The 144,179-nt window shown below is 44.7% G+C and overlaps 1 protein-coding gene across 3 annotated transcripts; it reads left to right on the top strand.

The window, feature by feature from the left end:
• The first annotated feature begins 4,628 nt into the window (after nt 1–4,628).
• On the top strand, nt 4,629–95,796 carry NFATC2 (nuclear factor of activated T cells 2). Of its 3 annotated transcripts, none has more exons than XM_082325627.1 (10): nt 4,629–5,002; nt 13,499–14,525; nt 15,904–16,072; nt 33,132–33,334; nt 35,492–35,664; nt 46,209–46,349; nt 61,150–61,205; nt 62,143–62,269; nt 63,817–64,512; nt 93,545–95,796. In XM_082325627.1, exons 1-10 carry the CDS (start codon nt 4,858–4,860, stop codon nt 93,598–93,600), a joined length of 2,793 nt encoding a protein of 930 aa, XP_082181753.1. In that variant the 5' UTR covers nt 4,629–4,857; the 3' UTR covers nt 93,601–95,796. The 3 variants fall into 3 exon arrangements, with proteins under 3 accessions (XP_082181753.1, XP_082181754.1, XP_082181755.1); XM_082325628.1 differs by having other exon boundaries at nt 13,502–14,525; XM_082325629.1 differs by lacking the exon at nt 93,545–95,796 and adding an exon at nt 89,049–89,133.
• Nucleotides 95,797–144,179: the final 48,383 nt, after the last annotated feature.

Below are 144,179 nucleotides of genomic sequence, written 5' to 3' on the forward strand. Positions count from 1 at the left end.
GACAGCATTGACTCTTATTTTCTTTGGGTTTTAGCTGCTAAATAGACATGCAGCATTTTTAATCCACTTTACCTCTTTTTCTTTTAAAAAGTTTAATATGAGCATATTGCAGTATTACAGATCCAGTGTAAATTGTGTAATGTGGGCTACATAATAATTAGCACAGCCACTGTACTTCTGAGAAGACCGTCTAAAACTTCCTTCAGCTCGGAGCATCATCACTTGCGTTGGTGAAGTTATTGGTACAGGGAATACAATGGGACAGTATAAGCAGAAACTGAAAACAGTAAATGATAAATTAGATGTGCAGTAAATTTAAACACTGAAAAATATGTTAAGTACATTTTAAATCATGGTTTATATTACACTAGAAACTACTTTTTCTTAGCTTTGTTTTTGGCTTCCTTGTCCCCTAGTACCTAGGTAGTCCAGTATTCACATACTTCTAAAGTTTATTAAAGCAAAACCCTGCCAAAGGCAAGCACTGATCCAACTATGTGGAAAAGGACTCCTTCCATTCTCCAGTTCCCTGAAATGGCAGCACAATGTATTTCCAGTTCTGCTCTGTGTAGAGCCTGCTGCAAGTATACGTGGCTGCAATTTTTGTTAATGCTGCCAAGGACAGACTTTGCTTAAGTTCTCGAAACACCTTTTTGGCTCATGAAAACAGCTTTACAGGAAAAAAATAGGAGTTACTGCTGACTCCCAGAGCTCTAATGTGGGTGCTGTGAGCCCAAGCGGAGTTGTGACCAGCGGCCGGGGGTTGTGGCCACGTCGGCCTTTGATAGCGGTAACAGGAGAAATAAATGGAGGACCCTTGTAGAAAGGAAGTGTTTCTGATACAAAAAAGATTGAGATGTAGGGAAACCAAGTAGTATTTCCCGTCTTTGGAAGCTGTACTCCAGCCTTTCACTCCAGCCCTAATGGAAAACAAGCATTGGGAAGTGTTTGTCACGTTGTTTGGGTTTTTCCTTTGATTTGGAGTGGCTGGATGCTTTTTTTGAGTGTATGTATTGAGCTGAAGAATCCACAGTCTATTTAAGTCTGGTAGTTTCCCTGCCTTTTCTTCATCGCTAATTATTAATGACAGACTGTGGGCAGTATTTGTCAGTTATGTAGTTATAACAGCTAAAACTTAAACAATTTATAATGTTTTATTCTCATTCTTGGCTCGAGAGCATGTTTTGGGTCTAAACTAAACTACGCGCAGCCCTCGGAGGGCTCCAGAAACTACAGCTGTCACTTGAGCTGAATTCTGCAGCTGCTTGCACCTAGTCATGGTTTCATGCATCTCTCATATTTAGATCTGTATTTTGTAGATTTGCACCGTTTTTGCTCGATAAAACACACTGGTAGGTTCCAACGCAGCCCACAGGGTATAGCATTATAACTCACACCTCTGTGCACACAAAGCCTATGGAAACTGTTATTCCTATACATTATGCTGGAGCGGTCATACGGGACCAATGTCCTTATGTGCCCTGTGAGCTGCAGAGGGGAGCAGGGGGAATCCAGGCAATTGTACGCCTGGTGGCTGTTGCTCCTTGACATCTGTCAAGTTGTCTGCTGGGCAAAAGAGTTGAATCCTATAAGCTGAGCTAATTCCTACATTTCTCTAACACTTCTCTCATTGCTGTCTTGTCACCCTAATTCCTCGCCAGTGTCAGAATTTACGATTACATGTATTAGCAGTGAAACTATTTCGGATGACATGGTCATCTTGGAAAGCAAAAGGTACATTTTCCATTTGTGGAGTATTACTAATTCTAGGAGTAGCTGAGGATAAGTTTGAAGCTTCACATGCTTAATGGATTGCAGACGAGCTATGAAATAAAGGATCGGATAAAGATTTAGCAGAAGTTGGGGTTGTTTCCCCATGCTCTCCTGCCCATCACCCATATCTTACTTAAAAAGGCCAATATTACTCTTCGTGTCTTTTCTTTTTGTGGCTAATACAAATGATGCTATCCAATTGTGCTCCATGTGTTGTTAGCTGCAAGGATGACAGCTCTCTTTAGTGCTAAGCCAAGATCAGCAAGTATATTTGGTTTTTCTAATGAATTTTAAATAGAAGGGCCAATGATAAAAGGCTAGCGCTCTAGCAAACAGTAAGCATCATTTTAGAACAGATATATAAATAGGCCGCTTTAATATATGTTTTCTTCACATTTAAACAATTCGGAATGAATCAAGCCCTCAGACAGAGCAGCGCATGTTCCCCAAGGGCCGGCAGCCTCCGTTCCCCACGCACGTTCCTGAGGGTAAGAGCTCAACCCCATCTGCAGCTTTCTGGGGTGGCCTCATTTCTGGATGCCGGTAGCCAAGACCGCTAATCACCGGCTGCTCTGGCTTCCCCGCCTGTGCCCGGCGGCAGCAGAGCCCTGTCTCTGGCCGAACCAGACACTACGAAAGTACAGAGAGCGAGCGCCTCGTGCAGTATTAAGAATCGCTGCAGCAGATGAGGTAGACTTTAACTGTGGTCTCCAGCTCAACCACAGAGCGAGTGCTGGATCCTTTTCAAAACAGGCTTCAGCGGTCCCTGCGCCGAGCAAGGAGCCACATCGGGTCAGGCAGCAGCATCGTGTTGCAGGACAGGAGACAGACACAGCCCGTGGCCCTTTCACGCCGCTTACACGCGTGCGTGCACACCCACACGGGGCTGCGTGCTGACCAGGTGGAAACCCCGAGCCACGCCATTCCTGGTTGTTTTGGCAGCGGGTGCAGGAGAAAGTTCAAATAGTTCAGTCCAAGGAAGCTCTTGTGTTACTATGTATATTATGCATTAATGAGAAAAAATATTGTCCTTTTAGTCTCTGCTGAGTTCAAGCATGGCATTGACTGCAGTGAACTCACTCACTAATCTCGTGGCTGTGAATATGGAATAATGGCTTTTCCCTCCCCATTTAAATTGCACTCCAGCGGGAAATAGATAGAGAGAATATACCAGTAGGGTTCCCGGTAATTCCAGCTGACCATCTCCTTCTGTAAACCCCTCAGTAAAAACGCCGGCACATCCCATCTGCAGGATCACCTGCCCTTTTAGCACCTCTGATTTCCCTGTCCCTTGGCACCTTCCAGTAACAAATCAATGCCACAAAGGCCTAATTCCCATCCGATTGTGTTCCCTCCTGCCTTCGTGCAGCCTCAAGAGCAGCTTTTGCCATTCCCCTTCCTGCCCGTTCAGACCCGAAGGCGCTGTGCAGTCTTTCTGCTCACCAATAGGTGCCTCTAACGCCTCCCAGGAGCTGGTGCGGGGTGACCGGCCGTGCAAAGCTCGCTGCTGGGCTTCTTCAGAGGCTCAGTGCAGAAACTCATTCCAAAGCACAGGCAAAGTCTGAGTTCTTGCACTCTGGGCTGGCAGAGGATGGAGCAAAAGGGCGTGATGAGAAGGTGATTTGTCATTACTTGGCTGGCCACATTAATGATAAAGGTGACAGGGTATAAGCCTAAATGTAGAGATTCTGGTTCATGCGTTCTATGAAACAGGCTTTCTGTGACCTTAGACGAGTAGCTTAGGGTCAGATTTGTAATGTAGTTAATGCTGTCGTGCAAACAGGCTTAGCAAATAAAAGCAAGTTGAAGTAAACACCAAAATACTTTTTTAATGATCTTGGTCCCTCTGCCTTTGCCTCCCTTCCCTGTCTACAGACTAAGAGCATTTTTCAAACTCACAGACCCGGTGACAGCCATCCATACACTAATAAAGGGGACCATACAAACAGGTAAGCGAGGGAACAGAGTCTTCTGACCACAGATGTTCTAAACACACAAATTTAGGATCTCCAGTTACCCACGAGTGAAGTCATTGCTGGTTGTAGCAGCCATCGGAGGGGCAGGAGGCTGTTGGGAGGCGGTGACCAGCACCCTGCGAAGGGCCTGGGGAAGATGCTGATGAATAGAGCCAATGTGACCTGGGGAAGCTGGCAGCGCTGGCAGTGTGGTCAGCAGGGAACGTGGCAAGAGCCCATTCTGTGAAACACTGTTTGTGAGCGAGGCAGGAGGAGAACAGAGGCCTTGTGCAGGATGGACTTGATGTTTCTAAAGGTGCTCCGGTTAAGAGAGGTTGGCCTGTGATTGCAGAACGAGACGCACCCAGAAACCTGTCTGCTGCTGCCTTAGCAGCAGCCTGCGATGGGAGGCAGGAGCACGTGGTGTGGGATACGTGAAGCCCGGAGAAGGCAAGGGCAGCACCTGGGCTGCCTGGAGCTGCTGGAGCCCCTGGAAACCTCAACAGAAAGGGACCCGACTGCGTGCAAGACAGCAAGTCACGCTCAACCCAGGGTAACAGGGCAGAGACGGCTCCCCGAGTGGGGGCTGAACGGGGTTTCTGGAGGCTCCCATCCCTGTGCGAGGCCGTTACTTCCCTCGCAGCCCTGCTTTTCCCCTCTCCGTTCCGCCTCCCCTCCTCCCCAGGCCCCTCTCCTCCGCTCTCCCACCGCCACCCCCGCGGGCGTCCCCCCGGCGGGACGCCGCTCTCCGCGGGGCCGGTGCGGCGCGGCCGGGCCGGCTCCTCCTCCGCGGGGGCGGCCCCGGCGGCAGGTGGCGGCTCGGCAGCAGGAAGCTGCCACCGCTCGTCGCGCCGGTCCCCCCGTGTGCCGCCGCCCGGGCTCCCGCCCGCACCCCCGCCGTCGGGGGCAGCCGCGCCCGCCTCAGCGACCCCCGGGAGAGCTTTTTGCTTGTTTCCCCCCCTTCTTTCCCTCTTTTTTTTCCCCTCCCTCAACTCCTCTCTGCTCGCACTTGGAAGGATACCGACGGGTTTGGCGGCGGTTGTCGCACTTCGGGCTCCTTTCGACAGCCGGCCAGCCCCGGGCGAGCCTCCCCTCCCGCCCCGCCGCTGCCAGGCGGGCCCTGGCCGCGATGAGCGCCGCCGCCCAGGCTCCGGAGCCCGACCCGCAGGAGGGGGGCCCCGGGCATGGCCCCGGCCCGGCCCGGGAGGGCAGCCCGCAGGAGGAGTTTGACTTCTCCATCCTCTTCGACTACGACTACCTGAAGCCGATTGAAGGTTGGTGAGGAGCCGCCGCAGGAGGAGCCGGTGCCGCGCCCCGACGGGGCGGCGGGGCCGCCTCAGCCGGACCGAGCGGCTCCGGGGGCCGGGCCGGGCCGGGCGCTGCCTGCGCCCTCCGGCAGCCCCTCGGAGGGCGGTGGAGAGCCGGGGTGCTGCCGGGCCCCTGCCCTGCCCCGGGCCCCTCGCTGGGGCTGCAGCCGGGCATGTGGCCCGGTGTGAGGGCCCGGGGCCGGCGTGGCGACGGATGCCGAGCGGTGTGCTGCTCGGCGGGTGTGCTCAGGGCTGGGCTTCTCGTGTTTGGCCGTGCTGCTTCAGCCAGCGGGTGCTTGCGAAGGGTCACCATCGCTGGCGGCAAGCGGCTTGGTCCCTGTCTGGTGATGGAGCAGCTGAAAGTGGCTGTGGGACCTTCCTATTATTTACAAAGTTGTGCGCCTGGGTATGAGGGCGCAGCTGTGAAAGATGAAGCAGAAGAGCTCAGCTGGGTTGGTCTCCTTGTGACCATCATCATCGTGGTAGAGGGTGTTCTGGAAACTCAAAAAGGCAGCTTGAGCGCCGGGTCTAGGAGCCCCACAGAGTTAGCTACCTGCCATGAGTCTGACCATCCTGCTTGGGTGGCAAGGAGCTGAGGAGGTCTAGTTTCCAGTTTGGGTCCAAACACCATAAGCTTAAGTTAAAATAAAAAAAAAAAAAAGAAAGATTTGCAGACTGTGCTCCTACTTTTCTGAGTTTATGCAAGTCTGTGATACTAAAAGCACGGTGACAAGTGTTCCCTGACTTTCTAAATGATAATTCTATCTGTTGATAATACTAAAAAGCAATACTTCCTAACCCATAAAACACTGATTTGTGTAAACCAGACAAAGCCAAAAGAGGCAGGACCCAAAGGAAAGAATTGCTGGGATATTGTTTCTAAGATACATTCGTTTTGATCTGCACAGTTGAGAGGTGACGTTTCTCTAGGGCATCTGAAGGAAGAGATGTTGTGTTCCTAGGGGACAGTGCAGCAGGTGACCTATTAGGCCTGAATTGTGGTATCGTTAGCAAAATGGAGAGTTGTTACTGAGTTTTATTCTTTGTCTACTGGTTTAAATATACAGATGTGCACCAGCATCGAAGCTGAGTGAGGATGGTTAACGTCATCCAATGTACAAAGCTGAATTTTCTTTCAAGGTTTGATGTAGATCAAACCGTGCAAAAATAAACCCACGATGGGCAGAGGTCAGTAATTTTAATGAAAGTACATTAAATCTAAGTGAAAGCTTCAGATGCTGTTTCTTTTCACATCTTTTTAGTAGAGAGTACTGCTGCGAAGCCTTAGGTGGGAAGTTCCACAGAATATAATAGTACGTAGGTGGGGGGTAGAAAGTTTAATCTTGAGACCACATAAATGAAGAGCAGTGTGTGCTTGTAGTAGAAGTAACTTCCTTCTTGAGCTTGCTTTCTCCACATTTGAATGACTGGAAACCATAATTAGTAGTAATTTTGTTTGTTCCAAAGATGGAAATCATTAGCATAAAAAAAAAAATCACAACCATATATACTAGCATTGTAATCTGGAGAACATTCTCACTCGCTTTGAAAAGGCACCAGCTAGAGTCTGTAAGCAATCCAGCATACATCCGTGACCTTTAATGTACAAAAGATTAAAGCATGTTTACACGAGAACAGAAAATGTTCAAATTTTGAGAAAGGGCTTTATCCACATGCCGGTGGTAAATGATGCTCGTTGTTCATGTGTGATTCTGGCCTCGCCTGAACTGCAGTTGGGAAAACAAGTCCTTTTCAGCGGAGGATTCAAAATGGAACCAAAACCATAGGAGTGTCTGTGGATCCCAGCACTTCACTCTGCTTCCTACATTCAAAGCCCGTTTGAAAGAGGCTCTGGTTTCCTCAGTCTGGCCAGCTCCACCCACCGCTCACGACAAGTCCTGTAATAACACATCTCTGTAAACATGCTAAAAGGGATTTTTTGAAAAATTTTTTAAAATTTTTTTTAGGGGGAGGAAAAGTAACTTTGGGGCTCTAGGAATGGATTGGGATGAAAGCTTATTTCTGATAAACAATTTTTTAAAAGGTTGAGATTTGTCAGTATCCACCTAAGCTTGTGTTTTAAAAGTAGGATCTATATCACAACTTGTTGCCATGGAAATGCCAGAAATATCCTTACTGAAAGCAGCTGGCATTCAGTGGTGCTTATGCGTGCCTGAGACAACAGAAACATGGCCTGCTATAAAAGCAACAGGGGAAAAAGGGTAAATAAAAATCCTATGGTCAATATTATTAATATTAGATATTCTTCTCTAAGCCAACCATTTCCAAAAGCTGGAGTGCTGTACAAAGTGCCATTTTCCATGTGCCTTTTGCTTTTTACCCTTACTTGCCAGACTTTAATTAGCTGTCGTCTTCTCAGCATTTGCAAACCAGAAACATCTGCCTTCAGCAGACTGAACTCAGAGGTGCACTCAGGTGAACAGGCTTTGGAAGTCTGGGCAAAGCAGGTATCCTGTGCTGTTAGGTTGAAATTGTGCTTTCACTTGGGCATTGAAGATGTTTTCTGTCTCCTCTTAGGAAGATGTGTTAGTTGCGTTCCCATGGGAGATGCATGTGGAGGTATTGCTCGTGGTATCCCAAGGTTTAGCTTATTTCAAACCTGAAAGGTGCTGAATATCCTTGTTTCTCAGGGGAGAAGATTGACAGAAAGTCAATGAGCATTTGAATTAGTTCCTACAAATAGGAGTCCCGGAGGAGTAAGTTCTGATAACTGCTTTGTGTATTATTCCCTAACACCTGTTGTTGGCCACTATGAGAGACAAAATACCGAAACGCCAGGCAACTGCTCTGCTTCAGCAGCTCGCTTCATGTGTTTTTGTTCTGTGTCCAGTGTGTGATGACCCACTGATAAGTAAAGCTGCCACATAATTTTTACTATTTGAGGTTAACCGTTCTGAGAACTGATCCCCTGACGGGTGTTTTAAAACTTAAAATCCAAACAAAACCCATTGCTTAATAAGATTCCAGACAAAATCCTGCCCTAAGACAACAGGTTAGAATGCAAATGGGAAAGAGTATTTTCTCGTAGGCTCAAGCCTTTGCTGTAGCTCAGCAGACTCTAACGTTGCATCTGGTGATAGGAATCTACAAGGTCTATGTTTGTATAATATAGAGAGGGGAAGCAGGGAGCATCTATAAATATTAATATTCCTCTCAATGCTTGTTTGTATGTAGACAGGCTCCCAGGGACATTGCCACGTCTTGTAGGTGTCAAGCTCTGTATAATTTGTCTCGTTCCTTCTTTTTCTCCCCAGTACAAAGCTATTAAAAGAAAAAAAAAAAAATGCTTGCAGCTCAGTCCGGGTGACTGGCTCCCTAACACAGGAGGCAGTGTTCAGCGGCAGCCCTGCAGTAAAGAAACAAATATGCACATGTAACAGAGAATACCAGATTTCACTCAGGAAACCAACTTTCACTTTGAGCTTCCCAGCAGCTCGTGTAAATAACAGACGCCTCGGCTTTTGAAAAATGCAAAAAAGCTCTGGACTGGCCCCTTCAAATGACAATAAGCAAATTAAATGAAAAAAAATTGGACTCTCTTACTTAGGAAAATAAGGAACTCCATTTAAATCCCAGGAGCGGCACTGCAGCAAACGGATGTGAGGTCAAAACTGAACTTCTCCCCCTGCCCTCCCTCGTCCCGCACGCGGCTAGCTTTAGCTTTTCCTAGATGATGATTTGTATAAACCCCTTATGGAATGCAGTTGCTTGGGTGATCTGTTATTCCCTAATTTCACGCTAATCGGCAAGGTCACATTTAGCTGGCTGAGTGGCTTTGAAATTACTACTTTGTTTAAAAAACAGCGGAGGGTGGGCCCTTGCAAAGCCACGTGTGCACGCACTGGTGTGCATCCCGTCCGGCTTGGGACATCTCTGGAGCCCAGCAGGACCCAGGGTGGGTTTTCCTTTCCTTTTGCCTTTTGGAGATGTGTGAAAAGGAGTTTTTTAAATCAAGTGTTAAGTCCTTTGAAACTTAAATCCCTTGATCTTTTTCACCTGTGTATTAATGGCTGGCTAATCAGTGCTAAGGGCAGTCCTGAAGGTGCCCACCAGATGGTCGGTGGAGCTGCCTGCAGCATTCCCGAGTCTGTCTATAGGGGCTGGTTTGCTGTTTGTTTACAGTACGGTAGGATGCAGAGCCCTGCTTCCATTCCCTGTTGTGGAAAGAGGAGAGTCTTCTGGACTAGTAACGGGGTAAAGGCTATGGAAAAAAGCGGGGAATAAGAGCTGGCAGCTTGGAGGCAGTTTGGGTGGGATCCCAGGGGGCTTGGAGGTAGGACTGCCCTGGTCACCAGGCTTGGGTGGCACAGGGGAGCCGGCTGTTTGCTGGCAGTAAAGCTGGCTGAGAACGTGAGGAGGTGCCAGTGTTGTCTGGGTGTGAAGCTTGCTTTCTTTTAACCCCCTTTCAAACAAGAAGGATCTTTTGGTACTGAATCAGAGGATGATTCAGCAGTGAAACCTCAGGCTGGGAAATGCCTGAGTGAAGGGAGGTGGGGAAGCACTGTAACTGCACATGCAGAGCCGTGCCGAAGCTGCCGTGCCGAAGCTGCCGTGCCGAAGCTGCCGTGCCGAAGCTGCCGTGCCGCTCGCTGAGATGTATATCAGAAAAGCAGTGGAGAGGACAGTCCTTTGCAGGAGTATTTCAGTCTGTGTTCTGGGATGCAATATGCAGGGACAGATGAACCCTTGAGGGTGGTGCAGCCTTGGGTGCAAAGCTGTACCTCTGGGGTATCTGCGCAAAGGTTTCAAAGCTGCTTCAGTTCTTGTAAAACACCTTTGCTAGGCTGATCCGTCACGTAGTTATTCTCTTGTAAGGGGGTGCAATGGTCCCTCACCTCCCTGGAGAGCACAGCTGGTGGGCGGCAGGGCTGCCTCCTGCCATCTCCAGGGTGGCAGAGGGCCATCAGTGTCAGGTTTGCTGTCCTCAGCTCCTGCCACCCACCCAAGCTCACCTTGGCAGCTCAGGGAGAAGCATTGGGTATTGCTGGGGCGATCTGCCTGGAGCCATTCCCATGCCCTGGGCTGCTCCACGTTCCCGATGGTCTCTGCAAATGCAGGGAGAAAGCAGCTGGGCTGCCGGGGAGCAGCCTCTCTCCGTCCCCTGCTGCCCCTCTCCAAGGCAGGAGCTTGACATTGTTTACAAAATCAAACTCCTGTGGTGCTTGCCTGGGGAAGCTGGGATGTTGGCTCGGATCTGCCCCTTCCTCGAGCGGATTCCAAACCTCAGCCTGCTTTAGCCAAGTTGGCCGGGAGCGAGGTAGCTGGTCCCCTCCTACTGAAGCAAAAAGCAGAATTTCTCCTGATTTTGATGGAAGAGCCGTTTACTTCATGGAGAGCAGCACTTGCTGCTTCACCCAACAGCCCCTTTTCCCTCCCCCGGTGAGGTCAGAGCCTTGCGTTGCAGCATCACCGGCATTTCCATGGTGACAGACCGTGACGTCACAGGCGTGGGCAATAGCACCCGGGACAGTGATTTCATTGTACCTCTGAAGTTATGCAGGGCTGGGACTCGTCCGGAGATCTCCCCAAACCCCTGAGCCCCGGGTCCTGACGAAGCCGTGCCGATGAGTCAGGGCCGGCAGCCTCTCCCCTGCCCGAGACGCAGCCTCAGCCTCTGGGCATCTCTACCTGGCCCGCTTCCCCAGGCACTCGTCAAACGAGCCAAGGTTTTCTCGTCTGCAGTCTTGCCCGCATTCCCATACCGCTGCCTGCTTTATTGATAATTTGCTGTCTGGGGGGAAACTAAATATTTTTGCTCTACTGAAGGCTGTGGGTGTTGTCTGCTTGGCAAAGGGCGCCTGCCTCGCTCGCTGCCTGGGAGCGCTGGGTGAGCGGTCCCGGTTTGCACGGCCTGTAAAGCGCTGCAGAGGAGCGCTCTGCGAGGGTGCCGCACGAAGGCAGGGGCATGTTGCAGCTTGTTGTTGTGTGTACATTGTTACTAATATCTGGAATATGGATCCTCCTGGAGGATGAATGCCAAAGGTGAAAGTGTTTGTTTAAACACAACATTTCAGAGAAAAGCAAAGAAAACTTGGGTTATCTAAAGCCCAGTTGTTAATAAGCAGAAAGTGTGGGCGGTGGTGTGTGTTTGTTATTCAGAAGACTTTAAAAATTACACGGTCACATACAAATATATGTTTGCTTTCCCCATGCCCCTCAACACAAATCTATACATGCCAGCTTTGCTGCTCAACCTGTGTTGCGAGGAGTTGTAATTTTTTACCTGTTGTCTGTGTATCTGGCACAGATAACGCGGTTTAATGTGTACGGTGGGGGCAGTTCTCACTGTAGGTGTGTGGTATGGGGAACTGAAACGGTCGCCTGTTCCTTGAGCTGTTCAGCCTGGAGAGGTTTTCTGTGATTGCTGATCACTGTCCGAATCCTGCCTCAAGTCCTGGTGTCAAGCCTCGCTCTGCTTGGTGCCGATTTTGCTCTCTAGCATCAATTTAAATGGGAGTGATTCTTGAAAGCGGTGGGAGTGATGTTTTGTGTGACTGCGGAGGGGTGTGTTGCTCTGTTGAGTCTGAAGGAGTGATGAGTTTTATTCAGTGAATCGTAGCATCAATATCTAGGCTTGATGCGTCAGAGTTTGAGTGCTGTGGATGATGCACTAATCCTGTGAATGCCAAAGCTCTGATATCCGAGATCAATGATGCTAAACACGTGTTCGGCTCAAAATTCAGTTACTCGTTGCTGTTTTCCCATCCCCGAAACAGCTGTGTGCTGGGATTAAAAGCCAGAGGAAACCTTAAGAAAGCTGCAAGCTGGACGCTCCCAGTTGTCTCCCATCCCGTCACATAGACTTTCTGTGTGCTGGTTTGTTTGGTCGGCTGGTTGGGATTTCCCATCAAACACAAAGGCTCAGCAGATCCTGCTACAGTTTTTCTTTTTGTGGAGTTTTCTCCAGGTTGTGCAAAACATTGAGCACAAAAAGCAGTAGTCAAATATCAGTGGAGGATTTTGCTTTCACACTAAGAAGCAATTAAAACTGAAATGAGCAGAAACCCCTGAAATTAAATCACAATCTCTCTGCGTGTAAAAGCTTCACTATGATCTTCTGCTACTTTTGCAGAAAGCACAGTCAGCTCCTACCTGGCTTTAGGTACAATATTATTTGCTCATGGGAAATGCTGCCTCACGTAGTGTAGGAGTTGGAGAAAATGCTGGAACAGTTATTTAAATGAAACCCTCTTTGCCTATGACACACACTGATCTGTGCCCAAGGGTGAGCAGATAGTGTGAATTAATCTCAAACTGTGGAGCTGGTTCAGATACTTCCTGCTGGATGCATTGAAATCTTTAAAAACATATAAAAATCCTGATAATATTTTGCATGCTTTTGAGTAATGACAAATATTATTCAGCTCCCAGGCTGGGGAAGCTGCAGGAGCTGATGCACATCGAGGGGTCTGTCCCGGGGATGCCTGGCGTGGCTCTGCTCTCTCGGGCGCCGCTGGCGTTAAGCACCCGATGGGGTGCTGGGATGAGACCAGAACTGGGCTCAGTGATGCTGGTGGGAATTCTGTATTGCCTCGAAGCACCCCTGTACTCTGCAACCTGGGGACGGTTTGCAAGACTGAGAATCTCTGAAAATTGAGGATTTTTTGCACAAAGAGAGAGGGTTGCACTGAACGCTTACCCGTTATTGTGTATTTTATAATCTATCAAAAACGTTCCTTAAGCTGAAATTGGAAAGTGATTGCCTGTAAACATGGGGCTGGATCCTTTCTAACTGTCTCTCTTTTCCAACAAATATTTGTGGATGTGTTTTCTGATCATCTGGTGCTTTCTCATGTGAAACCTGTCACCAAAAGTTGTTGACATGATATGGAGCCAAACAAATCATCACACAGAACTGACTTTTTGATTTAAGAGCTTGAGCTCAGCTTTGGTTTCATGAAGCCTTTTCTGGCTGGACTTTGCTGTGTGAGAAGGGTTTTTCTCCCTTCACCAAAAGCTGTTCCTCAACCTTTTGCTTTTACAGAGACCTATTTGGAAGTGGTTTTGTGACGTGATGGTCTCAGTCCAGCTCCTGGTTGACAAAAGCCGACCAAAGTCACAAAGCCCCAATTGGCACTAAGGGGTATATTTGGCAGAAAGAGTAGGAAGGCCAGCATTGAAATGGGCAGAGAGGCTGACGTGTCGCCGACCCTTCCAGGTGATCCCTCTAGCTCAGGGCTCAGGTAGAGGGAGCCCGGCCGGGCGGTGCGGAGGTGTTTGCAGTGCTTCTGTCCATGCTGCATCTGCTCTGAGCACTTGAGCTTCCCTGGCTGTTAATCCAGTACTTTTCACAAGCATTAATTGCAGTTAAAAAGAATTAAACAAATATTTACCTAATATCAGATCACAACCAGTTTATAAATATGCATTTTTTTTTAAATCCATGATTGCTCAGCTTCTGTAATAATATTTATAGTCTTAAAGAGACCCTTCTTTTTCCAGAAGAACCGACTCCACATAAAACCAACAGCCCACCCTCTGGAGTTACATACGCTCATGATGTCTTGGACTGTGGCCTCAAGCCATGCCCCCTGCCTTTTTCTAGCCTTTCTGCAGATCCCATGGGCAGATATGGACAGCCAGATAGCATAGGGACAACACCTACACACCCTGCCAACGCTGCAGGGGCCTCTGCTCCAAGCCCTAGGATTGAAATTACTCCATATCATGAACTGATTCATTCAGGGGGTCCCTTCCGCAGCAAAGACACAGATGTTCTTTTGGTAGAACATCAGTCAAACTCAGCTACCGCTAGCCCAAGGGTTACCCTGCCTGTCCCTGGCTTTGAGGGCTACAGAGAACCACTGTGTTTGAGCCCAGCTAGTAGCGGCTCCTCTGCAAGTTTCATTTCAGAGACAAATGTATCTCCTTGCACATCACCATGTGTTTCACCAAATAATGGTCCTAGTGATGACCTTTGTCCACAGTTTCAAAACATCCATACTCATTATTCTCCTAGAACCTCTCCAATAATGTCACCACGAACAAGCATCACGGAGGAAACCTGCTTGGGACGACATTCACCATCACCCTGTCCCAACTCAAGGTCTTCATCACCAGGTGCAAAACGGAGGTACTCTTGCACTGAGCTCTACAGTACTCAGCTGCCTTCCACTTCTCCACGACAGTCAAGGACCCCCTCTCCACAATCCTCTCCTCGCATCCCCTTGAGAGAAGACAACTCTTCGGTTACTTACACGCAGTTGCCCAGCGCTTCTCTTTCCATGGATGCTATGAACAGCCTTCCTACGGATCCTTCCTGTGGCGTTCCCACGAAAATTTGGAAAACCAGCCCTGATCCTTCATCAATGCCTTCCCACAAAAACAGCATTCCATGTCACGTCTTTCAGACTGTTGACTTCCACGGGCCTTGCGAGCAGGAGGACAGGAGAAACTCAGCCCCAGAATCAATTTTGTTGGTACCTCCATCCTGGACAAAGCAACTGGTGCCTGCAATACCTATCTGCAGGTATGTAACGCTTCCTCTGGTTGTGCGTTTTCTCATGGCGTGATGCCCTCTGTCATGCGTAGTGATTCCTAGGGAGTGTTTCCTTGGGGAGATGCTGCTGCAGACCAGAGCTGAGTGCTCAGGGACAGCACTGGTTAATGGGAGCCCAGTCCATTATGACTCCAAGAGATGACAAAATCTGGGTTTGGAAGAAACATCATCAAAGTGGTTCATTGATAGCACAGCATATGACAAATTCAATTTTCCAAATTATTTGTCTAAAAAGCAGATTACAAACAGCCTTTGACAAAGGCTAAACACTCTCATTTCATCCCGCTGCTTTTGAAGAAAATGGTTTGATTGCTTTTCTAAATTCAGGGAATGTCTCGCTTACAAATTTCCATCAAGGATGAAAATACTTTAAATATTTCCTGATGCAAAATAGAGTACGCTGCTCCAAGTCAGTCTGAGCACTTGGTCAACCCCAAGTGCCTTATTGTTGGTTGTTAATTTGTTAATTGTCATTTAACCCAAATCTCAGTCGCTGGCACTTCCCTCATCAACTCCCTCCATTGTCTGGCGCTGGTGGCACGCAGGTCTGGACCCTGAGCGGTGCACATCTGCCAGATGGAGGTTGCCAAATGCGTGACTCCACTTGCAGTCACCGCTGGCACCCTGTCAGCCCCGCCATCCCGCTCGGCAGCAAGGTTGTCCCCACGCTGACGTTATCCCGTGCTGCTCCCGACCTGCTAAACACAAATTGCGAGTGAAAGAACACGGGCCCTGACTTTCCTTGGCTTGTTCCATCGGTCCTGGCAGCAGTTTGTACTAATGAAATAAGAGTTGTTTAAAATCAAGTGCAAGCTCTAGTTGTACATGTCAATGTATTAATTTCGTCCTATAAACCCTTGTGTATTTTGGTAACAGGAAAACTAGCATCAGGTAAGAACATGTAGCATTTTATTTGTGTGCATTTTGGTATTTATGGAAATCATAAATATTATTAATTTACACAACTGGTAAGTAATGGTAAATGGAGTTAATATTTCACAATATGTGTTCTGTGATCGAAGTTTAAGATGCACAGCAAAAACTAGGTAAAAGAGGGGGATCTTTGAAAAAATATAACTGCTACAGATATTTCTATTTAAGAAACAGAAATATTCTATTCTTTTCTGCAAGGAGATGGGCCCACAGAAATTATTGTGTTCAACCTGAAGTTCAGCAGAGTTTGTAATCAAGCATGAGCAGGACAGCATATTCTCATTGAAATTAGTAGCAGACTCCTAAATGTTTCAGTGAGAGCAGCCCCGGTGGGGTACTTGGAGGAAGAAGGGATCAGGGCCTTGAGAAATAAAGTGCTAAAGAGTTTCAGCTGGTGTGGTCTCTCTCTGCCCAGTTTGCCCGTCCAGTCGCTCCCGCCCCTCGAGTGGCCACTCTCCAGCCAGTCTGGCTCCTACGAGCTGCGGATCGAGGTACAGCCGAAGCCCCACCACCGGGCGCACTATGAGACGGAGGGAAGCCGAGGGGCTGTCAAGGCACCGACCGGAGGCCACCCCGTCGTCCAGGTAAGGGACTGGAGAACAGCTCTGTAGAGGAAAAGTGGGGGGTGAGTTCATTTTTGAAAGTCTTGTTGAGGGCTGACCCTGGAAGAGGAGGACCATGTGAACCTGGGTGTGCTTGTAGATGTGCGTAAAGTGTCTGAAGTTGAACTGTGGTGAAGTCCTAGACGTTTGTAAAGTTGGTTTGCGTTAGCTTGTGAAAGCTCAGAAACTTAGGCGAAATATTTGCCAGCTTCTCTGGGCTATGTGTTATACCTCCTGTGACCCAGCTCTGTCGTAAGATGTCCAGCTGTCCTGAATTCCAGCTGAGCCCATTTTACCTTGAGAACAGACTCCTCTGTGTCAGCTAGGGCTTTTTGTGAGGTTCAAACTGTACAAACATCAAGCCTGGCTTTCAAACTTGGTGTAGCTCGGTGACCTCCCAAACTCAGATTTACAATAACTGACAGATAGCGTTAGACCTGCAGTACCACGTCCTCCTGCCAGCGGTGAGTGAGGGCTTTGGAGCCGTGCTCCCCCAGGTTCCCGCAGAGCAAGTCCGTGCGGCAGAGCTGCTCTCTGTTTCTGGCTGTATCTAACCTCGGCTCCTCTCCGGTCCATACGGCCAAACTGTACGCGACTCCTACGCGTTCACTTGAGGTTTAAAGAAAGGCAAAGCAACCTTCATTAACCTTGATGGGAGCTGGATTAGGAAGGTATGGATGTTAAACTGGAGTTTTCCCAGAGTTAATAGCTGCCTTTTGCTAGAAATGTCTTTCATGCATGTGCTTTTTCCTTAGCAATTTTATTCTTTTTTTTCCTGTCCTGTGGTAGAACTTCTAATTTTAAGCCCATTTAAATTTAGGTCAGAGAATTTCACCCGTGTGTAATTCAGGCACTCAGTACATCCATTTCAATCTAGTGCCTGGTTTATACATAACTTGCTGACGCCGCGTCCCACCTTGCATGCGGTTCTGCGCGTCAGCTGTGGTAACGCTGCCTTCTCTTTGTCCTGGATGCGCACCACCACAGGGAAACCTGTACTAGCTGTAGTAGCTGTGTGATAAGGAGACAGCAGGGCAAGATAATTGCATAGCAGTGCGGATGATTTCAAGAAAAAAGTTTGGCCTCTATAAAGCTGTAGATATAGAGAGGACATGCTTATCGGCTTTGTAATTTTATAGAGAAAGGGTGAATGAGATTAGGCAGGAGCTCCCTCGTGATTTCGGCTGATGTCACTACAGAAAGAAAATTTTATATTTTGAGGTATCATTTGTGTTGCTCTAAAGAGCCCAGTTCTGGTCCTAACTATGCTTGTGAGCAGTCACCCTGCTGAAATCAGTGAGCGAAATCCAAGCGGACAGTGATGGAGGTAACAAAATTTGGCCCTTTGCTGACCTGAACGGTGGATGAGCTGAAGCCTTATTCTGTTGTGGAGGGTGAAGGGCTTTTCCTTCCCTTTTCAAAGGCTAATGTAAAATAATGGCTGAGGAGCTGCAGTGGAGCCATTCGGGGCCACTTCAGTCTTCTCACTCATTTCCTCCCAGTTTCAGCCAGTGCTGTCCAGGAAGGAAAGCCAGGCTTTTGGTCGGGGTTGCAAAGTGTCAGGGCGATATTGCTGGTCATAAGGTATGGCAACCGCGCAGATCGGACACAGCTACGGCTTTCGCTAGGCAAAGCTGGGGTGCATCCTACAGGTGTTCCTGTCGCGCTCAGGGCTCGCTATGGCAACCAGGAAAATGTTGAAGTTTATGCTTAATTTTAAGCGTGTGATCAATACCACTAATTTCACTGGGTTGGCTTGTGCTTAACTTCAAACATATGTTAGATATTCCCCTGCAGGCTCAGCCTCTTTTAAAATCAAGCCATAAATTGTTAAATCAATGAATTTGTTTACTTTGGTTGAGCTGGACTTACATGTATGGACTAGATATTTGAGTAAAGGGTGCAGGATAATAATAAATAGCAATCACATTTGACATACCTTAATATATGCAATCTTTTTAGTTTATGAATCTGACAAACTCGTAGCCCGTTGTGGTGTGTTTGAAGCTACGGGGATGTATGAACTACATGGCCAATCAGCACTTGCTCTTTTCTCAGTTTGCTTATGAATGTAGTATCATTTACCTTCCCAAGATATTCCGATCAACCGGATGTTTATTGCAAGGAAGGAGTTTCTCATGACATAGGGAAATATAAGTGCTTTGTTTCTTTCCTGTAATCAATATCAATCAAAGAGGGATTTATATTTTCTGTTGGAGACAGGAACTGATATTCCTAGTTTTATCATAATTTGCCATCAAGCTTAAGGATCTTAAACTACAAATTCAAAGATCCACGTTAGCTTCCCGAGCAGATGTGCCTTTGCACAGCTGTGCCTGCATATGGGGAAAATATGGACAGTTTCTTTATGAAGGTTTATTATAAACCTGGAAGTATTAGTTGGATTTGTGTTCATGTTAGCATAACAAGGTTCATATGGGTGCAGAGCAATGAGATAGTTGCACCTGTATGGTTTATGACATCTGAAACTCGGGAAGGCTAGTAAAATCCAATGCTTTCATGTCTTAAGATATTTAGCTTCAAGGGTTTTTTTTTTGTTTCCCCTCAGTGAATTTTAACTTTCGTGTTCTTGTCGGATGCAAACAGTACCGAAACAGAGAAAATGAAACAGGAGAGATTTTTAAAAGCTAGATGCTGCGTTGAGGAAAGTTTGCAAGAGTTAAAAGCAACTGGTTGTAAGGAAATTAAATTAAGTTAGTTTTCAGCAAGTGCTATCTGTGTTTGGCCCCAGAGCAGGAATGGCGCTGTTGACCCAGGGGTGACGGGGCTGGGGTTCTCCTGCCGGCTGCAGACCTGGCGCTGGGGACCCACAGCGCTTCTCAAATGAGACGGGAACACACCACCCTTGGGATTTTCCTGGAGCACTAGGACCTCACCATAGCAGCTTTGAATCCAGTGCTGTCTCTCAAACCCTTGGACTTAAATACTGAGAAGCAAAGTTTGCCCTGAGTGGGAGTGGCCCACCAAAGCAGTGGGATTTATGCTGAGGCTGAATGTTCCGTTCACGTCCTACACATTTTACAACCACTTTCGATAGACTGCTATTCCACAATTTTGATTACCTTTTTTAAAATAAAACATGGTTTTAATTTTTTTTCTGAATTTTCTAATTTCCCATTAAATTAACCCTCCACGTGACTAATTATCCAGCTGAACCTTCTGGAGGAAGAGATGCTGGCTAGTTTTTGCAGCATGGTGTTGGCCTGCAATATTTATTTTTTGAAAACTGCATTTTGCATGCAAGTTTCTTCTTTTGGGTGCTCTGAAGCTACAGACCAGCAGATCTCATATCCTCCAGGCCTTATCTTGTGGTTTATCTTTCTGATGCTGCTTCCTCTTCTTCACATGTCTAGCCCCGAGAGTTTGTGCACAAGACTCTGCACCAGTTGTGCACTCCAAGTATGGCAGAAGAAGAGTCTGGTTAATCAAACCCTCTGGCTAGATGGGCCACATGGAAGAGGGCATTTACTTTGTTTGCCTGGGGGAGGAAGAGAGAAGCCATGCGTCTCATGTAAAGTTGACACCATCTAGCTTCAGAGACCATCTAGAGTCACATGGAGAAGCGTAGGCTCCCCGTTTAGGTGTTCTGAGTCACTCTTGGGAGGAAACTACAGCTTGCTATTAACTGTAGAGAAACTCACGTTGCTATTTTAGGGATGTAAGTTGAGTGCCAGTGTGAGTATCCCCTAGGTGGTGAGCCACTGAGAACAGCAAGGAAATCCTGCGTGGCAAGGACAAAGCTGAAGTTTGCATGCACCTACCGTCTTACAGGTCCAGCCGGTCACTGAGACCACAGAGGAGGGGTGGGCATTATTGTTTTCCTCCTTTCCAACCCTTTTTCACTGATGTTGAGGGTCAGCTGCTTATTTGTACCCAACTGCTCCAGTCAAGGCTTTGGAAGAGACTGTCCATTAGGAAAGGCAGTGACTGCTCCCGTGCAAAGAGCTTATGGATGTGATTAGGATAGAGGTGGCAATCCAAACACAAACCTAGCTCTGTCCAAGTTCACCCCACGGCAGCACGCCCTGCCCAGAGGAATAAAAAAATCTCCATCTTTGCATGCTTTTAGGCAAACATCTGCTAGGAAGGACGTGGATCTATTTGAATTCTGCTTGGGACAGGAGAGATGAACTAGGTGAATCGTTGAGATCTCTCCCAGCATTGTTTTCAGTAATGCTTCTAGGAACTCCCACCTCTTAGAGGAAATTCTTTTTTTTTGGGGTTGTTGGCATTGCTCGCTATCCTGTTGTCAAGGGGAAACAGGGCATGTGGTACTGCTTGAGTAGCACTGCATGCTGGCATAGGTGTCTTTCACCTATTGTCCACAGTGGCAATAGAGTGGTTTGGGTTGGAAGGGACCTTAAAGCTCACCTGGTTCCAACCCCCCTGCCACGGGCATGGATGCCTTCCACCAGGCCAGGTTGCTCAAAGCCCCATCCAACCTGGCCTTGAACACTTCCAGGGATGGGGCATCCACAGCTTCTCTGGGCAACCTGTTCTGGTGCCTCACCACCCTCAGAGTGAAGAATTTCTTCCTAATATCTAACCTAAAGCTACCCTCTTTCAGTTTAAAGCCATTACCCCTTGTCCTATCACAATAAGAACCTCTCTGCTTCAGGAAGAGACAGATTTTCAGTTCTTCAGCAAAGGTTGTCCTGTCTTTGAACTGTTTAAGGTAGTGATGAGAAGGAAAGGCCTTTTCAGTACCAAAGGTTGGGTTTGGATGAGCTTCACCCCATGATCAAGCAGAGTCTATGATCTCTTAAAAGCCATAAAAATATTATTTTGAAGATATTCATTAAACTTAGTTGTTCTGGTTTTGTCCTCCTGCTTTGCATGAAGCCAGATTTTTTTTTTTTTTTTCAAAATGGAAATGATATTTTTCACGATTGTGTGATATTTCAGGGAGTTCTAAGCAGAACCCTTGTCCTTCCTTCAAGGCAAGCGGAAGGAAAAGCTTTTAGGGAAGATGAGCAGCTGATTTACATAAATGATTATCCACATACTCTGGATAGCTGATCTGTACTTGTTTCATGAGAAGTGTTTGCATTTACACATCTTGCATCCCATGGGTATAAATGAGACAAACCCATTTCACATCATAATCTTCCCACATTCTGAAGTCCTCGGGGGTCCTTGGAGGTAGTCGGTGGTAGATAAATGGGTGATTTACTGCTGCATTCACCTCATGTAACTGAGAGCAGTGATACAGGACATCAGTTTCAGATGTGCATCTGCCATGGACTGTAGAGAGGCTGAGGTATATTATTTTGTTAAAAATCTGTTTGTGAGAACTCAGCTAAGTCTTGGGGTCAAAGAATAAATATAAGACTTTTTCCTTTTTTTTTTTTTTTCCTTCTTATTTCTACTTTTTTCCCCCAAGCACCTGTGTGTTTTGGACTTACCTTGCTGTAAACAATCCTTGGGGAACCTGGTTTTTTACACAGCTCTTCCACACAGTAATTTGTAGTCATTTTCTCAAAGGAGTGTGCCTAACTCTGGCATTTTTATTTTTTTTTTTTTATTGCCATGTTAGCAAATCCTTCCCCTGATGTATTGCTTCTCTAATTTATCTTTACAAAAGGCTCAAATACTTCTGAATGAAAACCAGCCCATAAGTAATCAGTAACTCATTTGCATGTCTCACTTCGTTTCTCTCACTTCCACCGCGTTATTAACTCAGTTCTTCATCAACAAACCTGCTTTTTTCTACTCCTTCTGTCAGATAGTTGAATCCATTCAGCACAACCTGAGGCTGCAGTGTTTGAAAGCAGCTGAGGATGTTGGTCACTCAGGCCCTGGGTTTCCAAGGCAGCACCTTGCCCCGAGCACACCCTGCATCAGTGGTCCCCGACTCGGCAGGGGTTAAAACTCACTCTTTAGCCAGAAAGTTTGCACCTTCCTGCAGCCAGAGGCTTCGGATGCTCGGGCAGACAGGCGAGCGTTGTTGGGGACGTTTGCAGAGAGCGGTCTCGGTGGCTGGAGCGGCTGGCGGGGCCGCTGCCTCACGCCTGTAGGTAACAGCGCGGCGGTTTGGGCACTTCCCCAGGAAGCGGGAGCCCGGTGCTTGGGCCTCCTCCGCCAGCGGGGCTCGGCCCACGGCTTCGCACAGGCTCCCCAGCCACCGTGCACTGACGGGCGGCAGCTTTCTCTGCCCTCGCCACAGCCGTGGTCCCCTGCAGACAGGAAGGCAACGTCCCCGCGACCTGCCTCGGCTGCTGCTGGATTCCGGGGTCTTCGTTTAGTCAAACGCCGTGGGTTAAAATGAGTAACAGGGCTGGGAGAGAGGAGGGAATATTTCCTTCAAGTCAGAGCATCAGGGACTCCTCCTTCCCCATCTCCCGCCCGCAGCAGGAGGGGGAGACATCTCAAGTGAACTGAGACTTCAGTCTGAGACTGAGACTTTGGGACTGCTGCTGCTGTCCCAAAATCACCAGGGAGGTCCACGGGGTCCCCCCGGCCCGTCACCGCTTGTGCTGCACGCCTGCGTGTGCTGGTCTCCTCCTCGCTTCTCTTTAATGCAGGAAAGCGGTACGGAGAGGGACTCCTGTTCAGCACAGCCGACCCAACTTTCCCCTGGGTTTTAACTTTTTAAAATTTGGACTTGCACTCCATTTTTTTTTTTTTTTTTTTTTTTAAATTAAAAAGAAGCTGGAATGGTAGAGTTGTTAATGGAGCACACAGGAGCTGCTTTACAATAACAAACGTATGTTCCACTTTCCTTTTATATTTGAATTTTGCTGTATGTGTTTTCTTGTGGCTTCTAAGTCAAAGGAGACATTGTTTTCTAGCCTAAGCTTCCCATGGGGCCCTGACTTTTAACTGTATGTGACTTCCAGCATTCAACTAATTCCTCCGCATATTAGTGAAACCAGAACCTTTGATGGAAACTCAAAACCAAATCACAGCTTGATACCGTGATTCACACTCTCACAAGAAGGGCTGGGCTGGAGATGTGCTCCTGCTGAAACCCAAACCAGCCTGCCCAGTTAGATTTACTGGTGAGGGCACATCGGAGGAGTTGAGTTTGTCCTTTTCTGCCCATCTTTCCAACTCCCCCTGTTCAGTGAAGGGGAAGTCTGAGGTCCGGGACAAAGCCCTGAGTGTTTGCACTTCTGTGAGCAGGCTGTGCTGGACTCGCACGATGGAGCTGGCTTGTGCTGTGCAACATCTTTGTACCATTCTCGTGGCCTTCACTTCCCTTTTCCAGCGAGCGGGAGCCTTGCGCAGGCTCTCGGTGGCTTTTGGTGCTTGCAGGGATTTCTGCCCCCAAGTCGAGAACAGCGTGTGACAGATTGACTGCACGTTTCATGCCTGATTTGCCTGCAGGGCTACCAGGCTTGTTTGCACAACTGTGATGATTGTAGGTGCCTCTTGAGCTTTGAGCTGTGGATATATTTGCTGTCGTTACATATGCTAATGTAGGGATAGATGTGCAATACTGAAAGTGCAGATTTTAGGTACATCTGGGAAATTCTCTTCAGAACTAATATCCCATTAAATGTAAGGGTAGGTGTCCCTCACACTGTACTGCTAGCGTCCTGGTAGCATGGCTGGACCTTGAGATCTGTCTATCTGAAAGCTCAGTGGAGCCACTGAGGAAATGAAATTGCTAGATAAATCAAAAGTAGTGTAGGAAAAGATGGATGAGCCTGAAATTTGCTTTTGTTTAGATGTGAGACTGGACTGAAAAACAGGGACTGTCAAATACGATATCTAATAAACCAAGATTAGAGGAAGAGCTGACCTATATGCTTTCTCTAACTCATACAAGAAGAGATCTGCTGGATAACAGTGAGGATGATTAGCTACTGGGAGAATCTAACTGGAGATAAGTTCCATCCTCTGTTGCTCAAAGGCTTTAAACTGGGTCTGCATCCCCATGTGAAAGGGATGCTGTCACCCAGATGTTGTGGCTGAGCGAGTGCAGCTCACCCCTAAGAGAAGGACAGGCAGGATCGCTCCATGGTACGACTGGGGTGCGGCTGGGGTGCAGAGGTGCAGGGCAGGTGGTCAGTGAACCATGTACTTCGAAGGAGCTGGGGGATTTTCCCATGGGCCAACCTGCTTTGAGTTAGAGATGAATGAGAAGTTCTCGCTGAAACTTTTGAGCCCAATTCAAAATACGTTGCTTTTGATGGAAAATAATCTTGGTAGAGGTGAGGGAAAGGAGAGGATACCAACCGTTTTGAGTGTGATGCCTGTGAGATGCAGGCAGCCCAGGTTATTCCTTGGATTAGGAATATGCCTGGATTAGACAGATGCAAGATTTAGGCTACTCTTTCATGTGTGATCTCCCTGCAGGACTGTACATGGGGGAGTCAGTGCACAGTAAACCAGAGTTCAAATTTATGGCTGTTTGCCATGAACGTGGACACTTCCAGCGCGGCAGTAACGCCTACGTAACTCATCCTGTTCAGGGCGCGCTCGAGTGTCCGCAGGAGAAGTTCATGCACGGTGGATAGTGTCCTGTAAACTCACATCTGAGCTCTCGGTTCATGGGCTTCACCGTCCAGCTAAGCCTCTAGTTCCTCCCTTCCTCTCTCAAGACCAATGTCTATTTAACTGGAAGAGCCTCGTGCCAAGCGAGGACTCGCACCTGGGTCTCCTGCATCCGGGAGGAGCGTCGTGCTCGCTGGGCTAATGGCTGTTTGGGGGGAAAGGGACTGGGCTCCTCCTGCTTGCTGCTGCTTGGTGAAAATTTTCTAGGGTCTCTATTTCATTCTGAAACAACTGTTGAAACCTTGATGCTTCCAGCAGACCTGAGTTATTCTCTCTTTGAGCATGCCTTGTGTTGTGGGTTTCAGCATGAGAAAGAAATTGGGGAGGAGAAAGGCTCCTGGGGCTTGCTCTTATTTCTTCTTTTGTTGTTTTTTTTTTTTCTTTTCTTTTCTTTTTCCCAAAAATGCTTTTTGGCCAAGATCCTTTCCAAAAATCTGTCTGACATTCAGTCAAATAGCCAGTGCCTGAGCAGAGGCTGTGGTATGGTTCCCGGACCCCAAACCTGCCTCGCAGGAGGCCCGGCACTAAGCCCTGGCAGAGGGCTCAGCTCTGGGGATTTGGTTCAGTGCAGTCAAATCAATCATCTCGGGCTGAACTGAGTAACTCCAAGATGCTCTTGCTGCTACCGCTGTCCCATCTGCCCCCTTCTCAGCGTGGTTGCTCTCAAGCTTTGTGCCACATCTCGGTCGCACAGCGTGATGCTCCCGGGGCTGCACCTGAAGCCTCGCTGCCTCGCCTGTCTGCCGGGAAGGACGAACTGACTGTGGCAGAGGAAGCTGCGAGGTTAGGTGATACGAAAGCAGCTCTGCTTGCCACCCTCCCTTCTGCTCCGGCTGGGCTGAGGCCGGTTCCCACAGTGCCTCCAACAGCTGGCAAGGGAACGACTTCGCTAACTGGTGGCGGAGCCCCGTGCCGAGAAACTCCCCCAGTGCGATTCTGTCGAAATCAGCAGATTTGCACCCTCTGATTTACTTGTGGCAGAGAGCGTTTTGTCGTGCTGGGGGAAGTTTAAATCTTTTGTGATGAATGTGCATGGAAGCTCCTTAATTACACAGCTGCTTTTCTTAGTAGGAAAAAATTCATATTTTCACCCAGCTATGAATATCTGATCTCCAAATCCCCATATCTGTACATGTGCAGTAGTCAGATGCATAGTGCCTCTTCTTTTAAACTTTCAGCCGAGAGTGTCAAAGTATCTTGAAAACAGGATCAGCTCTTCATAGGGACAGGGAAACTGAGGCACGGAGAGGAAACAGCTTGCTTACATTGCAATGTAAGGTCAGTGTTGGGACGGTCAGGAGCAAAACCCCCCAACTGCTTTCTCCCAAGAGCTGCTGTCTCTGTCCCAGACCTGTATTTTAACCCCATGTGAAAACAGAAATCCCAGTTAGACGCTGGGAGTCTGGTTGTCATTTACTGTAAGGAGCAGCAGAGCAAATGAGATTCAGTCCTTGGAATTTTGACAAAATTGTCACCAAAATAAGAAACACTTAAAATTGAGTATAATAAAAACTCATCATTTAGCAGAATCAGATGTTCAAAGGATTATCTTCGGAGGCCTTTTTAGACTGCTTCGGTAAGGAGCAAAAAGCACCAAGGCAGAGATTTCCTTCTGGTTTGCGTTCTTTTGCTGTGTCCCAAGTACATTAAATTGAACGAAAACATGTGACAAGATTCAGTTTTGTTGCTCAATGTCAGCTCTAACTGAAGCAGGCAGGCAAGCTGCTACACGATACAGTGTCTGGATGAGGTCTTTGTCTTAATTACTGACAGCTATTGATATGCCACTCTCCCCAAGACAATACAGTGAAATTTTCCATCTTGGTAGGAGTATTGTTGAGTAAAGACCCTTCAAAAAATCCACGCAATTGTTGCAGTCAAAGGGTATTAATGATGAGAATTAATGATCAAATCTAAGATGCAAAGTTCCTTCCACCAGGAAGGGAGCTAAACAGACACGACAGAAATGCTGTGCCAAGCGGGGGCTATTCCGACAAGCACATCTTCCTCTTGTCCGCTGCCGAGTGTCCAAAAACACTTGCTGGCATGGAAAACAGCCTCGGAGCTGATGAAGAGTCTGAGCAGGGGAATAGTTTGTGGTGTCAAAAGCTTTTTGAGAGACAGCTTTAACTCTACAGCCGCTCGCTGTTTCTAGAGGAAGGTGGGCGTTGGGTGAGCTGGGGCTCCAGCCTCGGGCAGCCGGTGCCGCAACCACATGCCACTCCTGGCGAGCCTTTCAGTGCTTTCTTATCTTCTTGTGTACAGCAGGAAAAGGGAAGCAGTAGGAGGAAGCGATTTCTCACGCGGCTTGGTATTTGCTTCTAATTAAACGTTGCCAGTCGAGCTCTGTTTTCCCACTTTTCACTACCGGCCGGGGATGGTCTATCTGAATCACCCCAGCGCTGCTCTCAAAGCTGACCACACACATGCACACCCCGTTCGGGGGGAAGCTGGAGTGACTTCCACAGGGAGATAGCAAGTAATATGCCGCGGTTAAAGACTGAGCCTCATGTTACAGTGAGCTGAAACAAGCAAGAGGGCCGATTACTTTCAAGCAAATAAAATCACCAAGACTAGTGAATTAATTCCCCAATTTTATACTTTCTTTCTGGCAGTAGCTTGTGTTGTCTAGACAGGAAGATGTGTGCAATCAGCTCTAAAGATGCAGCTTTATACCTCCCAGGGGAGAAAGACCTAAATTCCTGACAAGTAAAGCTCTGTTGGGATGAATGGAAAACAAATTATTCCCTTCTACTCTCTAAGGCATCGGCATCTGTATTGCACAGGGCTACATTTTCACTGGGGCTCTTCAAAGGTGCCCATAAGATTTGCAGATACTCCTGCTTTTGTCTCACAAAGCCCATCACTGTTTGCTTGCAGACTTTCAGATATGCAACACCCAAACTAGAAATCCCCAAGAAAATTTGTCTCTAAAACCCATCAATTAAAAAGGCAAAGGCAGAAGCTTGCAATACTAGTGGAAACCGAGGTGCTGCAGCTGGTGAGCGGTGTTACCCCATGCTTGTGCCATTTGCAGAACGAGGTCAGCAACGCCTGCAGCAAGGAGAGCACAGGGGGACGGGGACCTGGGCTTTCTCACTGCCCTTTGGCTGCTCGTCCCCTGCGGGACCTGGCAAATCACTGCATCTCTCTGCCCTGGCTTTCCCTTTTCAGAATAAAAAAAGTTATCTTATTTATCTCCTGTGAATCCTCCTTCCTCTTGCCAATAATGGAATTCTGTATAAAATATAATAATATTTAAACTCAAGTAAACGTGTCCAACACTCAAAGGTCTAAATTCCGAAGGTTTCACTAAATTCCCCCTGTATATGCATATGTTGTATCTATAGGTGACCACCTACAGAATCTTTAAGGAATTCGCCTTTCTTTCTGACTCTGCTGTCCACTTATCACTTGGTCACCAGGCAGCATAACTAAGTGGTGTTGCAGGCTTCACTTGTGCAAAGAGATTTGCTATTCATGCAGCACAGCAAAGGTGAACCTGTGTTTTTAAATCCCCGCAGCCAGAGGCGATGTCAACTGCACGGATGCAGGGTTTGGTTCATCTGAACACTGGGGTAGGGACTGATTTAGATGTGAATTTTAAACTCTGGCTTTACGTGCTTGCACATTTGGAGCTGGGGGCTTAGTTTGTAAGAAGACCTGAGTTTTGAAATAGTGCAGGAAAAAAATATGTGTTGTGTCATATGCCTAATGTGTAGTCTCGATGGCTGCGGTTGCTGGTGCCGTCACAGGAATTGTGTTCAGACAGGTAACTGGGCTGCCAATACACAGCAGCTAAAGGCACATCTGCTCATTTTTTGCATGCAGAATTACACACATGCCATCCTGAAAACGGCACTTAAATACCCCCCTCTCCCAAATTTGACTGGTATTGATCCACGGATGGAGTGCAGAATGAATGAATTTTATTTATGCAGAGGTGAGCCAATGATTTCAATCATGCCACACATTTCCATTTTGTTTAGAAACCCAATCATAGCAGCAAACCAAACAAGAAAAGTCTCCTTGTTTTCTGAATGATGTTATTTGTTTATCTGCCAAAGTGCTTTGCGTTTCCTCAGGTCACAGACCAGCCCATGTCTGGCTACGTTAATATTATACGAGTTATGCAAAAGCAAAGTTTAAGAAAAATCTTTCAACTGAAAGAAATAGGATCTTAAAATCCCAAAATAGAGTATGGAAAGGTACACATCATGTCTGGCTTCTCTTTCCCCTTGTGGCAAATGTGACTCAAAGGAGTTGGGTTTTTTCCAGCTCAATCTGTATACAGTTTGGGGGAGTTTTATTGTGAATAGGTCACCTTATAATACACAAAAATATTTCCTTCCAGAGTTCTGTATTCATAAACCTTTCTCGATTCTCACTCTCTTGAAAGTGAAATCCAAATGATTTCGTTTTCTTCATGGAAAGAGTAGTAAGGGAACACCTTGGCGCGGGGCTGGTCCTCTTTCTCGTCTCTGCTGAACCTCCCGTTGCAGGGCATTGCGTCCTGCCCTCCGGCAGCTGCCGGGCGAGCTGCCCTCCCTTCCCCTGTGATGAGCAGAAGAGTAGGACTGAAAAGCTGAGACTTTCAAGGGGCTTGGTTGTTGCTAAGGAAGGAGAAAATGAATTTCAAAGTTATTATTTAAAACCTGTTTTAAGTCTTCACGTCTCTGTGACTTTTACTCCTTTGCTCCGCCAAAGAAAAGATCAGCGTTATGGCTAAATACTAAAGCAGCTGCCTAGCATAGTGGAGGTGAGTGTTTATTGAGAGTAACAGTCTCTCGTAGTTCAATTTTGAGGAGAGACGTATATCTGAAAATAGCTTTAATGTGTTCTTTCATTCTAGCTCACAATTAATTTTTCTGTATAAAAAGGCAGCACAAAATATTAACTCATTTCTGTCCCTGCAAAGCAGGGTGAGCATCACTGTTTCCCTGTTACAGATAAACAGAGAGGTTGTGTGACATGACTGAAGCTATGCAGTAAATTGCTGGCAGAGCTGGGTGTAAAACTCTGATTTTAAAGTTCCTGGAGCATTTCTGTGGGCTGTCCATCTTCATGTTGTGTTCCTAAGTCATCCTGATGTGTTCTTAGTAAATGAAAGGTAGATGGAAATGCTTATGGTAAATGATCACCTATAATATCCTTTAAAACATAATCAATTAACTCAAGATAAGGACACACCCTTTTAAACAGGGGTACCTGACTCTTTTACATATATTTTCATCTTTTTAATTTGCATTTTATAATGCTATTTTGATTTTACAGTGATGTCATCCCAAAGCATTGCCATAATGCCATAAATTACCAAATAATTATGTTACTTTCTTCCACTGATCAAACAATTGATTTAAAATCTGGTCCCGTGGAGGACCAGAAGGCCTTTTACTATGTATTTTATACCCCCTTGTCTAGCAGATGATACAAACATTGCCATATGAACAGGCAATCAATTCTTCTCTTCTTTAAGTAAGTATACATTTATACAGACACAGAGCCACAGACATACATATTATTAGAAGACCATTAATAGTTTTGCCTTGGGAACTCATTCTATACATGAGCAAACACCACTTAAAATTACTTTTAAAGGTGGCCAAGTATTAAAAACTGTGTATGTAGCCAGGTCTGTTACAGCTGCTACTGACTGTGCTCACTGGGGGCAAATTTTCTTTTGTAATTTATTATCTGTTTTCCTCCGTTTCAGTCTCCCGCCTATAACTCTGGGATTTTGTTCTGCTAGGACAGAGGGTAGAGCAAAAGCTGGTTTGCTGTCCCTGTAGTAACCGTTCCGGTCCAAAGGATCCTCTCGTCATCTTAGCTGGATCCACAAAGAATTACTCTGTCAGGCATGACAATAAACATGCTCAGTACTTAAAAACTACTCTTCCCTTCTCCCTCTCCCCTTGTAAAGACAAGATGGCTTTTGGTCATACAATGGCTTTTCACTGAAGGCCAGGAAATCAGGGATTTTGAAAGTACCATACTTAGGATGAGTTTCAGTATGGCTCCCAGAGGACCTGGGCTTAATGGGCCTCCATGGATAAACAGGGGGTGATTCCTACATTCATGCCTGTTCCCAGTAGATCTATCATTTTGACCTCTGTCGCCTTTAATCATCTATACACTCTATACGTTTCTAAATCTCCGCACGGCTGCGATTGTATTTATCACGTTCTTGGCAACGCTGCTTCTCCAGTACCAACCCTTGTGCTTGGAGTCCAGCTCCACTCCTCCTCCACCTCGCTCCCAGAGCCAACTGGCATGTTTGCACAAAGCCTCGTATCCTATTTTCCTTCCTCACAATCTCCCGAAGCGCTTCTGCGAGTGAGCTGTCGTAGGTGTCTGAGCCGCGGCTGGGCTGGATTCTGTAATTCTTTCTTGCACAACCCCTACTTAAGGCCTGTTGACTTCAATGGAGCTATTCATGTAAGTGGAGGCTGCAGATTCGGGCTCTTGGGTTGTAAGGTCTCTGGGGCATAGACCCTGTCTTTGTATGCCTTGCAAATATGTGCTAGATGAGTAATGATAGCTCAGAAGAGTGAGTGTCGCTTTACATTTGCCATACTGGAGGAAGGTTGCCAGGATTGCATTGATGCTGCATGTGGTCCCCTTCCAGGGGGGAATTAATCCTTCTATGCAAAGATACCTCCTGCTGACTGGTGAAAAGAAAAAAGAAAAAAAAAACGGTTTGGCCATGAATACCATTAGCTTAATCTTCCTTTTCTGTGATCTTCCAGTACTCTTTGCTTTGTATGGCTTCATCAAGGTTTTGTATGTGGACAGAATAATTGAAAACAAATTTAGCATGTCTCAGACCATAAAGTTCCCTTTCAGCTAGATCACTGGCTATGCGGTAGATAAATGTCTGGTTTTCATTTTTGGTTATGTGAGAAATTTAGAATGGTTTGATTTGTAATTTTGAATGTTAATAAAGAAGGAGAAATTTCCTCGTCTCCTGGCCTATGGAGGCATTCTGCCTTTCTTGCTTCTCCTTGCAGCAAATGCTGTTTATAAAAACGTTACTTGGTACAGAAGAGTCTGTTTATGTCCTTGAACCCTAGAGGCCCCAGTCTCTAAGGTCAACTAAGACCTCCTTGTGCCAGGTACTGTACAGTGACAGACCAAAAATGGCATCTCTACCTGTACAGGTAGTATTTTAATGCAATGCAAGAGGAATGGCTGAAGGTGAACCAACAACTGGGGGAAGGATGAGCTTCAAAGAGCAGTGAATCAGCGCTGGTCCACATAAGTTATTTCAGGAGAACAAGAATGTATTTTCAGGGAGATTTGTAGGGTAGAGATGTAGATATTAAAAGGGAACATCCCTCCTGGGAGAAGAGGCTGATGGGTAGAAAATGCAATGCTCCCAGTGTTTAAAAAGTTGATGTTGGTATTTGGGGCTGGATTTGGGAAGTTTGGGAATAGGTGTTGATAACTGGGTAGAAAATGAGAGGTGAGAGGGCAAAGAGAAGAGCGAAGCTTTGAAAATGAAGGCAGGCAGCTTATGTCTGGTATGAGGGAGACAGGGGAAGCTGGAGAGCTGTGAAGCACAGAGCGACTCGAGCGGAGTGAGAGGTTGGAAGGACAATCCTTCCAGCTGGGATTGAAATGGATGTGAGCTGGGGCAAGACTGCACATGCCAAGGCCAGAGAAAGGGATGTGGCAGGGATCATTAATTTCTGAAATGTTTATACATCGTTTAACATTTCGGTTCTCAAAATCGCAGACACATTCACTAGATACTTCCTGTTTAGGGGGGGAAAAAAACCTTATTTTTTGCTGCAGTTGAAGTAGGAATCACAAGCTGAGCTGAGGCAAAGCCATTTTCCTGAATGTTAGGCTGGACAGAAACTAGGGTTTGCAAGTTGGACATCACATAGGGACTGATTTAAAGCCCCTTATGTCAATGGGCGTCTTCCATTAGCTTTGATAAGGTCTGGAGAAGGTGGGTATGGGAGTACTGTGTATATACCATGTATATAAAAGCAAGTGAGAGACTTTTGTCTGTCCTTACTGTGTTTCCTGCTGACGGGAGCAGGAAGCGCTGCCCAAGGCAGCAGGTGCGGGGAGTCAGTTCCACTTGGCAGCTTTATGCACCCCACAGAGAAAAATCTTTTGAACCTCATTTAGGAATCAGTCACTGCTAATTAAACAAGTGTACTCAAAATTATAGCATTTGAGGGGATTTATCAATCTGGTTTGGAGACAATCAACAAATTTCTGGTAATGGAGAGCTTGTCTGGAATTTTTTTCTTCTTGATATATTTAGTATGATAACCATTAATTACATGTTTTCCATTAGCTCCCTTCCCTATGTATCATGGACTCCAGCAAATGCTCTCAAGAGGATGTCTGTCTCTGAGAGCAGGGAAGTCTGTACTACACATATCTTTATGTCTATATATGTATCTCTCCATATCTGTATATATGTTTGTAGATCTATTTAGTTTCCTGACATGAAGGCATTGCAAGCCCTGTGTGCGATAACAGATTGTTAATGTCTTGCCAGCTTCACGGTTACATGGAGAACAAACCCTTGGGTCTTCAGATCTTCATTGGGACAGCAGACGAACGGATACTTAAACCTCATGCTTTCTATCAAGTCCATCGCATTACGGGAAAAACTGTCACCACCACCAGCTACGAAAAAATCATTGGCAACACCAAAGTTTTAGAGATCCCATTGGAACCCAAAAACAACATGAAAGCAACGTAAGCATATTTCTTTTTATTAGCAAAGTTGAGAAGGATTAAATTGGCATGTGAAGTTCTTTCTCCTGCGGAAAGGAGTCACTTAAATGAATAATGATGTCTGCTCTGGAGGGACTCTGCTTTCCAATGCATTGGGATGATATATGAGTGTAAGACCGTTTTTAAAAAAGCATGAGCAGCAGTTACAAGCAGCTGGGTTAAAGCTGCTTGAAGAGTTACCATTCATCAGCTGACCATGCAGGCATTTTTGCTCTTTACCCCAATTGCCGCAGTTGACTATATTGTCATCATCTGTCGTCTTCAAAGTCAGAATGGTTTTGTAGGTCACTAAGGAAAACGAGACTTGAATCTCAAGTCCTTATGCTGCAGTGATGCAATGAGAAGCAAGGAGCAGTAGACAGCAGAGGAAAGGTGTACGGTTCATTTTACAACATTAAATGGAATAGAAAACATCTCTCCTGAACTCAGCCAAGTCCTCTGGCCATGAAATCGCACCCTCTTGTTGTAATAGGTTAACAGAAAAGCAAGCACAGACACATCTTTTCTGTATTACTTCTTGCAGTTTTATGGAGGCAGAGGGATGAAGTGGGCACCAGTCTGAAACTTCAGGCTTGAATGTGTGCCAGGCAGCATGAGAGTGATTGCTCTGCAGAGGGAAGAGCTGTATCTCCATCCTTCAGAGGATACTGACAAAATTGGCAGAGCAGCTATGTTTTTAAGCCCCCCTAGTTCATCACAAAATCCACATTCTTTCTTTATATATCCTTTTTTCAGAAAATATACCTCATTCCTCCCGTTCCTTCAAGCCTCTCCTTCCCTCTGCACACAAGGAGATAAATAAAAGTCCACATCTCAAACTTCGGCAGCCAAGTGCTGAATGGAACATGACTGTCTGTTCCTAACGAGTAACCCTGGAGTAATAAACCCCTGCACACGTGCAATGGCAAGAACAGTGTGGGTGTAGGAAACAGCTTGGGGTTTATGCCTCCTAAAATGTGATTTTAATTTATGTCAAACGAAGAAAAATGGTGTGTCTTTAAAACTGGTATCAAAATGGTTTGGCAGTGCCTGTCTAGTAATAGTGCACCCTCCGAGGACTATTGCTGAGCTGAAGATCTTAGATTCTGTAAATATTAATTGGCACATTCTCTTAATGTAGACAGGCATGTTTGCTAGGTTACACTGGACTCTTAAGAAGTTAACCTGCACTTACACTAATATTAAGTTCCAATGCTGGTTTAAGCAATCCTAATCCTTTCATTGCTGCTGAGCCCCATCCTGCTCCCTACATCCTCCCTTTGTGCAGGGACACGGTGAATGGGAGCAGAGAACCATTTTCTGCACTGCCAGGCTATCGCCTTGGCGGGGAACAACATCTCAAGGCTTTGGAGGATGGCATGGTCACCTGGGCCAGGGCTGGAGAGCCCAGTTCTAGCAGAAGCACCTCCCTTGTCCAAAAGGAGGGGAGAGCAGTTTGGTTCCGCTTTGGAGTTGAATTCAATGCTTGCCTGTACAGACCGCAGGGAAAACGTGCCTGGATGGTGCATGCAATTAGCTGGTTCAATGGCTGTGATTCCCCGTGGAGCTGAACTAATTTGCCCACATGCAGGCAATAGCTGCTGTGCAGTCTCTGGGCACTGAGCTGTTTGGGGAGCTGGCGGTGGAGGCTTTAATGCTCTCTAGCTCACGGAGGGCTCCGGCACAGGCTCAGCTTAATGCCTGCCCCAGTGTGCACTTCTTGTTCTGGTTCATTCTCCCTGCCCCGGGTGGCTGGGACGGGCGCTGCCCTGTGCCCTCTTGTGCTTAGCACAGGAAAGAAATAAGACTCAGGGTTATAATGTTTGGAGAGTGGCTTCAGCTGTGCCCAGAGTAAAGGCCATCCCTGGCCCTCGGCTGGGACGTGCCTGGGACACGCTGAGCCACCGGGCCAGACTCTTCAGGGAAGAGTCCAGCAGCATCCCTCACTTGCTGCGTGTCTGGGATTTCTTTCCCTGTAACTGCTGAAATGGCAATATCTAGATCCTAAGCAGAACAAGTATTTGGAGCTGCTCTTAACCTGGAGATGGAAGCAAAACAGCTTAATCCTCTGGCCTGTCACCTATTTCCAAGCTGTTTGAGAGCAGAAATGTTAAGCTAAACGGTGTGTGTGTTTGGCAGCATTGACTGCGCAGGGATTTTGAAGCTGAGGAACGCAGACATCGAGCTGCGCAAGGGAGAGACAGACATCGGCAGGAAGAACACCCGTGTCCGGCTCGTCTTCCGCGTGCACATCCCCGAGTCCAACGGCAGGATCATTTCTCTGCAAGCGGCATCAAACCCCATCGAATGCTGTAAGTATCCCCTGAGATTTGCTCCTTCTCTGTCTCTTGCAACAACAATTGTCTTGTCCCTTTGCTCCAGGCTAGCACTGAGGGGAGAAAACCCGACGTGCTCAGATAGGCAAATGCAAGGTGCTTTGCTCTTCCTGCGCTGGCTGGGTCTGTGCCACCGTTTGAGTGACCTGCGGCTCTTATCTATACGCACTCCCTTTCCTGAACCAAGCTTTGGCAGCAGGTGGTTCTTCACGGTGCTTAGAGCTTGTGAGGACAGCAAGGGACTTTGGGGCTTTTGCAAATTTTATTTATTAGTGTGTTGCTGCTGGATCTTTCTGGTTAGCAGGTCTTTTCTGGGAGCGGGGAGCCAGTGTGGGTGTGCGTATAGGGGCGTATATACATTCTCCCTGTTTGTGGATGAGCATGCAAGCTGCCCGCCTTCCTGGGAGTGGTTTTGAGTGGAGGCACAACCAGACCTTGTTACCCACAAGCTGGCAGGTGATTGGAGGTTTTGAATTCAACCCTGGGCCAGATCCTAGCACTGTGGACAGTCCTGTCTGCTGAGGAGTGGCCGCAGTCCTCTGATCGGACCTGTGGCAGGAACACAACTGAAATGGAGAAACAAGTTTGATTTTGAGGCTTGGGCGCATCCTGGTTATTGTTTTTTCTAGATGTCGATGCTAAGGGGTGTGCAGCTCAGGAGGCTGAAGCCGAAGCAGGGAAAGCCCGGGTTGTTCTGGTATTCCCCTGAGGGGCAGAAGAAAACTTGTAGTTTTGATTTCTGGGGGGCAAATCCTACAAGCATGTAAGCTGAGAAACCTGCACCTCCCACTCATTTTAACGTACTGGATCCTGAGAAAGAGAGGCCTCCGATGAGGTGCCCCCCGTGTTGCAGTCATTTCTGGAAGGGCTCCACCCACTGCTGGTTCATGTGCATCCTGTGATGCTTTTTGTTGGTAAATGGTGCCTTTTCAGCGGTTTGGGGATTTCAGAAATACAGAATGAACAGTTTTCCTCTCCCTTTGCTGATGACTCACCCCTTTAGCAGAACCTGTCTTGCCATAAGTCATGTGAAGAAAGTCATTGAAGAGTTTCTCATGTGTGAGTTTGATTTATTGAGATGCAGGCTTTACTTAAATAACAACTGCTTAGAATAAGAGAGGAGCCAATTTGGGATGGGAAATCAAGAGAAATTATGACTAGTGCATTATTGATGGCAGCTTTTTAAAAACCAATAGAAATGAATAAGCAAGGCAAGGCTAAAGAGGGGATGGTGGGTATGTATGATCTCTTAGCAATGTTTATGAGAAGATACCAACTATCAGAGCATTTTAGCAGCTGAGTGAAGTCTCGGGGCACCCGTGATGGGGAAGGGAGAATAGTGGGAGTAGCTACCACCTTTCTCCGTAGGAAATGGTGACGATCCCTTATGGGACCAGATGGCTGAAACAATAGTGGCCTCCACCCCAAACGTGTCTCTGCTGAAACAAAGGCCCATTTGCTAAAGGAAATGTTCAGCAAACTGCAGCTTCTGTGGATAGGAAGGGAATTGCGGCAAAGGATCACCTGGCTTCTCCCTCAATTTCTTTTCCGAGTGGAAACAGCCCATTCCTGCGGGCAATGGGGAGCTACTCGGGTGGGGAAACTCCAGGTGTAACTTCCACACCCACTGTACAGAAAAACAGCATGAGCCCAGAGCAGAGGGTGGATGGTCCTCGGGTCGTGCAGGGAGCCCCACAGATCACACCCCACTTATGCAAATTCTCCTACAGGAAAAGCAAATATGGGTTAGCCAGGCATTTCTAAGACCCTTCCACAATTGCACATTGTATTTGTGCCCATCACCAAAAAGCGTTCAAGCAGAAATCCGGTCACGATTTACAGAATATCACATTTTTCCGTATTGTATGCGCACACCTAATTTGCCTGTGCAATGACTGCTATTTGCAATGGCTTGTTTAAGATGTCTAGGCATTTATTCTGAGATGTGTTCGCTTCGATGAGTCTTAGGGGCATAAAAAAGCTAAGAGTGGGGATACCAGTCTAAGTGGCTTATTTTTATGTTTTTTATAATTAAAGTATGAAAATGTTGGCTGAATAGCAGACAGCAAAGCTCCTACAGGAAAAAATGTATTTGTTCCCCAAGAAAAAAAAAGAAAGTTTTATTTTTGGAGTACTGGATATACTGGCAATTTGGAGAGATATGTTAAGGACTGTGCTTTTCTGAACTCATGGAAGCAGAGTATAAAGTGATCTGGAGTAATAAGCCTCTTCCATTTAGAACGTATGTTGCATATTTAGCAACATTTTTGCATTTCAGTAGCACTTCCTGATCTCAGCCCAGTTCTGGGAAGATGGTTAAAAACATTAGGTGGTTCAGCCAGCATTAGTAATGCAGGCTAAATCACACTAGAGATGATAATCTCAGTTTCTGCCAGACAATCTGCACACGTTGCAGGGCTCACGGGCTCAGGTAAGCTCAGGTGACCTGCCAGGAAGGGGCACGCTGGGGCTCCGTGACATTTTCTCCTTGTGTCCCACCTCCCACCTTTGTGTGCTGCTGGGATTCTCTGGTTTTTTCCTTTGTTGGCTTTTCACTATTTTGACATGGCCACCTGGGAACCCTTGTCCTCAGGGACTCTCCCGTAAGATCTCTCCTGTCTGGTAGCTGTGAATAATATCCAACTGGGAAAGCCTTAGTAAGTAGCAGCTTTAAGATAACTGGCCATTTCCCTACCAGTGGGGTTCCCCCGAGAGCGCTGTTGCTACCAACAGAATATCTGAGTGCTCTCCTCAGCAGAAGCCGATCCTGGCTAAAAACTCCCACCGGTGTCAGCAGATCATTAGCTGCAATGAAGCAAGAACTGTGAAGTATCTGCTTTTCATGGGGCGATTTAGTTCCACCTCATCTGTGTCACATTCAGCACTTGACAGGTTTTAGGAGGGGATTTCACAGGTTCAAAGCATCATCCGGAGCAAGTTCCTCCCCAGGCAGCTGTGTGGGAGGACCAAGGAGGTGATATGTTGTTAAATGATCAGTTATGCCTTAAAATGGACCTCATATCCAGACAAGCCTGCACATTTAGCAGCTTGCAGCTTTTTTCTCCTGTTGCCTGTTGATTCGTTCTGAAGCCACTGAGGAGGCAAAGGCATTTGAAAGCCCTCTGATAATTGTAGGAACAGGCCATCACTTAGTTAGGGATAAAAAGCCACTGTCTGGTAGGTGTGGTGCTGGAAAGGTGAGAAAAATCCCGTCCCTGGGTGTTGTTCCACGCTGAGTCCTTGGAATGTCAGCAAGCCCCATAGGAGCTACGTGAGATGTCCCCGGGATCGGCAGCCGCTGGGTCCATGCAGCAGCATGCTGCTTGGCCCAGCTCCCTGCCTGCGCACCGCTGCACGCCTCGGTGCCGTTAGTCGTACTGCAGTTGTGCATGCCCGAATGCCCATCGCTGCTTGTGCAGGTCTGCGCTTTAAACACAGGCATAAACCAGCTCGCATAGGTGAGCTCTCGCTGGGCCAGGCAGGGCTATCACAGAAGGTGGTGAAATCGCAGGCGTGAAGGGTTACTGAGTTAACTTGTCCCTTGAAGTACAGGCACTTGGCAAATCACCCATGGAGGGCTTTGGTATTTGCAGACCTGATCATTATTTTCAAACCTTTAAGACAATTTCTGTAACATCAGTTCTATTCATTTCCTTTGATTTACTTTTTGCTATGAGCTGAAACTCATTTCTTGGTGAGTGAGTGATCTCTGGAGTTGCGTTTCTACTCCTCGGCTGAAGCATCCATGGAGCAGAGAAGGAGCAGTATCAAAGGGAGTTCAGAGCAGCCACATCAGCACCTGCGAGGCGGCTTGTTTTACTCCATGCTGTCAGCAACCAAAAACTGCTTTATGCAAGTGTCTGTGAGATGTGAGTGTAAGGCTTAGGAGTATCATCCACACTGTGTCACGGTTTTTATTCTAATGGATCTTGGTTAAACCTTCCCAAAGTGTCTCACAGTTCTTATTTCGTATAATCTGTGTTTGCTGATACTAAGCTGTGCTCGTGAATCCCTTAAATTGCAAATGATTGCAGCTGGCATGAGAGAAGGAGTCTAAAATCTTATAATAGATATTCCGAGGCGGTAAAAAACAAAACAAACAAAACTTATTACTAAAGAACTGTGTATCCATCTGAGGAATTGAAATAGTTTCTATTATTGACCATATTTTGTTCCACTAAATTGGGTCAAATATCTTATTTCCCTTTAATCAATTTCCCTGGAAGTTTCCTTTATTTTTCTCTCCTTCTAGTAGATTTTCCCATAATATTAGACAATCTGAGCCTATGATATGTGACACATTAATAACTACAGAGGAAAGAGCTAGTCATGTAAAAGAATGTTGTCTTGGCAAACCAGTGAGTGCTTTTCCTCGGCTGGGAGCTGTGCTGCTTGGAATACAATGGCAGGCAAGCAGGAGCCCTAGTTTAGTGAGATAAAAAAGCAGAAACGAACGGTCTCTTTGCACTTGGGAGATACCCATTTGCAAGTTTAACCATAACTGTGATTTTTATGAGAATAGCAGTTGAATTAAAGGAATTTCCCCCCCCCCTTTCCTTTCAACTTCAAGGCAGTCACATAGTTTGCCATAAAAACAGCTGACACAAAAATCGGTCCTCTTTCTGAAGTCAAATTTTTCTCTCTCCTAAAGCACAGAATTTAAAAGTTAATTCTGACAACATTTGCCACTTTTAATGCGCAACCAAAACAGTTCAGTCTGGAAAGTCTGAGTCAGACAGAAGGAAAATGCCTGCCCTTTTTGCAGGCTGCAAGCCTTGCTATGAGGATGAACTCCTGTTTACTTTTTGCCTTTGCAATACTGCTGTTGGTAAAAGCAAGCGCCCCAGCGTATTATGCAGAGCATGGATTTCTGAGCATGATTTAAGTTCAGCAGATCTCCTCCGCAAGGGATTAAAGGGAAATGCTGTGCATACCCGCAGAGATGATCGACAGAGAAGTGAACCGAGGCCATGGTTTTCCTGTCATTAATCACACGCTGGTTTGGTGAGCTGGCTGCAGTTCATAGAAAGTATCATACTTATCTGACACTGCTGCCATCAGTGCTTGTCACTCCTCCTTCGCAAGGACATCATAAAATAAATTATGTGCAGAGAAGGAGGTGGAGAAAAGCCCTCTATTTTTGGTGCTTTTTTTCTTGGATGGCTCTGCACAAACTGCTGATTAAGTCTTGCTGGCAACAAATTGGAAACTGTTGTCATTCATAACAGGTTCTTCTTTTCATAGCGCTTAGATCACATTTTTAAGGTTTCCCATCTAATCACGAGGGTTGGAAATTTGCTTTATTTACTTGATTCTCACTTAAGCCTTCCACTGCCCCATACTCCTACCAGGAGGTAATTCATCCCATCCCTCCGATTAGAAGATTGCTGCTCTCTAGGGTGCCTTACTGATGGCTACCTACCTGCTAGAGATGTCTCCTGCCCTTGGTCCTCCCCTGGCTCCCACACTGCAGCTCCCCAGCCTTTGCCTCTCCTCCCGCCAGAGAGCTCAGGGTGCTTCAGGGTGTGATGGATGGGATCAAAGTCTCTCTGGCCATTAACGTGTTGGATAAGCACTGGGCACAGGAGCTCTGCTCCTATCAATCCTACCTCAGGCAGGCAGCTCGTGGTAAATAAACGCAGTGTGACACGAGGAATGAGATGTTGACTTTGGCTCATTAAGGTTTGCACTGAGGTGGAAGAATTAATCCCGCAACAAATTACACTGCTGCTATTGCTTCCAGGGTTTGGGGATTTTTTTTTAAGCATCAGACACCCAGCTCTATCTGCTCTTCTCGAATCCAACAGAAATCAGTGTTACTGGAGCCAAGAGCCTTTCGGGGTTTGGAAAGACATGTCAGGAGTGGCGACTCACAGCTTGAAGGCTTCCAGCAAGCTGGGGTGAGCTGGGGCTGCTCTGGGCAGGGTAAGGACAGAGGGGTCCAAAGAGGGACCTGGACATTTGGCCTGGGGAGACTGCTGCACTGGGGGTGCAGGTTGTGACCCCACCTCTTTTAAGTAGCCACACTTTTGGGTTTACTTGGCTTGTGATGGCAGTTAGAGATGATCAGAGATGACGCTAGCTGCAGGTGAGCTTGTCTTGCTCCTTGTGATTGCCTAGGATAAGATCTCTCCTGAACTGGTAACAGGGACAACAGGTAAACCTAAGCTTTGGATCCAGTGTGCAGGTGGCAGAAAGATGGTGTGGAGCAGATTTCACTCTAGCAGCTATTCTTTGGCCTCTGTTTATAGAGATGTTTGCATGGAGGCCTCCAGCCACTCTGCAGAAGGCAGCACTGAGATAGTGCACTGATACACAGAAGCTGTCGAGTATCTTTGCTCTGAAAGTGATGGTCAGGCCCGTGCTGCTCTGTGCAGAGTTCACAAGCCTGTTCTTTGTGAGAGGCAGATCACATCAGTGTTTTTGCTTTGCCTACATTACCCAGTCCAGCCCTCGCTTTTATTGCACATGCAGGGAGAGAGATTGCCGAGACAGTTCCTCTCCTGAGGCTGTTAAGAGACATTTAGCTTCAGTTAAGACTCCTCATAAAACGAGTCAGCTTTTGGGCAAGACAAGGCAGTGCTTGGAAGCCCTCCAAGCCGGTGGAAGGAAACACGATGCTCAGGCAGGGCTAGAACTGCTCGTCCCAGGAGATACGTGCAGGAGGAGCGCTGACGGGGAGAGCAGGGCGGCGCGGGGGGAAAGGGGCTCTCAGGTGGCGCTGGGATCACCTAAGGAGCGCGTTAGGGAATACAACTGAGGTTGTCACTTGGAACCTGCTAGCAGCAACGGGCAACACTCCCCTGGGGGAGATTTGGAGCCGCAACAGACTTGTCCAGGTAATTAATTGTCCCAGAATATCCCTTTTTTTTGCTATAAACCAAATAGCCTCTCTGCTGAAAAAAGAACAGTTATGGATGCTGCGGGCAGGTGGGGAAGCAAGAAACACCTTTGCCCTGCCTTGGCATGCTCCCTTACGGTCAGCCTCCAGGCTCGTGCATCCCCGGTGAAGCATTCAGCCTGCCGGCCTAGAGGTTTAAGCCGTCTTAACTTTTCTTTCACCTGCTGGCATAGGGAAGGGGGTAAAGGCTCAGCCCCCAGCAAGCGCCCTGTGCCCCTGCAGCGGGTGCAGGTGAGCCTGGGTGGGCTGTGGGCAGCAGCGGGCCCGCCGAGCGGTGCGGGGCAGCAGAGGGGCTGCTTCCCCCCCAGGCTGAGGCTCGCTGGAGGTGGTGCAGCGCTCCAAGACAGCAGCTCCCTTTCTCTCTTGTGTCTCTGCGTGCATTGTATTTCTTGGCACCATGCACCCATGACATCTTGATTTGCAGACAGTCAAATAAAATAGAAAAAATAATGTCCCCTGTTAATACGTTGACACACTGCTTCAGGCCAAGTGTGAGTATTTCTATAGCATTTGCTTTGCTGCCTTATGTCAGTAACTGTTGCTATTGAAAGTAAACACCCCAACTGGTTAAACCAACAGCGTTTTGTTTATTCTAAGCTCATAAACTCCAGTAGCTGTAGGTCACTTTATGAAGTGCCAACCCCTGGGGGAAGAGAAGGAATAGTGTGAAATTATTGCATGCAGTCCACCCATCAGGAGCCTTAGAGGAAAGGGATTTATTGGCAATTAATATTTCTTGCAGAGGAGAAAAAAGGTAATCCTATTGAGGCAGCTCCACACTGAACCTTGAGCCTCCTTACTGGTGGAAATGGGGAATGGGGCAAAATTTTCTTATAGGCCTGAGTAAAAAAAAAGAAAGATCTTGGAAAATGAAAAGTGGGTTTCTTTAGAAAAGAGTTTGCAAACCACCTAGTGGGAGGAGAAAAGTGCAGGCAAAACGGGGCAGAGGAAACCCAGCGCTCAATAAGTACCTGTATTCCTCCACCTTTCCCTTTAGCACGCTATCTGCATTGAGAAACTCGACTGAAACACTTCCAAGAGGTATTATTCTGCAGCATGTATGAAGCACACGTGGGTTTTGTACACCTACAGGGGTGACTAAGCCTGGGGCAGGGCGAAAGCAGTTCTGGAGATGCCCGTCGCCTGCTCGTGCTGTAGCCATGCCTGCACATAGCTCTGCATTAGCCTGGCTGCTGCTGGCCATGGGGCCGTGGCAGCATAGAGCTGCATCGGGGCACCCGCAGAACACCTCTGCCCATCGCAGGCTTCCAGGCAGCGCTGCTGAGGCCTCCCCAGCTCGGCTGAGGATGGCAGAACGGTTTTTGGCATTTCCTAAGAGCCGGGATGCACATTCCTGGTGAACCGGCTGTCCTCCCTGGCTCCCTGGTAGGTCGCAGCGTACACAAACACTGCGCTCTATGGAAGTTGGACAGAGGCTTGGTCTTCAGCAGCGATTTCCAACTTGCCGAGATCCAAATGTAATTAAGATGAGTCAGACGGTTATTTCCAGGCTAAAATTTGTCCTTCCTCGTCCTGAAAAAGCCTTGAGAACCACTGATCTGTGGGATGTCCGGTACAAAGCTCTCTATTAACACACTGAAGTCTGAAGGTTAATCTAGAATTTTGATGATTTGGGATGCTTTGGAAGTGAAATTTTGGGATTGAATAGGAATAGTCAGTGTCCAGGGCAAAGCTCAAATACATTTTGTGTTGACTATTGTAGACACGTTTTTGATGATTGCTATTTACTCTTAAGCCTTTGAGGTTACAAATCTGTCTTTGTGATAAATCCAATTATGAACTCATCAAAATTTTGAGTATTTAGGGAAAGGAGTTAATCATACAGCCATGTGAAAGAAATTAGCAGCTTCTGTGAAAATAATCTGACTATATATTCTTAATTGGCAGTATCTTAGCCCAGCTGTTGTTATATGTTTGAAGGGAACAATGAGTCATAAGGTTGTTTTAAACAGACTTTTAAAAATGCCTCTCAAAGGGCACAAGAGAGTTATAAATATTGAAATATCTATATTTTTAACAAGAGCAAAAACTCTGTGTCATGACTGGCAGAAAGGGTTCAGCTGAGCTTGTCCTTGCTAGAAAAGTTGCTCCCCTCTTCTACAGACACCTGTCTGAAAGGTTTAATGCTTGTGTTTTCCCACCAAATAACATTTTCTTCATGCGCTGAGAGAATCTGTACAGCTCTCACCGTGGCCGAACGCTGTTGGGTTTTTGGCTTTCTGAGGGTTGCACAGCAGTAAAAGGGTGCCGGGCCCAGGTCACAGAAAGCACAGCCGTGCCTGTGTGCGAGTGAGGACCAGCGCTGAACATATAGGATAGCATTTCCTTATTTTTGGCTCAGCAGCCAACGGTGTTCAGTGAAGGGAAGACACAAGTGCTCAGGGTCTCTTGGGAGCAGGCTCTTTGTCAGAGAAAGTTAAAATCCAGCCAAGGCAGCTGTTAAATAGATGAGCGGCATCCTCTGGAGGCCTTTCCAGTTGGGGTGGATGAATCTGGAGGAGTTTGAGTGCAGGTCATGAACTCGCAGTTCACCAGACCCAAACTGCTGCCCACCTGGTCTGGTCACAGGGACGCTCATGATATTTTCCAGCTGTCTGCGTTGTAGGGAACAATTCTCGCATCTTCGCTTTCTTCGGCTCCTGCTGCTTGTTAGCAAACAGTTGGAATGGGCTTGCAGGGATGGTGACCAGGATTCTCCAAAGCTTTTCTGACCATGCAAATGGCTGTTTTAATGGGATGAGAGAAAAGTAGGTGGAGAGATGGTGCTATCCTGGTTTTCTGGCTGGTGAAAGGGAGAATAACTTGCCAAAGTCACGCTCCAAGTTCATGGCCAAGAACAGTAAAGACCTTAGAAATCCTTGATCACGTACATGCCCATCTGGATTCCACCCTACCTTTTCTTTCCTTGCCTTTTATAATCAAACTCAGTCTGCAACACAGGGCCCTGCTTCTCAGACATTCAGGCCTCTGCAAAACATGCTTGCAAAAAGCCCAGGCTGCAGCAGAGTCCCGGTGTGACCCCTCCTGCTCGCCGATGCAAATGTGGCTTCATGATTGCCCCTCTTGTTGTGTGCACAAGGCTCGGTGCCTGCACATGGAGACGGTGCTTTTGTTGGCTAACGGACCATTCCAGGCCTGATGTAGTGCCTGTTCTGTAGGGGGTGGTGGGGTTTTGTAGAAGGGCTTTATTTTCTTTTTTTTCTGAAGGACTTCAGTGTTATTCAGTGGAATCCTCTCTGCAGGTGGAATTTTTGGGCTCCAGGGCTGTAGTGTGCCTGCACTTGAAAATTTGGCCATTTATTTGGAAACAGAGATGGGCAAGTTCCAGCTCATTCATCCAAGCTGTCCTTTCTCAAGGACAAGGAGTAAGGCCAGCACAGCTGAAACGCTGCAGCCAGCTCCTGAATGTTTCCAAATAAAATGCCTTGAGTAAGTTTATTTTTCCCTCTCAAACCTAAATTTAGCACCCTGGAGAAGCTGCTTTGGCAGTCAACGGATGGTAACGATGACAAGATCGATCTGTGGATAGTTCTGGGAAGATTTGGAAAGTCCTGGTAAAACAGAGTTGGTTTCATTCATGTCTGCAATTTGTCCACAGCCCAAAGGTCTGCTCATGAACTTCCAATGGTCGAAAGACAAGATATTGATAGCTGCCTTGTTTATGGAGGACAACAGATGATCCTCACCGGACAGAATTTCACAGCAGAGTCCAAGGTGGTGTTCACAGAGAAAACATCAGGTAAGGCAGTTTTTTTCTAACTGTCCCTTATGGGATAAGGCAAGTCTGTAGTGCTGTTGTGTCTCATGGTCTCATCCTAAGATTTGTGCTTATGAGTAACTCTACTCAAGGGAGTAATCCCATTCAAGTTCATGTAAGTAAAACCAAATCGCTTGACTTAACCATGTGAGTAAAATTAGACTTGGGAGCAAATACTTGCGTTATTAGCCTTTCAGGCACTGTGAAAGAGTAAATCAAAGCCGTGTCATGGGGAAAGTTGACAAGAAAACAGACACTGGGAATCAGCAGGAACAGGATATGTTATCAAAGAAATGGGATGACGGTTACATGTTCCTCTATGCTCTTTTAATCTCATGTTTAGGGAATGCTACTGTAGAAATCATAATGGAAATGAACATTTTTTATTGATGTGAACTATAGGCAAAGGTTGTGTTTTCTTCCCTTTAGAAGTCTGTGGGGGGAAAATGGGCATAATAGGTATTTTTATATCAAAATAAGTAATTTTTATACACGTACCGAGATGCAAGAATACATCATTTAATCTTCCATATTTTTTCAGATATTTTTATATAGGCTCAGACTGTAGCAAGCAAACCAAATTCTGTTCAAAGAGAAAAGCCGCCTGCTACAGCCCAATGCTACTTTTTTTCCAGCAGAGCTGCTTCTTTTAAAAGATACTCTGCTGAAGTTTTCAGATAATCTTGCTAGCTCTTGAGCAACCGTGAAGGGGGAACAAGTGGCAGATGTAGATTCTCTCTTTTCTCTTTTCATCTTGTCTACTTATTTGCTCGACTTGCACAGAGCCAGTACAAGATGGTCCTAAACCCTGACTGGTGTTGGATGAATATATATAATAGGAATAAAGAATCGTTACTGGGAGTTATTTAGTTGCCTAGCATTACCTTTACTGCCTTTGCTGAGCTCTCTTTATTGTGTTTTCATAATGGGATGCTATAATAAACATCACTTGATTTCTAACTCAAAGAATACGTGACCCTGGAAAATATGCTTAGCATGATCTAACGGTTAAGGTGGGCAGCAGAAATCCAGGTTTTCTTGTTTACAGGAGGAAACACAAACAAATACATTCTGCTGTAGTTAGTTACCTGTTTTTTCAGGGCTGAATTGTTTCTTTTCTAATATCAGATGCATGCAGGCATTTCGTCTCACTTCACTATGCAGTATGTGTATTTTATTGGATTTCTATTTTGCAAATGGACATTTGTTTCTTTGTAAATGGTCTGGACTTGTTTAATTTACCCTTCATTAGGCTTGATTTTTATATTCTAAATAGTGGGCTTTGCAAGGATAATAACAATGTCCAGGGATCAAAAAAGCACTTTGCAAATGTGAAGGGCCAGACTCTGCCATCCTTTCCTTCTGTTGATTTCAGCGAGACAAAGGACTCTGCAGTATGAAAAAGCAGCAGCCTGATTTATGTAAACTTTGCGTTCCCTTTGTGCTGTTAAGAAAACATGTTGCGCCTAAGTTTTCTGTCGGTAAACTAAGGTAGAGGCAGCTTAAGTGATATATCCAGTGACTTGGAAGGGATTTAAGAAATTGCATCGCCCAAGTGAACAGCATGTGCATGATTTATGGGGTAATGCTTTTGGCAAAAAGTAAGAATCGAGCCAAAAATTAATGTATGTGGGCATCAGCTGGTGATGTGGGGGAAAAAAAAGCATGCTGTGGGTCCCAGTTTCTTCCCACACCACCAGCAAGCCATGCTATTTTAGACCAAGAATGAAGGGCTCTGGGCCTCTGAACTGTGAAGGTTCAGATGAGCCTGTGCAGTCAGAGCAATTTTCTTGGCACCCCGTATTTCCTTTTAAGCCCGTGTATTAATTCCTTCCCACTGTGCTGCCACTGTTCCGTCGATGTCAGCGAATCGTGAAGGTGCATGGGAACATGCTTGGCAGCCCGTGATGGTACCTGTCCCAAGAATGTTTTGCAGTAACTAAAGGAGATGATACACTAAAAGGAGGTAGCTCTTAATGCCATTTCGAGGAAACATCCAAAACGCCCTGCCCCTATTTCCATATAAGAGCAGAGAAGGCTCTGGCTGGAATAGATGTTAGAAAGTAAAAAGAACAACAACATTTTCCACACTAAATCTAAAGCTTTTCTTCACTGCTGGGGAAACTGCATTTTTTTTTTTCTTCTTTTTTTACCTCCTGGTAGCAGAGAGGCATGACTTATCCCAGCGGCAGTGCCCAGTCTGGAGCAGGGATTTGCATGCTGGTGTTCCATATCCTGCCTCCCTCGCCGCCCCTCGGCCTCTGCAGGCAGTCTCAGTCTGCTGGACTTTGAACAAATGATTGGCAGAGGGGGAATTTAGAGGACGGGAGGCCCAGAGTCAAATCTTTGGTCTGAATCAGAAGTCTGTGTAGTTTGCAGTGGGTTACCTGGGGGACTCCGCTCCATGCTGGAGGCGAGCTTGTTCTCTGCGTATCCATGCACTGCTTTATAATGCAGTGATGCCTCTTGCAGTTATGCCCTGGAGTGCTTTTAAGGTGAAGATTGCTTTCTTTAATAGGTGTATCTTAAGGTGAGGAAGGTTAAGAAGCTGAGCTGGATATGCAAATCATGCAGGGGCTGATGTGACTCTGGCTGACTGCAGTAGATTGAGAATTAAGCCTTTGTGCTTGGCTTGCCAGAGGTTAATGCGTGTCCCCGCCCGCCTGAAAATTAGGATCTTGCGCACCTGTGACTTTCAGCTTCCCCCTTTATAAACTGTAGACAACTGTAATTATCATTACCATGCCCATGCTTAGTTGTCGTTGCATTAGGCTGCACGAACACAGAACAAAAAGGCCCCGTTCTGCAGCCTGATTTATCAATTAGAAATGTCACTGGGTGGAAGGAGGAGGTGGATCCCGCGCTCGCCTCGGGGACCTCACTCGCTGCAGATCCGATCTGCACAGTACCCTGCAAAAAGCGCTGATAAGTTGCTCAGAAGCGAAGCAAGCCACAATAAACATCCCGGTGGGTGGATGGTGCCTCGCTGGCGTGACCCTGTCATTGTTGCGTCCTCTTCCAGAGCGCGACGCTGCCCCGGGGAGCCTGTGAAAGAGTCGCACCTTTGTGAAGGCAGGAAGGTGCACCAGCTCGCAGGGGAAACATGGTTTTCTTTGAGTTTTATTTTAACAGCTCACAAGCCTTGTCTGTGCTAGCAAGTGGTATTCGATTTCCAACTTTTGCCACCAGTTTTAGCTCTACTAGTAATGACAAGGGTGAGAGCAGCAGTGCAGATAAGCATCTAATAGCTTTCGGCATGTCGTACTCCATAGAGCTCCTTGACTTGGCTCGTCTGTCCAGTGTTTAAGATGAGAGTGGCAAGACTTTTTTTCCCCCCAAACCTTTGTGCAGGTATTTTTGTGCAGTGAGACATTCTCCTGTTAATTGTTTCACGGACTCCAAAATCTGGGTGTACCTTGATTCTGGGGTCTGGATTAGTGTCTGCAATGAAGCGGGTGCTGAGAAGGTGGCAGTCGGCTTGCGTTACAGAACTGAGGAAACTGCTCACAGTTGTAAAGTAGGTTTTATCCCTCAGGCGGACACTCAAAACCTATTTCAATTTCCTCTGGATCTTGTAGGCAATTCTTGTAGGCACCACTAGCAACGCAGAAAAACGTAGAACTGCTCATATTTGTGACTGAAATAAAACATGCTTCTAAGAATAATAAGGAAGAGTTTTTACTTCTCTGTTACACAGCACTACAGATATGTATGTTTTTCCCTAGAAATACCTGGGAAATAAAGGATCTTCCCCCAGTTATGCTGGGATGTCATTATGAAAATAACTGCCTTGTTGTATTACGCGAGCTGCAAGCTGCGGCGCGGAGCTCGCCAATGAGGAGGCTGTAGAGTCTCTCATTTTAGGCTTGCGACAGGAAATGGCAGCAGGAAGCGAACCGAAGGGGCTGGAGCTCAGCGCTCCCTGTGCGAGCAAGGGGCATGATGAAGTACTTGCGTTTGAAATGCTGATGCATAAATAGCATTCATTTTCTTAATGATAAGGTTTACCGACATGCGAGCGTTATAGTTTTGAGTTCTTTTTAAGGTTATCTCTTGCTGATGAAAGATTGTAATCTGTAGTTGCTGTAAGCCAGGGGAACTCATGAATTCGGTAGAAGCAGTCCAACACACAAAAGCAGAGTTTGGCTGAAGGAGTTTTAAGATCGGAGCTCGGAGACACGTAACTGAGCCCAGCTAAATAAAAATAGGTCAGGGGAAGCAACTAGGTCAGATGGTACAGGTAGAAATTTTTGAAGTGCATGTATTCTTCTAATTTTGATCTGAAAGAGAGAGCTTGAAAAGCAGTCTTATGGCTATCAAGGATTGGGAATATGCTAAAGGTCGAGGGTGTTAGTGTTTGGTTGGGGCCCAGATCTTACAATGCAGTTAAAAAAAGAAAAGGTTTGGAATTCCCCCTTTTATTTGTTTTAATTGTCATGTAATAATTTGCAAGTCAGATGTTTTTGGTTGCATTGTGTTTACTCCCATTTGTGTACTGGTTACTGCTGCTCTGCTGTGAGTGATAGAGGAGTTTCGTGTTTCCCTGGGAGAAAAGTGCAAATGGACTGCGCTTTCCCCTGCCAAACTCTTATGGTGGCCACATGGACATCATGAATCATCGCTAGGACAATGTGGGTGGTGGAGGAACAACCCAAACAGAAAGCGTACATCTTTGGAGTAGATCCACCATAAATCTTCCAATTCGGCCATGCAGTGTAAAGAGAGGAGGTGGTGCTCTCTGTGCCCTTTGAACTGATGCAGCTGTCAAGGCCTCTGAAGCATGGACGTTCAAAGTCCATTTGACAAAAATAAATCTTTCCAGCTCTAGATTCGAGTAGCGGAGTTCTAGTTTCTTTTTCCCTTGAGTTCCTGCATGTCTGTCACCTCGGTGATGTTTTTGTGAGAGTGGTTTCTTAGCATGCTAACAGCTAGAACAGGTGAACTTGAACATACTTGAATGTCTGCTGGTGTCAGGAGAGCTCATCACAAGGCAGGATCAGGGCCATCGTGTTCAGTGTGTTGGTGGTGAGTTGGGGCTTTCATCTGCACGATGCTCAAAATGCTGTGCCTGAACGGAGGCACTTGCCTCCATACCCCAGAAAAGACCCATGGGGCCTGCGCTAGTGCCCAGGATGCCAAGACCCATGAGCCTTTCTTCTTCCCTCCCTCTTGTTCTATCTTGTACCTCCTCTGGCTCCATCCTGTACCCCCTTTGGCATACCTGGCAGCTTTACTAAAATATCTGAAATATGGTTCACAGTTTATTGCTTCAGGTATGGCAGTAGCATTCATGCCTTCACGCCCAGCAGGAGCAGTATCACGCTGCTTGAGGTGTACATCAGGCCTCCAACCTGTGCCCGTCCTCTTTGAGGCTGGGGGCTCTCTGCTTTTCGGGTACATATTTATGTGTTGCTCTCTTGTCAGGGATTGCTGTAGGAGCTCAGCTGTCATTGCGCATCCAGCTATGCTAACTGCAGTGGCTTGTGTGCTCAGAAGCGCCCATAGCTACATGTACCTGTGTTATCCCAGTATATTCATTTACATCCCTTGCAATGGCTTGCCTATCTCTGGCATAACAATAATGATAAATATTCTGATGATATCTGTACTACTGCACAGTGTCTCTCTGATTTCCAGCACTTTTGTACATCTCTCATTGCAGACACGTGCTTTATTTTAACTCTGGGCAAGTAATTTAATTTCTTTGAAACATATTACTTTCACTTTTAGAAGCAAATAAGCAGGCTTCATAGGGATTTTGCACTCAGACTTGCACTTTTCAGTATTCCTGCTGCATCACAAGCTAGCAAATAAGCACAGCAGCGCTTTCTGGTTCTGGAATTTCCACTTTCTAGAAAAAGTCTTGTTTATAAAGCACAATAAGTTGGACCCAATGATGCTATCAATCTTCCTGTACCTCTCCCTGCAAAAGTTAAAAGGAAATCACAGCTCCCTAGAAAGGTTTTATTTTCACAACTTATAGATGGGGAGAGTGAAGATTTGATAAAGATATATTTAGATACAGTCAAATTGCACAATGGCTTTTAAAAATATAAAAAATTTAGGAATTTATAGTTTCTTACATCACTCCCTTCTGGCCTGCAACTGCAGCAAGAGCTCAATACTTCTGGGTGTTTGGGCATGGGACTTGCTTATGAAAAGCAGCCAGAGAGTTCAGTGAAATGGGGTAAATCCTTTGTTAAAGGGGTGTGGGAGTCCTCAGCAATCAGTTCTGGAGCGATGGACAGCTATACACTGCCAGGCCACAACGGGAAGAGTGGGGCAGCCTTGGCAAGCACGGAGTTAAAAGGGGTGATATTTTACTTTGAGCCGAAGCTCCTGGGGAGGCTGAGTCCACAGTAAGCGTTGCCCCAGACCCATGAATCCCGAGGCACATACTGGCTGGCATTTTATCATAAGTAAAGCCGCCATTGCAAGTGCTCTTCTATGCAGTAGATGCCTTTTACAGCCCATGTGTGTTGTAATTGTATAAGTTGATACAGATCTGCTCAAAATCAGCCAAATGACTTGAAACATGAAACAGTCTTCTGGCCAGGACAATTCACTGTAGAAAACTGTGATGGGATGGCATTATGGCATGTATAATGTGCATAGAAGGTGGCTTGTATATTGGCTTTGATGATAGTGAGGAACCAGGGCTGAGGATCATGATCCTTTGTGGGAGATGTGAAAGGAAATTATAAAGCTGTCTACAGCAATGTTCCCCTTTTCTGTTGTGTCAAGTCTGAAATTTCTCACCACGCCCCAAACAGGGAACTAAATGCTGGTTAGTAGTCTGACAGTTTCATGAATGATCAAAAAACTCCCAGGGAATGCAAAAAACAGCAAACTATTTGCAACAATTATCTCTTTGAACTTAATGATGCAAAAATTAATGATGCAATTTTCTCAGGCAAATTAAAGATAAAAAAGACACCAAATTGTTTTTAAAAACTTTCATTTTTTCCCCAGATCCATCCAAAAGAGATGTTTGCTGTCCGACCCCAGTAAACAACTTCAGATATTTAATGCAAGCTCCAGTTCTCTCACTGAATTTCTAAATTAATGAACAGAAGTAGAGGGATTAAGTTATGGAGAATTGAGACAATATCTGAGAACTAGGATCATAACTCAGTCACAGATGCAATCTACTGCTGAACATGCATTACAATGTAGGTTTTTAAGGCATCCTAACGTGAGACAAAAGCCCAGCATGTGGGGAAAAGAACCCAAACTGTTGTTTGTGTTTTTTAATGGGAAAGGCTAAGGAAAAAAGCACAACTATCTGGGAATAGTTATAGAGTTAGCAAAACCAAGTGTGGTACTGTAATCTTAAATGATTCAATTTGTTTGCAACATGTGAGGTTCTACAGAGAGTATATGAAATAAATTTGCTGTCTTGCTATTTTCTTGATAGTTTAGAAAGAGCACTTTCTCTGCTCCACGCAGTCTCTGGCTGGAGGCCAGCATTTAAAGCTGGATGCATATCTTCTCCACTCTAAACCTGCAGAGTGATGGGATGAACCAGGGGAATAAATTACAGATGTCTCTGTCGGGAGGCCCACCTGATTTTTGCATTAGCTAAAGGTGATCACCTTGCAGGTTAATCTCCCCTCCGCATGCCTTGCAGTGCACCAAAGTAAGGTGGCAGCAAAGTGGAGCACAGGGCCTGCTCGGTGGTTCTCATTGCAAAAAGATGTCAGAACTGGGGAGGATCAGGGAGGTTTTGTTCTCTGAGTTTCTGTTTTGACTGTTCTTTCTAAGCAAAAGAGGAAGGTGTCTCAGCATATCCCACCATTTGTGAACACTGAAGAGTAACAACTATTAACCAGGAGGATTAGAGTTTGCCCTTTTTTTTTCTGTGCAAATTAGAAAGTTTCAGGGTAAATGGGACACCACCTGCTTTTCGTTTTTATTATAGCTGCCGAAAATCCAGCAAACCTTTCTGCCCACAGCTTTACCCCCTGGCTGAAATGTGCTGCCTGCCCCAGGTGTTCTCGTAATCCCACGGGGCAATTGTCAGACATGAAACTGGGGATCCCAGAAAAACACTGCAAAACAGGAAAAAATCTAAGGATCACACACACAAAAATGCAAAAGAGTGTGGCTGCAGAAACGGAGTTGCCATAGCTGTTAGAGACTCAGCGAGACAGGGTGGAATCCAGTGTTTTGGAAGGTTTCCTCGTATGACACAAGATTTTGGAATTTTACAGCTGGTAAATCCTGATTAACACAGGCAGCCACTACTGGCCTGGATTCCCTGGCTCACTGTTTACTATGGGGGTGCCTAGTGCAAGCATGCCTGGTCCTGATTATTCAGCTTTGAATCTTAATTGTTTAAAGAGAATATTAAAAAATAATAATAATTCTTGGAATAAACAAAAGGCAGAGAGACAAGCTCCCATCACCTGTTGACAGAAAATTGATCATGTAGAAAGCTGGCATGGGGAGTGGAATTCCCTATTCTCCCACTTAGTCATCGCATCCTGGTGTGACTCATTTTATTACATGGAGGTTCCCAGTGGTTTTATTTTGAGAGGAGCTTTTGTTTAATAATTTATACACACACACACACACAAACACACGTATAATCTTAAAAAAACAACAAATCTATTTTGATGAATTGGCATAAGGAATCATTTGGAAGAGCTCTGGAATGACAGACTGCCCCTGCTGCTTCACCACTCAACTACTGTATTTATGTTTTATTTTAGCGTGAGTTGAATTCCTCAACAATAGATGGGGAGAAATGTCCTCTAGACTTGTTCTCACTGTGCAAAATGTCAGATTTGGGGCTGGGCTGGATGGCGGATGACTAATCCATTGGCCTTTTACCTCCCAGACCTTGACTTGTATCTTTGGCCTTGGTGACTCAAACTTATGTCCTCAGTGAAATGAAGGCACTGGCCTCAGCTCATCATAAACAGAGCTTCGTTAACTGCAGTGGGCAGTCTTGCTTCAGAAAAAAAAAGAAATCCATGGAAATCAAGCTCAGTGAAAAATTCAATAGCTCTAGTTTTGTGAGTTGTAAATTCATTCATGCTGTGTTTGCTCTAAAGTTTGAAAACTATTCTAAAGTAAAAGCCTAGAAGGAGACATCTGCTTAGGACCAGACACTGAGCAACATTGTACTGACATGAAGCAGAATAACTTCTCAGCTAAAATCAGAATTCGTCCCCAGAAAGAGCAGCAGAGACTTTGTGGGAGTGTTCCCCTGCCCATCAGGTTTCCGCATCCCAGAAGTGGTGGCCGTTCTGCTGGAAAGCATTCGTTGTTCTTTACTTTGTTCTTGGGGTGGCTCTAAAAAACCTTGACTGTTTTCCAGAGATGCCCGTCATCTACTGATAAAAGCTGACAGAGATAATCGTTGTGCTTTTTTGGAAGACCTTCCAAGAAACACAGTGAATAGGGACAATTCATTGCAAGCCCAAAGGGAACTCTGCAGAAACGTGTAGTCGGGGCAGCTGTCCCACTAGCTACCAAGCTCAGTTTCTTTGGGGAACTAGCATGGTTTGCTGCCTGGGAAAAAGGTAACAGGTTGTTCACTAAGTAATTTGTGCAATGCTTGACTGAAAAGCTATGTACATTTTCAAGCATAAAATCACATGCAGGCACAGAATCACATACAGAATCGGCACAATAGTATACTTAGTCTTCAACTGGAGAGAACTGCAAAGAAAATTTCCTGAACCTCTCAGTCCATCAGTCATGCTTGTTCAAATAAAGCAGTAAGTTTGTTTCTCTGGTAGTAACTGACCCCAAAGTCATGAGTAAGGGATCGTGAATAATGTGTAAAGGCTGTAACTGGTTCAGAAAACCTTTAATTGGCTAATTAAAAAAAGCCCTATAAGGGGCTGCAGAGAATCACCCAAAATGTTCCTAATGCAGCCTGACGTTTTGATTTTCCCCAAAGTTTGAAGCAAAACTTTTGGTATGATCACAGTTTGAGTTAGAGAGGGTAGAATTACTTTCTTCCAACAACTCATTCATTCCTCCGAAGAGTGCTGACACAATCAGATCTCTCATCAGGGTTTAATGCTAAGTCTCATAGCCCTGAAGCAGCACAAAAATCTCTATTTCCTGAACATTTCACTGACCTGTGGTGTTAAAGACTTGCCAACCAAGACAAACCATTAAATGAGCAGGGAACCACAACAGTAAAAATATTGCATGAGGCAGCCATGGCTGGTGTAAGACCTCAGGGTCTAAATCCAAAAATATTTTATCATCTTTAGTGGAACTACCGCTCTTTTCAGAGGCACGGATTAAATTCCCCATTGTGGAGGTAGAATTTGAGACACACCACACACATGGACCTGGCACCGAGCTCCAGCGTGATCCACGCACGTACTGGGACATCCTTGCGGTGCTCTGGCTGGCGCATATGGCTGTCAGGACAGCCCAGCGCTGACTGCGACTTGCAGAGCACACGCTCTCTGCATCTGTGCGCTCACGCTCTTACAACACTTCAGCAAAAATGATGCTGTTACCCTTTTGCAGTTTTCTTACTCTCCACTGTCCATGCAGGTTTAATTATATGCAATGAACAGCTATCTGTACTTGGAGACTTTGGATTAAGTTATCAGTCAAGCTGGGGCTTAATCTCCTTGGTTTGCAAGCAAGGAGGGGACCAATCATTTGTCCCGTTTGTGGCATGACAGAATTACAGGGTAATTAAGGCCAGAAGGGACCTCGAGAGGTTGTTGAGCCCAACCTCCTGCTCAAAGCAAAATGCATCCTTAGTTTTTAGGCACCACCTGGGTTGCAACACTGACACCAGAGAAAAGGGCCCAGTGCTGAGGACCCAGGTCCTGACACGTTTTGTATTGGGGGCAGTGCTCTACCATCATATCAGCATTATGATTTTTAGCACATCCTTACAATAAAAATCCCATTTTTGCTGATTACTTTCTTCAAGCATCCACTTTAATTTCCTCCTAAAAAATTTCCCATTTATGCATATTCTGAAGATGATAAATGTGTTGACAGTTTGGTGCAAGTTTTCTCTGTTCAAAATTTGCTCAAATTATCCTACAGATGGGCCTTAGACTTCTCAGTTTAGTCCTCCTGCTCTCCATTAACTCTCTGAGTGTACGTAATCAAAAGATTTCTTTTCATTACCAGCAAAAACGACAGCTTAAAGTAGAGAGAGATTTCTGAATGCAGTTGTATTTTTCATTTTATTCACAGCCTCCCTCAGCCTTCTGCCAAAAGCTCACCGTAATGTGCGTATCCAGAGGGGTTAAAGGAAAAGCAAATATTGATTGTCTTGAGCTAAAGTTTGTACATTCGCAACTACAAAAGTGAAGCAGTGAGACAGATGGAGGCACATCGTGATATTTAAGCATAAAGGTCAGGGAGTGAGCTGCAGAGTGGTTATATTCAACAGTGCTTAAAGAACAGGGATTGCTGCTGCTGACAGATTTGTTAGAAACCTATTTAGCTGCCACGAGCATGAATATATCCAAACAGAAGCATGTATCATCATTAGAATGATAACCCCAAATACATCTATTTCTTGTTTGGTTGGGCTTATTCTCGTTCTTACTTTTAATCCCCACAGACTTTGGACTCAGTCTAAACATCATTTGATTTTTATGGTTGGCTTCATTAGCTTTTAGTGCAATTTCAGTGGCTCGGTTACTAAATCAAATCCGCTGTGATTGTGGTTGCATATGCTTCACAGGCCTCTTGAATACAGCAGATGACTTGGACGCCCGTTTCTCCTTTATTTTATGCATTTTGGACCAGCAAATCCTTTTGATTTCTACCTTCTTTGTGAAGTTAGTGCTGTTGTATCTGCACAGACTGTTTGAATTTAGCAGTACAGAAACAAAGATTAAAGCATTTTGCCTGGAGGAAAACCAATGTCAAATATTCCCGCTTGGCTGTCCTTGTTGTCAGGACATCTTCATATTGCATTGCTTAGACAGTTCCCGATGTGTGTCTCTATCAGAGCTCTTAGGACATATTTTGTTGTTTCCTTTTCCCTCCTCTCTTCCTCAGAGAACTATAAAAAATTATCTTTGGGGTTTTTTTGGGGGTGTGGGGAGGTTCCTTAACACATACTATGATGGTTTCTTTTCACAAAGATCACGTAGAAGAGGAATCCCCCCATTAAGTATTTACTGCCTTGTCATCAGATAATGCATTTAGTATTTGCTGGATTAAACCCCCGGTATTTGCTGGCTTCCCCTTTCTCTGAGATGTTTAGCATTTCAACCAGGGTGAAGCATTAGCTGTATTAATAGGGGTATAGATTTAACCTGCAACAGTCCAGAGCAGTGGTCAAAGCGAATGCTTATTGTTAAATAATGGAATATTTTCCATTCCTTTGCACAGCGGTCCTTTGGGATGTGAGGGCTCAACAGCAAACCGGGCAAGAGCCTTGCCGGCTGTAATTACACAGCTCGCTTAGGCCGTCTCCGCTCCGGCAGTCCATCACTGATCCACGTGTCAGTGTAGAAAAGACAACTGACTCACTGTGAAGGAACTTGAAACACTTCAAAACAAAGAAAAAAAAGTCAGAATCATTTAGCGTTTTCTCCTTGCACCAGTATGCCGTGGCAGTAGCGGCATGAGGTGTTTGGAGGCCTGGGCTCTCTCTCTCCCCTCTCCCCGTGTGAGGCTCTTCCTCACAGGTAAATGATGGATGGAGCCAAACTTCCAGCTCTTCCTCGGTTGCCTCCACTTCCCCAGCGGGAAGGATCGGGGAGGGGGGTGAGGAGGCCCAGCCAGCGCTGTGTTCCCACTCCCGTCCCACCGTAAGCCAGGCACCCTGCCGAGCCGCCCTGGGGAGCCGGCCGGTCCCGAGGGAGGAAGGGGCACGCTGTTGGCGATGGACTCAGGGTAAACCCTTCTCTCCCTCGTGCACGTTTAGGGGCCAAAGCATAGCAGAGGCGTCTCAGGTGTAGGGTGCTGTGGGAGGCGAGGCCCTGCCTGGTGCAGGGGGCAGCTGGCAGGGACCCCGGGCTGAAGGGGCGCCGAGCTGGGGCAGGCAGGGCCCTCCCGGGGCTGCGGGCCCGGCCGCGGAGCAGCAGCTCGAGTCCCTCTCCGGGGAGGCTGCCCGGAGAGCCGAGCACATCTGTCAGCTCATTGTCTGCGTGGAGCGGAGAACAAAGAGGAAAACAACAGAAAAAATGTAAAATGCATTTAAAAATACTCTTTCATTTCCCTTTTTGCCAGAAGCAGAAGTGCTTAAATAACAGAGGACAAAAGCAGCTCTTGCAGAATTTCCAAGAATTGGGAAAAATAAAAAGTCCTGTGAGAAGGACTGTTTTTAGGAGAATTCCACCCCTGTCCTGCCAGACCTGGGCGCGCAGTCTGGGGAACCCCCACAGAAACGTGCCCGGGAGCTGCCTCCCCCTCTCTAAAGCAAACACCAGCCTTGCGGCTGCAGTATTTCAAGTCACGTCGGTTCGTTTGGGTACGTGTCCCCTATTCAGTTTAAAATCAAGCTTTCAGAAAGGTATGAGGCAATTTTTTTTCCCATCAGTACTTTTCTTCTGCAAATTGCTTGGCTAAAAGGCTCAGCAGAATATAAAAATCAAAGGGGTAGAGATTAAAATCTAAAAAAAAAAAAAAAAGTAATAAGGAAGGCATTGCTAAAAGATGTTTCTGGGAAGTGTGGGCGACAGTAGATTTAAGAAATATTTGTAGCCAGATGAAGCACCCAGTGTGTGTACTGTCACTACTGATGTACTCTTATAGCACGGGGGTTACTTTGATGGTATTCCATACAAGGGGATCAAATTTTATTTTTCTCTATAAATACAATTTTGTGTCACTTAGAATGGAGACGAACCGCGTGGATGTAATTAAGAGCAGAAAGACTTCCAGTGGTTCAGAGCCAGAGGCTGTTGCACACGCTATGAGGTGCTTTTACACTGAGTACGGTGAATATTGGGTGCTTTATAGTGACTTTAGGCAGGACTGCTGATGACGCTCCCTCACAGCCCGCAGCGGTGGCAGTGCGGAGGTGCGGATCCGCTGTTGGAGATGTTGGGCTTGTTCCTCGATCAGAGGAGATGTATTGCTAGATATCATGTGCTGAGGTTTCATATTGCACGTATAAGAAATGAGTGTAAATAGTAAGAGAGCACACGTAACAGAAATCAAGCACCCTACATAGCTGGTTTCCCAATTACAGTAAGAATCTGTCCCTGTTGAACTACTTCTAGAAAAACGTATGCTCCCGTGAGAATTCAGAGCATCTGCCGGTTTCACTGTGCAGCACCTCTAAAAATCAGCCCTGAAGTGGCTCAGTTTGCTTGCTTCCATCTCTGTGCACCCCATACGAGATCTGGATTTTTAGCTAGTCTTTCCTCCACCTCCTTGCCCATTCCACCACTTACCACACTGGTGGGGAGCCATGTGATCTTAGCTTAAAATAGCAGAAAGTTTGCTGAGCTGCTGACCGAATGGGACCATTAATGACTTATCTGACCTTCTGGTGCCCTCCATCAGTCAAGCTGGCTGAAATTGAGTCTGGTAAAAAGCAGATGTTGCACCTGTGCTAAATATTTCATTCCTCAGTTTGGCTAATTTCTATGTAAACATTTAATTTTAATATGTACGTAAGCCTTTTCCTGGCAAGAGAAGTGTTCAATGATATGTTTAAATTAAATGCTGTTGCTTTTGGTTAGGACTGGGAAGGTGCTTGAAATTATGTCCATTTTGAGAGCTTTACTAACTTGGTGCCCTTAATTTGTCTCCTTTTTTTAAGTCAAGCTTTATGATTTAAAAAAAATACAGTGAGGTTAATATTGTGATATTCTTCTAGATGGGCAGCAGATCTGGGAAATGGAGGCAACAGTGGACAAAGATAAGAGCCAGCCTGTAAGTATGCAAAACATTGGATGTCCTCTCCTTGGGCTTCTCAGACAGCAAGTTGTATTCAAGGGATAGTTTTCAAAGAGCGTCTCAAAAGCAGAAAGAGCAGCTATCTTACTGCTGTGATGAACAAATGTCAAATGCTTCAGCAGTAAATGTGTTGCAAAAAGAAACTATTCATTTAGCAGTAACCCACAGCAAATTGAATAACTGCTAGATTTTGTGTTCTTGCAGAAGACTCTATTGTATCAGCCCAGTCCTCTGCAGGATGCTGGCTGTCCTGACTTCCTTTCGCCTGCATGGAAGTCTTGGGTGCTCTGTACTTTGCGGGACAGGATTTGTACTATAGTATTTAAAATGAACATTGATCTTTGAAAGGAATGAGCCTCTTTGTTCACTTTGCTTAATGGGACCTTACTGTAGTTGTTCAGTGCATTTAGGAGCTAGCACTTACATTGCCATGGGCGATGCCTGCCCTTGCGGAAGAGAACGGGGAGACTCACTGTTAATTTCCACGGAAGCGGGATCCGGCTGTGTATAAGTAAAAAGCCTATAGAATAATCAAGTTTATTCTAACAAAAAGAGGGAATTCTGCAATACATACTTGCTTATCAAGCACACACAGTGTGATTAACAGTGCTGCCGCATTTATCGCCATTCTGTGTGTTTTATTTGTAGCTGAGACTTCTTTCTCCAAGTTCAGGACAACATCAAGTACCAGAGAGAATATAGTACATAGAAACCAGCTTCCTAGTACCACAAATCTTCTAGTTTTTCACCTTCTGCCCTTTTTTTTCTTTCTTCTTTTCATACCCTTCTTTATAGGCATGAATAGGAAGATTTCTCTTCCTTTATGCCTGGATGCATAACAGGGGAGATGCACCCAAGAATCTGTGGTCAGCTTCAGTTACTAATTCTATATTGTCACCTTTGGTTGTTTCAGAGCATGCTTTTTGTAGAAGTACCAGAATACCGTAATAAGCACATTCGCACAGCTGTGAAGGTGAATTTTTACGTCATCAATGGGAAAAGAAAAAGAAGCCAACCCCAGCATTTTACCTATCACCCAGGTAATTCTCAAGGACAGAGCAAGTTGTTGCCTAGTTCTCATGAGCAATATTTTATTTTCTGCTATGTGGTTTTCTTGCCATTATTTGAGGATTTAAATTTTACTAATTTAATTCAGCTGAGTGCAGCTAAGCACTCAACAACTGTTTGGTCTAAAGGATGCATGTGATTTATGATCAGGAATTTCCCATAAATTTAAGAGGACAGATATCTTGGCAATGGGCTGTTGCTGCCCCATTCACTTGATGGAAGTTTGCCAACAGCCTCAGTGGGAGCAGACTCAGTCTGTGACATGATGTGACCCTGTGAAAACCATGAGCATTGCCTTCCCCAGCTGATGTGTACGACAGTGAGATAACATCAGATCTGGGAAAGTAACAAGGGCTTGGTATGGAGGAAGACGAGCAATAGATGTTCTTCAGACTGAGGCTGGTTGAGAAAAATATGAATGCTTTTCTGATGTTCTTCCTCTTGGGAATTGGTGAGCCATGTCACAATAAGTGCAATAGGATTACTAATGAGATTCCCAGAATTTCTCAGCTTTGGCTGGGAGAAAAATATTGTGAGAAAATCGGAGTATTGTGTTTGTGGAAACCAGAAAGCATAAAATAACAGTACCAGATTTTTTGCAAGCTTCAAAATGATGTCTTAATTCAACTGGTTTCTAAGGATGGGCAAACATTCATTCTGCTTCTTATTTCGGTCTCCTCCAGGCTGAAAATCTCTGGTCCTCTCCATGAATTTATGAACTGTGTAGGGTATCACCAATGTGAAGGTTTCGTATAGTTGCTAAATTCTTCTGTTATGGAATACTATTGAGAATTACAATACTATCCCAATACGATCCCTAAAATAGACCACTTCAGAGAAGGAAAGCTTATACTTCTGAAAAATAACCCGGTTGCATGACCGTTATGTGGTTTCCATTGTATGGTATTTCTGTATTGAGTTTTGGGGAAGATTTGACAAAAAAAGCATTAGAAATGTGAGAATTTGTCTATCCACACCAAGATTCACACAACTCTCACTAAAATCATGGTCTTTTGAATGATGGTGTCAGAAAGATCTTCAGCTCTCAGTACTGGGGAAGTTACATGTAGCAAAGGAACTGAAAAGAAAGCCCTGAAGTAGCGCAGCTGTGCCTTTGGTCAATAGTTAATGTTTGACAGAAAAAGAGAAGTTGTATATGTCATAGGATCTCTAGTTATTCAGTCGTCCTTTGAGATGGAAGTACTACAAGAAACACCTATCTATGGCTTCTTATTTTGCTTATGTTCCATAATGAGCTAAAGTATTGCTTTTTTAGATTTTCAGAAATTCGTGATTAAATAGATCGTTAAAGATTTTAAAGACATCTTAGTATAGAGTGCTTTCAAGAGAGACTCTGCCACGATTGCATATGCGTGATTTATTAATCTCAATGCCTGCGAGATATGAGCTCGCACGTGCAAATCTTGTAAACGGCTTAAATCTCTTATTACTTCAAGGAAAACCTCTCTGTTTCCCATCAGCTTGTTACGAATAATGTCCTTTGCATGCTTTATTCTAGTACCATCAATCAAAACAGAGCCCATTGATGACTATGATCCAGCCTTAATCTGCAATACAGTACACAGTGGTCTGGGAACAGTAACACAGCCTTACTATTCACAGCATACAATGGTCACCGAATCCCCTTCCTGTCTTGTGGCCACTATGGCTCCTTGCCAGCAGTTGCGCTCAGGCCTTTCTTCTCCTGATTCTCGATACCATCAGCAGAATCCAGCCGCTGTAATATACCAAAGAAGCAAGAGCCTTAGCCCGAGCCAACTGGGCTACCAGCAATCCAATTTGATGGCTACACCGGTTGCTATTTCAGATGCCCATAGGTCAGTGCTGGTGCACGCTGGTTCTCCAGGCCAAACTTCAGCGGTGCTCCACCACTCTCCAGGCAACCAGCAGTCTTCTCCAGTGATTCACTATTCTCCAACCAACCAGCAGCTGAGGTGTGGAAGTCACCAAGAATTTCAGCATATCATGTGCTGTGAAAATTTTACGTCCAATGTTGCAAGATCCACCCAGCCCCAGGTCAGTCAAGCACAAAGGTTAAGTCCGAGTTCATATCCTACCGTGATTCAGCAGCAGACAGCCTCAGGCCAGCGAGCAGCAAAAAATGGACCACCAGTTAACGACCAGAAAGAAGTGTTACCAGCTGGAGTCACTATTAAACAGGAACAGAATCTGGACCAAGCATATTTGGATGACGGTAAGCACCACTCTTCTCTTGTATGGGTTGGTTTGTTGGAGGGAGGGAGGGAGGAAGTTTAGGACTTACAAATCCCACCTGTTCCTCTGCACAAAACCAATGTGGCCTCCTTTTGATGGGTGTGGTTATTTGCTGTTTGATCATGCTGCATTTTGGTCTTTCATCAACTGCATTTTTGGTAGATGGCAATACACTTTGGCAACTGAGCAAAAACCATAGTGTTCTGCAGAAACCCCCTGTCTTGCTTCATGCCATGGAGTGAGCTGTCAGGTTTCAAGCTGTTGCCATTTTGTTTCCATGTGCCAAAGGTTAGTTTGGAAAATGGAGAATCTGAAACAAAATGCACTTTTAAATTATTTTTTTATTATTCATATCAGGGCAAAGTCCACTTTGTAAAATGCTTTTGTACATTTTGTACCAAAAAAAAAGCCCATTGAACAGTCTATCAAGGCCTGTAATGAATGGGGTAGTGCTGCAGGCAAAACTATTGCAGATGTTCTAGATGAACAGTAGGACATTGATAAGTAAAACAATGCTGTTTCTTTGTTGTGAGCCCAGCAGATTTAGCCTTTAGGAATGAATATAAGTTAGAGTAAAGCTTTCTTTGAACATATCCTGCTTATTCTTAGGTAGGCAGCTATTGGCAATCTGATTGATTGGTTCTTTTATTAAAGTATGGTCCTTGCAAGAGGAAATCAATGCAAAGTTAATAGTGCAGCTGGGCACTGCAATCATAAAGGCCAGTAGCAAAACCGACATTGACTTTAGTGCGAGCAGAGTGAGGTTGCTGGATATATTGCTGCAAATATAGGGTGTTGTTACGCATGAAGTACAGACCTGATTTTCACAGTTATTCACTGCTGCTGTCCTCTCAGTCTAGGCAATTGCATGCATGGTTTGATCTTGTGAATGTGAACCGTTATGTGCTTTGTAAGCACCCAGTAGTTTGGGATTTTGCCTGCAGTTACTCACCAAGAGTTGTGAAATTGTGCCCATGAAAGTTTTATTTTCTTCGACTTAGGTACTGAGTGCTCTGTGGCTGTATCATGTATAGTCTTCATTGCTGCTTTTGTGGGCAGAGTAGAGTTTGGAGGGTTTTCTCTGTTGGTCTGTGTTTGAAATGTGGCTGATACAGCTTTGGTGCCATCATAGTAAAATCTGGAGAGTTTTTACTGGTCCCCTTGTCTGGAGAGGAGTGTTGAATTCAGTTTTAACACTGAATTTGATTTAGGAGATTTGCTGGATCTGCAAGAAAATAGCTAAGTAAAATCCACTTCCCATTCAGGGAGTGGAGCATGATAACAAAGCAAGATAATCTTTCTAATAGTAAAATTGCACACTGTGTTTTAAGGTACTTTTAATATGAGAAGCTGAGAGATTCTTCCACGTTTCTAAAAATACTTGGTACAAACTTTGTAAAAGAAATAAAAAACAAAGAATCTTGAAGTTAAAGCTAGCAAACTTCAGAGTTGAGAGAGTCCACTTAAATGAACTCCCAAAATGCACTGCAAAATTGATTTCACTGGGTTTTGAATCAGGCCAGTAACATCTAACTATAGCATAGCTCACAAGGGATGTGCTCAACCTCCGTGCTAAGAGGAGCCATTAGGCAGAATAGCAGCAAGTTAGTAATGAAATTCCAGGCTGCTTCTTGGCTGACTAGATCATCCTGAACTGATTTCAACTAGAGATTAATTTATCAATTATGCCACCCAAGTCAGGCCAGGCGAGATCAGTCACATGCAATCTCTTTACTGACCTCAGTGAGTTTACATTCGTTAGAAGTGTGACTTGGAGAACTGTGATTTACTTTAGGACTTTGCAAAACAGTTCATTCTGAAATGTTCAGGACTTGAATTGAAAAGCCACTTTGTTTGCTGCTGGGGAAAAGTGACTCAGAACATAACAAAAGCCATATTTTTCCTGACTAGAAAGTTTATTTTTGTGCTTTATAGTATTAAAAGAAAGCAAACCCAAAGGATTATGGAGGCTTTACCCTCAAATCTGTTTTATCCAGAAAGCTCTTCTGAGATAAAGTGAGCTGTTAGGTCTTGCTGTGATTTTTCATGGATAGACACTGAGTTGACGGTTCCCCAGCCAGGCTTGGCATGAGTGCACTGCACTGCCACTGATGCACAGGCTCTTAGGCAATCACTGTTTCGGTGTCCCTCGCTTCCCTTCGCCCTTCTTCCCTTCCCCCATCTTCCTCCTCCTTCTTCTTTGTTCTTCTTTCTCCGTATTTCTGCTGACAGTCCAGCTTTCGTCCCTTTCTATGGTTGTGACCTCCTCTCATCAACTCTTGTCTTCTGCCTTCGTGGTTAATGCTCAGCCTTGGTGTTCTGGACTTTGCTTCTATTCTGAGCTTTTCCACGAACTTCTTGAGTGACCTGGGACAAGCCCCGCTCTGTCGGTTCCTCATTCCTGAAGCTGTTGCCTCTCGGACTGGGTATGCTATGCCAGTCTTTGAGCTCTCCTGGAAGTGACCAGAGAAGAACATCTCATAGCTAACACAATCGCTATTTCTCTTTACCTCTTCCAGCTTCCTGCTGCCACTGCTGGCAGGACCCTTCATTATTTTCTTATCTTCCCTGCTGTAAAAAAAAAGTATTTGTCCTTCTTCCTGAAACTGTGGTTTGTTCTTTGCTCAGAGCCTTCACTGCTCCACAGGGCACATAATACTGGGGACTTAGCACACTTAACCTCTCTTTACCTCCTGCCTTGTAAAAATAAGAGCTGGTTCCACATCCACAGGAGGATTACAGTCAAATATGTGACCATAGCTCACAAAGCTGTAAGCTCTCAAGGTTGAATAGCACCAGCAGTGTAGCCAAAACAGCATGGAACTTAAGGCAGATGATGGCAAGTATTTACCTGTCTTCTCAGGCAGGTTTTGCCATGTGCGAGGACCTCTTTGTGCAGTAGATGCACAACGGGTACCATCCATACTGGCTACCTTAATGGTAACTTAGCATGTCTGTAGCTTATTTCTGACCGTACTGCAGATGTAGCGACCTGCCATCTGCTTTCTTGGAAGGAGACATTTGCCCTTATTCTCCTCTTACCAGTGCTACCTCAGCGCAAGAGGTGCCCAGCCCAGCCTATGCAGTCCCCTTGGAACTTCTCAGCTTTCCCCTCCCAGACAGAATTACGAAATGCGTGGTTGCTGGAAGGAATGCTCTAGCTATCAAGTCATATAGGTTGGATTTGGAAATGCAGCCATTAGGGACACTGATGCAGGTTAGACATTGCCACACATATGTATACCTTCATATACATATTCCTCCATATATCTCCATATTTCTCTGTAAAAAAAAAAAAAATATCCGTAACTTTTTGATACCAAATAGTGTAAAGATGAACCCCCAGAGGAAGGGACTATTCATGAAAAATTGGCAGAGAAACCTTTGTTACACATCTCTGCCTCAGAGATTCATTACTGTTGGAAATACTTTGAGAGTGAAGATAAGCCATGGTCAGGAGATCATTCAGGACCTATCTGGTGTCCAGGCTAATGCTGGCAAGCAGTGATTAGCTTCAAATGCAAGTGAAAGCCATAGGACGAGAGAGTGCTCAGCACATTTTGGCCAAGGCCTCATCTTAATATTGTTCACAACCAAAACCACCAACAATGGTAAAAGTTACACAAACAACCACAGAAATATGTTGACAAATAGAACTTAGTTCTTCCAGGACCGTCAGAGCTATCAGATTAGCTACTTAAAGCACAAACCCTGTTAAAAAAATTAGTTATTTGCAGCACCATCCAAAATGCCTTGGTGGGGCAGGATGAAGAAAGGGGGTGACCCAGGGCCTGGGGCACTGGTCGTGCCCTGGACTGCCCATGCTCGGGCTGCAGAGCCAGAGGTTTCCTGCGTAGCCCTGGGGAAGCCGCTCAGCTGCCGTGTGCCACAGTTCCCCATCTGTGACACAGAGATACGAGGATCGTGTGACAAGAGCAATAGGAGGATAAATGCATCACAGACTCTAAAGCACTCAGATGCGACAGAATCTAGAAGTGCCTTGTAGAGATTCAGTGTCAAGTATGGTGTTATGCTCTTTCCATATACAAATAATGGCTGTGTAGCTGTTGTCTTGAATGTTATCAACTTGCCTGCCTTAGATTTAGTTCTTCTTTTTGGTTCAGCTGTCATGTTGTGTGCTTTTTACTTTACAAAGAAAAATGATTGTCATTATTCAAACAGTAACTATCTAACCACATCTGACACTCAGAACTGTCTGCTTGATACAGCAGCTCTAAATTATTTTTGGTGCACCAGTAATCTTTAATAGGGAGGAGAAAAGCAAGGCAGATGCTTGTGTAGTGGTTTATCAGAATGCCGATCAGCAGAGATGTTTTATAGTGAACTCATGTATTTCACAGAAAATTTCAGACACAGCAGATATTTCTTTAGAAAATGGATCTGCAGGGTGTGCGGTGTGGTGCTTGTAAATCACCCAGCACTTTCGATCACCTTCGCTACAAGCGGTGTGTTAATTTGTGCAGTTTTACTCCCCACCGCAGTAACCATGGCCCTAACCATGGGTCTCATCGAAGACCATTCGGAGTGTGTTAGGTCCCTACATTTTCTTTTTGTGTTCTTTCATTCGACAACAAGAAAATCTGCAGTCTGTCCCCACAGTGGCATGAAATGAAATTCAGATCTCTTCTTTCCTCCATGTTCAGGAAGAACCTTTCTTTTCTAACCAGCTTTTTTCTCCTTAGGCCGGTAGCTTTTAGGCACAAGCCTGAGCAGGCTGTACCTCCAGGAAACCCCAGGTCTCCTGGGGACCCGAAAAGCAAAGCTACTGTGTCAGCCCTGAGTAAGCACCAGTTGGGGACTGATCTCTTTCCTGCCGGCTTTGGTCTCTTGCCGCCCTCCCCACAGCGTGCAGCAGCCTGCTTTGCATCCGTGCTGGTCCCACGTGCTCCTTGGGGAGACTGGCGTGCGTGCGCGGATGAAAGGAGAGGGTCAGTACAGCCAGGAGGGAAGGCTGGACACAGGCCTCCCCCTCGCAGCTGGCGTGGTCCTTAGGGCTTTGGCTCGGGTGCTAGCACGTTGTGAGCATCCTGCTCGCCCTCCCCAGCCCCTGCACGGCGGATGGAGGAGGGGGTGGCACGAAGCCAGCTCTGTCAGCTTGCTACCAGCTGGGGATTTCCCTGTGCCGGGGGAATCTCAGCTGCACAGTGAAGGCAGCTTTAAGCCCTCCATGCATTAGAGCACTGGAGCCGCAATAGCAGGGGCCAGGGGTCCAGCTGCCTGCCTGGCTGTAGAGAAGCTGCTTTTCTCTCTTAACACTGTATTGTTTTCATTCCCAGAAAGCACAGAAGATGGTGGATTTAGGAGCATGTTTTAGTTTTGTTTGTAGTTGTTTTCATCATGTGTCCACGCACAGAGTAAAATAGCAATACAGGGCAGAGAGGGAAATGTTCCTGTTTCCTGGCATTTTAGACAGGAGCGAATTTGAATGTTGCAAATGGGTTGTGGTTCAGTTAGAGCAACAATTTGCATCAAAAAAAGCCATGCTCTGTTTTTAATTAGAACTACTTTTCATAGAAGGTGTGGTCTCTTCTGCTCAGGCAGAGTTTGACTAAGAGTGAAGCATGTATGTTCTCCAAAACATTTCGCTCAAACACTCTAGCAAATCTATGTATTCATCAGACTCATTCTTGAAGCTCTGACTCACTTTATTCCAGATTTTCTGTTCTCTATTGGGACCTTACGGCACTCTGTGGATACATTACACGCTTTATTTTTGGATCACTGCGTTTGCATCGCGTTAGGATCTAAGTGCACCCGTCACATCATAGAATCATAGAGTGGTTTGGGTTGGAAGCGACCTTAAAGATCATCTGGTTCCAACCCCCCTGCCACGGGCAGGGACACCTTCCACCAGGCCAGGTTGCTTAAAGCCCCATCCAACCTGGCCTTGAACACTTCCAGGGATGGAGCATCCACAGCTTCTCTGGGCAACCTGTTCTGGTGCCTCACCACTGGAAGAATTTCTTCCTTATATCTCATCTAAATCTACCCTCTTTCAGTTTAAAGCCACTAGCCCTTGTCGTATCACTAGGCCCTTGTAAAAATTCCCTCTCCAGCTTTCTTGTAGGCCCCCTTCAGGTACTGGAAGGCTGCTGTAAGGAATATGCCAGAGTCTTGCTTTTCTAGAGGCAACATGAAAAGAGAACAAAAAGGTGGTTCTGCTCCCAAAAACCTGTAGTCTGTTGGCAGGAGGTGGAAGTGTATCAGGAGGAAGGTCTCCTGGGTTGTGTCTGAGCTTGGCCTTTCAACAAAGTGTTTAACAACTGCCCTGTACCTCAATTCACCATTATTAAAAAGTATCTTCTTGTCCATCCCTCTAGTACAGTTAAGCATTTAATTCGTTCATGTTACTAAAACTTACATGGATTCTCAGAAAAAAAAGCTGCGTACCTGAATAAGAACTAAGTATTTGTATTGTTATGGCAGGCTGGCATCTGAGGTTCTTCTTCACCTCTAGCAGCAATTCGCTATTTGAAAATTCAGACAAGTCTAGCCTCTTTTCAAGACTGCTCTTTCCCCAGCAGTCTGAGTGGCTGTCCTGCTGCCTAAAAACATGCAAAACAAAACAAAGCGAGAAAAAGAAGAACCCATACATCCAAAATCAGCAGTGGAGGAAGGAAGAAAATAAATTAAGTGATTAAAACCATAGTTCCACTGGCACCTCTTTGTTCTCGAGCTCAGGAATCTTTAATTGGTGCAGTAAGTGCCCGCAGGCAAGTTGTGTTACAAAGCGTTTCCTGTTCAAAAGAACATGCAGACTCCATTAGGAGACCACGGGCACTGCCGCCAAGAACTGACACTGCAGGATGGGTACGTGAACGCTCTCCCAGTGCCTCGATGGGCAGGGTCGCACCACGAACCGATGCACCAAGACAATAAGCCCTAATTCTAGCGATTTACTGGTGGAAGGCATGCCACCGTTTGAAGGCTAAACCAGCGGACTGTTATCAGTAGAAAGTGCTCAGTTTTCAGAAGGCATCAAGCAATTTTCAATGATAGTTTTGAAATACTGGCAAAGAGTTACTTGAAAAAAAGAACTTGTTCATGCAGTTGGGAATTGAAAGCTTCTAAACCACAATAAAGTCCTTTCCCAGACTTGCTGTCCATTTACTCCACGCTCATGGCATTCCTTAGACGGTCTGAATCACAGACAGCAGACAGCTTTTATAAAGAAGACCATAGACACCCATCTGTTGGAAGACATCTGCCAAAATAGACCATACATTTACTTTTATTCCTTCAATCCACTTTCAATTTAAAGGGATAACAACAATAACAGTTTTCAGTTCAGTGACATTATTCACCCAGTGCAGAGAAACGGTAATGAATTAAAATAATTCCACTGCAGAAAGCAGCAGACAAGCTTTTTCCCCAGCTCTTACAGATGGGTGAAGCAGGGCACAGAGCTTTTAAGTGACTTGCCCCAGGTGATGCACAAAGTCACCGGTAAAACTGTAACTTGCCAAGGGGATCCCAGGGTGCCAGGTCCCCCCAGCTGCATCCCTCGCACAGACGTGGGGGTACCAAAGGCACGTGAAGCTGTTGCCTGCATGTGCAGGAGCTGAGGCAGCGCTGGCTATGCCGTAGGTTGTTAAAACACTTGTTGCGCTAAAGGGAGGGACTGGCAGAACTACTCTCTCCTTTTTCTGTCTTTCCACCAGACTCACCCCTTCCATACTGTATGTATCAAAGAATACTACCTCCTTTCTAGAAGTGAATGATAGATTGCTGGCAAGTAATACGCTACCTGTCACCGAGAACAGGTGTGTCTGTTAGAAACACCCTCATTTCTTAGGGCACAGTCTGGAGACAGAGCAAAGCTGTCGTATGAGCAAGTACAGGATGTCAGGAAAATGGATCTGCGGTCTTCCTGCCAGCGCGGGGTGACGCTGGGTGTTTTACACAGAAATTCTTTCAGTTCAGTCAAAATCATAACTGTTTTGACAACATTTTATAAAATGGGGGCTTTGGAGATGAGAAGCAAGAACTGTGCGGATAGGAAATGGCTTATAACAAAACTGTGCAAAGCAGGAAAGGGGGTTAACTCCTTCTAGAGCTAAATTCACCATTTTGCATTGAACCAGAGAAGCGCTCTCTGGAAACCTTTAACAAGGCTTGTTTTACACTTAGGCAGCTTACCACATAACTATGCTGGTTAAGGTGGTTGATTTTTTTTTTTTTTTATTTTGCGAACACAGCTATTATGGTAAAAGCCCTTGTATGGACACAGCTCTGTTGGTGTAAAAACACTGAAATCAGCACAGCTTATGCCAAGTCAGGGAACCACCACCAGCTGTTTCACTGAAAGGCTTTTGTACTGGGATGACTATGTCTGCACTGGAAGAAGGGTTTGACCAGCAATGCCAGTGCTGCTAAGCTGGCTAAACTTGTAGGGGTAGCTACAGCCTCTGTAATATAAGGGACTTTCACATGGACAATAATTGCATGAGCTCAGCCTGCTTGCTTTGTATGTTGACCACCTCAAAATGAATCCTAGTGTTAGTAACTTCCAGCAAAGATGATGCGATGGGCTGGATTCATTTATTAGAAAGACGCTTTGCTGAGGGGAGTTGAACCCTCCCTGACAACCTATATGAGGAACCTGCAGCTAGGTATGTATTTGTCCTCACAGTTTGTCCTGTTATCTCCCCTATAAAATTAGCACAATGTAATTGAATAAGTATAACCAGTGAACTGGCTTACATCCACATGGCAGCTTGAAGCTTTTTCTAATTCTTTGCAATTTCATTGTGAGCCTTGGAATATTTATAGCGATTTAAAAGTCCCTGTGCAGGTGACTGCAGCAAAATACGAGAGAGATTTTCTTCTTAGTGATCTTTTCAAGTCTGATCCAAGAAAATCCAAAACATTAAAAATATGAACCTTAGTGTTTTGGTCTTTCAAAATCAAGGCAGACAAAAGTGACGCAACTTTGGGGGCGGGGGGTTGCTTGCATGATTTTAAAACCAATCTCATGATTACTAGAGGCCTGACTCATGAACACTGAATGCTTGGGTTTGGCATTGCTGCTCTTCACAGTTTCATTTGTTATGAACTGTGTTAATGTTAAGAATGTGCAAAGATAGGAAAAGGGTAGGGGTCTTTTCTCCTCTTAAAGCACAATATGACAGGAGAGGGTTCAGCTTCTCCTGCGATGGCTAGCGAAAAGGCAGCTTGAGCCATTTTTGAACTGCACGTCGGAAATCTTACAAGCAGCTGCAAAGAGCCGTGCTGCTTTGAAAAGTTTGGACAACATCTGCACATTTCTTTAACTATTGTGAAATAAAATGCCTGGCACGAATAACCATCTTAAAGATATAGTCTGTTTATGGTGCAAACTGAAAGCCAGTTGTAAAGTCTTCTACTATAGAAAAATGGCTGGATTCTCAGCATTATTCACACAAGCAGAACTTTTCCAGTTAAGGTCACATCCTGCCAGGCAGCATGGATAGTTGATGGGGGGCTTTTTGTCTGTATAGATCTTTTCTCTCACAAGAATGAAGACCTACAGGTGATTAATTTAAAATCCATTTTTCTTCCACCTGCTTTTCATACTTTGTTTCTTATGAAAATATTATTATTATTATTATTAATAATAATAATAATAATAAATCCCTGGCCATTTTTAAATAAAAAATTGAAGAGGAATCATCTGAATTTCCCATCAAAGTTCGTTTTCTTATGAGAACTCTAAGTAGTGAGAGCTACTTTTATGCCCAGCAGAAGCTGGTATGGCCTTATACTCCCTGGTCATTTTATAGTGCTGCTTACTCACCAGTTCCAAGAGACTTCTGTGCTCTAATTTGGATGCAGTATGTTTTTAGAGGAATTTTAAAAACAGACTGGACAAATGTAGAAGACGACAATCCTGCACTGGCTACGAAAGGTACTAGATGACCTAATAGGTCATTCCTACTTCTCTGATTTGAAAAACAAGCAGCACATCTGTAGTCGTGCCAGTAGGAGAGTCAGAGATAGGGGAAGAAGAGCAAATACTCGAAGACCATAAAACTCCCTTCCCAGCATATTAGCTCCTAATTTGAATTTTTAACCAGCTGCTGGCTTTCACACTCTTTCTGTAATATAACTTTTTCTGTGTTTACCAAGAAGAAACCAGAGGAAGGTAAAAACCAACCTAAAATGTATAAAAAATGCAGTTGTGTCTGAATCATCACTCCAAGTCCCCATGCTTCACTTTTGCAAGCACAGAAATCTGGGTGTACATCCAGCTGTGAATTTCACAAATGGATCCTCTCTCTAAAAAGGGTCTGCACAAAACCCCTAAATCCAAGTACTCCCAACTTTGCAAACATTCCTATTCTCCAGTTTAGGTGCGCGTCTACTAGAAATACTTCAGTCTGGCAATTAAAACTCTGATCTCTCTATATTCACATGACAGTGACTTTGAAAACTTGGTCTTGAGTTGGATTTAACCAGTGTCAGGTATAAAAGAGTTAAATCTTCAGCTACTGTTAGCTAGAGTAAAACCACTGAGGATCAAAGGGCTTCAACAGTGATGCCCATGTGACTCAGCAAAGCAACACTAATTCACTGGGTGAGAAACTGGTCTAATACTCTCCGTCTTCCTGCAGGTTCTCCTAATCCACACAGTTCTCATTTTAATCAAGCCATGTCCTTTTGTGGGTTTCTAATTTGGAAACTTTGCACTCCAAAACATAGGCTAAACTCTGCCCTCAGCTGAACAAACACAATTTCTTTAGAGTGAAATTGTAATTGAACTAGATTTAGTGAGAAAAGTATTATTGACTTCTGCCCATGGATGTTGAAGTGAGTGATAGGTTTACATCTGAGGGAGAATTTTTCCGCATGGATAATTGTCAGGTGTGGAAGTAAAGGTCAAAGCGGACTGTCCCTTGCTTCCACCCAGCTGTGTGCATTTGGGCACGCTTTGACTGATGGGTGGTGGGAGGGTGCTGGCAGTGCGGCGGTTGTGTGCCAGACCTGTTCGTGCACCAAAGCAGTGTGCACTGCATGACCAGCAAACCTTGAGGCCCTGCAGAAATAGTGGGATGTCATCACAGCAAAGTGACAGCATAATTTAGTCCTTTTTCAGTGCTTATGTGTTGACTTGCTCTGCGCTTGTGCGAGGACTCTGAACCTTCTCTTATAACGTGCAAAGAATAATTTGGGCCAGGGTGAAAGCAGCAGTAAATTAGAGGAGTGTGAGTTTGCAATCATTCCCTCTGATCATCTCTGCCAGGGGAGTCTAGTCAAAGATTCCCAAATTGTGGTGTGGTTTGGTTTGGTTTCTTAATGATGAATGACTTCATCATCAGTGAATGAATCGAGTGAAATGTAGGACAAATAGTGAGACACATGAATGACTCTTATGACATTTGCAATGTCTCAATCGGTGCTGGTTTATTTAGATGGTTTCTAAGTTTCTTTGGAAAGAGTGAGAATGACTAAATGAAGGGGGAGCCACTTCAGAAGTATGGGAGTCAATGGTGAAAGTATTGTGACAGTTAAACCTCCCTGGGTTAAATATCTGTCATTATGAGCAACACAGCGTCAGTTATTTTGTAAGAGCTCGGTTCCAGGAGACTCCGTAGCCACAAGGCCGGGGAAGCTGGATGATGTACCAGACATTGCATTCCCTTTATGGTCAGATACCTGCCGGTGCTCGTGCTGGATCTTCATCAGCCACTTTTGGGTTTCCGATTCTTACCAGGAAGCTGCAGGACTGTTCTCCGAAAGTGTCTGTGAAGGTCCCAGCTTTGAAAGGCACCCCCCCTCAGACGCTCTGTGTGGCTGTGGTGCTTCCAGCTTGCCCTGGCAAGTGCCTTTGGCCACTGCTTTCCAGGGGAAGGGGCACTGCTGGGCGCACACAGGTCGCTGCCGTACCTGTGCTTTAATCACATGTTTCACAGGTCTGCCAAAGCCGCTTAAAAATAAGGCCCAGCATTTCTGTAGGTAAATGGTCACCAACCGAGGAAGCTGTCCTTAGGACTTGGGGAAGTCCCCCAGCTGAAGTCACTGGATATGAAGAAATGATAATTTTGTACAAATTGATGTTTGCAAAGGCTGGAAATAGTCTGCAGACACTGGCCACTCGAGGCATTGGGCAGGTCCAGTGAGCAAAGTGGCTTGGTTTAAACCAGAACTGAGGCAAATCAGAGTAGGACTTTTAGCAGCTGTATTTTTTAATTACATTCTGTTTTGAAGGTCTTTTTTCCTTAAAATTACATTTAATTTTTTCTTGTCTGGTTTCTTCTTCACACACGTTCATTTGCTTTGAGTGGGGTGCTGTCCTCTTCCTTGAAAAGGAGCCCAAGATACTGATTTCCAGCAGGCAAACCCTAGGGTGAGATTTTCAGCTAGGTAGGCTGGGTTGCATGAGAGCTCTTCTCCTGAGGTTATCCTGCAGCTTCATGTCTTCAAATAACTTCTACTATGTTTTCAGATATATTTCCTTTTTAAAAAAATGCCATTGATTTTAATACAAATTTTTCTTGAGTATAAATTTTATAGGCTATTATTAAAATAAAAAGCACACAAAACTATTATTATGTCTGTTTTAGAAATTAATACCTGTGGACCTTTGTTTGATACTTGATTACATTTCATAGCTCTTTCCATCTTCAAAACTAGTGCAAGTTTTAGATCAAGATTAAGACTTTCCAAAAATGCAGGCTGTTCTGATAATGGTCTTGGTTTAGATGCAGCATTAAATGCTCCCCCAGCTTTTTCTGTCATGCAGAAAAACATCTCTGCTTTTCAAAAACCACTGCTGAGTACGAGTGTCTCTGCGGAAAGGCTGGAAGAAACCTCTTCCACGTGTGACATTCCAGTGCAGCTCTCGCTCTTGGGGAGCATACCCCGGCCGTGCGAATAATCTAGCCCTTAATCACAGTTAGACTGTAATATTTACTAGCATTTCAACAGATTGTGGTCAGTACAACAAGACATTCATTTCCTCCCATGTATGCAACGAGAGATGCACACAGTTGATGGCTGGTTTATTACAGGAAGCTCGTGTTGCCGCACACAGGCACGCTGCGCTGAGGCTAGCTCAGCTTGGGAGGATCAGAGGCCGAGGAATGAGAGTGATTAGCCAAGGGCAGCCTCTCCCCCTGCCTCTGCAGCAAAGGTAACTCGCATCGTGCCACACAGACCAAAACCTCTCGAGGATTTTTCTTTTCAAGATGTACGTTGCATTCAGCCGACAGGCAGATGCACTGGTTATCTAGGGAGTCCCTGTCTGTGGCACCTAGACAAAAATGCTTTGGCAGACAAATAAGCGAGGAAACTAATTTTCTTGTCTTTAGAAAACAGTGCACACCATCACGCCTGGATAGATCGAATTTGTTATGATAGCAAAACAAGTTCTATGGAAACCATTGTGAACCCTGGAGTGAGGCTGCCCAGGAGAGTTGGGGAAAGCCGCTTTTGTTTGTTGTGCTTGGCATCGTTTTGCTCTGGATGAAGATGCTTTAATTTTGCGGGGAGACCCAAGAGAGCATTCCTCTTTTTCCATACCAGAAAGCCTTCCAAGCTGGCATAAACGTCCCCTCTTTCCAGCTGCTCCTTTCCAAACACACTGTGCCTCCTAAAGATAGTCTTTACAGTGGCTGGGGCTGGTGGAAAACATGAAGCCTGCATGGATTAGCACAGGAATTCATTTGGGCTGACGAATTGGGTTTCCCTCTATAAACAGCACTAGTGTTTTCATCTTCTGGACAGCACAGCAAACTTCACGTCCTCTTGCTCCTCGCCCCGCCTCTCCCATGCTGTGAAACGCCTGCATCCAGGCCAGCCGTGGTAAAAGACACACTAAGGCCTGCTTATGGGGGATGGAAAACAGCACGCCTTCAATGAGGCGTTTTCAACTATCTCCCTTCTCAGACAGGTTTTTTCCAACCCTTTAAAGAGCCAGTGGGTTATTTTGTTTTTTCAGTTTATTTTTCTTTCCAGGTAAAAGGGAAATTAAAGCAATCCCTTCTCCACTGGTTTAGTGACCTTACAAGCAGCCTACACTACATATTTTCTTTTCTTTGTTTAACTTCATCTGCAGGAGTTAGGGATTCTCTAAAGAGGATTTTGTCTGCCCCTTTCCCCCCAGGGCTTTGGGCACGCAGAAGCTGGGTCGCAGGGGCATGGCCCTGCACTGCATCGCTGCCCCACGGGACCGTCCCACCCCTCCAGGGGAGCACCCCCCAGCACGCCACTGCTGCAGCAAATACGCTTTTGTGTCGCTTATACTTTCTTCTATAGCTTACTCGGTAAATATAATCACCCAACATTGGTTATTAATCACCCAACATTGTTTCCATCATTGCCCGGGAGGGGAAAGACATGTAAAGGCCATTTACGTGATCAGGCTACATTTAATGGTGGTTTGTATTTACCTGATATTCAGTAATGGATGATTTTGTCTGTGTCACTGCGTAACTGAGCATGGAATTACACATTGGAATTACACATGGAATTACACATGGAATTACAACACACATGGTTGTGTGGATAAAAATGGGGGACTTGGGATTCAGCTGTCAAATGGAAGAATTACTTAAGTAATAAAGCCCTGTCCCTTGCCTTTACTTAATCACTATGTTTTCACATGTATAACCCACACCCCATTAAAAGTTTGTTCCTTGGAAATAAGTCTCAGCAAGCCCTCACCTCCTCGTAACATGCTGCAGTCTCTCCTGCCCTTTCAAGGCACTCTGGATCGGCCGTTCTCCACCTCTAGCAGGGGTGTCTGCTCTGGGATAGGGGGAAAGAAGAGGGGATTATTGTGGCCTCGAGAGAGAGAAGGCAACTGAAATGGGCATGGGAAAAGCATACTGGAAGGAAAAGGTGCAGGGGTAAAGGCATTACCCTCATTCATGTATAACCTACCCTGTTGCTGAATCACTGTCTTTTTGTAGATAACATAGATTATACTCTTGACAATATGGGATTTTAAAAAACAAACTCTACAAAAAAGTGGAAAAACTGAAAGTGGATAGCAATGCCATAGTGTTTTGGAAGTTTATCAATTTACAATGTACTTATGCTGCAGTTCAAGGTTTAAGCATTGCCATACTTTCAGAAGGAGCAGAAGTTGGGATCAGGATGCTGTTGGCTGCAATTAAAATATTTTCTTTGCCACATCATTTGATGTAGATACCTATCTGTGCAGTTCCTGATCACCACACTCTCTGGCGTGGTTGTGATGGAGTCAAGCACCGTTCCCATTAGGGTGACGAGGAGGCTGCCCCTGGGACTCAAGAGGAGTCCCAGGGTGCTCCCAGCAGAGGAAGTGCTGGCCAGGACATGGGCTTTCATCTGTAGTTGCTTTAAGCAAGCTCCGTGGCTACTGAGGCTTTTGCAGCTGGAGCACCAGCCGTGCTGAATCACATGAGGAAAACAAAACCCAGCAGATTTCCAAAATACTAACAGCTGGATGCAGATGACATTTCTGAATCAAGAAAAAAAAAAGCCCAAGCCATACCAGCCGCTCTTGTGTTGCTCTCTGCCACGCTTCCGATGCTGCCCACACGCAGCAGCAGGGCCAGGCTGAGTGCCTCACACAAGTGGGTGAAGAAATGCAACTGGGGGGTGTTTCTGGGGCACCTAGCACAGGTGATGAGAAGGTGGGGAGTGCCCAGTGGAGATGGTCACTCTCTTGAACCATAAAAATGGCCTTTGTCTTTGTGGCTGAAAGGCTGCAGCCCTCTCTATCCTGTTTATCCTTCAGACCTCAGCCAGGGCCAGCAGTGACCAAACCCTCTCTGGAGACTCTGCTGACTGTCGCTATTAACAGTGGTGATTTGCAGCCTAAATATAAATTGCACTATTATTTTTAGTGTTGATTACAGTCATGTCGAGGGGACCCCCTGAGAGGAAAGCCGTTTTGTGACCCGTTGCACAGCCAACGTTGCACAGCGTGCTCCCTTCCCACCCTCCATGCCGACAGGCCCCACAGGGATGTTGGCTGCTGGCTTGGCCATGAGACGTAACCAGTCTCTGCTTGACGGGGCTCTCCCAAGGTCACTGGTCGCTGTCAGCACAAAATGGGGGAGTTTTCAGTTCCGCAGTGCTCCTTCTGCCCTCTCCCAACACCCACTGTAGCATGAGCCTGCTCTGAAGTCACCATGCCTTAACCACCCACTTAAACTTGAGCGCATTTTAACTTGGCTGAAAAGGGGGAAGACGCAGCCTCTTGGATAGTTTATCTTTTCCCACCAGTAAATTACTTTCATTTTTAGGTCTCTTGATGTGGCATTTTTGTAGTACTTAGAATATTCCCTCCTCTTTACCAGGCACCTGCCTGTTTTGCTGCTGCTGGGCTCAGCGATGCCGTGGCCAGCAGGCAATTCCTGGGTGTTACACGGGTGTTGCAGTGTTACACCCGCACTCACTGCCAGGCAGTCCTGCAGTGCTGAGGAACACCGCAGGAGCCGGAGCTGGCTGAGACAGGCTCTACAGCGCATGCTACAGTCCACAGCCAAGTCACCAAGCCTCACAAGTTACAGGGGAGCGCGGGTTAGGATGGACAGACATCCTGTTGTGTCAACAGGGTTTCTCCCCACCATGGATGCTCCACTGTCCTTCCCCTCCACGTTGAGCCTGGGGCAAAGCACAGCAGCTGGTGGTAGTCAGCCATCAGAGCTGTTCCCATGACCTAGAGAAGAGATTATGGCAGCACTGTGCAGTGTTGCTCCATGGTGCTGACGATGGTGAATTCACATCATGGTGCTGCATAGACACGCTGTGAGCCTTCCTCATGATGATGCTCCAAGAAGCATGCAAGGAGTCAGCACTACCTCCCCAGCAGAGAGTCAGCTCTTACTAGTACAAAAGCCTTCCCATCTCTACTTGGCATCTCAAAGGGCAACCCCCAGTTCCTATCGTAGGCCATCCTCTCTTGGTGTTCCCCAACACTTGTTCCATCTCCTCTGTCAGGGAAACATTGGGTACAGTCTAGGCCAGATTCTGAGAGGTGATGCATGCTCGTGTCTTTGAGTATTTGGTTTTTTTAAAAGTGGCTAGATGTCTAATCCACAGTGATTTAGTTGAGAGTTAGCTACCAAAATACCTTTAAAACTCTGGCTTTGCAGAAGATATCCAGTGGCTTTATACGGTTTCATTATGCTGCGTGTGTTAGCTGGGGCATTTAATTCGTGCTGGCAGTCACTCTCCTTCCAAGACTGCTCAGAAAGAGCTATGGTGATCTTGGCCTTCAACTTTGCTACTACTGTGTCTTCCAGCTGTCTGTGGCTAGTTCCCCAACTGCAGGACAAACAGTATTCCCATTCAATGCGTGTTCCTAGCTGAGGGGATGCCCTGCCAATTGCTTCTGAATGTATTCTGTAGTCAGATGAGATCATATCAAACGTAAGCAAGTTTTATCTTTATTTTAGGCAAGAGGGTGTTTTATCGCGATGTGGTTCCAAAGCCTTCGTTGTTTGGTTGGAATTCACCCAGGAAGTGTAGCAATGGATGGTTAAATACAAACTAATAGGTTCAATATGAGCTACAAATGCAGAGCTCGTGAGCTGGCCGTGCAAACTCACGTACAAAGGAGAATGTTGTCGTGCAGCTGATGAGAACTTGGGAGTGATTAGGATGGCCTTGCTAGGTACTTGCAGCATGCCCCTGAGACGCTGCGATGAGCATAGTGTTTCACCTCCTGCCTGGGTTGCATGGGGATACACACAGCTCTCAGACCTCACAGTTGGAAAATTTGGGATGGCTCATCATTAAATCCTGGGAAGGATTCCCTGGGGCAGGCTCTTTGGGTGGTTGTTCCTACATCTTGATTTGGAATTGGGATGGGAGGTCTGCAAATAATTGAGGGCTAATTTCTGAACAAATGTAGGTTATTGCTATTGTGGTGAGGTTGGGAATTGCCCAACCTCAATAGCGCCGGCTGCACTTCAGCTAAAGATAGTCACCTCAACAGCTATTGGACATCGAGGAGCTCAGTTCTATTTCTGGTAATTTATATCCCCCCTTTTCTTTTCATACTGAGAACAAAAGTTTTATCGTTTGTGCCATTGAGTCAAATTGAAAGTTTTAAGTCTTTGGATGATGCATATGCATTTTTCTTATTCTCTCAAGCTATTTACTGTCAGAGGTTGCTGGTCTTCTTGATGTGAGATGCAAAGTCAGTTACAGTGTCTGCCCCCATAGTCTTTTGCATGCCTTTTTGTAGTTACAGGTGTCTCTTACAGTTAGCTCTCCCTCTTTGTTCATAATGATCTCTGATTTATCCATATACTCCATAGTATTATGTAGTATTTTTATTATTACGTTATTTTATGTTAGAAACCCCCACATGGATGAGAACTCCATTGTGGCAGATGCTGTGTTGAATCCAAAGGAAAAAAAAAGCAGTTCCTGCCTCAAAGGACTTACAGTCAAAGTGCAAAATAAAAGCAAACAGATGGATGTGGGCAGACATGCAGTATCTTGTATGTGGCACCTCCTTGACATTGTTGTATGTGAATTGTAACACTCTGTCAATAACTACTTAAATATTTAATAGTCTGGATTCTTTCCAGCTAACTTGGGACTCATAACTGTAGCCCCAAAGTTAGGCGCTCAGCTGTCCTGGACTCCCATTGCCAAGACCCATAGACCTCTCTAGCGGTGCCTGTCGCTCTCCGTCACCTGCAGAGGCAGGTCCTGATACCAGGGCTTCTAAAACAGCGCTCACCATTCAACGCAAGGGGGGGAGAATCTGGCCCCAAACATTCATTTGCTGAAGGATATGGAGTCATCACAGAAAAATAATCTGTACACAAAAGTGATTTCATGTGTTCCCCTGCTCAGTGTTTTTCACTACAAACAGTGTGCCTACTGCCCGTAATCCTCTTTAAAATAAGGCACATAAGAAACATATGCCTTCTTCGCACTCGCTGTTCCGAAGTTGTTTGTGAAAGCAGAGTAATTGCAAGCAGAAGGTTATTTGCATGCCTGTTCCAGAGGAGAGCCTGGTTTGTCTGGCAAAATTGTTCATAGGCCACTTGTGCATCTTCCCTGCTACTTTGAGACAGTGATTTTCTGCTGGCTGTTTTCTCCTGAGAACCAGGCTCAAAATTCAGTTCAGACATGTTTGGAGGGAAACCTGGTTTGCTGGAGAGGCCCAGGTCCTGCAAGAATCCACAAGCCCTTCAGCAGGGATGCTTGCAGAGTTAAGACACAGCAGAAGATAAGATGCCAGAGAATTAGAGCCAGTAAATAGTTTTGTGGATTAACAGACATAAGCGCTAGTGCTCAAGGGAGGAAAATAGGCTACATTATTGACTGTTCATCCCCTGCAGAACTGCCCAAAGGGAGGAGTAATATGGTTTGTTTCCCCTTAATTAAATATTTGTTAAATGGTTTGTTTCCCCTCAATTAAATATTTGTTCTAGTAGTTCCTTTGTGACAGAAATAAAAAAGCAGCAGCATTGCCTATTCTTGTTCCTTGCAGCTAATCCTGAACATGCTGTAACTGTTCTTCAGTTCCTACCCCCCAATTATTTCCTGTAAAAAATAGCTTTCTCCCGTCCATTCTCTTTTCTCTCTCTGTTTTTGAAACACTTCGCTGAATGACTCATATCGCCTCTTAGTAAATAGGTTAAGTCTAGGAGAATGATGAAACTGCAAAGTGACATGTGAATAAATAGTGCTATCGCTTGTGTGCTTTTCCTGACGGCAGTTACTATTTTAGAGGCATTGTGGTACCTATTACCAATTTCATTAGCTTTTAAACCATGAGGTGCAAGCTACTGTAGAAAAAATCATCACCAACCTCCTTTGGTTTTGCTGTTTTTAATCTAAAAGAAATATGTCTTAATACCAAATGGCACTGCTTATCTCAGCACTTATGTAGCAAATTCACAAGGTCCAAACCACGCACACAAAAATAGATGCTAGCACAGTTCACCCTTGTGCTTTGCAGCAGCAGCAGCAGCTGCCACAGAGTTAGATCAAGAGTTAGGAGTGACAAAATGAAGACTCTTGCCTTCTGTTTCTTAAGCTGCAGTCCATCAGCCTAATATTTCTGTATTTGTTTAGCCAACTAACGTGGTTTAAGAAAATGAACTGCATGTCCTTCTAGTGTAAGTTTTTGTATATTTATTTATTACGTGCGTATTCTACTTGAGATATTTTACTTGGTCTCATTGCATGTTAACTAAAACTAAATAGGAACTTCATCTTTTCTCAGTAACTTGCTAACTATCAACTAGAGAGAGCCAACTGCATGACTCAAACACGTGTCCCTTCCCTTACAATTTCAGCCAAAACTATCTGGCATCAGAGTACTGCAGAATGAAAGTCATATCTAAATATATGTGAGCAGAAAGAAAGTCAGTTAAAAAAAGACTTTGTTATGGAAAGCTACTACAAACCAAATCCACGGTGGCCTGGAGTTCCTCATCACATCCAGGCTGATCTAGTTTTCCACTTGCAAGGTACGCTTCCCAAGGTGGCTGCTGACACTCGTAGAAGAACTGCACACAGCTATCAGATCTTGTTCCAGTCCCTGTATGCCTTACGTGTAGTGACTAAACAGATATAAAGTGTATATCTAGTAAATAAACAGGACATTTACCATAGTCTCAGCAAATTTAATAATACAAGAGTTTTTGTGTATAGTTCCTGGCAGTGTCAGCATTAATATTCAGAGCCAGTCCTTTGCCAGGTAACCCGTGAACGAGATTGGCAGCGCCTGGCACTGGATGCCACCCTGAACGCCGTCCCTCAGATTCAGTTTCAGTATGTGCAGCGCTGTGGACTGGACAGAAAAAGGGTGCTAAGAATGAGATTTAAAGAAACATTGCAGTTTGATGGGGCGCCTCTTGCCATTGTAGTCGTGCGGTGACTAAGATGCAGCTCCTTGAAATTCAGGGGTTTTTGTACCAGGGGGACTGAGCCTGCAGATGAGCTGCAAGGGCTTCCCGCAGTGATATGCTGAAGCCTAACGGGGCAGGAGGGAAAGGACGTGAAATTGTGCCTGAAGGGGCACTTTCCAGATTGCCAGCTGATGTGGATTCTTCCTCCAGTCGATGTGTAGGCAGGGTTTGCACCTATCTTAGAATCTTCTGATAAAAAAGTGACGACTAAATACTGAAATCCATCAAGCAAACAGGAAATCACACTCTGGAGCAAAAATTGCTGTTTCTCTTGCTGTTCAACAACCCAGGATGAGAAAGCTTGTACGTGTGTGCATGTGTGTCCAGCAAATATCACATTACCCCAGTTTCCTGGTTCATGGAGAAGGTACCTAGAAAACTTAGCTCATTCCAATAGATTAAAACAGGGATCAAATGGATTAAATAACTGAAAGCACCACAAATGGCACCTGCTCAGCCTTAGAGTTTCTCCATTCAGTTCACTTCAGGGCAACATTTGGCACCTGTTTCTCCAGGAGAGTATGTCATTTGTAAGCAATATAATCCTCCCATATTGTTTGCACATAAGATTTCAGTCCTCTTACTAGGGGGTCTCAATAAACTGGCCTTCCAGGGAATTAAACAACCAGTTAACACCCAGTTCTTTTCTTAACTGATTAACTGTGTGAAAGTCCTCTGGCCATGGAAGCTTAATGCTTTTTTACTAATCACTTACAGGCTCAGGTGCAACTTATTACTGATTTACAAGATTGTAACCATTTGTGTAACAAGCTGAAGCGAAGCATGGCAAAACAGGACAGGCACCCAAGAGCTCCATGCACAGCAGGTGGTACAGGGAGAGCAGCGCAGGTTTCACATTATTTCCACTGCTGCAAACTGCTCTGTTTTCCTTCCCTTGTATCTGGTCACTTTGCTTTGTGTCACTGAGGAGAGCTCAGCTGGAGGGAACAGTTTGCAGAGTAACAACTTCTGTTGGAGGAGTATGTGTGAATAAACAAAAACAAAGCATTGCTTGTCTAAAAGAAATTATTCAGGCTACAGACTGTCTCGGGATACCAGTCCCAGATTCCCTGCACAGTCAGGGAGGAGAGCATCTGTGCAGCTTCTCACAAGTGGTACCCCAGTGTCTCCCAGGACAAGGCATCCCCAGGGCTGAGGGATGCTCCTTATTCTCTTACCTTTAGATGCCATACAGCGAAGTCAGAACAGGTCACTGTCTTCAAAGTGCTCTCTGTTGCCTATATTGGCTCAATTTCCTAATAAAAATATGTAGGACCTAATTTTTAGAGGTATTTAGCACTCTAATGTTGACTGACATTTATGGGTTTAAAGGTTCTAGGTTGGTAACTTAAACAGTTGCCTATTAGAATTTTTAGAGTGCCTAAGCGAGCTCAGCACCTCGTGCCTTTGGTAGTTTGGGATCTAAACTACCTAAGGACTTTAAAACATCCCTGTAGGGACTTTTGAAAATGATTGCTCCCTACTACATCCACACACTTAGTATGGGCTCATTCTATGCAGGTCATCATCATTTCAGGCTTTTTTTCTGTTAGCGAGGCATTTATTATTTAAGTTCCCTGAGTGTGACCTTCACAGTCTTTCTGCATTTTTTAGACCAAAGCAAACCTGTAATAAATCTGGTCCTTCAGGGATCCCTTGGACTTGGCCAGGGCCATATGGCAAGAAGATGATATAGCAGAGGTCCAAGCTCTGGAGTCCCACCATCCAGTCTTCTGCTCTAGCCACTAGGTCACGCTTTTTCCTGACAGTTTTAACGCAGTTTGTAGCAGTAGGCTGTTGATCTTTTCTGGAAGCACACTGACAATAATGAAAGTACTTGCAAAATCCTTAAAATTTCTGGGGCAGATTTGTGTTTTGAGTATTTCCCTCTTGATAGTTCTGATGTGTAGTGCGTTTACAACACTGAATTTTTTTTTTAGCAGAAATGCTATCTTTATTTTCTGCTCTTTTCTTACAGGCACACCCAGCTTCCTGTTAAAGATTTTGGGTAGGATAGTACCATAGATACTGATTGTTTTATTTTTGCACCTCGCTCTGGAGCTATATTGAAATATAAAGGAAAGATATTTAAATGTCATGAGTGAAATCCAGATCCTGTGAATCAAGAGGAGTTTAGATATTGATTTCAGTTGGGACAGGCTTTAGCCAAAAATATGCATTTTATTTAGATTCTGTTTTCCATCAGATATCTGTATGATGATGTGAAATTAATGGAAAGATGCCGATGGGTTTTGAGTCTGTTGAAACTATTCTAGCAAAAATGCATCATGGGACTTGAATTGCCACTTAGTTTGAGATCAGTAACTTCTTCCAAGAGTTTGCTTAATTAATGGAGATGACCTGATTGCTGTTGGGCTGGATGGTGTTGAAGAGGTTGACAGTTTACATAGACTACATAGATTACAAGCAGGACAAGAAAGAAAAGTTGCAGGGTGCATCTGTTGGCATTGTTTCAATAAGGAGTAAAACCTTTTTTGGACGTGTAATTAAAGTAAAGCTATACAGCTAAGAACCCCTTAGTAGTTATACATCCCCATTTTCCAGAAAAAAGCCTTTCATTGCTGTTGATTTATAAAACAACCCCCCCACACCCCCCCAGTATTTTTCCCCAACACATTTTGTTGGGTTTGGGCTCCTTGTGCCTGATACACCTAAGTTTGTATTTACCAGTCAATTAGTTGCTCTGCTTGCATGTGCAAAAGCTGATTTTCCAGGATGCAGAATATAAAATAGACTGTGTACTGAGTGGTAGGTTCCAGTGTACGATACGTGGCTGCGCAGTCTTTGGGAGCCAAGTAAAATATTTCTTTTCTATATATAGTCACCTGAAATCCAGCAGCAAAGACACTTCTGAATCTTGCACTCAAAACTCACTTAGTTTTTAAGAAGCACTTTTTGCTCCTTAGTATTGCAGTTATTTTTTTTAATTTCCACATGGTTTTGCAGAAGTGCCAAATGCTTTCATGATGAATTCAGAAGAAATCTAAAAAGATCGGACAGCAAAAAAAGAAACAATTTTAAATATTGCCATTTTATGAGAAAAAAATTTTGCCTTATTTGTGTTTGAAGCAAAGACTGTAACTTTCATCATTTCTTTGCGCATATCTTTCCTGTTCTTTACAATTAAGACAAAGTCTAATTTCCATGGCCACTATGGTTAGATCTCTTATTTAAAAGGGACTGACTCTTGATCTGGCATAAATGTGTCATGTTTTATTTGGGCCAGTGAGATGATAATAGAACTGAATTTTGCAAAAGGCAGTGACTAGTCTTTGACCTGACTTACAAGACACATGGACCTCCAGTGCCTCTGAAGTCTCAGATCAAATTACCAGCATTTCGCATATGTTTTGTGATCAATTTAGGAATGTAATTTTTTGCATACTTATTTTTAGATATCAGTTGAGAAAAGAGGGGAAAAAAGTAAAATCTAGTGCTGGATCTGAGCAAACAGAAAGGTCAGCGGTTAGGTTCTGCCTTATGTATTGTATATGCTGAAATGTCCTTTTAATAAATTAAACCACAAAATGAAAGAGTAGCTGAAAACTGTAACATTTGGCCTTGCAACACAGGTCAAAGGTTACTTTTTTTTCTCAAAAATGGTTTTGCAAATCTTTTTCAGAGCTGATAGATACACACCTTAGCTGGATACAAAACATTATATGAAAAAGAATGACTGTGATCTTTGATCCAAGCAATCAAAAAGAAAGGTAATTGGTATTTTTCTGCCTTTTCTCCAGCTGTGTGTTTCTCTTAACCTTTATTTATTTATTTTTTCAATTAAAAAGTCATGCCCCTTTTTATTTGGCTTAGAGGGTTTAAAATCTTATTTAATTTAATTTTTTTTCATTCTTTTTCTTCCCCACTTGTGTACCACGGAGCTGTCCTGAAGTAGCTGGGGCCTGGTGGGCAGGGAAGGAGAGATGGGGTTGTGCATGCTGGGCTAAAGCATCCTGTCGCTCCAAGGCAGCAGCTAAAACCATGCTAGGACCATGGTTTGCCTGGTCACGTTTTGAGAACACACTAGACGTTCAGGGTTCAACTTTCCTCCTCAGTCCCTGATGTGCCATCAGTTCCTCCCTGCGTGTCTTGTGTTGTCTTTGCATGTAAAACGCCTCCTGGCCGCGTCAGCGGAGCAAACATGGAATGTGCAGGATCCCTACCTAGTGCAGGGAGGAGCCCACCGGAGCTGAGCTTTGCCTCCTCTGATGAGACCCTCACTCTTGCAGGATCCCCAAAGGGCACAAGACCCCAGTCACTGCCACGGGTATAGTGCTGTGACAGCATTGACTTCATCGGTGTTATTCCAGACATAAACATGGAATAACGCTAGTAAAGTTGTCATTCCAATGCGTGTGTGAATGTGTGCGCACGCATGCGTATGAGCGTGTGTGCATGTATATAATCAACTACAAGGAGCCTGACTCATTGCCAGCTAAAATTGGAGACAGTTTTCTGTCTCTGAACTACTAGTTGAAGCTCGGTATTTAATACAATCCACTATCATCCCGCAAGTGAATACACTCCAGATTTCTATCTGTGAGAGGATGTGAATTAGAGTCTTAAATGTCTTTGAGGACTGTAGCCTGAGAGACTGACTCTAACCCATCAAAGCTGAGTGATTAGAAGAACGCAGACATTCTCCCATGATTTCAGCTAGCCTTTGCATTCAGCTAACTGGGGGATCTCCAAGCACCGGGGCTGTTGTAATACTTGTACAACAGCAGTACCTAAGACCGAATCTGCTGAAGGGATTCAGGCCTAACTAGGCATTTCCTTGGTCTGGGTGGCTGACGTCAGCTGTAATTTCAATGTCTTTTTTTTATAATTTAATCTTTCATTATCTTGGCATATGTCTTCATGGCCCCATTTAATCAGTTCTTTCTCATTAAATGGATCAATAGCAGTGTGCTCTAGAGTTGTCACATGCCAGACACCTTAAATAACAATATTTTGTTTATTAATCACATCATCTCAATTTCCTCTCGGCTAGAAAAGGGCAAATAATGAGAACCGATACTTGAGATACATTTTAACCACGCTACCTAAAAAAGATAGATGGGAGTTCAGAATAGCGAGTTCAGCGCATGATCTCAGCTTCCTCTGAAGTTTAGGTACGTCTCAGTTTGCTGATCTTGTTCAACCTACTATTGAAACCCAGGTCACTGAGATTACACCTGGATCTGGATCCATGTGCTCCCAAATCTGGAGCAAATCACCAAAGGTGTGTGATTTCACTAAACTCAGTCTGGAGGGGACTCCAAGTGGAAGAGACATACTTGCCTTGGGATCCATTCCTGTTAGGTTTATATATTCATTAGAATTAGGGGCTCTGGTTGTAGACTAGGACTTTTTGTGCTGGGACAATCATTGACTTACACATCCTTCCCTTAGAGCTCCCAGCCTAGTGTTGCCCGGCTTAAACTGCACCTAACTCCCCTCGCCACATGGATTTAGGTGAAATTCAGGGTGACTACAGGACGTTCAGGCCAGCCGATAGCAGGAAGCTCCCTTGTCATTCAGATGCTTACAACAGAAATCCAATTTGCCACCTGTAAGAGCTTGCGCAGCGAGCGTCCAGCTGCACCTGAGCACGGTTGTGCAGCCCGTCTATGGGGTTAATGTTTCACACTGTTTCCCTGCAACTTTTTAGCTCTTTGCAGATCGTAGTCCCCCATAACCTCAGCCCACAAAACCCACTGCTGACCTCCCATGCAGCACACAGGAGGGAAAGTGAAGTTTGCAGGCTGAGTAAGCCCTTTACCACACCATGCAACCTGCCAGGAGCCGGCGAGCGGAGGTCCCCATGCTGGCCAAGCTCCGGACTCGCGGTCTGCTGGTGCTGCACGATGGATTTCACTGCCTAAAGCTCAGGCTGGGAAACAGAACCAAAACCAAACCCTTCAAAAGACTGTAGGTTTAGTAAACTCCATTTAATGATCTGCTCATTTTTCACTTAGTATTTAACCCTTCCTAGATGAAGATGACTGTTGGCTCCGATACTTTCACAAGTGGTGGCTCTATTAAATGAAAGGAAACTCATACACGGTATTTTTTGGTACGCTGGCTGCTCAAACAAACGTGTCGATAAATAAATCGGCCTGCAGTCTCAGCCCACTTGTTTTTAGAAAGGAAATGACCCTGTAGGAGTGGGTGCCCACTTCTTTTACCTCACTGCTATTTTTAGCTGAGGCTGTGAAAAATTTCCATTGAAGACCTGCTCCTCTCATTTCCTGGGTAGAGCAAACAGGAAGCTCTTCTAGCTGAGCTGAAGGAGGTTTTTTCCCTGAAAGTGGACCAACCTCACCTCCCACTGGTTGCTTGCTTGCACTGCAGAGCAGCAACACACCAAATACCCCACAGATGTGCTTTACTTGCAAGAATTCACCCAAAAGGCTGGTAGAAGCCAGCAGGTGATGGGGGCAGCTAGAAAGTTGGGCAGCAGGAGAGGCCAGGAGTTCTGCTGTCAGCCATGCTGGTTTTTTGCCCATGTCCTCTCCAAGAGGCACCAATCTGATTGATAGCAGGCATTGCCTGGCTGGAATTAGGAAGAGCTAAACTCCGGGCTGTTAACAGTGGGATTTTTGAGCTCGGAGGGATGGAAACTGCCTTGTGTGGCACAGGTTATGGGGTCCCTTCAGGAGAGTTTACTGTACCTGGAAATGTGGAGGGCTGGCTCCCTGCTCCTCCCGTCAAGCACCTGTGCCGTGCTTTGTGCGAATACTTAGTCCTTGAGGAGTATAGCTGACCACAGCAGACATCTGTACAGTAATCACATGGAGCTTTGCATAAAACATAGATTTTTTTACTTTCTCAGAGATAAATTCCATTGCATGTAGAGTGGAGGGAGCTTTCAAACTACTAGTCATAACTACTAAAAATTAATACATGTGTTCCCCTTCCCAGAGACAATAAGAGATTGGGAACCATTTTTTTTTTGATTGTTGGGAAGTGGTGAAATACTGTGCTAATTAAAATTTTTCTTAAACATTTGTTAGAAATGGGCCTAAATATGGCGGAGTCTTACAGCTGCATACCCGAGGATTAATCAGTCTTGAGAGAGGGTCTTCTCTGGTTTGAATTAGTCCTTGTCTTAGCCCTTAAATATCAACAGGGAGAAATCATTTAGATCTGGGTTCTGAAACCTGAGAAAATTTGGTCTTTTGGATTTAAGGCAAATTTGTCAAAGTAGATAAACAGTGTCCGACCCGTGGACCCCCTTGGTGAATACAGCACCAAGGAGCTGCATGTGAAATGGAGCCCCAAAACAGGCAGTTCTGGAGTTTTGCACCAAAACACTCATGTCTCTCCTAATGAAATTGCTGCCTAGAGAAAGAAATGTTGTTCCAGGAGGTACCAAAGGGTGCTTTAGGCAAATAAGTGTGAAAGGTAGACAGGAGAGAATGGCTGTTGTATATAACTTGTAATATCGTTCTGTTTTTTTATACAGAGAACTAAAAGTTCTTCAGTGTCTTCTCTTGAGCTTTATTAACAAGCCTGCCCCAGCCTCTTAGAGTATCATAGCGGTGCATGGAAGTTTGCTTATGCTCTAATCTACAAACTATGACAAAAATGTAGAGCAAATAGAGTCTACAGTGAGATTAAAAAAAAAAACCTCAAAACCACAAAAAACCCCAACACTTTTTCACCTGAGTTGCAGTCTCTGTGTTTTCAGCACTGTCCACTATATTTCCTCCAAATCTTGCCTTTCTCTTTTCAAAATATTCTTATTTCAGCCTAGTGAAAATGTCAAAATGCTCAGATACTTACAGATTTATTTTTTTTTACCTCGGGTAAAGGAAATGTTTGTGAAAGAGGGCAAGTGTTGTGTACATAAGGGATGTAGCATGTACTGGACACATGGTACAGCTTCTCAGTTGTGTTTTTATGGTACTTGAAGCATGCTGAACACAGTGTAGACCCCCTCTCTCCGCTCCTTCCCCCTTGCCTTCAAAAAATATGTAGTCTGGGTAATTAAGACTAGAAGTTCTAATAAAATTATGTTATGAATGCAGAGGGGATGTTTTCAGCTTAACAGCAAACTGCCCAAGGACTGCTTTTACTTCTTGTGATTTTGAAAGTGCTGTAACATCTCTTCCTCTTTCTTTTATTTCACAGTTAATGAAATTATCAGGAAGGAATTTTCTGGACTCCCTGCCAGGAATCAGACATAGAAGAAGAGATTTGTGAGACAACTTTTACCGAATCCTTCCATAACTGACCTCTTAGATCCTTCCAATGCCCCTGCAACCTCCTGCTTCCTTAACTGTTCATCTCAAGGCACCAATTCAATGCAAGGAACAATGTATTGGCATCAAGCTGACAGCCTTGACTAAGCAACTCGCCACCTCTCTCTGTAAACATCGAGAAGGACACCCTTCCTTTCGTCCAAAGATCGTATTGTTCTTGTATAACAGAGTATCTGTCTGAGGAAACTCTTCAAGCCTGCTGCAAAATATCTATCTATGTATCGATCTATCTTAGTAATAAGGGAGAAGTGAGATGTCACTCCTGAACACGGCACAAAGCAAGGGAGGTTATATATATGGGTGGGGTGGGAAACGGGGGAAGAAAGAGTAATATATTCCATAAAAGAATAACAACATTTTGCGGTTCACTAACAATGACTTGCCCTCCAGGTCTCAAAGCCCTTTTGAGAAATTTTATTGTTGTAGGAAACTGAGGCAACCCAAGCTTGCTCGGCCTTTATTCGACCTGGGATCAAAAGCCATTTTTTTCTGACTCTGAGCACTGTGATCAGTATTTCAAACAGTAGATGTCAGCTGAATCCAGGCATTTTCTTCATTTTTCTTGTCAGACTGGATAGGAATTTGAAGGAGAAGGATGCTCACAGAGAACCAGTGAAAAGAGCAATTCAGCAGTTGTAACACCCGTCCCAAGGTAAAATAAACCCAGATAAACCAGAGATTAATATATAGGAGTCACAGTAAATCTAAAGATTTTATGATTGATCCTTATTAATATTCAGGCAGTGTATGAACACATCTTAGATATTTTCTCTGTAATAAATTGTTGCTGTTTCTTTTCATATAGAACCTGCTATTGGCTCGTATCTTGTCTCATTTAGCAGCTGTAACATTTAACCACACAAGCTGCAGAGGAAAATAATTGCATCTTCCAGAAATCATATGTTCCAGAAAAATTATACACTTACTCATATTCACCTTGTCTCTTTAGCTTTGCAAAGCTACCAGCAATTTCTGGAAAGGTTAAATTTCCACATGAGTTAGTATGTTTGTTATGTTTTGCTTCATGTGTTAGAATATACTGTACTGACACAGGCTTATCACGATAAGAGATAACCGCTGCCATCTGCAGATGTACAGCTAGCAAGTTTGTAACATTTTGGTGTGTCATTGCTACCACAGCGTGATAAAAAGGCATCACAAGTGGATAATCAATGTACAGTAAAAGATAGCCATAATATTGTAGGAAATACGTAGTAATCTTTTCTGGTTTTGTAAATGAGCAATGCTGATATTTTTAAGAGTGCAGAGCCTGAGCTCTATTCTAGAAAACACAGTGAATCTATCCTGTTCTCAGTTGTTTCACAGTAAACTTTGCTGAATACCAATGTGTCCACATGCTCGCAACAGGAATTAGGCTATATGAATACAGCAGACCAGCAGAGCAGCTGCATAATTGGCTCCCCAATAGTGCAAGAAAGATCTTGCACAAACCCTGCAGAGTATGTGCTCGGTTCAGCAGCAGACTTTCTGGGAGTACTGAGAAGATTATATGTTCTGCCAATAAAAGCTGGCAGTTAAACTTTGTAAGGTCTTCAGTTTTACAGTTAGAGATAGAAGCATTAGACTTTCCAGAACAGCTGACCTAGATCTCACCTGTAATCTTGGATCTTAAACTAAAATCTGAATTTCACAGGAGCAACTCTGAGCTCTGGATTCAACCAAGCCTAGGTCTGGAACCAGAGCAGAGCCCTTCCCGATTGCAGATCCCAAACTGGCATTAAAAACACAGCTTGGGGAGTTTGCTTCTTTTTCCCCTTGAAGTACTGCTAACACACACCAGCAGTGGTAGCAGGCGTTAGCCCACTTCGTGAGATCAAATCTTTTGTCACAAAATGAGTCCCCTTTATCCCATTTCAGCAACACCAAAAAGTTGCTGGCTGAGGGTGCCTCATTCTGGTGCTCATATGGGGAGCTCCACATGGCGCATCAGTACGAACGTCGAGACAGCCAAGCCTCAGCCTGTTACCTGCAGAGGTGAAAATGGCCTTTTTTATTACTGACTTTTACAGAAACAGAACTGAGGCTTGGACTAGCTGAAATGACTTCTGCACAGGGGAATTATTGATCATTAAACAGCACTTGTATAGTACCTTGACTGGCTCACATGCCTCAAATAAACTATCTTGGATTGTTTTAAAACTACCAGTTTGCCAGAATCTGACATGTATTATGGATTTTTAATACAGTCTGACGTTTTGGACAATTTTGAAAAATTCCTCAGGCCAAAAGTTGCCAGTCAGAAGTTCTTTGCTGCAGCTGAGTAAAAGAACAGACCAAAGGTGTGTCCCGGTGTCACAGAATTCACACTTGGAAGTACCAAAAATGACCATCTATTTTCCCTAATCCAACCTGTAAAGCATAGGAGAAATTTAAAAAACAAAACAAAAAACCCATTCACAGAAAACGAAAAATCTCCAAATAACTGATAGAAACTTTCCTCTTGCTGGATTTTAAATAGAATATCAAAGAAGAACATGAACTTCTTTTCAAATCTGTAGACGCACTGACGTAGCCTAAAAATATTGCTGCTTATTTGGTGATTGTCCATAGCAACTGCTTGTCAATAGTCCACTGTACACGGATGAATGGCTGATCTCAAAGTCAGATAACTGCGCACCAAATCCACAAGCAACCTTCTCCTGCAATGAGCCATTGCAGTATGCGTGTTCGTGATGTGGCCTGATTTTTATTTGTATTTTTATTTTTTGTCACTGTCCCCCACTGATCATTTAAGCATCTTTTTTCCCTTTTGACTATAACACATAAGTGTATAAAGCAGACAAGAAAAATGTGGACTCATAGCAAAGGCTTTTCAACCTTCAGCGGGACCCAGGCAGGAAAACCCTGAGCCCCTGCAATGCTCCGTTGAAGCTGCTTTGCAGGATGCACCCATGAAACATGCGCTCTTTAACTGAAGGATAAGATTTCCACTGCTCTCTGTCGGGCACTTTGCTGTAGAGAGGGGGGGAGGATTTTTTTTTTTTTAATGTGCTACAAGTGCTTTACTCGTGCATGCATTAGCTGTATTTCTTTCTCATTTTTAATGCATAGATATTAATCTGTATGTGTGTTTGTGTAGGTGCATATACATGTATATTTATATAATATAACCATATATATATGGATATATTATATATGTATGATTATATATGAACACACACACACCCCGTTACAAACTTGGGTCACGATCCTATAATTGGCTTCGGTCGGCCAGACCTATGCAGGCACATGAAGCCAGCTACTGGATCGAGGGTTCATAAGATGTATATAGTATAGACTACATTTTAGTGGTTTTATTTACAGCTACATGAGGTCAGGCTGTGCTACTCTATCCGCTTTCACATGCAACTGTTAGTTAAATAATACAGCTTTAACCAACTTTATATTTATTTCCGGAGAAGAAGGAGTATCCTCAGGCATAGCGTTACGCATTGTTGTCTCTTTTTAAAAAGAAAACCGGTATGTTAAAATTATATAGCTAGGCTGAAGAACTTCAAAATATACAGTACTAAATTATTTCCTGTTCTTGCTGAGCAGTGTTTTTTTCCAGTATTAATATTTTGTTACTTAATACAACTTGCTCTTTTTCTGTAGAAGCGTTAGCTTAACCTTGGAAGAGTTAATACCATTTTGTGAGCAATTTGTTCTCACTTTATCTGGAAGATAGCCATATTTGCACATGAGGAAATTCTGTCTTTCCTCAGTTATCTGAATGTTTCACCACAGTGCCTTCCTGCCATTGTACCAAAGGCCTCCAAATATATTGTCTACAGGGTGAACAACTCTAATGCATTTTCCATCAAAGTTATACCATGCGAAGTACATGGGGCTCGTTGGAACTCAAAGTTCATCATCTCTTTCATTTTTGTGTGTGTGTGTGTGCGGTTTTTTTTTTTTTTTACTTCCATTTTTCCGTCCGAGCTTTGGCTGCAAATACAGGATGAGCTTCTATAAACTTCTGCATCAAATATATGAATACGTAGAATAAAATCATCATTCATGATATGTAAACAGTCTGAGAGTGGAATGGGAGTGGACAGATATCAGGAAGATTTTTTTTTGTCAGTTATGAGTGTTGGAAGTACAGTTTGCCAGGAGAGTAATTGCTCGTGAAGATACTCGCAATGAAGTATGAAGTCCCGGTTTTGTTTTTCTCCATGAGAATGAGCAAAATGTAAGACCTGAACAATAGCGATGGAATGAAAGTGTCTAACGTATGTGTTTTTATTGGTAGAAAGAATGTAGAAGAGCCATGGTTTTTGCACTTGCTTTGTTTGTATTCATGTAAATATGTATCACTGCCATTCTTCTTGTAGGAATACAGCATTTTCTGAATGTAGAATATTTCCAAAACCAGCACTATGTTATTCTCTATTGTATAAAATGCTGCTGCTTAATAACATATCTAAAACAGTTCTCAAATTAGCTAGCATGTTTTTTTAAAGTATATTTTGTAATCCATATCTTTACAAAAAAGTGTCTATGCTTTTTGTCTGACCAAATATGCAACACCTTTTGGATTAAGGATAGTATTTATAAAGGATCAATTTTCATTTTCTAAGTGTATTAATTTTCTATGCAATTGTTGTTGAATTGTTATTGTCCTAAAAAAGATGTATTTGATAAATTTTCCAAAGACTTCAAAGACAGCTTTAAACACTTCAGAAATATGTTTCTAAATATTTCAATCTGACTTTTCCCCCTGCATTTCTTTCCAAATTGATACTTAATGGGGAACAATTATCTGCCAGATGATGGGATTCAAGAAAATGACTGTCTTAATTTCAGATCTTAAATTGATTCAGATCTTCATAAATTTTGCACCAGTTACAAACATCTGATGTTCCAGTTTAGCTGCAATTCTGAGTGTTTGTTATTTATCTTACATATTCCTGTGCAATAGGAAGAGACGCCAATGTTGGGTTTAGAAAGGGCGAATTGCAAATTCTCCAGAAATCAACTGTTCTCCTCATCGTTTACATTGCAGTGATTTCTTACCTGTACATGTAAGGCGTCTGTCTGCCATCACGTGTGGAAAGTTATGATTCTTTATTCATCTCAGTTCAGAATGCATAATCCGCCCGACCACTTGACATAAGACTGACATCTGTCTTTTTTAATATGTCTGCTACTTTATAACTGCAGCGGGTGACAGCTGATAGCAGTTTGTTTAACTACCCGTCAGTATCTCATCTACTATGGTCTGTTTAAGATTTGTTTAGCCATTTTCATTGTTCCTGGTCTGCAAAAAAAAAGAAATTGGTACCTGACCCACATTGCAATAAATTTCAAATGAAGGTGCTGGTACTATAAAAGATCATATCGGCTGCAAACGAGTGGTTATCTGGGGAAAAGTTAGTATTTTTGTGTTTCTTTTCAGTAACTCTCATAAAATAGCAAAATTGGGTAGAAAGTTCTGGAATGACTGAGTCACAAAAATGAATAATGATTTATGTGTTTGTAATAGCCCAGAAATCCACAGATGTGTTGTTGGATTAATCAGTTATTCCAGGATTAAACTGCCATCATTTTACTGATGCTGATCAGTACCTTACTACACGAGTAGTGTGGCGAGACCTGGGAACAGAGAACCGAGGTAACGGTGGCCTAACTGGGACTTAGTATTTGTGTGCGCGTGTGTGTGTGCGTGCGTGAGCGTGTGTAATGATGAAGTGATCCCCCCTCCCTGAAGTCCAAGCCTCCTTGCTGACACCCTACCCTGTATGTTCAGGTAAAACCATATGTTAATAGATACACGAGTGAGCAATTGTCACTCAAATCATCCTAACAGATGTCTTTTAAATCAAACTGTTTGTTCAAAAGCCTAACTTTAAGAATTGGGGTTTATAACCATTCACATTCCTACAACAACATTGTTAACCTCCAATGTAATGATTTTTTGCTATCTGTAAAATATTTTTATATATTGCCTGTACTATGGTAGTTTAGCAATAAATGAAAGGATATCATCTGCTGCATGAGTGTTTGATCTCTTCTTAAATATCTTTATTGCCTTTGATAAACTGATATGAAGTGGGTGAGTCACCAGAGTCGTCTTGTCCTCATCACCCTCCCAAACACTCACAAATGGGAGGCGCCTAAGGATTTCAGAGTATGGAGTACTTTGTTAACCAGATGCCCAGTGTACCTTTGCGTCAAGATCCCGTTCAGTTTCTGTAGCTGAGATAGATGGAGTTATACAGTGACAATTTTATGAACGAATGTCTTCATTTTCTCTTATTGTCTATTTTCCCTCATTTAATTTTCTGTTCCCACCAGCACCATCCCAATAAAAAGCACTAAGCAATCCACATCAACAGGTACTCCAGAGTTTTGACCTTAATATAGCATTAATTTCCCCCTGTGTAAATGTCCTTCTGCATCAGCATATGCTTTTTAGAGACCAAGGATGTACTCCATTTAATTTTTCTTCATCTAAATCTTAATTCTGCATTTCTCTACTGGAGACACTAAAAGATACATTTTCATACTGCTGTACTGGAAGAATGCCCAGAGCCCATTATGTCTCAGTAAGAGTCAAGTTTATATAGCATACAATTAAAGACATTTACCTTAACAAAATCAATATTATCCTTTGCATTTAAAAACAGAGAATTCAAACCATATTTGATGCATTTGTTGGACATAGAGCAAGCGCTTTGCTTTGCTTATTCACAAAAGCCTCAGAGCAAGCGCCATGTGGAAGTTCTTAACTCCCAGTACACTGTACAAAGGCTGGGAAGCTCATAAACCAGACAGGCTTCGCCAACAAAGAAGCTGTTACTGGCTAGGAGAGAACATTTTATGATGAGCAAATATATGGCACACAGGATTTTAGCTTTCTTCAGCAACAGGAAAATTTAAGTAACTTAACCTGGACATTCCACAGCTAAGGGCTGAGAACTTGAGCACCTGACCTGATACTCTGGCTTTCATTTATGTCTTGGGTCCAAATTAAAAGACTACAACAGCACCCCAGATTTTTTAGTCTTAACGGGAAATTTCCTGGATTTTGTAGACTTAACTCACTCCTTTATACCCCTTTGACATATAGCTGACTTTTTTTCCCAGTTTTACATTTCATGGTAGCAGCAAGGAAGAAAAAAACCATGTTTCTAATGAACATCTGGGTTTCGTATGAGAACTCGCTTGCTCGCATGCTCCATTGTGTAAATATGCGATTTACAAGTTGGGTGTTTTTTTTTTTTTTTTAATACAAATGTAATTTACTCAATTTAAGAAGCTGCCTTTCAGCTTCATACCAGATTCTTTTCTAAACACATCATCACTGGCTTGCTCAGGTGGCCACGCTCAACTGGGCTGCAGCTAAGGGAGCTCCCACCCACTGTCCTCCCCTTCCCTCGCCCTGCTCACCGCCTTCGCTGGCCCCTCTGCCCCTGTGGGCTATCACCTCCGTGAACTCATGTTGTAGAGGGGCTGGAATTATTTTTATTTAGGAAAGGGAAGGCCACAGCACAGGATTTGAGCTCCTACTAAATCGAAGGGCAAGACTGCTGGCACAGCAAAATCGCTGGGGTTGTGAGGAACCACTTTTAACCTAAAGTCCCGGGGGAAGGGGGAGGCAGGAGAGGCCGGCAGGAGCTGCGCCGCACACGAGTCGGCCGAATCCAGGCACTAGAGGTGACTGCAGCACAAAGGCACCTCTTTATTCAGTAGGCGGCCGAACCGAAATTGTAGCTGAAATCAAGCGGGAGAGCACGGGGGCAGACCAGAGCAAGCGAGGCAGGCATGTAAAATAAAAACATTCTCTATCTGTCGCTCAGATCTAAAGAAATGTAAATAATAAAAGGATATATTTTTTTGAGCATTGCAGTCTATTAGGTGTCTAACTACCTGTGAGAGCTCAGCTCTGCTTGGGGATTTTGGATGAAATGGACTTTCAGGCCAGGGATGGAGTACAGGGAGCAAGCAGCCAGCATTCACCATACCAGCCGCCTTCTCTTCAGAAACCAAGCTAAACGCCTAACAAACCTTCCTTGGCCAGCTGCAGCATTTGTGCACAATTATGGGAGTCTATGCAGCTAAAGAAGCTATTTCTAGGCAATATTAACTGCTCTAAGGGCCAGGCTGCGCCCTGGGCTCCAGATAGATGGTAAGAAACTGCAGCTGAACTCCTCGGACCTCTGGGCTTGACGCTGGCACGTATCCTGGCTCCCTGCCTCCGGCGGAGGTGAGAGACAGCCGGGTCAGTGCCGGCCCGGCGCGGGGACCCCGCCGCTGCCCTGAGCCCTCTCCTCCAGCAGCGCCGCGAGGAAAGAGCAGAGGAAATACGACTCAAAGGTCCCCGTGGGAGCAGTCCAGTCCATCCCCCTCCAGCTGAGAGCGGCAACTGGGAATGCCTATTCTGAAATACTGCTGAAGGTTTAGAGTGGATTAGGACGTCAGCGTTCAGAAACCTCCCTCCAGCAAAGCCGCAGTGACTGCCTGCACCGATGTGCCCTCCCGGCCCTTGGCGGGAGCCACAGGGGCAGCAGCGTGGCCGAGAGGAAAATATTACAGCCTCTGGGCCTGCAGAGCAGAACAGAGATGAATGCTGTGATTTTGCGGCAGGCCTTTAATGATAGCCTAGGAGTAATCACAGGGGGAGTCAAGTTTGAGCCCTATTAGTTTTGACAGGTAATATCAATGACTTTTTTTGCCAGCTACATGCTTTGCCTCCTCCTCTTTAATTTAAATTTTTTTTGCAATGTCAGAAATTGTCACAAACCCATGTGCCTTCACTTTTCACACCAGGTGAACTCGAGGCACCAAAAGCCATCAAAGATTCAGAAGTATGTGTGTGTGTCTCCACCCAAACTTACGACAACAGACCTCCTCACATCTTAGTGCCTGATTCCTTGCAAAGTTTACCCTAATAAGTACTACAGCATCTGAAGCCACTTGCTATAACACTGCCCTTTAGATACCAAAATACATAACTGCTGCTAGCTGAAAGAAAAATTACAAACTGGCTGGGGAAGGGTGAGAGTCAGTGGTGATGACCGCACGTGCTGCGTGGCAAGCGATGGAGCTGGACTGTTTTCATCCATTCGCTGGGAAGTGTGTGCAGGAGGGATGAACATGCATTGCAGGCTTACTGCAACTACCAGCAAACTTCTCCCATCCCAAATTAAAATTAAAGGGTTTCCAGCATAAGAAAAATATCCATGGGAAATGGGGCCTCATTTACTCACCGTGAGAGCCGTGGAGTGTTCGTGTTAATTCCCAAAACTTTCCAGCTTATTTATAAAGTGGCTTCACAGCACAGGCTTTGCTAATGCCTCCAGCCAGCAGCACAGCAGGCTGCTCAGGTGTTGCATGGGGACCTCAACAGCAGCACAGCCGCTGGGCCCCACAAAGTGTGACAGACTGGCCATACTGCCTCTGTGCCGTGCTAGGTAAGCGTTCATGAACATGACAGCAACAGGAATCTATGTATTTTCTGTGCCACTGGCTACAATTCAGTCAAAGTGAAGCTTCATTGACTGGCAGGTTATTTTTCCTTAGAGTAATAGTAAGGTCTCAGCTTTGACCTGCTCCCTGTGGACACTCTCAATGTATCATCAAATGCTTGGTAAGGCTAGATCACTGGTGAGACAAATAGTCCTGAAGGTTTAAGTTGGTCTGTAAATTTTGGATAAGTTGGAGTAAATTTTTCATAGACCCTTTATATAACCTTATTGAAAGCCAAGTCGTATCATGAAAGCCTTCTGGTTGCCTGATTATATCAGCATGAGCAAGCCACTGAACCCTAAGCCCAACAGATATTTAATTTCTAAGCTTTTTCATGTTAGGCTTCACTAAAGGAAAAGTGGGGGAGAGACCTTTCTCTTTCGAGTTGAAGCCTCCAGTGACTAGCTCAGTCTACCATTAGCGCAGGAGTGCCTTTCTTTCCGTACGCTTTTCCCCAATTCTAAACTCAAACAGGACTGTAAATCAGGATTCATGCTGGCTATGTATACAGGGCTCTTGCAAGAAACTGTATTGGCTTCATTCACCTTTAAAAAAAGGCCATATAACATAAGAAATAAATGGAAGGAAAAAATGTAATTGAACCATGCCCACATATCTTACATTTTCTAGGCTTTTATATTGGAATGGGCTCTATGATACTTGCCTCCCAATGGCACTGCTCCCTCTAGGCTGCAGGCTGGGGCCAAAGCAAATTTTATATAGAAATTGCTCCTTAGGCTTCATGGAGGGTTGGTTTTTTGTTTGGGTTTTTTTATTCCCCTTTTAGCAAGAAAAAGAGTCCGGGAAATCCAGGGGAGGTTTCGCTGCAGCACAGGCTGTCAGTGCCCTCTGCAGGGGCGGCGTGCCCGCCGCTGCACCACCGCATGCTGCACCCTCGCACGTCGCAGCCTCGCACCCTCGCACATCGCAGCCTGCCGCACCGCGCCCTCGCACATCGCAGCCTCGCAGCCTCGCACATCGCAGCCTGCCGCACCGCGCCCTCGCACATCGCACCCTCGCACCCTCGCACATCGCAGCCTCCCGCACCGCGCCCTCGCGCGCCGCAGCCTTGCACATTGCGCCGTCGGCCTGTGACCGGGACGCGTTTGCTGGTGGAGGAGTTTGCTGCCTTCCCGCATCCTCCCCACTCTGACAGCAAAAGACAGCAAGAAGTGCTGCCAGGCAAAGCCTTTACCCGCCTCAACAGACAGACAGACAGATGCATGTGCTTTTCCAAGCACGGGGCGATTTGGCCAGCCTTTCTGAGACCGAGACACAGGCAGGCAGACACCCCCGCCCTCCCCTCCAGGGCTTCCCAGCCATCTCTCCCCAGCTCTGGCAAAGCTATGCCAAGACTAGGAAGTGTTTCATGATTGTGAAAACGGTTTTGTCTGGAAAACCTTGTTTTTCCAGTCTGCCATACAGCTTGGTTCACCTTGTGCTGCTTAGCTCCCTCGTAAGAAAGCAGACAGTTTTGCTGGGCTGATCTCTGCCACTGTTTCATGCACCAGACAGCCGGTGATGATCATAGATGACACCTTTTCTATTAATTGCAGCAGCTCTGTATTAAAACAGTGTTTGCACGGCTTCTGCAATGGCTACGTGACTTCCCAGTCGCCTTTTCCTTTGTTCCCCGACATGGCACACTCCCGTTTTAGTCTCCAAGAGCCAATCACCCCATTTCACAGCTGGGAAAACCGCACCAAACCTACCTGGCAAACAGCAGGCAGCCAACTGGCTGGGGACCGGCCACGGCCTCCAGCGGTGGTAGGGAAACCAGGGCGAGGATGGAGTCGTCGTGCCCTACGTGAGTTAATACTCTCTGACCACAGCCCCTGGAGTTTCTCTGGTTCACACAACAGGGAGTGGGTCTGGTAACAATTAACCATTTTTTCATTATCCCTCCATTCTTTAGAAACCCGTTAAGCTAAGTATGTATTTCTTTATAGGCAAGGAGCTACATCTAAACAAGATCCATTTTGTGTTGGTTACAGTCCAGGACTAATCCATTTTCCTAAAATTATATCAGACAAAGCCAGATCTTGCTGGCCAACCGAAGCCCTCTGAAATAAGAAATGATGAAGGCATAGCTGTTTTATTTTTCTTACCCATAGTGAGCTCTCCATCAGGAGAACTTAAGGAAATAAGAGGGATTTGGTGGATGAAAAGAAAATCTGAGGACAAGGGTGCTTTGGGTTGGTTTGGTTTTTTGAGCAACGATGTCTGATAAGCATCATGACCCAGTAGGAGAAAAATGCAGCGACAGAAGCCATGAGGCTTCTCCCTCCTCCAAACCTGGGTGGTTCAAATATGTGACCCATAGCTTTGAGCTTGAATATGAGGGTTTTTTTAAAAACTGACACTCCGAGGCACCACATCTGAACACGCTGGAAGCTTTGGCTGGTTGAAACCTTTGAACCTACCCCTAACACAAATGCAGACCCATTTGTGGACTTGGAGCCCATCACGTGTTTGATGAGATCTCTTCCATGTCTGTGGGTTTTTCCAGTTTCTGAAATGAGCAGATTTGAAATGAGCCAGGACTCTTTAGGAAAGACGTTCAAGTCCTTTGAGACCCACACACCTCTACTTTGCAAAAAGAGCAGCACCCGATGGTGGCTGATTGCCTCCGGCTCCCGGGAGGAGGTAAGGGTTGAGGAGCAGAACCGACCGAAGGTGATGAAGGGAACAGGTCACTTCTGCATGAGATTCATCTGGCAGCTGTTTTGTAAGCAATCAGAGCCGGAGGCTGACCTGGCAGGAGTTGAAAATTAGACTTACCCATTCCGCCTGGCCATCACTTTTTCCCCAGAGCATTTTTTTTCAGTGGTGAAAGAATCCAAGAGCAGCAGAAATAGAAGAGTACTGAAATAGTATTTGTAGACACACCAGTGAGAGAATGGCTGCAGGTTAACACGTCTCCTTTGAAGAATTATGCACAGTCACATACTTGTGACTATTTAGCAGGACAGTCCATCTGGTTACGCTTTTGAAGACAGGGTGCTTTTCTAGCCAATAAACTGCTACACGTATCAGTGGGAACCTAAGCCAGAAGAGCCCCTCTGCTTGCTGTCAATTACACAGAAAACAAAACATTCCAAAATTTTAAACATTTTAAAATTACAGAATTCCTTGGTTTTATCCAGCATCTTTTCACCCACACAGCACAAATTTCTCAAGGAACTATTATAACCTTGTTTGTACAGATGGCGAAACTGAGGCACGGGGAAGGGACTCATCCAAAGTTCCAGCTCCAGCAACTGCGATGATAACTGGGGACGGAATCCAGTTATCAAAAGCCCAAGCCCAGATCAATATCCATGCTCCCACTCCCCCAAATTCATGAAGTTTGAAGTGGCTGCCAGCATCTTTTACTGAGGAATGACCCCCGAGGAAGACTGGGTGCTGGCAAGCGAGGGCTGGCGCTGCGCACTGGAAGGTAAGCAACCCCCGCGCTCAGGTCCCCTAGAATCGTCTGGCACGGAAACCGCCGATCACGTTGACATTGTTGCTGTTGGCACGGGGTATGTGGCTTACTCGAAGGAGAAACACCACCCTGTTATTCTGCTGTCCTTTGTTTCTGATTTATGGATCCCTCTAAAGCACAAGTGAAAGGTATTCACTTCATTTATGGTATGTGGTAGAAAGTGGGATTTCAAGAATGGCCAAAATACCTTCTACATTTGCTGCAAAGACAGCAAATTCCACGTTTATTTCCTCTTCCATGGGTACAAAATTTGCATACTAATAAAGAGGTTACTGCGTAGTTGTTACGAGTAGAAGTTCAAGGTATGTTTTCCACCCTCTAATAACGTGGTTTTATTAATCGGCGTTCAAACGTAGATCTTGCTAGTTTAGAGACTGGGATTACACTCTGTGTTATTGGCATTTTACCTGGCTGATTGAATTGCTTCCCTTACTGCTCCCCACTGGTTTGAGGATTACTTATTTCTTCTAAATTCTCTGCTGCAAGATTAAAGCTACCGGAATGGAAGCACGCAGTCAGTATAGGAGACGCTTTGCAAGCCTCTGATTTGCGTCCCATAAATAACCCAAATTTCAAAAGGACCGGTGGGTACCCCATCACGCTGCTGGAAAACATGCAGCAATAGGCAACACACATGAGGGAATAAATTTATATTGGTGGGCTGATAGGAGCAAGACATGTCCTCACACAGATTTGCTGATTCTGATCCAGTTCATTTTCTTCAGCTCGCATTAGAATTTATCTATCTTAATAATGCTCCATAATTTGGCATTTTGGACTTCTCCCTCTGCAGAACTGCACCTGACCAAGGTGCAGAACCTGTTGATCTGGATGCTTGCGTTAAAACTCCTATGAATTACAGGAGCTTATTTATTAGTTTAATTGGATTCTGACTCTTCACATGCTTAACGCCATCTCTCGGTTGCTACTTGCCTTTACACTTGTTCGAAGTGAGAGCGTAGGGGTTGTTTCAGCCCCAACATTTTATCCATCCTGTTGCCATGAACTCGCTCACATCTGATTTAATTTTATTTCGGGCTTAACCATTTGAAGATTTTTCTTTTCTCTCAAATTGTGGGCATTAGTCCAGTCCTTAATGAAGAAACATCAATGTCACCGATCCATCACTAATCCCAGATGGCAGCAACTGCAGGAGCCTTGGTTGGCAGCAGGGAGGAGAGGCACCCAAGAGTGGGCAGCCTCGGCACGGTGAGGCTGCACGAGCCTTCGCCTTGCTGCAGATCCAGCTCAAAACCTATCAGCACTGTAGGCAAATTGAATTTTGGCCCACTTAGGATAAGCGGCTGGATCCAGCTGTGTTCCCACTGTGGGAAGGAGAGGAGAAGGCTGGGGTTGGGATGGACATGATGGAGAACAGCAGCAGAGCTGGCTGTGCCACCAGGGCTCTGGCACAGGCACTGGGGCACTGGGCGACCTGCCTTGCTTGGCTTTGCCCATGCCCATGCCCAGTCCTGCCCAAAACCATCTGTAAAAGAGAGCCACTGGCACAGAGCCATCCACATGCCAGGCAAGCTTCTCTCTCTGGCTGTCAAGCTGGGACCCCCGTCTGCGCTGCGCTTACCTGGAGCATTGTTTAAAGCCTACCTCCTTAACCTTTGTGCAATTTATAATATCCCTCTCTAGAGCACTGAGGCTCTGAGATGTACAAACCCCAGCTGAACAGTCAATGCCTTCTCCTCAGTTGTGGTGTTGCACATCAGCAGGCACAAAATCAGCCTGCTGATAGCATTGGGCCAGCGTTTTCCCAAACTTTTTCTTTCCCTTAGCTGTTAAAAGAGAAAAGGGGGAAAGAGGGAGGGAGAGTTCATCCCACAAAGCATATTTCTTGGTTGCTGAGAGACTTCAAATCTCCCTAATGAATAAACACAGTGCACTTTATTTTGTTTATGAAAACAGATTTATTGTGATGGCAAAAAGCATGAGTCAGTGCCCTGAGCGAAGGGGAGTGCAGCAGCTGGAGACACTCACCGAAAAGCAACGCCTCGGAAACCAGAACAACTCTCATCTCGCCCAGCGCCAAGAGATGCAATTTCTCCTTTAGCAAAAACCACCAGGATACAGGGAGTGGGAGAAGCCTTCCTCATGGCCTGGCAATTGGCCGTTCAGCGAGTATTGCCGTTGCTGTGAAAAAGCTGAGAATTTGTGAATGAGCAGCGGGTGCCAGCTGACACCGCGCACCCTGCGCCCAGCCCAGCAGCATCCTGACGATGCTCCTGATGCAGTCGGCCTGAGCCTGGCTTGCGGGTTTGGGCTCCTGGGTAACAACTTCAGAGCTGCTGCGGGTCCCTCACCGAAATACAGCAGAGAGAGAACAGGGAAGGCATATAGTTGAGCCCCTCAAGGAGGATGAATTGCTGACTCCAAGAAGCACATTCTCCATTCATCTCTGCATCCCCTCTGACATTTGTTGGCATTTATTTTGCTTGGACAAAACAAGCAAAGCGGGATCTGAAACTATATCACCATGGCTTCCTGGCCGGGTGAAGGTCCTGAGGCTTCAAATAAGCAAGTGCAACAGGAACACTATTTCCTTCAACTAATTTTACTGTCTGTACTCACCATTAGACTTACTTCCCATATGCATGCCCCATCTTCTGGAGGGGAGAGTCTAGTGTGCAAATTGCGCACCACAAAGTGCCTTTAAAGAGCCCCGAGTTGCTGAACACGTCGTCCTCCTTGCCGCAGCGTTCAGCCGTGTGTCACCCTGCCACCAGCACCCTTGCAGCGTGCGGCTGATTAGATCTTCATCTAGTCCTCAGCACGTTACTGGCGCTTCATAAATAACGCCAGCCCTTCCCTCAGATCATGGGCCTTTTGTTTTTCTTCCTCAGTTTCACTGATGTAAATCTGCCATGTATGCACGAGGCCGTGCCATGGTGATGAATGATCCTGAATAAGGACCCACTTAGCCAATTTTCACTGTACAGAGTTTCATTGTGTGGAGGAGAGTTAACACACAGGGCTCTGTTCAAACAAAATGAGGTAAACAGAAGTTCAGCGCTTTTCCTTCCTTCCTTCAAAAAAAGAAAACCATTTTTTGAAGGCCAAGCATGGAGGAAGGAAATAAATTTCAATTAAAAACCTAAAATTGCTCATCCTACATTGGTGCCTAGGTCAGTTATGCAGGCAGATATACCAGACATAGGCGCAAACCATGTCAAGAGGATGGTTTTTAGGTGCCACAAGGAAGGCAGCAATAGATGTCACCATGCACACCGCAGAAGGCAGATCCAGCTACCCAAGCTCCCTAAAAATGTCCCCCAAAGGCTGAAACAGGTAGAGATTTAAAATTCCCTGTGTTCTACTTTCCATGTAAGGCAGAGCAGAGCCTGTCACTCAGCAGGACGGTGTCAGCCCCAAGCACGCAGGCACGGCCACTGCTGCTGGCAGCACCGACGGGTGCTTCCAGCTCCCCCAGTATTTAATACCCCGTACAAACACGGCCGCCAACTTTCATCAGTGGCTGGCTAAACAAAAACACTGCAGCCGTGTACTCAGCCTCCACCTATTACATATTTTTAAACATACATCCACTGGGCCTGACCCAGAAAATTGAAGGTTGGTGGGAAATTAGCAAGTTTTCCGTGCAGAGACTGTAGGTAATATCTTTGCTGGCTAAAAGACAACTAACCAGAAAAGACAACTAACCAGAAAAGAATGCTAGATTTCAGCTCTGGGCTGTCCATTATTAAGGGACCTTTCAAGCTTTTGCCATATAGCAGAAGAAAGCGTAACCTGCTGAAGGTCGTACTTTGCCCTACAACCACGCAGTCACGCAGTATTTTCAACTATTTAAACCAGTTCTTTAACAAGCCAAAACTCTTGCAGCACGCACCTCACACCTGGTAGCAGAGGAAGGCAGAGGAGGGATGGGACTCGTGGATTTGCATCACTAAAGCCTGCACCTTTAGTCGAAAAATCACCAGCTATAGAGAAGAAAAAAAAAAAAAAAAAAAGAGTAAAACTTCTACAGGCGGACAGGTCGAATGCATCCTATAGAAAAGAGGCCGCTAGAGGGAGCAGGCCCGGGGGATGCAGCCCCGCAGCAGCCCCGCAGCAGCGCGGCGGGAGCGGGCGGGGGCCGGGGCCGGGGCCGGGGCCGGGGCCGCTCGGCTGGGGCGCAGGGCAGCGGCCCCCCCGGCCAGCCCCCAGCTCCCCAGGGCGGCCTCAGCCCCGGTACCGTGTCGCCTTGCAAAGCCTGCACAGCCCCGGAGGCCTGGGCAGGGCGGCTGCTGGGACCCCGTGAAGCCCCGTGGGCTTTCAGTGCCGTGCTGGTGTGGTCGCAGCGGGTATAAGATACAAACAGGCCGACCGAGGTAGATCTTTACACTGATTTCGCATTAGCAGACATTCAAATACGGGTACAAAGCACTGAGATGTGAGTGTTAATGGTTCACAGTACCACTGTTGTGTTATACGCGTTGCTTTTACCTTCTACGTTTTTTGTCAGTATGATTAATTTGCCCTCTTCTTCAGCCAGCCAGTGCCCCCAACCAATTTGCCCCATGTTAAGAGGAAACTGTAGTTTCAGAGGGTTATTAGTTCAGCACCTTTCAACAGTAACTGTATGTTCAGCTTAAAAAATTCTATTAAAAGTGTGTTATGTGTCAAGTGGAGCCTTGGATAAATAAAGGACAGCAAGCAATACTAGAAGTCCTGCTGTAGACTGTGTTAGTCACAGGTCAGTGCTTTCTGTTTCCGTAATGCAAAGAAAAATTGCCATAAAAAAGTGAAAACTCTGTGATCCAGGACCTTTTCCTCTTTTTGTTCCCCAAAGCTTAAGATGGTTGAATCACAGACGGATCCTTTTTCAGTTCCTTTGAAGTTTCTGATTAAACAGTGACTTTTCATGTATCTTTAATACAAACCCAATTCTTCATCTGCCACAAGAGCAGCAAACGGAAGAGGATGCGACACCAGCCCAAACAAAATGCCAGGCATTTCATGCAAAACCTGTGGAAATTCCTCCCCTTGTTCCCACAAAAGTCAAACTTCTCTGACTCCCTGGCTCCAGAGCACGAGGCTGGAGGCACCCACCTCCCCTGGCACCACGAGGGCCTGGGGATGTGGTCTGCCGTTTGGTGTGTGCTGTAATGCACCTGGCACGGAAAGGCCTTGGCCCTTCGTAACAGGCATACACAAGATACTAATACAAAGAACTAATGGTGAATAATAATTTTCCCATAAGATCCATTTGAAAAAGTTTGTATCTCCAAAAGTACTTATCATTCAGGGGAAAAAAATCTATTAAAAACTAGCTCTGTGGTACTAAACTTGGCTCAAACCAGCCCCTTAAAGACAAACAAAAAACCCCTAAGCACTGTAGATTAGTTGGCTTTTCACCAACCAAGTCTTGATTGAAAATCAAATGCAGATGTGAACAGAAAAAAGCAGGAATTTCAGCTCTCACAGCAGCCGCTTGTTGTTGGCATTCTCCAGAAAAATATCAGTGCAAACTGGTACCGTCTGGACCACGCCGTAGCCTTCGCGGCAATTATGTGGCCAGAGTGTTCTTGCTGTCCCCATTAAGATAAACAGTGCTTTCCGCAACAAAGAGAAAGGAGGGATTAAGGCAAGCAAAAAGAAAAAAGGACTCAGATGGGAAAGTTTAGTTTTCTTACAGCTAAGGGGTATGTGTGCAACTCAGTGCTAGGAGTGAAAGCATAAGCCAAGAAATTCATCCCCTGGCTTGTCCCTGACAATGCCCGGGTGGGAAGAGTCCTCCTGCACAGGGCAAATGGGGGTCCATCACCCCACACTGCAACCACCAGCCAGAGAACAGCAACAGGGCAGAAAAGGGGAAGACAAGAACGCTGAACAGTTTTAAACTCCTTTAAAAAAGAAATGAAGAAGAAAGAGAGAGCGTGATGATAAAAGATGTTTTGTGCTGTACTGGCAGAGGAGCAGAATTGATGATGTGATGAGTCAGTTCCCTCTCCAACATTAACAATCCTCAACATGCATCTCCCGAAAGCAGCCTCTGTTTGGGGTCCCTGACTCTAACATCAGCAATACTTTCCTTGGGACAAGGATCCGTCTCCTCTCAAACTTAACTCTTTTTTCAGGGGAAGAGAAAACTACCACTGCACCATTACAAATTCTTCTAGGGGTGGAAGGGCTGCTTGAGTAGCCAGTTGTCTTCGGGGCAAGAACATTTTCTATCAACATAAATTTCATGTGAATGATCCTACTTATTATACAAATTTCAGCCTATTCTAGCTTACCATACCCAGAAACACTAAGAGAATTAAACTCGAAAAATTGAAAAATATATCCATTTCCACATGCAGAACTGAATATTGCAGGATTCTTCTTTTTTTTTTAAGTTCATGCCACTGGATACACTCCCCTGCACTCCCAAACACTCCCTCCCTTGCGCAGGATGCTTGCGGTGGCTATCACACAAATGACACATCGCATCTTGGCAAAAAGATGCACAAAATGAGACTTGACTCAGAGACCTGCCCACCAACAGCAGCAAAAATTCCCCTCAGAGTCTCCTACGGAAGAGGGGCAAGAAGGTATCTTTCTTGATTAATTTTCTCTGGAGAGTGCAAACTTGGAATATCTCTGCAATACTGTGTAGCAGTATGTTTTTTAAGTGAAAATAATTAAGTTTGTAATAATAGATAGCCCCAGAAGCATTAGTTTTCTTCATTTTTTCCCCATTTATCTACGACAAAATAATCTGAGAACAGAAATACCATTAAAGGAGAGAGAGTGGAAATAAGATCCTTGCATTAGAAAACCATTCACTGACATGGCCACGGATAAAATATCAGCTCTGCTTCATGACTCATCTCTGAATCTATAACTATTTAAATACCAAAGTACTTTGAATTTTATGTGGTTGTGATAAATAGCAACAGGCAATTGAATTCACATCCTCAATGTACAATACTTTATTAAGGAAAGCTCTCCACCTAGCCATCTGCTTTCTCTTCCCTGTTTTTCTTGTTTCTTCATCATCTTGGATTCCTACCTCCTTTTTCTCCCAAGAGAGCATCCAACCCCCAAAACCCACTGACAACATTGCAGAACCATCTTGAAAGAAATGCAGCAATATTCTATGAATTTTTACAGGAGCAGCTTTCATACTCTACACAGTAAGATGCTGCATATTTCTTATTATAAAGAAATTCTTTGAAGCTATCTCCATATTGTTCAGCCATCACTCTTATCAGCCCCAGCAAAAGAAGAACAAAGATAGCGCTAATTAATTGCTATGTCACTCTGAAAATGAAGATTTTCTTTGCTTTTGACTCTGGTATCTCCTGGAGTATCTTCACACAGTACGACTGCAAGAGCCTCAGCTCCCTGCGGGCTCGTGCTGGTGCCTCCTGCAGCTACCAAAGCAACTCTGACCCCTCTGTATGCTCGAATCCCACCTTGAAACTTCCTTCCCACCCACTAGAGATGAATAATAAATTAATTGTGCTGCTCCAAAATATTGATTACAGTGGCTGTACCCTTAATTCTTCACTTAGAGCCACCAGGCACCTTGCAAATCACAAATCCCCAGATCTCCTGTGAAAGACCCATTTGCTCCCTGTGCCCCAAGTGTGGGGCTGCCCGAGGCTGGTTTGATCCCGGCATCGGGGTGCCAGGGTGTCCCTGCCTTCTACCGGCTGCTGTCAATGGCACAAGGACACCCTTTTCCCCCCACCATACCTGGGAATGAGAAGGTGAAAGTGGACATGGAGATAGCTGCGACCTAACTGCCCAGTGTGGAAGAGCTGCTGAGGTGGGGCCAGGCCAGGGACAGCGTGCGGAGGGTGACTGGAGCAGCGCTGCCAGGGGGACCAGGCATCCTTCTCTGCACCCTTCCACTCAATTTTGCCTGCAGATTTTGGGCACTGCAGGCAGAAACTCAGTATACTGTGGCATCCACATTGGTCCTTCCACCAGCAAGGAAACATGGCTTCACTCTTTTAATAAAAATAACTGTTTTAATATTGCACAGTAAGCATGATCCTGCTGCGGAGAACAGTTGCTAAACCAGCTTCAGATCTTTACAAGCCTGCAATCTTCAAAAGAAAAAGAGCGGGAGTTCAATTTGCAGTTAGGGATCTATGAATACCCAGTTTCGTTTCTGCTGGGGAGAACTGCGGGACGCAGTCCCGGAGGAAAGCTCCGTGAGTGCGGTGAGAAGGTGCTGCTGGATCAGGGCGGAGGTGGTTCACGCTGGCTGCAGTTCAAAGCAAAATGTGTCAGAATGAAACCAGAAAGAACTGGACTTTTTTTTCACCTGTTAACTCTTCAGTGCTGAGCTCCTTCCCCAATTCGCACTTACAAACTTACACGTATCCAATTTTAATGTAAGATTCAATTCATCATTACTGACACACCAAAACATAGGCACTGTGTTGTATGTATGGCCTGGAAGTCCCGCACAAATTATTTGATCTCAGTGAGATAGGACAGTACATCCATTTTGAAGAGCAAACTCATATATCAGTAGGCAAGCCACTAACAAGGCTCATTAGCACAAACTAATTAAAGCCAGGAGTCCTGGCTCATACTCCTTCTTCTCCCAACTGGACTCTTTGCCTAATCAGGCTCTTTCCCCCATCCTGACATTGGAGTATCAGAGATCTTTCCCGACCCTGTAAGTAACCCTAAATGCATGAAACCGGGGTTTCCTAGTTTATTCTTTCCGTCCTGTGTGCTGTGTTTGTGTGGGGTGTATTCAGACCGTTGCAGCTGAAATACTCCAAAAGCTCCCTTTCCTGCCCCGCTGCACGCAGCGGGGGCCTCTCGGGGACCCAACCCTGATGCCCAAGCTCAGGCAAAGCACCGGTCTCTCACAGGTAGCCCTTCAGACACCCAAAGGCTTAAACTATCATAGAAAGGACAATCTGGATTTCTAGTGCTGTGGATTATGAGAAAAATCTCTTCCCCCAAAAGATGACCCAGGAGGGCTTGATCTTGGAGCCTGCCTGAGGACAGAGGCCATGTGTGTGATGAGCACAGGCACGTGGGGACAAGCTCCGTGACAAGCTCTGTCCATTTGGCTAGCTATTGGCCTGGTGGTAGTTTGGGTCTGGTATACATATAAAGGGTTTCAATCCAAGTTTGGGATTCATGCTGGAAAACTGAATCCCTGTATGCACAGCCCTGCTTTTGTCTAATCCCCCCCGACTGCACTGATGAGAGCCTGGGTCTGTACAAAGACACCCATTTTGCTCAAACGCTTCCCTCAGGACAGAGCTAGAGCTGGACTTGAGCCTGCGCCAGAACTTGCATGAAAGCAAGCTGCTCGTGGGCAAGTCTGGACTTGGAAATGGACTTGAACATATGGTCCATTAACAGCATAAGCATATCCTGAAAGCTGGGTGATCTGGCTCTTCTGAGATTGATGGCTGTTGACCCTGAAACCTAAAGATCGACCATGATTTCAATGGCAATAACTTCAGCAGAGCCTTCCAGCTACTCTGGAGCTGGATTTTCAGCCTTTCTCCTGTTGCCAGAAAGGATGTTAGCGCGTGTGCTAAACCCAAAGCCTTTCAGTTCCTTTGCTGTGCAGCTCTGTCCTGGGACAGCCTGAGCCAGAAACCACTTGCCAGCTCCTCTAGCATGGCTGGGGCCTCCACCCAGAGAGACTTAGGTCCTTTTCTGCAACATCTGCCAGTTCTTACCTGTTTTCTTTTAGACTCCAAGCCTCTATCAAGCTCTACGGCTCCACCATTTATCTCCCATGTGTCAAAGTGTGCATCCAGCTGGAAGCACCTGCAGTATTGCTGATACCAAGGTCACTGTGAGAGAACGTGTGTGGGAATTTGGATCAGACGAGTGCTGCTTTCAGCATTAGGCCTTATCAGGGGTACCACCCGGCTTACATCCCTACCTCCTAGAAGGGACGCAATGTGTATGTTGCTCCCTTCGTCATTCTCTAAGGGAATTCATGACATCTGCAATACATTACAGTCTTTTCAAAGAAATGTTGTCTATATTAAGTAGAAGTATTTAATTAGCACTTCATTTAGAGCATGTGGTACAGCTCACAGTTCCATTTTGGGCCAGAGATGATTTTCAAGGGTGGGTGGAAAACAACTGAAAATGCCAGGAGGCCCGTGTAGTTTGCAACAGCCACTCGCTGCTTATTTCTGTTTTCACATTATTGCAGACTTTGCAGGGAAGCTGCCGTAGTTTGTAGCCCCAGTGAACTGAAAACAGACCCTGAAAGCAAATACCCCAAAAAAAGTCATAGGAACAACTTTTACAAATGCCGTGTGTCACCTCAATCCTGTTTCTCACCTGTAGCTACTCTACAGTTGTAAGGTCCTTCAGGAGGGAGCTTGCTTCTGGGGCTGCAGGTCTGTGGAGCTGGAAGCTCCTTCCCCATCCATCCCCCCGGCCCGGCCATGGGGCCGGGTGACGTGCCCGAGTTCTGCCTCGCCCAGGGGAAGCCCCGGTGATTCAGACGCCCCTCTGAGTCACCATCGCTCCCCAGGGAGAGGCTAATGTGTTCCTGGCCAAAGCTAGCAACAGTTTGTAAACCCTGGGCTCGGACAGCCTATGTAGGGGTGGTGTCCCCCATCTCCAATCCAGCAAGTAGCTCGCTCCCCCAGGCACGCAGGTTCCTTACTCCCCTCCGGGATACCCAGCCTCAGTCCCACGTACGCAGCCTACTTCTAAGTAATTTTAAGAACAAAAATCTCCAGTCTCATTTAATGGAACTTGCCCGTAATTGTATCAGTCCCTGTGAGCGCTGGGAGATTCAAGTGTCCGTATTGGCCTAAACATTCCTCCTTGGAAGGAGAGCCAAAGCCTCAAACGTGAGCTTCTTGCCAAGATCGAGAGCAAGTTGAAAGACATCTTACAGACAGACAAGAGCAAAATCATTGCACTAGAACTGCTGGAGTGATCCAGCTATGTATTTTGCACTTCTCAAGCTAAAGTCTTGATCTGGCCAGCCTCAGATTTTTGCATCTGCTTGAACCCCAAAACCCAGCTACCCATTACCTTCCTGGTACCTACAAAAGAAAGCCAAGCAAACAAAAAACCCCTTGGTACATGTAGCAAATATACTGTAATATTATCAGAATAAATCTCCACCAGATTTGTTAAACATTATATCAAAGGGACAAGAGCAAGCAGCTGTGGTTTTCTGTGGTTTTATACATAAATGCACACACATCTATTCATATAGATAGAGATACATAAATATATCTATTTATATATATATATATGATAAAAACTCTTCCTTGGCTGTGTACATACAACTGCTATTAAAGTCACTGTGACTCTGTGGTGAACACACACGTACGATCATTGATCATCACGTACCTATTTTACACGCAGCGTTTCAACAATTTTCTATACTGTAGCAATATACTATGCCATCTCTTTGCAATAGTTCTTGCTGCTGCAAGTGACCCTAGTGATCAACTTGTCACATTTAATTCTGTTAGCGTATTTTCTTCAAGTATCAAACCCTGCAAGAGTACGGCCATTTATCACTGGGGATAGTAAATGACACGATTCATGGACAAACAGGGCTGCTGTCATTTTGATGACAAGAGATTCACACACAAGATTTAAATGTTAGTACTAGGATGGAAGGCAACACACATTTCTGGAACAGATTTCTGATTTCCAAAATGTAGCTAACAGAATGCTAAGGCTGCTGCAAAATCTACAGTTCAGGCTACAAAACAACCTTGTGAGACTCATATTTTATACCCTGGCCCTCACTGCCAAACATATACTGTCTCCATCCTGCATGTGTATAGCATGCACTTGTGAGACCCTAGAGCTGCATTTGTAAAGCAGACACTCTGCAGCCTTCCTTTTTGCGTGCACTGATGCCTGTCTGTACGTAGCTAGACAGACTTTTTCTCTGGCAGGAGATTCTGAACACAATATTATTACAGGCACAAATTTGGATTTCCTTTGAAAATGGAGTCTATAATGTTTCATGAGGTAGAACTTCTAGTGTTGTATCTAACACTGGGAAGCTTTGTTCTCTGCAGTGGTATTTGAGCTCAGGCCTCTTCGAGGGCTGTTGTATTAAGGAGCTGTTCTGTGTCTTGTGGGGTTATATATCTCATAGCAGCATGTAATTTAGTGACTCTGCTCCAGCAAATTATAAAGCCCAGTGAACAATGTATGCCACCAGGACAGCTCTCCTGGGGTCTCTTAGCAAATGAAAAGGTTGGTCCCAATTTAACAAAATGTAAATGCGAACGGTGCTTGTCCTGATATTTGCGATTACTGTGACTATGTATCTGCCACAGTAAAAGCAGTTGGAAAAGGCTAAATTTACTTTTTAGAATTACATAATTCAAATTATGTACACACACTCCTGGGAAAAGCATGGCTGTTCGGCTCCAGCCTGCTCTTGCAGAAGTCAATAACCGAGTACGAACGTTAGCAGATGCAGGATCAGCACTTCAGCACTGAGCATCTCTGTAGCTGCCTCCTTGCAACTGTGGGACGGGGAGGAGTTGAGTGCTGGGGAGAAGCAGCACATGGAGCCCTCTTCTTGGGGAAGCAGGGATGAGGAAAGGGAATAGAAGGGCTTGGGGAAGAAACTTGGATTTACGTTCTCTGAAGAAACCGAGATAGGACATAATGAGGAGAGAGGAAAGACATCTTAAGCCGAGATTCTGCTGGCTTTCCTTCTCCTCTCCACATATTCCCTGGAAGGTTTCCTGGTGGCACAAACTGCTTCATGTGTATCTTGTTTATTTTTGGCCTGGCTAACTTCCTTTGGAGCCAGCCCAGCCCCTGTTGGGAACATAAGATAAATCTGGATTCATTTGAAACTCCCTTTTGGAATAGGCAGGGGTGTTCTTGTCAACATGTCAGATTAGGAATGCTCCATTTGGTTTGATGGAGCTGGCCTTTGGTTTAATCCAAAAGGCTCCATAAACTTCCATTGTCATTTATGCTCCAAAACTTGCAGTCTTCAGAATTACAAATTACTTTTTTTCCCCATTTTTTTGAAGGTAGTGGCTTCCTTGTTAAATCGTATTCCTTTGCTGTAAATCAATTCAGTCGTATCCACCAGAGATGCTCCATTTATTCTGGCATAAGGAAGTGATTTTATCAATTTGAAAAGAATACAGTTTTAATGATCTGCAAAGTTAAAAAATGCATCAAAGAACGGAGGAAAACTGAGGAACAAAATATTAATGAAGGATACCTGAAAATCACTGCAGTACAGAGTGGAATCAGAATTATTTCTTCTAACACAGACTTCTCGGGTGTTATTGGCAAGTCACTTCAGGCATCTGCTGTAACATCCACTTCTGAAAAGTTGCTCTAATTGTTATTGTCTTACCTTGCAGAAGGCTAAACTCATTCATTCCTAAAGGAGATGAACAGGGTAGTAAAAATAGTTTTTTGCATTAGTAAATGGTAGGGTTCTCTGAAGTATCACTTTAAGGCAGCCAAAATTTTCTAAATACTGAACCAATCAGAAAGCTTTTGGGATTTTTGAGAGGATGGATAACTACGAATTCAGTGTGCTGAGCTGGCACTCAGGACATCTGGGTTTAAATCCCATCTCTGGCATCTACAGCATCTGGCACCCAGGCATCTATTGTGTGACTTTCAATGAGTGACTGTCTGCCATTTCCCAGTCCGGGGAACAGGGATAATGACCCTTCCTTACGCTCCCTTTTTGTCTGTCTGATCTAGTTAGGTGAAAAATTAATCAAATCAAAGCCTGTCCTTTCATAGAGGCTAACCAGCCAGTGTCGACCAGCCAAGTGGGACCTGGTCAGCTCGGGACTCGGCGCCAACATGATTTGTCCAACATAACATGTTTTTCAGAGACTGCTCAGCCCTTTTGGAGGAGGCATCTTGCTCCACTTTGAGACCCTGTAAACCAAGCTTTGTCATGCAAAGGGCTTGCTACCAGTTGTGTCACACTGGAACGGCAGTTTCTAATGGGAACGCTACTGCATCTCTACCAGAGTGTTGAAGTCAAGCTGCCATAGTGTGAGGAAGTTGCGAAAGAAAGTGGTTTGTACAATGGACAAAGCCAGTAAAATATAATTTTTTCTTAAATTTATCCAGAACCTCAGCCCTGTGTGCAATAAACACAGAAAACTACAGGGTAAAAGGAAATTGTTTTTTTTCTGTTTTCAAGTTGCAAATAGGTGGTTTCCATGACCGTCAGTTTTTTAGTCCAAGGTATTCGAAATTTGTAAATGCTGAGTTCTAAGTTGTCTGACCTAATTTTCATTCATAAATGGTAGGCTCAGAGTTCCCGGGGTGCTGATTCTGTACTGCCCAGCCGATGAGCTGCAAGACAGAAATGTTTGTTTTCCTTTTGCATGTACATAAGTAATTTCTGGAAACCAAATCCAATCCAAAGAAACCTGCATCATGACATAGAGACTTTTATATCCTGGCTGACCACAGACACACTACTTGGTAATTCAGCGTGATAGATAATATGACCTCAGTGTGAGCTGTGCCCCAAACTGGATACCAAGGTAAAAAAAAGAGTAATCCCTACACAACAATAGACTACAGATGGTGTTTCTATCTCTGTTTCTCAGTTCCTTAAACCTATACTTATATTGATATCAATAAAAAAAGCACACAAAAGAAAACCACCAAACCCCCCCCAATACAAACATGCATTTCAAATTAAATTCTCATACGATGGGCTCTCCAACAGACCAGTGTTCAGCTGCTGGTATTAATTTAGTCTTCACTGGTCATTTAGATAGTAAAATTATATTTTGGTCTTATGTAAAGATCGCTGCAACACAAGCAAATCAAATACTGTACCCTTGTGCTAGCAAAGCAAAATATAGAACGTAATTAGAAGGAGATAAAAAAAATAAATGACATACTTTCCCTACAATGTGAAGCTCTGTAGGCAGCTTAGAATTTGTAAATTAAACACTTTATTAAGGGCAGTAAGACTGCTGATTGTCTGCTTTCATTATTGCAGAGGAATCCAGAGCAAAAAGTATAAAATTAAAGGTGAAACGCAAAAGGAGTTATCAAATCCTTCCAGCTCAAATACACAAATTGCAAAGTTACTGCTAAGATAAGAAATAGGGGGAGGTTATTAGGAAAACGTTATCCTTAACTTCTCTTTTAAGAAATCCAGTTCCTAAAAATACATCTACTAGAAAATGACTTGGATATTAGTTATGGCAATGAAACAAGTTGTCACAGAGACTCTAAAATCCACAGTGCTGCAATTTTGTCGCTGCTATTTTGGGAAAGGGCATGCAGGCTGCATTTGCAGGGCACTGCACACAGATCTGCCTGGCAGGTGTAGACCTGCATCAGGCTGAACGCCCCTTTTTCCTAGTTTAGCACTTGAATGATGCTGAGAAAGCTCATCACATTCAGGAAAATATTCACCCATAACCCTCAGAGCTGGAACAAATAAAGCTGTCATACATTTTTAATATTTCTCAGCTATTTAGAATGTGAATATTCATCATTTTTGCAAACCAGAGCCTAATTAGATTCATAAATTATTATTGCTTAAGTGTAGAGCAGAAAAGAAGGATGCATTTCTGAAGCTCATTTCACCCAGAGGAGCCCTAGTTATCTTATGCACAATAATGAGATAGCAAGCACGCAGTTTTCACTCTTTACAAAGCATTAAGAGGCAACTACAAAGCAGAATTTCACAAACCATGCCAGCCTCAGGCCTCCCTGCGGTCCCAGGCAGGAGTTTCATGGAAGTCACAGGCACCGCAGTGTCCGTTCACCCAACTCCCGCTCAGGTTTTGGCTAACACACGGCTCATGCTAAGGCCTGCTGTCTGCTGGGAGCAGCAGCACTGGGTCAAAGCCAGAGCAACATGTTGGCAGGACACGATGCAGAGAGATAAAGGTTATCCATCACGCAGCTGCCATCACCTCCTGCAGCCATCAGCTCCTGCATCCTTGCATATTAATTGTCTGGAAGTTTCTTCAGAATCCACTAACTCATGGAAACGGTATAGACCAAACTTCCAAGGTTTAAATACATCAGCTTACCCCCAAAAAAGCTTTTGAAGTGGATGCTGAGCAGCAGGAGTGGGTGGGGAGGGATCTGCTCGGCAAGGGTGGTCAGTGCATCAGCCCTTCCCTGCACAGAGCAAGGAAAGAGCACAGCCCTCCTTTTAACCTCTCACATCACCAAAGGCTGCTGCTTTCTATTTTCAGTGGTGATTAGAGAACTCTACAAGTTGCTTCTTAAAAACAAATAAAATCTGCAAAGGATCTGAAAAGCTTTTAATCTGGATGGCAGGGGATTAACACAGGAACTTTGCAGCTCTCCGTGGTGAGCTGCAAACTGCACAGACAGAGCCCTCAAGTGTCCTTCGCTCCTCGTGGAGTGTTTGCTCAGATCAGGCTGAGAGTCCACAGGCAGCAGGCTGAAATTGCTTTCTCTGGAATATATTTGTTTATCAGAGAGAAGAATAAATAGTTGGCTACACTGTGGTTGTAGCTACATCTCCTGAGAATCCCTCAGTGTAGCTAAGGATGTGCATAATGCATGCGGACTAAACACATCATATAAATGTAGGGATATTTCCAGCTCCAAAAGCTGCAGATTTTTTCTGTTTCATGAATGAACAGGAATGCTCAGTTCCCTGTGGCGCTGCCCTGTGAAGGTACCTCAGCTCCAGAAAGACACCAATGAAAGCCCAAATGATATCGATGGTACAAAATGGCACCGTGCAGAACGTTGCCAAAGACAGGACACAAAACCAGAGCAACCCATGTTCTCATCGGATATGAGGACTGATACTCACACAAGCGCTGTGACTTCTTCTGTTCTTGCCCTGACTCATAGATCAATTCCCTTTCCATCCCATTTTCAGGTCTTTTTGAATAGATCTACTCAACACAGGGAAAATGACAGGGTTTAGTTCCACAGACTAATAATTAAAAGTGGACAGTTCTACTATTTGTGCCAAAGTATTGTGCCAAATGCATCTCATTGTAAAAGTAATTTATGATAATGATAATGATAATGATAATAATAATAAATAATAATAATAAAAGATGCAGCAAATTTGAAAATCATAAGTCTTCCTCAATAGAAAAATCTACTTTAGAAATCAAAAAGGAATTGTTTATATTTGGATTTTCATTACATAAAAGACTTCCAATTTTAGCTTCTTTATAGTATAAAAATAGCACCAGGGTTAAAACTAAAATCTAAACCTGTTCCATTATATTTGTATTAACAACAGTTCTAATTTCAGGCTGCCTTTTTCCTGAGCTACATTTTTCTATATTTCCGTTTGAGGGTTGTCCAAGATCATAGCCTTGAATCCAAAACTTTTACTCTTTTCTTGTAGGTCCAGTTCAAATCCCAGGATCAAATTATTTCCTGGAATTTAAGTGTCTCTACAATAGATGAAATACAGACTTAAGAAAAAAGGCAGATTATTTAATGTGTCTGTTTCTTTTAAAAATAAACAAATTTTAAAAGTAAATCTAAAATAATAACAACTTATATTTAGGCATAAATTTAATATTAGCTATTTTAAATTTTATATAAATTATTTATATACTTTTCAAATAGCACATCTTTCCTGCTGATATTGTAAGGAAAGTCAAGCAAGTGGCCTGAAGGAAGGTATTCTCCCAGAAGCTGGACAGTTAAATGAGTAAACGAGCTCTACTTTGGGTAGTAACAATTTCTTCTGTAGGAACACGGAGAAAAGGAAATTCAGTGTATTTGGGTTTCGGTATATCTGTGTTCAGTGAGCAGGTCGTTCAACATTGAGAAATCAGCTAGGAGTTGAAAAAGCAAGGAAGGTTGTTTTCTTCTTCCAATTTATACACACCAAGGAGGTGTGAGAGGCTGAGTCCCCTTAGCTCCAAAACTTTGCCAGATCCATTGACAAGAAAGAAGCGCTTCAGATTGCTTCCCTTCCTTCATAAATGCATTCATCTCAACTGTCAGACACACTGGGGTAAACTTTACTGCTTTTCTTTCTGATGCATCTAAAGTATGTAAAGACAGCTTTTAGCTAATAGCTTTAAGCTGCTGCTTTTTTGATTTTTAAATTAAATTCCAGTCTTTTATTCAAAAGTAGTTTCACAGAAATTGGAAATGAAATCAGCCATCCTATAAATAATATACGCTTATCACCACTTCTAACATAATAAAAATAGAAAACCCGATAATCTGAATGAACGCCTACTGAGTTGCAGAACAGCTTAAACATTTATCTATAAAGTCTTCTCTCCAAGAGCAGACAGAACAGGCAAAATAAATCTAATAGATAAAAATCAACATTTACTAAGAAAGTATTTTGAAAGTATGAATGCAAAACAGCTCTTCTTTAAATCTAACGTTGCTAACTGTTGATATAGATCATGACTTTTAGTTATAATTTAAATGACTTAAATCAATTCCCCCCAAATATTTCCCTTTACCCCGAAGCAAACACGGCAGCTATTGAAGAGACAGCTAAAATACTGCTACTGCACACCAGAAGTGGCAAAGCTCCGTGCTGTGGTATGAGGGGAAGATGCCTGGAATTTTATAACTTATTTGTATTTCTCTGTAACTAGGTGGAGAATACAATGCAGAAAATGTCATTTTCCGTCGCAGCCGCAAGAGGGGAGCCTTTTCCTTTCCTTACCTTGGGGAAAGCCTGTAATAAACTCCTCTCCACATGGAAACCATTGCAAGAGGGAAAGTCAGCTCCTTTGATTTAGCAGAAAAGTTTGGCGTCATTTTCAGAGCCAATAAATACATACATACAGTCAATTAAAAAGAAACCAGCCAACTTGTAACCACACTAATTATTTATATATGCATGTTGAATACTCATTGTTCTAGGACTTTTACATGAAAAATTAATTTATATAGAAGTCTGCAGTGCTTTTTCTCCCTTGTGTGAGAGCGTGTGTAAAACCCATGCCGTTACTCGGCGCATTACGGTCACTGGGGGAATCCATGGGCTTCTGCTGAAAGGCCAAATAATTTGAAGGCAAATCTTCAGTGGCAAAGGATGGGCTTGCAGTAGACTGGGAGCTCATTAATTGTAGGCTCAAATGTCATGTCTGCTATTAAACCTCAGCGGTTTATTGTGTATGTTCTTCTTCTCAAATGTGGCCAGGTTAATTATTTGGTGAGTGAGCTGCACTTACCTACGGGAACGAGCAGGTGTTTTTCTTTTGTTGAGCGTTAATGACTCACGGCTGGATCCGTACCCACCAGGGTCACCTAAATCTTTCCGTTGACCGCAGAGAGCTTGGACCAGCCCTCAACTGACCACAGCTGTGGAGGGGCTCTCAGCCGCTAAGCCCCAGCATCACCAGAGGAGGCCTTTGCTGGCAGCGTTAGCCAGCAAATTCTGTGCCCGTCCTGGACCCCATGAAGGTGCTGGGCTGGCCCTTTGGAGAGAAGGTAGGTGGCAAAGGAAGGCTAATGTCCAGCTAAAACCAGCACAGGCTCAAACCCAGAACATGAGGTTCAGGTCAGAGGGAGCCTTGCAAGGCTAAGAACTAGAAGCACAAGCATTACTCTGCTATCATCTGCAAACTCACCTTTTTTTAAAAAAGCATTCACTCGTTGTAGGAAGCCTCAGGTAATTCCTGCCTAATTCCCCCAGCAGGCAGCGCAGACTGTCTGTGCCAGCCTTCCCAGCTGCAGGGCCAAGGTGAAGAAAGATTAAATGGAGACTACCGGCTGCCCAGAAAAATGTGAAACTAGGGCCTGAGATGAGAGATAGAAGATGCTTTAAGGTGTGAACAGAAAACATTAAACATTAAAGAAGGAAGGAAAGTGCGAGCTATATTGTTTTTCTAATTCAATAAGTAGACTGGAACTCAGATATATCTTTATTTTCTGAATAGAAGGCAGCACAGCTTGACATTCGTATTCCCCGAAATTGTGCCTGTATCTCTGAACAAGCCTAAGCTCAGTCTCTCAGGGTGAAGAGCAGCAAGTCTGATCCTGCACTGGGTACTACCGCAAACACTGCAAACGCATTTCTTTCCAGCTACAAAAGAGTAGTCTATTTTCCTTGAAAACTGAAACCCTCAAATCAAATCAAGCACTACTTGAGCAGGCTTCCGCGAAGCAGAGGCAGCAGTAAGGGCTGGCAGGTACTGCCCTGGCGCTCGGCTGAGAGCTGCCACCGGTCCTTCACAAGCACTTGAAACTCTGCACTGTCCCCAAGAGTTGGGTCAAGGGTGGGACAATCTGCCTCCTGCCATTCGTGCACCCAACCGTCCTCCATGGAGCCAGGGGCAGAGGTTGACGTGGCAGAGCAAGGGACCGTTATCCTCTCGAAAGGTCTAGGGAGGCTCTGGGCTTCAGGCATGAATTTGCTGGCTCTGGTTGTATTGGGGCTGAATTTGGCCTGTAGTGTTTTCACTCTTGATTTTAAGGACAGCTTTTCTCTCTCCTCCCACTTCCCCCCTCCCTCCCGAAGCTGCGGAGTCAGAGAGCAGTCATGTTACCACAACATCTGATTCTGAATCTGAATTCTCTCAGTGCCAGGAGGCACACAAGGCACGAACATCGTTCTTCCACTTCGATCGGTCTGCGGCTGCGTGCTCTGGAGTCCCAAGGGCCACAGCGCAGTCTTCTGTTGGTTTTTTCCTCAAGACATGACCGATCCAGCTCCATCTCCTCCTCCTCACTTCGTTACTGATTTTCTCCATCTCCATCTCAAGTTGATGCTCGTCGTTTCTGCAACTTTTTATTTTTTTTTCCGGGAGGAGGTAGTTGGCCTCCTGCCCAACCCCCATGACTTGGAGGGCCAGTGGTTTTTCTGTCAGGGTGGCCTTCCCTTAGGCTGCGTTGGTTCGCGGCACCTTCTTCAATTTTGTCCAGTGCACCCTCCAGAGAGGGATCCCCTATCCACCACCCAGGGGACACGCCTTCTAGCCGTGCAGCCCCAGCCGAAGGCAACATTTGATTAGCTCAGTAAAAAAAATCAGAGAACATGTAGTACCAGAAGGGATGCAATGGGTTTTTCATCTATCGCTCTGCCTTTGTACAAGGCTACGATCTATAGAGCGCCGAGCACTGGTCTAGCACTATGAGACATCTCCACAATAGTCTGAATCAAGCTGTGACAGGTTTGAGGTGATACTGCCTCCACCATGACTACCGAATCCAAAGCCCATTACTGCTGGTTGCTAGAAAGACCAAGGTAAGGCACGGCTGGCTCTCAGTGGTGAAATATCCGAGACCCCTAGTTTTCACTGTCTGAAATTTCAAGAGCATAAATTATCTGAAGTAGTTTAAGCAGCCTTTAGAAAGCCAGCTCCTAGCGAAAGCCGACTCAGCAGCAGTTTTGACAGCTTTCCAACCTCTCATTGGGAACCCCGTTGTCTTCTTACCGCAACATCGTTTTTATATAGCGAACGGGCGTGGGACATGGTTCTGGTTGTGCACGGCACATGTACAACCCTTTGTGCGGTATAAACCGTAAGCCTGTGGATGAAGAAACAAGCCTTGATTGCTGGGTTGTCAGAGTTCATGGATTAAAGCTTACCCAAAGGAAGGACTATTTTTTATTACCAATGTACTTTGTTTTCAGAAAAGAAACTGCATATAACAAAAAAACTTCACTTGAAAGAGGTCCGTAGAAGAGAAAAATAATTGAGATCTTGTTCTTTATTTATCACGAGAAAGGGATGAGGTTTTAAAGCGGTTTTGTTCTTCTTTACAGCTGCTATCAATTCTGACCTTCCCGTATAACTCATCAGCAGTCTCTGATTCACACTCTTATTTCTCCTTCTTTAAATAAAGGGAAAGAAGTAATGAATTTTAACAAAGACATCTTATGCCTCAGAGTTTCTCAGAAATCTGAATTGAAGTAGCACTAAGAAAAACCAAAGAGCTTCAAATATTTTGAAAAAAGTTCTCATCCTCACCGTGGATCAGCCTTTATTGCACAGTATTTCTTGCTTCATCACCCTGCCAGTTCTCCAGTCACCTAGGTAGAAAGGACCTGATATAAAAAACCACAAAGTGAAGGAATTTAACAAGTTAAAATAATTGAGGATCCTTTAAACAAGTATCATAAAGTAGTAATGAAATAAAAGAAGAATCAAAAAGGTTCACACACTTTTCACCCATGTGGAGTCCACCTCGTCAAGAGAAATATCATTGCTGGGAGCAACTGAACCTCTTCTGTTCCTGGTTTTATAAATGGCATTTTTTCTTTACTGTGGTACCCACTATTTCCTACAACCAAGTGAAGGGACTTGACTTACATATGAGATAACTGAGGAGTGATCCAGCTCCAGCCAAACCCAGATGGAAAGAACTGTTTTGGATACAAAGGTGCTGGTCACACTGATTTACTCCTGAGAACCAGGTCCCCTTTCAGAGGCGTGAGAGCGCTTTATTTAGAAGTGTAACTTTATTTAACTTCAATTACGGAAGCCTTGGCCCTAGGACTTTGCGCACCTCGCAGTGCTGCAATTGCTGATGACCAGATTTCAGTTGCTCCCCTGCAGCGGCTCTCTCCCCGCTCCTGCTCCGTGGCAATGCTTCTGAGCATCTCCCTTAATGAGTTACTTGGGTGAAAACAAGTTCAAGCTGTTGCCTAGTGAGAGGAGGTTAATCTGCTGTTAGATATCAATCCTTCTGCATAATTAGTGACTGTCTCTTGATGATATAAATAGTATTATTAATTACACTGATATTAATACTGCCACTAACATTATAAGGTTTCATTATGGATACAAATTGAGTTTGCTGCAGGATCACAAGTCGTTAACAGAATGAATTTGCAAATCGACCTTCTCTGCTTCCCTAAGCAGGACACAGGCATGGACACAGAAATGTACACTACGGTGAGTTGGTTTGTTTTATTTTCAGTCCGTCATCACTTTCTTTCCCTGGACAAAGGCTCCGGGCAGACCAACACTGAGGTGTCTCCCTAATTCACCTCCTTTCCTTTGTCCATTTCCATATATTTAAATTCCCCTAATAAGTTGGGCAGACACTGGAAAACTCTATGCCTGCCTTTTCTACCCAAGCAAAGCAATCTCAGGGCTTCAGATTGCGTAAACACCCAAAAGCAAAGCTGCCTCTCTCTCCTCTTTGGTCACCTCCAGATAAAAAATCCCATTAAGATTACTGGTTTGTCACATTTACTGTCAGGCCAGAAATTCCTGCTTCTAACAATATTTCACTGTACTTACCAGTTTCTGCCTGTGGCTCTAACTGGAGCCAGGCACAAAGTAAACAAACTCTTTGGCACTTGCAGAGACTGGTGGGATGGGAGAAACTGCCCACCCTCGGAGAGAAACAAAGGAAATCTCATTAATATCCGTGTCTGCAGGGAGGCTGGGGTTCTGTTTCTCTGGATTTAGTCATTAATCTGTTTTTATTACTTTCATTAATATTGTCATCCATGCTTCTGCTACTTTATACTTTACCAAATTAATTAATGCTAAAGATTAAAATGCAGCTGCCTAAAACATCTTACAAGGATTCAAGGTGAAAAAAAAGATTCTAGAAATAAAGTTTTATGAAAGAACCAGTCCTGAAAGAACTGGTCGAGCAACATTCTTAGATGTCAGAAGTGAGCTGATCTTCAAAAAGGACTGCGATCTCCAGAATTCGTCATTTGTGAGGCAGATTAGAGAAAACAAACAAACCCCAGCAGATCTCTTTTTCTGCTTAAAAACTGTTTAAATAGTATCTGTACTTGGACAGTATTTTATTTGGGAACATAAAACCACAAAGGACCCCGGACCAGTATGCAATCAATGGATTGCTTTGGCTTCTGCCTAGGAATAACAGACCCCCAATGCGAAATCCCCGGGGCCCCGCACAGCTGAGCGGGCTGGAAATTGCAGATGGAGCTTCCAGCCCCACATTGCCACAGGCTGGCAGCCCGGCTGGGATTAATCAGAGGCTATCACCAACCCTTCGCTGCCCGGCGACTCAGGGGTTGGTGTAAGCACAGACATTTAAATTCATGTAGCTCATAAAATAAAATTGTGCCTCTAATTACCAGTTGCAAGCATGCATTTCGTCATAGGCTGTTAGGGAGTTGTAGATCTCAATGCAATGAACATTAAGGCAACAAATATTTTGGGGCTTTTGAAACCTCATAAAAACAGGGGTTTATAATCATACTTAATATCAAAATCTCAACCTTCAGAGATCAAAAATTGTGAGATGGGTGGCTAAATAAGGATAAACCCATATACTGCACTTAAAAACCAGTTATGCCTAGGAAGAACCAAATGAGAATTTGTGAGGCCATTCTACTGGAAGAATTCACCATGCATTTGAACTATTAATGAAACATTACAACCGTGAGTTGCTCGAGGGGGTGGGAGAAAGAAGAAGAATAAAAACAAAAATGCTGGGGGGAGTGCTAAACGCATAAATTGGCATATTTGTACCTATTTCCATTCTTTTTTATATTTCTGAATTAATTCGGTCTTCATAAAAAAATAATACCAGCCTCAGAAAGAGCTGCAGACGTACAGAGGATTTCAGGCCACGGCACAGAGTAGGTGGGTATTGCCTGGGGGGTGTCAGGCGGTGTGAGCGTCGGAGGAAGGCAGCGGGGGACTGTCCCGCCGAGGGCTCTGCGGGAATGCCTGCGTCCTGACCTGCCCTCCCGTCCCCACGCTCCCCTTGGACAGCAAAACTGCTGCGTGGAAAAAACATTATCGTCATCTTTTTCACCCACAGGACTGCGCTGCACAGCCTGCCGTCTGAAACATCCTGACTAATTGGAAAACCACCATCCACACAAATTAGCTGTTGCCTTTTCAAGAGTTCACATGAAGGCAAGCATTCCTCTGATGAAAGGGAGGCAGCTTTATTTCAGCTCCCTAAGAAAGCAGGGATGCAGCAAAGACGTGAACAGCAGGCTGCAGGTGCCCGCATCCTGCATACATAATGCACAGCAGCGATACAGGGCACCGACAGCATTACAGAGATTTTCCATACTAACAACCCCGTGCAATCTGGTAGGAAATATGGGAAAAAACTGAAAACAGAGTAGGGAAACAAAACAGGTGATTGAAAAAACTGTCAGAAACACCTGAATTTGATCAGTCACCTACTCAGGTGAACTTAATACTGTAAAAATGATCCTTTGCTTACAGTACACTAATTCCATGCTGTGGATCTCATCCAGAGGCTCACAAGCCATGCTCTTGAAGTTAACAGGAGATGTGATATTTATCTTTAAAGACAGGATTTAGTACTATCGTATTAATGCTTTGGTAGAAGTAATTGCATAGTCTATCTCTAATTGTGTACCAAAATGAGCAACAGTTTTTACTAATACACACGAGTGAGTACAAATGTATGCGGAGGGGCATTTTGAACTGCAAAACAGCTGAGCTGGATGACAATGTTGCAGAGTCACAGCCTCAGGAGTTTAAAAAAAAGAAAACAAAGATCAGAATTATGATCTTCGCAGCTTTAATTTAACACCTCATACCCTGAAATTACAATATTCCCATCTGGAGTCAAATGAGAGGTCTGTGGCATAGCCAGGCACGGAGTCCAACTAGACTTGTTTTCTTTTTCCAACTTTTTTCTTCTAAGCCCAAGAGAAGGCCCTTTGAGCTCCCTTGAGTTACGAACCCACCCTCAGGCACACAAGTCACCGCGAGGTGGGAATCTGGCACCCACAGATCCGCTGTCACTTCCAGTGCAGCAGCTTCCCTGGACGCAATCCAGAGCCCGTGGTGCCCTGGCCAGGCTGAACGCAGGAGTTCCTCCTTAGCCATCCCAAAAACTACACCAAAAAACCCCCAAGACAGTTTGTATTCCAAACAGAAGACAGCTGGCAGTCTTTGACTTCGAAATGTCAGCCTTGTGTTTGCTAGGATTTTACCTCAAGCTAATCAGTTAATTGGAGTTAAGTACTCTGAGACGTTACACATCCCTCTTCTCCTAATGAAGAGGCCACTGCCGCCGGCCAGGCTCCGCACACAGTCCACTCACGGTTCCCTGCCCCTCCGACGTGCTCAGAATAATAAGCTAAGGAAATCAAGAGGACTTCAACTGAATCCAGAGGGTTTTCAAACCCAAACTCTCAAGCACTGTGAAGCCTTGGAATGCATGGGACTAGGGAACTGCAAAACTTTATTACTGAACCAAATCTTGGAGGTTTTATCCTGTTTGGTGCCTCTTGCCTATGAGCTGGAGTTTGGCAAGAGCATGGAGCAAGTTGCCAAGATTTGCTTCATTACAGCAGAACCTTGCAGAGCAGGCACTCGCGTGGAAAAGGACTTTGGGTCCAAGTGGCTGTTAGTAATAACTGATGGCAAGTGATCACTATGATGTGTAATTATTAATAAGAAAAAATAACTCCATCTCACTGCTCAAATATGAGGCTTTTCATCCACAGTTTAAACAACTCCACACGCTAGTCACGATTATTACTAACATTTTCAAGGAGCAGAAAAATTTCACTGCTAGGTGAAATAATTTGCCCATCTAGTTGTCAGCAGCAGAGCTAAAGGCAAAGCCCCAGACTGGCATTACTAAACCATGCATCCTCCTTTTCAGGTTATACCTCTAACCATGATTATCCCTCTATGTAGACACACCTGAGCTGCCTGTTGCTGTCGCCTAGGAGAGTTTTTCCTCCTCTCCTTCCCTTTTTATCTTTGCCCTCTTGCTGATCCACAGTTGAAGCAATCCGTGTGCTTCGGGCGGGGGCAGCCAGGTGAGCCAACCAGCCGTCGGATGCACAGGCTCGACTGGCTGATGCTCCCCAGAAGCCCCTCGCCCAGGGCTCGGCGGGGAGCGATGGGGATGGGACTGGCAGCGAGAAGCAGTGACAAGCACCGGGGACTGTCACCTCTTCCACTGGCGAGACAGGATCCAAAAGAGGACATGTCTATCTGCCGCAGGAGACTGTTCTCAGACCTTCAGTATCACATTTTATAAATATTTTAAGCAATGAGACTGTTACCATACAGTGCACTTAGAGGCATTCAGAAGCTATCAAGAGATTTCCTTCCCCTCACTGCCTCCTCTCAGACTTGACCGTGATCTATGTCTTGCAGGAGATTTTCAGCAGCTTTGATTAAGTACTTACACTATCCATCTCTGCGCCAGTCCTTGGCTAATATTTTGACTGTCAATTTTGCCTCCTTTTTTTTTTCTATAACATTTGCTATCTTTTTTCATTGATTTACCTCGTATCGGATTTTCAGTTTTCTTTCCCACTGTTATTTTAACAGCATTATTGATTCAAATGGATGCAATAAATCCTTTTCAAAGGAACATGGTTCCTGTTTAAGATCAAATCAGAATACTGAGCCAAGTTAATGGTCTTAAAAGTTATGGTTAGGATCACTGAAGAAAAGTCTTTTTATTGGGTCAGATTCTGATCACAGATTTAATGAGACTTGCATGGTATGAGATAGGACAAATTTGGCCTTTAACATTTACAGTTCTGCAATAAATCTTAACAATTAGAATTTAAATAGCAGTAGCAATCTGCACACCATTACTTACTGTGAAACCTTCAGGTACCTTCAGACCTTTAAGACAGGATAGTTTTCCTATAAAAATATTTTTGTAACCTTGAAGGACTGGATAAAAACATAAATAAAACACTAAGAATACCTTTCTGTGGAGAACACCAATGTTATTTATTCCAAGCCATACCATGTCTGAAACCCTGAAAGCTGATGTCCATGTATTTGAGAGTTATGTAATTTCCATATATATTTGAATTTTATATACAGGCTCCATTAGATTGCCAATATTGAGCCCTATGATGACAGTGATACAAGATGAACCTGTTATAGCAAAAAGGCCAGGAGAGAGTCTATCCTGCCTCTATAACTAGCGCATTTAGAACAAGCAATATCCACTGCAATGATGCGGCAAGCATTGCTGATAGAAAAAGAGAGAATAATTTGAGGAAGATAAACAATTTCCAAAACATTCTGCTTTGCTGGGAAACAAACCTATTCAGAGCTCAGAAACTGATGTTCTGGGCAACTTCTGGGCAACAAATGCAGCCTGTAAACCAGGGGAATTGCAAATGACCCCACTCACAGAAGGGCCGGAGTGTTTCATTAACGAATGCCAGGACAGCTCCTCGTTTTCCCTCTGACAGTCCCCAGAGGGAAAGCCTGCTAGAGAGGCAAAGTCAGGGTTCAGGAAAAATGTTTTTGAGAACATACTCGTTGGAGAAACTCATTAAACCTGCAAAAACTGCTACCACAGTCTCTGTCAAACGGTTAAAGTAGCACTTCCTTCACTGAATACCTCTTCAAGCACGAAATAACTTAAATCTACACCTCTCATCCCACATCAGGCTCACACTGCATTAATTCATTGATATTACTCCCAAACTTAGAATCAGGACCTTTGATCTCCCGTGCAGTTTAAACGCTAACCTACATATCAGGTTTTACCTGGACTCACCCCAAACTAGAAAAACAATACTTTTTTTTGGTAGCACACTTAACATGTTTTTTTTCTATCTGATTTTCTTCATTTATCTATGTAAGTATGAGGTCTTATTATATTGTTTATAAAGATTAATGACAGTAAAGGTACTCCAAAGATATTTTCATTTCTTGTCGCACCGTGCCCAGATACATCCAAGTTAGGCACGTGCTTAAAATATTAAACACAGATCCACTGAAGCCAAGAAACCTACCTGCATGTGTAATGAGAGGCATACGATAACTGCTTTGTCAAAATAGAACTGTTTGTTGGAGTGGTTTTTTTTTTTTTTTACAATTAAAAAGTTATAGCTTGCCATTCACCCTCTTCTAGATTGCCATAACTCACCCTGTGGCTCAATTTTGATTCTGGTTCCCCGTGTCCTTGTCAGGAGCTCCTGGTGTGCAGCCTCAGAAAGCAGGGCAAGCAAAGCAATAAGCATAGCATAGAGCAACATGTGCTGTAGGGAGGAAGATGGTATCGATCGTTAATGCATCAGCAAGACACAAAGGGCCAACAATTTGTGGTTCAGTGAAAGTGTTCATTCCTTTCACTTTTATTCCCAGTGAGCATCTTCCTTTCCCCTCCTCCACTTCCTCCTGCTCCCCACTGTTAAGGATTTCAGAGCCATAAATTCAGTGGTATGTGTTTGAACCCATCATTTATGTGGGGTGATAAATTGGGGCATCATCATTTGCAGATGCAAAAGTTCACCCGCAGAAATGTAGGCTGGGGTTTGGTACTTGATCCTGCTGTGCAGAACTTTGTCTAACTTCTACTTTATATTGAGTACTGCTTGAAGTTACCTAGAGGGGGAATCAGCTCCCCTCAGCCTTTAGACTTGAGAATTTTATGGGTCAATGAGCGACTGTCTTCAGAGAGCCTAAGATAATTCATTTCTTTACCACAACATGCCTTGGATAGAAACATTCAACTCTGAAAAGTAGATGGGAGCTGGAAATCAGAACCACAGAGCTCTATTTCTATGAGAAGCTGAAATATTTCCTTTCAAATGTTGGTATTTAGTTATTTTGTTCTTTGCTACAAAGCAATAAACTCATCCTTTTTGCAACCTGAGGTTGGGCAACTGCCAAAGATCAGGATTTGATACAAAGCTAGATTGATGCTAAAAATTTCTAGGGGTCAGAAAAAACAGTGCAAGCTAAATTCTATAAAACCTGTTAGTGTTTTTGGTTTCCCTCTTAAGGTAAAACATATAATTTACTAACAAAGCTAAGGTTTTACTCTATTTGGAAAGACAAGTGATATACTAGTAGGAGAGCAAGCATATCATTTCACTCTCATGCCACGCTACCCCCAAGCCAGGCCCAGCCCCAGCCCAGGTTCACTGCTGGCAGGAGCGTTACACAAAACAGAGCAAACAGCTTGAGTGACGAGAACCAGGCTGAGCAGGACGTCACCGAGAAAAAAACCCGGGTTTGCCTTGTAAACTGAAGAAATTTGGTACAGAAGTGGTAGCTGGAGAATAAGAGACAGAAGCCTGGTGTTGGTGCTTTTACACTCTGTGTTTTGACTATAATAAACTTTTTAAAAATAGGTTTTAGATGTTTTATGATTATCTGAAACTTTGAGAAAGAGATCAAAGGAAAATCACTCAGAATTGCAGTCAAAACTCTCAGGCCTAGACCCATACTATGTGGTTCAAATGCCAAGACAAAGATGAGACGTTACTACAAACCCAAGATTTTCAAACTTTCCCTTCGTGGGGCCATCTGAAGATATCTGGGAAGGCAGGTTTGTAAGACCACGTTTTACTCCATGCTAATGCTCCTGTACCCAGAGAGACACCCCTCAGCTCTGCCATGGAGAGGAACGCAGAGCTGTTTGTCTGCCACTCGCTTATAAAACAACCAGTATTTTTAGAAATCTCACTCACAAAAAATGCTGCTCCTCAACTTGTGAGAAACCAAAAGATATCAGTGGCTGGAAGCTGCCCAGAAGGAAAGGAGGAATTGGAAAGCCAATTCAAAGAAAAAGCTTCTTAACAATTGCATTCCCATACAGACCAAAAGCCACTGATAAACCAGATCACGTTAAATCACTGACTTCAGGGTTATGCCTGCAGACAGTACAGCACACTGACTTTGGGCTGAAAATATCAATACTTTTTTTTTTTTTTTATCTGAAGGAGACAGAGAGTAAAGGGTGTTTTGAGAAAATATTTTCCTATGCACTGGCAATTTAATTTCTTGACATGCAGATGTAAGGAGGGATGGGAAGGGTTAGGTGCAGGGAGATCTTTATCGTTTCCCAGTCCTGGTTCCACGCCCACCCCAGGGAGGCTGAATTACAAAATCTCCCATTTGTTATAAATTTCAACCTCCTGTTTTTTCTGTCGCTCTCTGTAGCACATAGGAGCATTTTAATGTGTGCAATCCTTAAATGTCAGTATAATGGAAAGCAGATGAGTCTTTTATGACAGCAATTTTTCACTTGCTTTTCTTGCTAAAACTATGCAGCGGGAATAAAAAAAGATTTAGACGGTGAAAATTGTGGTTTAAATCAGACACCACACTAATTCTCCTTGCTTTAGCCATGTGAGGCACACAAGAATATTAAGGCATCGGCCTCCTTTCAGACTGCTCTGATGCAAACAAAACTGATGAAGTTGAATGAGAATTCCTCGCTAGTGTTGCCCAACATTTCTGCTAGTCAAGCTTTGTTATGAACTTAATTACGGGGCGCTGTTACGTGCCACGGCACTCCCTGGGCCCTGCACAGCACACTTAGGTGAGCGGCAGTGCATGACCAGACAGTAATGCATCGCAGGGTGTAACAGGGTGAAGGAAAAGCAATTTTTATTCAGTTCCTCCTCCTACCTCGCTTCCAAAATTTTATACGTGGCACTCGCACAGCCTGCAGAAGGAGCCAAAGATTTAATGAGCATTTGAAAGTTAAATAATTTGTAGATATGACTGAGATGTGACTGTTCTGAAGCCTCTGTTTGCACAGAGCCAAAAAAAGATATGTCTCTCTGCACGTAGATGAAGCTGAACCACTCTACACTTATCCAAAAATCTCTTCAGAAAGTACGGGAAATGCCAATTGAGCCAGATACGCACCACGTTTAGGAAGGTCACTGTCTAAGGATATGCTCTTGTTACATGCACAAATGGATGACGACATCTGAAATTGAGAGAAGAGTATAAAACAGCATTTAAAAGGTGGACTGAAGTTATTGCAAGTATACAACAAAAATAAATGAGATGATCCCTTGTCTAAATATAATATTTAAGAAGGTAAGCTAATGATCTTTCTTTGAAAATAAATCAAAGTAACTTTAGTTTGTGTTGTTTTGTTATTTAATGTTTTTCATTGAGGAAAAAAAGCTGTAATCCACTACAGAGAAATTTAAATGTGTCCCTTCTTCAAGGACATGCAAAACTTGCTTTGTGTGAAAAAGTAAAAAAAAAAAAAAAGCCTCACACAAAAAACCCCACCTTCATATATGCATGCAGCAGAAATCTCAGTATGCATACATGTCTGCTTGAAACTTTGTAGTATGTAAAAGCTTATCTCAAGCTGTCAAATAGCATCTGGATGGCCAATGTGAAGGCTACCAATATCCGAATCTCTGTGTATCATCTACCTACTGCATGAGTAAATGAAACCTATCTTTTCTTTCCAACCTTTTGAAAGCTTCTTTTCAAACATTCAGCTACTGTTTCACACTGTTATCCAACTGTGTCATCATAAAGCCTTAAGGTATTTCTCATGTCAGGCCAGAGGCAGCAGAGGTCTAACTCTAAAGCAATCATATAAGAAATACAATTAAAAGCAAAAAAAACACTCAACAAAAAACCTCACAACCCTCCAACGTATGAAGCCTGGTATTGTCAGCTTAGGTCTGATCACAGCAAAACGCGAGGTAACCTTCTCCGTAGCCCAGATGCTGGCTTGGGAGCATCATCTGAGATGCTTTTCTTCTGGCTGGACTAAGGAAGGATCCACTCTTCTGGTGGATGTGAGAATGACTGCCTGCAGTGAGTGCCCATGGGGAGAGAGTTTCAGGTGTACCTTGCTCACATCCAACGACCTCTCTAGCTCATCGCAAGAGGCGAGATGCAGAAGGAAGGTAGAGCTGTCACTATTTTAGGATCTAAACTTATATCCCTTTTGCAAAAGTTCGTGAAATATGCCTTGTGTAGTTACATTCGTTATCAGTAAAAATGGGAACTGGCTCCTAAATCATTATGAGTAACCATTTAAAATTCAGCTCTGAGACTGAGACCGTTTTGGTGAATCAAAACAAGTGACCCACAAGTGTCTGCACTAACGGACCTTAAGTGCTTCCCTAGCTGATAAAAACCAGCTCCAGTTTTTCTGACTGTTCCAGAGCCAGGCTGCTTTGGCCAAGGAACAAGAACTCAAACTAAACCTGCATTTGTGGATGTTTAACATCTGTTAGAACTAGACCCAGCCTGGTAATAGGCTGTTCAGGCCTTGTCCTTCTGGAGCGCATCTGGCTTTGATCAAAGGATACAAGACTACTGTCTAGGAGATGCCTAGTTTGTATAAGACAAAGTCAGAGGCAACTAATTCTGATTAAAGCATGCCTCCTAAATCTACCACTGGGGAGAATCATCTGTCCGTGATTCACAGGGATACTCAAGCACCAATAATGCATCAAGTCTCGGTTTTGTTCTCGTCTGACCAGGCCACTTACACTTGCCGCTGTTTGGGCAGTAAACTACTCATAAAGGACTTTAGCTACAATTTTCATCACTGCCACACAAATACTGCATCCAAACAGATGCGTAAACACTGTAAGCCTAGAAAATACGATCTTCAGATTTCAAGTATATTCTGAAATAAAAGCAACAGGATCAGGATTTGATCCTGGGTTTCTAACCTGTCTTTTCACCCACGCTCACCTAAGATTTCACTATGCAGAAGAGCAGTCGTGTTTCCAAGACTTGCTGCCTTTTAAGCAATGTAAGGTGAAAAGACACAAAAATCATCTTTTTCTACATGCCTAGAAAGATATTTGTCATGAAGTTATGATCTTTGAGAAGAACCAGACAGGAGCTGCTTTGTTCACGCACTGCATGAGGGAAACCTGCTCAAACACCTCTGCCTCGCAATATTCACATGCTGTCACACAGTGGCAAATAGTGTTTAGAGGCCAGTTTGCGGGGCTTTCCCTGCCTCTGGACTCACGTACAAAGAAATTACATTCTAATTACAGCAGTCTTCCCTTCAGATGGGCTAAACCTGGATGGGAGACACCAAGGTAGCACAGCTGTGATACGCAGCCTGGGATTCATGAGCTGCGTGCAGCTCTCGGGGAAACCAGCAGCAAGGTGGTGCTGACACAGGGATCCCTCCACAATCCCAGTCGTCAGCCATGCAAGGAAACATGTTCACAGTGGACATAGCTGCCAAGGTAAAACGACCTGTTTGCCCCTGACCTGCGGCAAAGAAAAGCCAACAGGATGCTGGGTTGCCTCAACAAGGGCATCGGCCAGCAGAGATAAAGCAGTCATTATCCCACTCTACTCAGCACTTGTCAGGCCACACCTGGAATACTGTGTTCAGTTTTGGTCCCCGCTGTGTAAAAAAGATGAGGACAGGGTGGAGAGGGTCCAGAGAAGGGCCACAAAGATGATCCACGGACTGGGAAGCCTGCCGTATGAGGAAAGGCTGAGACAACTGCGTTTGTTCAGCATTGAGAAAAGAAGGCTTAGGGGAAACCTTATCACCATGTTCCAGTATTTAAAGGGAGGCTACAAAGAAGATGGAGACTCCCTTTTTACAAGGAATCACATGGTAAAGACGAGGGGTAATGGGTACAAGTTACTCCTGGGGTGATTCTCATTGGACACAAGAGGAAAATTTTTCTCAATGAGAACAATGAGCCATTGCAATAACCCCCCAGGGAAGTGGTGGATTCCCCAGGATTGGACACTTTTAAGATTCAGCTGGACAGGGTGCTGGACCATCTTGTCTAGAGCATGCTTTTGCCAAGAAAGGTTGGACCAGATGATCCTTGAGGTCCCTTCCAACCTGGTGTTCCATGATTCTATGACCTTGTTAACCACCCAGTGTGGGACCCCGGAGAGATGCTGTGGTGTCTCAGCGCTTCAGATACACCTGAGCATGCATCTCGTGGCTCTCCAACACAGAAAAGCTTTGCTCTTAGATTCATAGGCTCAGCAAGGTGATGGGGACATTGCGTGATTCTCAGACAGACTTGTAACAAGGACACTGGATGTGGATGTACCCTCTTCTTCCCTCTGGACTAACTAACTAAATATAGGCCTGGCTGCCTGCTGTCACTACACAAAGGTCTTCAAAAACTGTTGCCGAGGTGGCCAAAGCAATCAGGCAGTCCTGAAAGGGGTTACTACGAGCCCTATGCTTGTTTCCTCTAAGGCCTGCCACTTTACTTGTTGTTAATCAGTTACTAAATAAAACCCACACTTTCCTATGTTCTGTTTACTCAAAAGAGCTAATGAAACCACTTTAGGAGGTGGTTTAACCCTTTAGGTAATCATCTAAAGTAGTTGTAATTAAAAATCTGCCTGCAACTGAACAAATCATCACCAATACTTCAGACTTCGAGGGAGAACAGGACTCCCCTGTTGCTTGATAATTTGAAGATGGCTGACAAGCGAACGTCAGAAAGTTGAATAGATGATCTGTCCAACATAGCACATTTTTCATTTACCCTGCCTTGGTTTTCAATAAGATCTTTACAGCACTGAGCCACCTAAAGCAGCAGCATTATTCAGCTGCACAATTGGAACAAAACAACAAACAGTTCAAATTAATTCTGTATAAAGGCAGAACAAATTGTGTCATTTGCAATGCAAATGTGATTTCAAGCTTCATTAGCATCTTCTTTAAGGTCTAGTGCCTCAGTAGTAGGATAGAGCGATGCTTCCCAGCCTCCTAGATGTGTGCCAGACACCCTGCCACTCCTTAGTTCCTTCCGTCAGGGAATAAAACAGGAATACAACAAGCACCAAAAACCAACAGTGGTAACATAACTTGCTTTGCTCCAGTTTGGAACTAAACCCCGAAGGCTACCTTTCATTTTAGTGGACTAAATTCCTGATGAACCCCAACGTTACCATTTATTCTGCCTTTGCTTAAATAGCTTCCACAGCAGTGAATGTGGATAAAATTGTGCATTTCCTCAAAAAAAAAACCCAGACCCCTATGAGCTTTCTTCTACTTTCAGGAGTGAAAATGAAATCAGATACTGAGAAAAAACTTTGCAAAAATGGAAATATGAGGTAAGAACTCCAGGATTTGACTGCTCCCACCCTGTTCTGCTTTTCTCCTGGGCACCCCTTGTGCTTACACTCAAAGGCCAAAGTCACCTCCACTCCATGGGAGCGCAGCAATGAACGGTGGGGTTACAGCCCTGGGACCTGAGCAGGGGTGGGAACGCCAAAAGTGTATGGCAAGAAAAAGCAACGTGCATGGGGCAGGGTTCATCTGTACAGGCACAGCACTGCATTGATCCCGACCTCTCAACATACATGGATGACTCCATGGGAGGACACTGGATGGCTATGTAATATATAATCTGTTTCATATTGAGTACCTTCGGCTGGGGCTGCACGGCTAGAAGGCGCGTCCCCTGGGTGGTGGATAGGGGATCCCTCTCTGGAGGGTGCACTGGATAAAATTGAAGAAGGTGCCGCGAACCAACGCAGCCTAAGGGAAGGCCACCCTGACAGAAAAACCACTGGCCCTCCAAGTCATGGGGGTTGGGCAGGAGGCCAACTACCTCCTCCCAGAAAAAAAAATAAAAAGTTGCAGAAACGACGAGCATCAGAAATGGAGGGGATGGAGAAAATCAGTAACGAAGTGAGGAGGAGGAGATGGAACTGGATCGGTCATGTCCTGAAAAAACTGACAGAAGACTGCGCTGTGGCCCTTGGGTGGACTCCAGAGGGAAGAAGAAAGCGGGGTCATCCAAAAACGACCTGGCATCGGATGGTGGAGGTTGAGAGCGGCACGGCACGCAGCCAAAGACCGATCGAAGTGGAAGAACGATGTTCGCGCCTTGTGTGCCTCCTGGCACTGAGAGAATTCAGATCATATTGAGTAAGTACATTTAATGGAAGGTATGGGAACAAACTACTGATAGGTATTTTGGAAACACAGCGTTAGAGATGTTTAAAGGCCACTGACAGGGGAAACTATATTGGTTAAGCTGGTTTGTGAATTCAAGCTGATATGATTACACCAGAGTAGCCTTCCACGAGGGTACCTGACGTATAAACCTCCATGTAATAGAGATATTTTTGTGGACTTGTTTATTTGTGTAACTGGAGAAGTCTTTCCTTGCAGGCTAGCCCTCCAAGGATGGTTGAAGGGTATAGAAATACTGGTGTTTCGACACAGCAGTCCACTAGAGGTCCTGCTCAACTCGACAGGATCTAAACCTCCCTCAGTGAAATGTGATAAAATGCAAATGAAAACATGCCCAAATTGTGCACACAGACTGGGTACAGAGATGCATATGCTAAATTTAGGAAATGCAAATATGCATCTGATTCATATGCCCAGTGACTGCTGGCGCAGGAATAAATCCGTTAATTGGCTAAGGCCAAAGCAGCTACAAGGTACCCAAAACACCGACTGTTGACCAGGCCACGTACATAATCACACCAGCTGCGTGCACAATTGAATAAACACCGTTTATCAAATCAGGCTCTGTACTATTGAAAAAGAAAGCTGAATATCAAAATCTTACCTTGGGTTCACCAAACAGTTTGCCAAGGTTCAGCACGGGGCTGGTGAGAACCCATCTGGCATTCAGGAGTCTTGCATGAAACTGGGTGCAAATAGTGCGTCTATCAGGAGTCAGACACTGGCAGGAAGCGAGATGTGAAAATCAAGCTGTGCTGGCAATCCCAGAATAGCTGGGTGTGAGTAGAAAGATAGCTGATGCCACCAGCTACCCAGCTAAGGCAGAAGGTACCTTCAGCGAGGCCGAAGCACACAAATAAAAAGTTGGTTGCACAGCACACCAGGAGCATTTCCGAGAGAACAAAAAACTCTGAATGGGGAAATAAAACACGGATCATATGCACAGATAAATATGTGCCCTCAGATAACATGCTGGACTTGGGTCAGCCGGGCAGTTCAGCCACTTTGGGAGCCGATCTGTCGCCTTTCAACCATCCAG

This window comes from Platalea leucorodia (assembly GCF_965183815.1).
Source record: "Platalea leucorodia genome assembly, chromosome: 13".
Lineage (NCBI taxonomy): Eukaryota > Metazoa > Chordata > Aves > Pelecaniformes > Threskiornithidae > Platalea > Platalea leucorodia.

What these genes read in the sequence shown, in the direction of transcription:
- NFATC2 (XM_082325627.1), top strand. Translation starts at nt 4,858, where the DNA reads ATGAGCGCCGCCGCCCAGGCTCCGGAGCCCGACCCGCAGGAGGGGGGC. An exon ending in CCTGCAATACCTATCTGCAG is followed by an intron (nt 14,526 to 15,903) that starts GTATGTAACGCT and finishes CTCTCTGCCCAG; the next exon opens with TTTGCCCGTCCAGTCGCTCC. An exon ending in ATCAAACCCCATCGAATGCT is followed by an intron (nt 35,665 to 46,208) that starts GTAAGTATCCCC and finishes ATTTGTCCACAG; the next exon opens with CCCAAAGGTCTGCTCATGAA.